Here is a 115,623-nt window from a genome sequence, read left to right on the forward strand (position 1 = left end):
TCTTTTTTTTGAAATTCTTTCAATCTCATTCATTATGGATAAGCTACTATCACTGATTAGGTTAAGTTATTATCACTGATTTTACGTAGTTGAGAAAAGTGAACAGTTGTGAACAGATTTTGGAGGGTTTTGTTGGTTGAAATATTGTGGAAAGTTGCAATTTATATTTGTCAACATTATGTTTAGCAGAATTAATCCCGTGTTTTAAAACCCAGCATTTAGTTAAAGACTCGCGAATCATTTCCAGGAATCAAAGAGCTTTGATTGGTGCGGAACGAATGCATTTTAAGATAAATTGCTGCATAATGAGTTGGTGTAATAATTGTTTAATATTTGGCGCGAAAGCATTTTATAACAGTAATAGGCTCCAACATCTAAAGGTTGAAGTATATCCGACAAATGAGCCGGTAAGTGAATGAGCTTCACGTTGTTTTCAATACAGAGTACACCGAAATGGAATCTATCGTGTGTACTGTGGCCATCAAGTACTAACACTTGGGTATCAGGAAATATTTTGGATGCTGGAATCTGAAACTATCTGCTAATGGTACTCGGCGTTATTCGTGAACGTTAACAGAGAATTATTAAAAAGGTAAAAAATACAATCGAAAACTTTGTTTCCAAATGACATTAAATTTACTGTCAAAATATATTGATGATTTTTTTGTGTTGAATTTTTTTCAATTACCATCATGTATGATTTAGTTATTCTAAAGAAATAATCCCTACGTTTACCGGGTTTCAGCTGACTTCAAATTGTGAGCAGATTCTTATAAAGAATACTTCTCGGAGGTTGATCACCATGGTGATGACTTCCAAGTTTGAAGCAAGATTCTTCTTGCGTGTTTTCTGCCTTTTTTATTGTGTTTTTTATCATTTTATTAAACTTTTCTATTAAACATATAAATATACAGATAAAAAGCTCTGAAAATGAACCATCTACAAAGTGGATAAAACCACAAGATAACTTTAAAACAGTTATTTCAGCTAACAAGAAGTTTTATATTGATTGGCAACTTTCAAGATCTGTAAAACATTCAACAATCAAACGGAGTTCAATGTCAGAGCAAAGAGTGAGCATAATGAAACTTTTTCATTTGAAATGCTTTTAAAAGTTTTACTTAGCCGTTCATTATTCTGAGGCTCGCTTTTCAAAAACATATTACAACCACTAACTATTTAAATGTGAATACCTCAGCTTTATTCACAAAAGAAAAAGCGATAGTGAAAGCTTCATATTGCATAGTTCTTTTAGAATTTAAGTTTCATAGTTAGAAAAACAGGTAAAAGTAGGAGAAAAAATAATTTTGTAGAAGTGAATAAATAAAGAAGAATGAAGCGAGATTTCTTATATTGCAACAATAGTACTATAAATAGTAAAAGTAACATTATTTCTCAAAATGTAATATAAATACTATATTAGCAATTGAGTCAATTGTAACTGCAACAGAGAAATCTGACTCTGGGAGACAATTACTGTTAGAATTAGATTGTTCTTTTGAAAGGAGTACTACACATTTTGATAAGTTGATTTGACTTGAATTGCTGTTGGTCTGTCATTCAAACCTCCTTTACTTTGTATTATTGCAAAAAAATTCTCTACACAGTCCTGGTTAAACTGAGCTGTGCAAACATAAAAGAAACCCTCATGAAGCAATTTTCTTGTAAGACAAATAATATTAGAAATAGTACATCTAAACCCAATCACTGGATTTACATTTTTGACTGTGATTACCAAAAAAATGCCACTCCTTGATCCAAACTCTCAAGCTTTGAGCTGTTGTATAAACTGATTATATAGAGTTAACACAGAGCGTGTAGGTTCATCTGCTTTTGGTTTACGAGAATTCGGTATGTCAAACAAAATATCCATAATTTTAATAAAAAAGGCTGTGGACAAATCATTTTTAGGCAATAGTTTGACAGAAGCATATACATTTAAAGCAGTAGCAACTTGACAACTAAGTATTTTTACTATCCTAGCAAAATTTGTTGAACACATGGAATTGTTGTTACAAAAATAAGCAATCGGTTGTTTCCATTTTGTTGATAACCCGCGGACCATTAATACAAGAACTTAGTTCACTGGTTTGCCATTAGATTGAACTCCAATGACCTTGTTACTATTTTTGTCAAAATTAAGAAGTTGCTTTAAAGACATTTCATCAAAACAAGGCTACAGTTCCGTTCCAATTTTGTCACTTATTGTAAAATCAAGGTTCTAGGCCCCGTAAAGATGTTTCAAAAAACATTAAAATTGTGGTTTAAGCAGGTAATGAAAAAACTCTTCTAAGCATATTGAAAGCTTGTGGACTGTGATGCATAATCCTCAAAGCTTTAAGTTAATCTTTAACGGTCAAAAGAACAAAAAGGATTGCATATTTAATATTATTTTAAATATATCTAAAAAGTTATATATATATATATATATATATATATATATACACTTACTCATCAATGTTTATAAAATGTTCTTTAATTATATTCCTTCCTTAATTCGAACTCATTTGTGTTGTTTTTACACTAAAGTCATTTTTTCTATTTCTAGATATTAAATTAGGATATTATATAATAGGACAGTTACTTACGTAAATTGATTTATTATCACAATTTAATTATAACTCGTTATAATGGGCATTACATACCCTTTGATTAATTCATTTAAATATGACTTTAAAATATACGAACTTAACATAAAATGTATATGCAAACTTTGTTAATAAAAAACCATTTACTATTATACTGTTAGGGGACTGGACTTACCATAAAAAGTCTTTATGCTTTAAAGGTTTTTTGCCTCGCCACCAAAAGCTTTTCTTTAATCATCAAATGTATTCAAAACTGTTTGGACAAATTTCTTTCCAAATACATCACAAATTTTCTAATATTGAAATTTTAGAAAATTTGTGATGTTCTTGCAGTTCTTTAACAAATAGATACAATTAACAATAGAATAACATTATAAGATAAAGTTTAAAAAATTTTAAAAGTTTCATAGTTAGAAAAACCGGTTAGAGTAGAAGAAAAGTTGATTTTGTAGAATAAATAAATAAAGTAGAATGAAGCGAGCCTTCTTTAATGAAAATGAATTTTATAACTTAATTTCAGAACTTAAACATGAGAAATTAAATGCCAGAAACTTATTATCAGAAAACAGTTTAGAGAAAGCTTTTTTAACTGCATGATATACGCAGAAAAATATGTTCAAAAATGAAAGGTTACGTTCTGTTACTCTAACCATTTGATTAGGTAATAGTATTCCTAAAAAATTTCCTTTCCGATTAGAAAATTAGAACAATGACTTGTGCTCATTCTCCTCGCAAGTTTTCTAATAACTGAAAAATGTAAAATATATCAGCGAAGGGTTTAAAAACAGCTTAAATTATCTTACACTACATATTCATAATATTTAGTTAAAACTTTAAAGTAAAGATATAATAAATCATTCCATCAACAAATATAGAAACGCAAGTTTTAAATTTTGCATTGAATCAAAAAACTTTCCACAATAGCGAAACGTTGAACGATGCTATTGAGCGTATGACTATAGCTGATAGGAAGGTGCATTTTAGTCTGACAACAAACTTTTCTACTAAAACGAAATAAGTTTCAAATAAGTTTCAAACTGATAAAACCATTGAACATATCATTTAATTTCCTGATGAGTTTTCAACATTTTCAATGTTCTATTTAAGGCCTTTCATTTTTTGCCCTGATCGTTCATCTTTTGCAGGATTTTGCAATTCAAAAAAAGACTTAAAAAAAAAAACAGATCCAACTTACATATAAAATCCATATAAGATACATATAAAATATTCATCAAAATATAAAAATGACGCAGTATTTAAGATCGAAACAAATGACATTAAAGAGAACAAGAGCTGTTTGCTATAGCATTATATAAAAGATCCGAAAACTCTAAAATGATAATAATTTTGTTAATAATAATTTCAAAACGTCTGTAACTTTTTCATCGCTCGAAAAATTCATTGTTTGATTAGAATTATATCAGTTGTTACGGATACACGACTAGAATAACAATGATATGAGTTTATTTCATAAAGATCTCGAATGTTCTGTAACCATTCTGAGACAACGACAAATCAAAGAAAAAAAACCTGTTTTAAAGAACCATGGCTCAGAAGTTGAAACAAAAGTATTATAGGAACTTGGAGAAAAAGAAAATCTATTGTCTCTACGAGGATTCGAAATAATCTCGGCGTTCAGATAGAAAAGGAACATTTAATAAAATCTTACGGTTTTAATTTCACATTTTTTAATACTTTTGGTCTCAGAGAGTTTCCTTACGAGGAAATTTTAAGAGAAATGAGTAGATCAGTTGTTTAGTGCGAATGGCACAAGAATGACTATGTTAACATGTAAACCCCTGGACGAAGGTCGGAGAAAAATGAAAATAAGTAAAACAGAAGAGAAAAAGCACCAGAGATTATTATCTCTCGGAAAAGTACCTGTAATGGTTGCAGGCACAACAAAAAGGAGCAAAACGAGACATTCTTTTGATTTCAGTTGATGATACACCAGCCAGTTTTTATAGTTCAGGATTATAAGAATTGGTAGCTGTATAACTATCTTAACTTTAAAAGCCACATTTTCTTTGAATTTTGCAGTACGTCTTTGAAGTTCTTCTAATACTTGATTTACAGTTCCTAAATTATAGTTCCTAATAACATTATATACTATGAAATAAAAATTCAAACATTTACTCTTTTCACCAATCTTGACAGTCGTTTTTTTCAGGCTTTTCCCAGATGATGCACTATTAAGAATGAAAAGTTAAACAGAATGCTTTTTATCTGAAGTTTTTTAAGTTAACTCAAATAAAAAGACAGATCAAAGAAGAAATACTGTTATTTGTGAAAGCATTCAATGTTTTTTAAGAAATTTTGAAATCAGAGTTATGTTCAAAGCTGCCAAACATTTTTTCCAATAACGGATCATAGTTCTCACCTGCTCATCAAGTTTATAGACGTATAGAAAAAGGGGAATGTAAAAAGGATACCATTTCTTTTTTACAGAACTTATTCAGAACACAAAATAGGGTAAAATGGCTTCTTCTTGATAATCAAAAGGTAGCTGAACAGATTTAAAAAAATAAACAGGAAAAAAAGCCATTTCCAACGAGAGATCAGAAAATTAAAACTTACTTTTGAGGGAACGTTTAAGTAAAAAGTGCATATTCTTTCGAACCTTGCTTTGTTAGTTCTTTTTTAAAAAAATGACAACATTTTTCAAAAATGGCTGAAGAATTACCAAGGCCATTAGAGAACAAAGTCTAAAAGGAAAAGAAAGCAGATATTAAAAGTTAAGGACTTTCTTTTTGGTAGCGAATGATACGAAGGACTTCTCTGCGTGGGTTTTTGTTGAGAGAAAAATGCAGAATGAAGTTGATGAGTTTGATGAACATGAACCGCTTCTTAAAACTGTGAAGGGGGTTATCATGTTTTTATGTTATGATTTATTGATATAAGTTTGATGACGCGGGAATAAGATAAATCTCTTAGTGAAGACGGGAATGGAGTGTAATGGTAGCGTGACGCAGATATTGAATGTGATAGAATGTGAAGTTGGGCTGTTAATGTGTGGCGCAGATATGGTAGAAGCGTGGTAGAAGCATCAGACTTTTCAATAACAATTATATACGCGTAAGGTAATAACAACAGTAATAATACATTAATCGAAATGCAAACAAAAACAAAAATACTTCTGTTTTTTTCTCTTCTCTAACTTATTTTCCTTAACAATTATTCTTAACTACTTCTCTTCAAAGTCTCCAAAAACTCATTTCTCTTAAAATTTTCTCGTAAGGAGAATCTCTGAAGAAAAAATCTTAAAAAATATGAAATTGAAACCCTAACGCGGAAGCGTTCAGATAGAAAAGGAACGGTAAATAATTTCGAATTCTCGTACTGGCAATAGATTTCTTTTTCTCCAAGTTCGTTTATTACTTTTATTTCAACTTCTGAGCCGTGGTTCTTTAAAACAAGTTTTTTTTTTTAATTTTGTCGTTGTCTCAAAATGATTACAGCTTATTCGAGATCTTTATGAAACAAACTCATGTCATTGTAATTCTAGACGTGTTTCCGAAAAATGCTTTAAACATCAACGTTGGGACTTATTCAGTTTTCAAGTAGTTGAACATGTGTGTCCACCTGGTGTTTTGGTTGACTCGCTCTTTTCTTCGATCGAATAATATCTGTTTAAGTCGGGTAAAAACATAAAGATAATTTTTTATAGTTTTCTCAATATCCCTTTTCACAAAAATTAAGTAAAAATATTTTACAAGACTTTTGATTCTCGGTATCAAAGAATGTTACATGTTTTTTTTTTATAAGTATATGAAGTTTTTGAAACAGGCTCGAGTATGCTTAAGCAAAAAGTTGAAAGAGGCTCAAAAATATGCTTCAGCTTAAGCATATTTCTAATAAAATATGCTTATTTCAATACTTTCTTAAAGTGTGCGCATTACTAAAGGTTTATGGGTATAAGAAAAATAAATAATTGACTTATGCTCTGTATTTGCTTTGGTTTTAATGTAGCTGAATTAATGTTATAGTATAATAATAAAAAATAAAGCATATATACTATATACAAATGTTATCAATGAAATCAAAGATAGAACTTAGAAATAAAATAATTATTTTAAATATGGTGTTAAATAAACTACACATTAAAAATGAGAGAGAAAAAAAAAAGAGAGAAATAAAACACTTCAGAGAGACTCTTAAACTTTATGTTTTTATGTTTAAGTATTGATGTTAAGGTTTTGCAACAAAATGACTTCATTACTTCATTAAGTTGTTGGATTGCAAAACATAAACTTCGATTTTTGTTGTTTTTGTTGGTTTAAATTTAGAAATATATATATTTAAAGTTTTTAATTAAATAAAATTTAAATGTTTAAAATAGTTTATCGAGGCTCAGGAATATGCTTACATATGCTTATTTTTTTTCCAAATCTGAGCCTTTATTAGCTTATAAGCGTTATGCTTATAAAAAAAACAACATGTATATGTTCGTGTTTTTACATGTGATTCTTAAAATTCATGTACTAAAATAGAGCTTTTGTCCCAAACTTCAAAGGCTCATACATTAATAACGCCTCTGCCGACTAGGGTAGGAAGGGAGATAGGAGGGTATCAGTAAGTTAATTCCGATGTTAAGTAGAGTTAGGAGGAGGATCAAAGTTTTATTTAAGACAATGTTTTGTTTGATTAAAGTCATTCAGTTGTATCACAGACATCTTTAATTGCATAAATAATCTTCATTCAAATCTATTTACTGTAATAGAGCATTTTTATGACGTTAAATAGTCTTCAGCTTGGTTCGAACTGCTGAAAACCGCGTGATTAAAACGTCTCTTAACATTTTGAAAAATATTGCGTTTACCGTCCTCAGTATATCATATTGATTTATATCAGAATGTGTTGGTGTGGCATGCTTTGTAAAACGTAATTGTGTGCTAATAGAGGGTTAAAGAGGTATTGGTTCAAGAGTTAAGTTGAAGGAATACGGAGGTTAAGGGTTAGCGTCTGGAAGCTGTAAGCTTAGGGATTTTTATAAGTCTATCCAAACACGCTTAATTCGCATCCACTAAATCGTTCGAAATATAATTTTGTCACAATAAATTTTTCCTTTAAAAATGTGCCTTTATGAAAAACTTTTAACATTTTAAACTGTTTTAAATATAGTGAAGAAAAAAATAAAAAAGAGAACATGTATAATATCCCTTACGTTCTGATTTAAAATACGCCTTTAAATCAAACTTTTAAGTACTTGTTCGTCATCAAAACTGTTCTTTAACTAATTGCTATACTATTCATTTTTTCAAAATATTGCCCCAAGTCCTAAATTAAGCAGATCTCAGTCATGAAGGGGTGCTGCATTATTCAGAATCGCTCACGTTTTTTTTTAAATGTTGCATTTGGAAAAATGGATCATTTGCATCTTTTTTGTTCTTAAGATCCAGAGACCCCGCAAGTAAACCCAGTTTAACAGTCAATTAAATAATTTAATGATAGACAGAGAAAATGCATTCCATCAAAAGGAAGTTTACTGGGATGGCAGTTTAGTTTCAGTGACTTAGGGGATTTCTGAAAAATCAGTTATCAAACGGCAGTTTTGTTTCAGTGACTTTCTCAAATATCATATATATCAAACGGTTTATTTCACTTCTAAAACTCCTCTTATTTATTTTAACCCAGCACCTATTTCTTTGTATTCGTTTATTAACGGTGAAAATAGTTTGCTGACGAATTAAAGAGCGTTTTAGTGAAACTTATCTTAAGCAATAACGGACTTCTTTTTCATAGAACGGCTTTAAATGACGAAGTTGTCATGAAGAACGAGTTAGACGATATAAACGGTATTAAAATATTTTTTAAGTTTCCCATTTGAGAAAAATTTTAGATTTTCAAAGTTGAAAAATTTCCACTAGATGTATTTACAAGGCTTGCTGATTTGCTAACTTATGATTTGCAAAAAGTTGCTCGAAGTCTTTCCGTTGACGACTCAGCAATAGAAAATGTAAAAGAAGAATTTGAAACTACGCGAGAACAAACTTTGCAAATGCTGAACCAATGGCGTAAGAAAAATTCATCAAAAAAATGGCGAGATGCAAAAAGATAATTACATTTTTGCAACAGTGAAAATTTGATCAATGTATGTATGTATGTATGTATGTATGTATGTATGTATGTATGTATGTATGTATGTATGTATGTATGTATGTATGTATGTATGTATGTATGTATGTATGTATGTATGTATGTATGTATGTATGTATGTATGTATGTATGTATGTATGTATGTATGTATGTATGTATGTATGTATGTATGTATGTATGTATGTATGTATGTATGTATGTATGTATGTATGTATGTATGTATGTATGTATGTATGTATGTATGTATGTATGTATGTATGTATGTATGTATGTATGTATGTATGTATGTATGTATGTATGTATGTATGTATGTATGTATGTATGTATGTATGTATGTATGTATGTATGTATGTATGTATGTATGTATGTATGTACACTGTGTGACTAAAGTTATCGTACGCTAAGAAAAAAAATAATGTTCAATATAGACACAATTTTTCTGCTATATTTAATAAAAATTATTTATAATTTTTTTTTTTAATAGTATTTATTTTGTTAATTTATGAATTTTTTGGATTTTATATTGAAATAACATTAAAATTAGGCTCAAAATTTGAAAAAAGTACATTAAAGATGATGACAAAAGTTATCGTACTTTTGGCGTACACTAATATTTATTTAACTCCAAACCATTATGTCCACCATTTTTCATACATTTTTGAAAATAAAGTAAACTATAAACACTTTAAGATTATTTTCAATTGTTTTAAATGAATTTTTTGGTTAAAAAAAAGTAAAATGAGCTCGAAACGGGTTAAGACCACTGTAGAAATACGTAAGCTAATAATTAAGCATTGGAATGAAGGAAAATCGTTAAATTGTATTGCAAAAATTGTTGATTTTAAAAAATCCTCAGTTTCTTCAATTATTAACAAGTTCAAAACAACAGGAAAATTAGCTGATATGCCCCGAAGTGATCGTCCAAAAAAACTGAATAAGCGTGCTGAACGAAGCTTAGCTTCCACAATCAAGAAAAATCGTTTTGTAAGTGCCAAAACTTTAGCTTGCAAAATAGAAAACGATTTGGGGGTTAAAATTAGTCCAAAAACAGTCATTCGAAGTCTTAAAAGACAAGGAATAGTGAGTCGCGTGTCAAGAAAGGTTCCTTGTATTAGTGATAAAAATTGTAAGCTTTGATTAAACTATGCTAAAACGTACATTGATATGCCAGACTCATTCTGGAATAAAGTCTTATGGACAGATGAGTCTAAATTTAATGTAGAAAGATCTGATGGTAGAATTCGTGTATGGCCCTCATCAAAAAATTGCTTAGAAAATGGAACTACAGTCCGAACATTTAAACAGGGAAATGGATCAGTAATGGTTTGGGGATGTATGTCGGCAGCAGGTGTTGGAAAGTTAGTATTTATTGAAGGAAATATGGATAAACATTACTATAAACGTATTATTAAAGAAATTGTTGAACAATCAGCACGTAATCTTGGTATTAGTGATGACTTCGTTTTTCTTCAAGATAACGATCCCAAACATAAGGCCAAAGATGTGATGGAATTTATGGAAAAAAAGGTTGGGACATACACAATCATCCACCTCAAAGCCCTGATTTGAATGTAATAGAACATTTATGGGATGAAATTGATAGACGAATAGATAGAACAGATGTAAACACCATTGAACAATTAAAAGTCCAAATTGTAAAGACGTGGGAATCAATCGATCCGTCTATTACAAAAAAACTCGTTGAATCGATGCCAAGACGTTTTGCTGCTGTTGTAAAAGCTAAAGGACAAAATACACGATACTAAAATATAAGTTTAGTTCCCATAATTTTTATCAAAGTGTACTATTTTGAAAGCGTACGATAACTTTTGTCACCTTCTTTTTGTTACTATTCTTGCTTTTTCATCAAGATATTAAAATAAAATTTTTTTCTTGTTCTGTTTTTTCTATTTTTGTTTAAATAATTATAAATCAAATAGTTTTTATTCAGTTTTTAACTTGTTCCTTGCATTTCTTTTATTCTAAATTAAGAGTTAGTAACTTTTTTAAAGTGTACGATAACTTTTGTCACACAGTGTATGTATGTATGTATGTATGTATGTATGTATGTATGTATGTATGTATGTATGTATGTATGTATGTATGTATGTATGTATGTATGTATGTATGTATGTATGTATGTATGTATGTATGTATGTATGTATGTATGTATGTATGTATGTATGTATGTATGTATGTATGTATGTATGTATGTATGTATGTATGTATGTATGTATGTATGTATGTATGTATGTATGTATGTATGTATGTATGTATGTATGTATGTATGTATGTATGTATGTATGTATGTATGTATGTATGTATGTATGTATGTATGTATGTATGTATGTATGTATGTATGTATGTATGTATGTATGTATGTATGTATGTATGTATGTATGTATGAATGTATGAATGTATGTATGTACAACATACATACATAAATACATACATGCATATATTGTATGCATGTATATTAATATTTGCCCAGTTTACAAAATGAGTCGAATAAAAATGTAATTTTAATTTGATTTTAAAATTGATTAAATTTTTACTCACTAAATCCCATTTTTCATTTACCCATTAAAACACATTCTTCAATTTTATTGAGAAAATCATACAGGTATCTCGTTATATTGAATTTCAATATATAGTATAATCAGAGTACTGTCAATCATGTTTTTTGAAATTGGGCTTAAAATGTTGTCTTGGCTGAAAATAAAACATGCTTTAGTGATATTGTACTTTACATCCTAAAAATCTGGCTGGCAAAGGATATTTTTTAAAAAGGGTTTCGAACACAATTTCCAGGATTTTTGAAATAATCAAGGAAACTTTTTGATTTTGCCATGACTACCTTATTTTAAAGATAACATTCTTGTTGAATGATTATCGTCACTTTGTTTAAAAGTCCTTTGTAATTGTTATAAGTAATTAAGAGCCCTTTAAATCATGAAAACCATGTTTTATTTTTGAACATGAAAACCATGTGTTATTTTGATCATGAAAACCATGTTTTATTTTGATCATGAAAACAATGTATTTTTTTTGAAATTTTAAGTTCATAATGATTATATATCTTAAAAATTTTATCAATTTTTAAATACCAATAAAACATTGAGCTTTTATTAGGTTCTTCACCAAAAAACAAGTTAAAACTGCACCCATAAGTGTAATTTTTTTTTTCAATACCAGAATGTACTGAACTTGATTAACCTGTTATTATAATTTTAAGAGTTTTCATACAAAAAGTAGATTTTTCTATATACTGCTGTCTAGAAACCTTTGTAAATCAGATTTTATATTTCATGTGAAACCATAATCTGAAGACTTTTTCTTAAAATTGACATTTTTTCTGTGTTTTATTATAGCTAAAAACAAAAAATTGAAATGATATTAAAATAAAATCCGAAGTATTGTTGTGTTACCTTATCAAGTTGTTATTTTCAAATAGGAAAATGTTACAGAGTGGAAATGGAGAACAAATACTTAAATAGAAAAAACTTTTTCTCCAATATTTTCCTATAATTCAAATGGAAATGCACACCTATTATAGTATTATTCCAGTAAGCAACTTTGTAGATCATTTTTAAAAGTATAACACATGAAAATGTTTAGAACTTTAACATTATTTAAAAAATTTATTTAGGCGATATTTAAGAAAAGAATATTACCTAATTGCAAAAACACAACATATATTCACAGTTATAATAATAATATAAACTGTATTATGTTGGGAATATTCTCGATCTATTTTTAGTAGTGATCGACCGAAATTCGGTTTGGATCCGGTTCCGGCCCTAATTTTGACCGGAACTGAAATTCTGGTTCTGGTTTTGGGTATTTTAAAGATTTCGGTTCCTGCCGGAATTCCGGTTCAAAATGCTACCGAAAATATATTCTATTAAGCTTTATTTAGCATAATAGCGTTATTATCATTTTGATAAAAATAATTTAAAAACTTTTTTAGTTAGTGGTTAAGCTTGAGAATTAATGTAAATAAAATTTGGCTTTGTTTGAAAACTAATTAATTTTCTTGATTAAATTAATTTTAAATTAATATTCATATCTTGTAATGTTTTTATCGTTATTATTTGAGCTGGACTTAGACCATTTTGATTCTCACCAGCTCATTTGCCGAAACACATTGTCATGACCCAAATGGACAATTTTGAACCTCCTCAAGATGAATTGGCTCCTGCAGCTCAAGATCTCACGACGATGAAAAAAACCCCATCTATTTCGAACATTGGAAAAATTATTGCGCAATCTCGAACAGGGAAAAATCCACATTCATCTTCCAAAATGATTAATGTGCATTTTGACAATCCAAAAAATCATTTAACACTTAAATGATTTTTTGGACTGCCCAATGGTTTCTCTGTGCCTTGGGTTTCGGAAAAAATTTTTAATTATTTTTATTACTTTAATTTTTGTTTAAATTAGAACTAACTTTTTAAAAATATATTACTTATTTACGGTTCCGGTTTCTGTTCCTGTTCCGGTTTGGATTTATTTTTGGTTCCGGTTCCGGTTTAGAATATTTAGAATCTATTACCGATTTGATTCCGGTTCCGGCAAAATCTCTGTTCCGGTTGATCACTAATTTTTAGGATACTGTCTCAGTTTACTCATAGTCACAAGAATATATAGTCTGGAAACAAACAAAAGCGCTTTGTTTATGTTATTGTTCAAGAAATTACTAGTTCTCATTCTTCCGGACGTGCACAGTAACGCATATTAACAAATGAACTGCATATCGAAAGTTCTGAAAATTTCAATTTTCCCCAAATGATGCAGATGAGTTGTGGCATAAGCTAAAGAGTCTTTTTGAAAAGTTTAGGGGGACCCTGAGAATTATTAATCAACAGTTTTAGACTCCTGTCGGATAATCTGCCTAAAACCTGTCTAATTATTTTGAAGCACGCACTATTTCCAATACTCTATTGCAGGACATAGCAAATGATATTTTAAACTACCTTACCGATAAAAACAAATTCAAATGTGAGAAATCAACCATGACTATAAAGGATGTAGAAATAAAATGTTTGCAATATTTAGCTTCTTATGTTATTCACAAACTGTTCAATAAGTTACACTATTCAAAGAACTCTTATTCTTTTTATAGCATTCAATGATGTTCTTTACTTCTAGCATGTAAAGCAGAATTTGACACTTTACAAACACTCATCAATGCTCGTGATAGTGATGGTTTATGGAGAGTGAATTCTAAAATTATTGATATATTTGTACAATCTGAATTACTACTTAGAAAAAAAACTTCAACATTTATCAGTGTTTTCTGCAAATGATTTTGTAAAAGAAATTCTTACAAATATAACAGTTATATCTAATTTTAACAATGTTTGTATATAAATTGATACTTCTGTTACAAAAAAAATCTAAACAAAAGTGCTTGAGCAGATTATCAGTTTGTTTGTAGGAGTTCAAACATTTTCATTACCAAAAAATAAATGTGAAAAACACAAATTTGCAAGTTAAGACTCCAAAAAAAGATCACTGCGAACTGAATTGAAGAAACTTAGCTGCAGCAATAATCTTGTGTAATCTAAATTGTATTAAAACTCTATTAATCTAAAAAAAAAAAGTATTTTTTATTTGTTATAAAAAACTACTTATTGTAAACTTTTAAGAGCATTAAATTTAAAAAAAAAGTAAATTTGATAACATGTCAAAGATAAAGAATACAAAAATTACATCAAACAACAAGTGTTATTTTATAATAGTAAAATATCTTTTATATTATCACTCTATATTTTCTTAGCTTAATTAGGTCAGTGTAAAAATACTTTTCTTATTTACTTTTTTTCTATCTGGATTGAAGTAAGCTTAGATCTACAGGCGTAAATCAGCAGATTATGTATATATAACATGATGTTAAACTGATCATGTAATAGGACAGGAAAGGCTCTTTAGCCTTTGTAAAGACAACTTTCTTAGAAGAACAAAAAATCTGCAATAAAACTCCCAATTTAATTGTGGGTAATGTCAAGAGCTAGTAAGCCTTTGATGGTAAACTCCCTACAGGTAGTATCATGATAAAAAAACTCAGTTTTGATCTGCAAAACAAGTTAATATCAGGAAGGGCACACGATTGTAATAAATTGCTTCAACTTCCATAATGTCATACTTAAACTAGAAAATAACGTTATGGAAAACTGTCCATAGCGCATACCCACATATAGTGCATAAAGTATATATATATATATATATATATATATATATATATATATATATATATATATATATATATATATATATATATATATATATATATATATATATATGTATATGTATGTATATATATATATTAACATATACATATAAAATACACACACATGTATATACACACAAATATATATGCCAAGCAAATAAAAAAAATTATTAAAAAACTTTTCTTTTAAAAATAAGGAAAGGTAAGAAAATATAATTAGTAATATTTGATAACTAATGATAACTACTGATAAACACTTTATAAATACTTGATAAATAAAATACTGTAAGTAAAAGTAAATGATATTTAATAAATTATCAGCATATATATCTTTAAAAAAAATAAAACTTTTATAAATATTGTTGTTTTGCATGGCATACCTTTGTCTTTGATATTGCTTAACATTAAATAACTAGTTATACATACATACATACATACATACATACATACATACATACATACATACATACATACATACATACATACATACATACATACATACATACATACATACATACATACATACATACATACATACATACATACATACATACATACATACATACATACATACATACATACATACATACATACATACATACATACATACATACATACATACATACATACATACATACATACATACATACATACATACATACATACATACATACATACATACATACATACATACATACATACATACATACATACATACATACATACATACATACATACATACATACATACATACATACATACATACATACATACATACATACATACATACATACATACATACATACATACATACATACATACATACATACATACATACATACATACATACATACATACATATGCATGCATGTATATAAGTAGATGAAAAATGCGGGTTCTGGGACATTGATACCGTAATATATTGGGGGGTTTCAATAATTTTCCAAGATGGCGGATGTTGAATGTTATTTTCGAAGATGGTGATTGTAAAGAAGATATAAAAATAATCACGTTATTTGTATATTTGTTGTTGTTTTTTATTCTGTCTAAGCCTTTTGAATCAAAAAATTTCTTACCGTGTCTTGTAGTGTCCGATGGCCAAGGTGGTGTGAGTGTGATCATTTAATAGTATCCTCTTGTCATCGTTAGCGCTGAGTGCGACTTTGTTAATTTCTTCTGTGTATATATCGTGAAGATGGGATCGGATAACGTTCATGGTGGCAAGATGTTCTTTCTTATTCATTAAACATTCTTTATAATGTTGATGTTTGATGTGATTTTTAACGACATTATTTTTGACGCCTTTGCATTTTTTGTGTTCTTCTTTATGTATGGTGTAAGAGTAGAGTTTAGGTCGAAGACCAACAAACTCTGTGATTTGCTTCCCACCGGCTTCGTCTTTGAACTTGCCGATAACCTTTTTATTTTTAAACCCTACTTCAAAGCCAAAGTTTTGAATGGCAGGATGGTCTTTAGGAAATTCGCTCGTGTCAAATTTTTCAAGCACATCATCAGCAATGTCTTTATAGAAATCTTCCGTTTGTATTTCGTAAAAGAGCGAGTCTGTGTCAGTCATGAGTAATTTTAATCGATCACCGTATTTAGGTTTCATGTAGTCATAGTGGTGCTGAAACATTAAAATTTTGCTGATGTCTAGGATGCTCATTCCTAAGTAAACAGGTTTGTTGTAAACTAATTTTTTTCTCGTCATGTGAACCGCGATTAAGTTTTCATCAAAAATGGTGAAGCTTTCAAATTGAGTTTTTTTGGATAATTTTAAGGCTTCTTTTCTTGTGGTGACCAGTCTAACGTCAACATGATTTTCGATGTTTTCCATGGTTTTTCCAAATACAGAGTTGTTCATGAGTTTGAAAAATTCCTTATCAGATTCGAAGGATGTTTCTGTTCTTTTTTTGGTATTGAAATCGATGTATGGTTTCATCCAAGGTTCTTCTCTAAAGGTGAAACCTCAATGAATTTTGGTAACGATCAAGCCCATTCGTTCATAGAGTTTTAGGTTTTCATGATAAACGACGTATTTCTTTTTTAAGTTTAAATTGGGAACGAGTTTGTCTACTTTTCCAATGGTTAATCTTTCAGGAGCCAAAGGATAATCGTTGTGTAAATTGTGAAGGTGATCAGGGTAATCTAAATCAACTTCAAGGTTGCATGGCATGCTGCGCCAATTTTTTAGCTCTTCATCGGTCATCCATCTGAATCCACCAACGGGAAGAGGTTTGCTCATGGCCCATCCGTATAAATTATTAGCATCCTGGTATTGTAGAAATTTCGATGGTTGTGAAGGGTCATATTCTTGCATGTATTTGTTGTTGGCAGTTCCGAGTCGGTTGGAGATCATGCTGATTCCACCGCGTATTCCTTTTTGAGTCATTCGAAGCATATCAGGATCGCTAAAAAGTTCTATCTTGGCTTCAGTCTTTTTATAGCAAGCTTGCATACCGAATCCAGGACAGGTGTAATACCAGGCTGGATCTTGTTCATAACTTTCTATGCACACGTTTCTAAAATTTTCAATAACGTCTGTTTGAATGAGTACGTCTGAGATGTTGTACAGCTCGTGGTAATCTTTAAACGTTTTGCAACCAAATACATTCCAAACGTTTTGCGCATGTGCGTATTCTTCATCAGTGATGTGTTTATCGTTTAGTCTGGAATAAAAGGCTTCTTTTGGTGGTAATTGCGTTTCGGATACATCTGAATTATTTGATCATGCAAAATAATTTGGTTTAAGTTGCAGGACATAAAGGTATATACTTTCTGGAAAAGAAGAGAATAAATGCAATCAAATACAGACAAGTTTTAGAATATCACTTATTGCTATTAATGACATTCATGATATACAGAACTTTATGCAAGGTAATGCAACCTGCCATAGTGCCATGATGGTCATGGCATAGTTGCAGAGCCATAACATTGAAATGTTTATAAGTCCTCCTATGTTCCCAGGTTTAAACCCCATAAAAAATAATGAAATACAGAGTTGCTGCTTAACACTTGACGCACTAATAGATGCAATTTGGTGTGTCTTGGAGCAAACAAATTACTGAAGAATTGTGTAAAAATATGTGTGATTTATTGCTTAGGACGATCTCTGGTGTCTTAAAATTGAAGGGTTACTCATCAAAATAATAACAATCATCACATTATCTTCATAAACATATTTGCTTTGTATTTATTTATGTACATAGCATATATATATATGAAAATGGTCTTTAACATGGATTAATTGACTATTTTTTTTTGACAAAGTTGCTAAACTTATAATAAGTTAGATTTTAAAATGTAAAAATTTGTACTTTATGACACTGATTAATGAATGGTACATTTCTTTATTCCTAGAAAGTGTACTTTTATACATACATTTTTTTATACATACTTTTTATATTGTATTTAATTATGAACATAGCCTGTATATAGTTATGACTTTTAACATGATTGATTGACTCATTATTTACATTAAATTTGATAAAGTTGCTAAACTTATGCTAAGCACTGCAATTAGTTAGTTTTTGAAATGTAAATATTTGTATTTTATGACATTGATTAATGAACTGGACTTAACTTTATTCCTACAAAGTGTACACACACTCTCTCTCTCTCTCTATCACACACACACACACACACACACACACACACACACACACACACACACACACACACACACACACACACACACACACACACACTTTATTGTTCATTAAAAATCTAGCAGAAGAACTTAGATAATGAATATTTTGTTCCTGTAATTTTCTTTTTAAAGATTTAGAATCTATTAATAATGCTGTTTTAAAGCTTTTAAATTTTAATTTTCAGGTGACAGAATCGCCAGACTACCTTGCTTATGCATTTGCCATAAAAGGTGAGTACTACTTGTACTCTTGCAAGAGAGATTATTTATTAAAAGTACTATCATAATTATCATAATTATACTTTATGTGACCGACTATTCTTAAAACATCATTACAAGTAATGATATTTTAAAAATATAAATATTAGAAATGAGCAGTCAATAAAACACTAAATTTTTATATCTAAATGATAATTAAAAAAAAAAAAAGTTCATAGTGATTTTAACCGAAATTTCAGATGAGCATATGGCTGGTTTTTAACTGCAATTTTACATGTATAGATGACTGACTTCACAAGATAAGCCTTTGGTTGTCTACTATATCGGAAACATCTAGGAATTCTGCTTGCGTTGATTGTAAAAAAGAAAACGCATCTAAAAATTTTACGTCGCAAATTTATAATATAACTCAAAAGGACACAGCAGTTGACAATTCGATAGATAATGCTGCAAGCTCTTCGTATATGGAGGTACTTTCAGATAGTTCTTTACAAAATGTTCGCGGAAGTTCTCCTTATTTAAAAATGGCATGCTCTGAAACAGAAAACTCGTCAAATCTTACAAAGAACTTAAACGCAGATAACAGAACAAATCCTCTGAATGATAACTTAGGTGGTCTAGAGTCTCCAACCCAATATACAAATCTAACACCAAATACTTTCCAAAAAACAGTAGTGCATGTAAATGGTGGGAGTCTGCACGGCTCCTCTGCACTCTTTGATGATGAACCGGAGCAACTTGCTTCTAAAATCAAAACAATTCTTGTTTCCCACCTTTCGGAACCAACTATTTCAGAAGAAGCATGATCTAATCGTCGCCTTTACGAAATCTTCGTTTGTGCTTGATTTTATGAAGTCATGGGATGTTGAATTACTTCAAGTTTCAAATAGCGAAATTTTGCTCAATGGAAGCCATATATTTTTTGTTAATAAATGGATATAGAAAATATTAGCTAGCGAGTACCATTCTAATAACAGACGTTGCCATCCATTATAGCGTTAGTGCCAGACATCTATAAGCCCAAATATGTCCTCTATATGTCCATGTCACTCTCAAATACACTCTCATGAAGTATACAAAGTAAATATTCTTTCAAAATCTGCTTTAGTTGATGATTTAACGCTTTTTGAAATTAGCTACTTTCTAGATATTAAAAATAATTTCAACTATTTTCAATACCTACGCCTCTTATATCATATTAAAAAGTTAAATCAAAGTAAATAATTTTTTTTTTGTGCAATTCATACAATTTCTCTGACTTTCCCTCTCTCCCTTTGTTCTTGTCTCCTCGCTTTTCTATGCTTATCCAATCTCAACCTCTTCCTGGTGCCACCTCCCCCTTTTTCTCTTTTGTAAACACTTATTTAGTGAGAATGTATAAAAATGAAAAGTTATATATTTTAAACATGATTATTTAAGTGCTCTCTGCTATTTCAATAAAATATAATGAAAATCCTGAAGATTTCTCTGCAACTTGTCAGTATTGTCTATTTTTTACGTTCTCGGAGAGTTGCGGTGTTTTGCGAAGCGAAAGTTTCTTTAACATAACTTTGCAAATTTGCAGACGACAGATAAAACTTAAAATCTTTGCGCGCTCCAAATGATATGATACGTTCAAGTTTAAAATTTTTTACTGTAGTATTTCCTTGTTATCCAATATTGCGATTAAAAAGCTACAGACTCCTAAAAAGATGTGTAATTACATTTTACTTGAAGAAAGGTAAAAAAGACGTCTTAAAATTTAATCGTTGTAATCTCTTACGGCATAGTTAGTGTTTCCATCGACAAGCGGACTTAAAAATCAAAATTACAAATAATTTTTTAGAGAAACGATGAAACGAATTTGAAAGTTAATTTGAAATCAAATTAGAATGGAGTCTCCTCTGGCGAAAAAAGGAATTTAGGTGAAGTAATAATAATTCCATTTGAAAGAAATTATAATTGAAGATGACATGAAGAAGTAATAAGAATTCCATTTCAAAAAGAATTTCCTTTGCTATTCCATTGTATGTAGTTGAGGCCTTATCCTTACATTACATTCCACTGCGTAGGCGAGTGGCAGCTTACAGCTGTAAATACTGTAAAAAGAACTAAACTTGATTTCTAATATAGTTAAATAATTAAAATAGAAACGTCTGGTAGACAAAATTCAGAAGTAAAAATTGTACTTACCTGTTTTACTCAAGAAACCAATCTAGACTTTAAAAGTTGTACTTACCTGTATTAATCAAAAAGCCTGTCTTAATTTTGTATCAAAACGACCGTTAATATCTAAATAAAATAATTAATTTAAAATTAAAATTAGTTTACAGAAAAAAATGATCCAACTACATCCACTTTTGACTAAAATATCCACTGATTATTTAATATTTCTGTCGCAACAAAGTTAAATAATAAACAATTATTTTTACATACATTAAATGTAGGGGAGAGCGGGGTTGGTTGTCACATACTATGGGGCTGGTTGTCACATTTCTTGGTATGTTTTGATTATATTTAAAACTAGTACCAATAAATTTTGTTTATATAATACCAAGAATAAATCTGAATAATCTGGGAAAAAAAAGGCTATATACTGAAAAAAATAAAATACTATATACCGAAAAATGTTTTTTTTTTAAATATAACTATAAACATTTATATATATATATATATATATATATATATATATATATATATATATATATATATATATATATATATATATATATATATATATATATATATATATATATATATATATATATATATTTAATTTAACTCTATAAATAGTTGCATAGATAGTCTTCATCTTTAGATGAATTTAAGACTGTAGAAGTTTTTTTTTTGGCAAAATTTGACTTTATCAATTCTTTTTTACTTCCATTCATAAATGATTTACGATTCTTGTTAATATGTTTTTAACAAGTTTTCTTCTTTTTATAATTAGCAAGCCTTTCTTTGACAGGTGAGTTAGTAAGAAACATAGATGAATGCTTTTTCCTACCTTTTTTTGACGCTAACCTTGGACCTGCTTTAGGCAGAGGCCTAATACTCTCAGGTAGTATGATTGAATTTTTTAAAACTAATGGAGTGATTGGGTCCTTATTAGAGGTTTTATTTGATACAATTTGAACTTCTATTGCTATTTCTACCTGATTATCTGGTATCTGAATAGATTCTTTAAACCTTTTATTTGCTGGTTCTGGTTACATTGAATAAGGTTTACAGTTTTTTTTATTTAAATCAAGCTGTGAACAAGACGGGTCTGGGCGATCAGTTACATAATTAGGAAAATAATCAATTTCAGTAAAAATATCAGGATTTAATGTGTAAATACCTGTTGCAGCAAAACCACTTAAAATATTGTGGGGAGATAGGGCCTTTGGAAATGCAATATTTACTATTTTTGGAATATCATATATTGTAACGGTTTTTATAGGATTCATAACCAGGATTCATAACCAACCATGAAGTCATAGCAGTATTTATATAGTTTTTGAGGGGACCATAAACTGCCCGTGCATTGCGTGCATTGCGGTGGAAATGTAAGCATTACTATTCCTTTTTTTTTTGCCACATCTAAACCTTCAATACTAAGATGGGTTTCATGATTGTCAAGCAACAATAAACAAGGTTTTTCTTTAGTGCATTTTGTATTCCCTACAAAATGTTGCAGATATTTTACAAAGTTTTCTTCTTTCATCCAAACACTTGCATTGGCACCTCCTGCCCTTCCTGTTAGTGCTCCTATTAGGAAATGATTTTTAAAGTTTTTACGAGGAAAAATAAAAAAAGGTGGAATGCTATTTCCAATAGCATTTATTGTGCATGCTAATGTTACAAGATTTCCTCTTTCAGCTGATGTGATGGCTCCTACTTGTTTTAATCCTTTTTTGGCAACAAATTTTTTAGGTCTTTGTACAGTAGTTACAGCAGTTTCGTCCATGTTCCAAATGTCATTTGGTGAGAACAAGTAGTTTTGCATACAGTGCTGCAAATTGCTAAAAAATAATGCAACATTCTGCTTATTGAAATTTATTGCTCGACTTAAACTAGTAGCTTCAGTTTGCCTAATGGAAATATTTGGGTGGCGCTTTATAAATCTTGTAAACCAATCCTTACCAGCTTGTTCCTTTACAACCCAAGAATTGGGAACTTTTATATTATTTTTAACTGCAAGCTGGAAAGCAAGCTTTTTTACTTCAGTAGGAGTTAAACCAAAATAAACTTCTGCTGCTCGCAACAGGTAAGTGACAAGTTCTTTTTCTACTTTGTCTGGCAATATCTGTTGACTTTTGTATCCTATAATGTTCATGCAGGTGGAGTTTTGATTTTTGTCAATTAGATATGTTATAGAACCATGTGATGGGTTAGTAATAATAATTTTTTTACAATAACGTGTTAATGTTCTGTAATTAATGCCATGGTTTTTTGCTGCTGATCTAATAGAAATGTTTTTAAGCTTTTCATCTTTAATAGCACTCATAATGATATCTCCAGAAGTATAACCTCTATTAGTTTTTCTTTTAAAATTTCGTACCATGTTTTTACTAAGCAAAGAAAAATATTTGCAAATAATGTATGTACAAGACATTATATATATATTTATATATATATATATATATATATATATATATATATATATATATATATATATATATATATATATACGCACACACACACACACACACACACACACACGCACACACACTAAATCTAAACAATGCACAAATAAAACAACAGACAGTTGCACAAACAAAGCAACAAACAGATGTACAAACAAAACAACAAACAGTTGTCCCTTTTTCTATAAGTTAAACAAATAAAACCAATTGACTTAAGATTTTTAAATAATATCTTTATTTACAAATAATCAAGGAATATCTAAAAGCGGCGTTTAGTTTGCAGCACACGGAGTCGAGGCAATTGTGACAAGCATCCCCATATATTTTGTGACAAGCAACCCCTTCTATTTTAGTTGCAAGACACCTGTAAATTTACCTAAAAGCGTGTGAATTTCATGAGAATTTTTTCTGGATTAAGTTACTCAAATGAATAAAAAACTTTAATAACGTACATTTAAAGCACAATAAAGTAATTTTCGTTTGGTAAAAGAAAATTTCTAAGTAAGCAAAATTTAACTTTTTCATATCAAAAACCTATAAAAACAAATAACTTGTTTTCTACACGCTAAAAAAAGCTGAAAATTACAGTGAAAATGTTTTTTTTTTAAGTAACATTTTGATTTAATGATTTTAAAGTTCTAAATCTCATCTATATTTCCTGTAATAAACTTTGTGACAACCAACCCCGCGTGACAACCAACTCCGCTCTCCTCTATGTTTCCATATTAAAGCTCACAGTACTTCGTCGATATTTTATCGCCTTGTCTAAAATACCTGCAAGTACCCAGTAGATATTTTATCGCCTTGTCTAAAATACCTGCAAGTGCGAGATTTATTGGTTTAAGTTTCCTTCTGCTGCAAGTTTTCGTTTTGCAGTTTACTTACCAAAATGAACTGTAAAAAATTCTGCTTTAAAAAACGATGGATCTTTCAACCAGATTGATTTTCAACCAGATTTTCCCGAAAATATTTTAAGACTACATTGGTTTCAGTTATTAATAGCAAAAGCTCATAAAATAATAGCATAGTAAGAATAAATTGAAATACTAAAAACGTTAAGTATTTAACAAAATGAAAGATTTATTTATAAACAACCAAATTTTAGTTTTTTTCTTAATTAAGAGCGAGTTGGTCCACCTTTTTTTTTTTATTACTTCAATAATTCTACTTGACATTGAAGAAATAAGATTTTTTAATTCATCTAAGGTTATTTGTTCGCAGCATTCCTTTATCTTTTCTTATATTTCATTGACATCATTAATTTGCTTTCCATTTGCATAATACAAACGAACCAAACTACTGCATATGTTTTCAATAGGATTTAAGTCCGGGCAATTTGGAGTCCATTGTAAAATAATTACTTTGTTTGTTTGTAACCAAATTTTTGTATAACTTGAGCTATGGATGCAAGCTCTAACCTATTAAAAAATTGGATTTCTGTTGGTTATTTTTTTAAAGGCAGGTAAATAACTTTCTTCAAGTAGTTCTATATAGTCTTCAGAATTTAGAGTACCTTTAACAAGGTTTTTTTAAAATACTTTAGTATCTATCACTTTTAAGTTAAAAAAAAAAAATAAGGTAAAAGTGGGTCCAAGTTTAACAGTTTTCGAATAGGGTAAGGTTGCTAATATTGTACCCCCTAAGACAAAACTAAAAAATGTAGGTAATCTACTGAGTGAAAACATGGATTTTCAATTGAATTTCATAATTTAGGGATTGTTTGTTGTAAAGACATTATAAAAACTCAAAATTTAAAAAGCGTTAAGTCTCGAAGAATCAAATTTAAAAAATAGCGCTAAGAGTATTATTAAGGAAACTAGATCCTTAATTGTACCATTGTAATCCAATATTGTACCACTTTCTTGATTTCAATTACCTTACAGCTTTGAAAATATTTTATGATTTTAGGTTTAAGGGATTTAAAGAACTGATTAAAAGGAATGGTTTTTATAAAATCAGCAATTGGAAATATTCTGATATAACATAACATAACACCTAACTGCCCATAATATAATGAAATGAAGTTTTTTATTTAATAAACTCTATGCAACTTGAATTATTTTTCTTCTGGAAAATGCCAAAAACAGGTATCACTACATATGGCACAATTTTTATTTAAATTGTATGTTTACTAATGAGTTAGCTAAGATTAGAATAGAGGAGGATAGAAGAATAGAATAGAGGTAGGTATTAAAGATAGTTATACTAAATAATGTAAAACAATATATACTATATCTGTTTTAAAAACAACCACACTAAATATTGTAAAATAAAATACATAAAAAACTATTTTTGGCAAAAGTTTCAGATATATTGTGTCTGTTTTTGATTAACACCTGCACAGCCAACATAACACCAGCGTTGACATATTGATAAAACTAAACTAGAGAGTGCATGTTTTTAAGGACTGCTTGTCAATACAAGAGTAATACTAAAATTTTTTTTTGTTTGTTTAAGTGGTGAAGCTCGTATTGAAAGTATGGATGTTTCTCTAATTGAAATCTCAAAAGGAATTTGTTAAACTTTACACGCGTTTTTTAGCGGTAAGAATGGTTGTGTCGGTACAATTTAGGACATGCCTTGAGGTACAATTTACGCAACTAATCTGACATACAGTTAATTAAAAAACTTGATAACTAAAAATAAGATATTTTAAATTCTTGGTATTTATTTTGAATTTAGATAAATTATGCTTTAACATATATACACTAAAAAAATCATATTTTCTGCTTTTTTTAGTGAAATACGCTTAGCCATAAAAACCTAAAATAAGAAATCTCAAACAATAAACCAAGAAGAGCTTACTCTGGCCTTAATGCAGTTGGATGACAAAAAAAAGCAGTTGACTGCATAATTTCAATCAGCAAAGATAAAAAATAAGTCAAAAAATTTCTTGTGGGTTGTAAAAATAACGATTTATCTTAAAAGTACAATATAGGCATCGGTACAATATTAGCAACCTTACCCTAAATGGGATTTCTTCTTTTTTTTTTCAGAAAAAGATTTTCTAACATTTTTTGAACTAGATTTATTAAGAAAACATTTGATTTAACAATTTGCTTTTTATTTATTTTTTTAGTTTTTAAGTTACAAACATTTAAAGTAAAAAAAAAAAAAAAAAAAAAAAAAAATTCAAATTATAAAATGTCCTTTCAAGTTCAACGTGTTACTTTGCCATAAAAATAAAGTTATACAATTGAAATAGAAATAAAGCAATTAAAAAGATTAGTTGATGCAATCAACTGTAAAGATGAGGAAAATTTTACAAAGTAACAATAACGAAAAGAAAATGGTTACAAAGTAGTAATAACGAATCAAAACTCGTTTTATTATTGGAAAGAAGTAAATATTGATGTTAGTTAACATAATAAAAATAACAGGTAGAAGCTCACAAATCGATTTCTTATCGATCCTCGCTAGCGGCAAATGGTCTTGTTCTTTCAGAATATTTCATTCTACACGTTTCACGCTTTTATCATGAAATTTGATCCTATTATTTGATTAAGCCTCATATTTGGCGAAGACTTGAACTCCTCGACGGCCTTTATTTTATAAAAAAAAAAATATGACACCAATTTAAAACCATAACACGAGTTTAATCTCTATACAAGAGAGTTTCTTTACTCGAAACTAATAAAAGCGAATGTTCAACAACTAAAACACGATCACACCGAACTAAGATTGTTTTATCGCAGAATTATCGTTTGGTAATTTTTCATTTTACAAAACTTTTCATTGATTTGAAATGGGCTTTTGATTTTTTTATCTTGATTTTTATAGTTTGCTGTTGCATGGTTCAGTTTTTCCTATTTAGTGTTGAGGTTAAAGCTTCAATTTTAAAATCTTTAACGTGCTTTAAGAAAGTTTAAGAAAAACTATTGAAACAAACACTGGTTTTGTCCATCAAACAGTTGTTCTCCTAAAGATCGCAGAAAAAGAACGCTAGAGGACGAAATGAACCAGTACGTCATCTATTTTTCTTCTACTTGTGTTACTTTTTACCTGTTTCTTTAACATTTTAAGTTTCATAGTTAGAAAAACCGGTATGAGCAAATAAATAAAGCAGAATAAAAGATTATGTTCCGTCGCTCTACTCATCTGATTGGGTTATAACATTCCCAAAATACTCGGCAATTCCTTTCCGATTAGAGAATGAGAACAATGATTTGTGCTCATTCTTCTCCCGAGTTTTCTAGCCACTGAAAAAAATAAAATTTATCAGCAAAGGATTTAAAACCAACATGAATTATCTTAAGTTACATATTCATAAAATTTAGTGTTATCTTTAATGTAAACGCACAATGTCATAAACATTTATTAAACCACGCGATGGCGTCTAGTATTTTTACAGTAATTAATATATGGTATGAAGTTGGTAATTATTATCTTACATTTAGTTACGGATAATTGCCAATTATGTCAGATTTAGTATAAATAATGCTGTTTTCTTAATAAGAATATATATAAACAAGTTACAAAAAAGGTGTTGAGTCGATCTTCCTTAGTCAGTTAAAAAACAAAGAAATATTTACAACACAAAGCGGCGACCCTTCCAGGACAACTGGAATCTTTGGAACATTCTACAAGCTATCAACTGACGTAAGGAATTAAAGATTACAATAGAATTTAAAATGCCTCCGAAGCAACCCGAAGATCTAACTGCTACACTATCAAGGAAATTGGAACTAACATTAACAAAAGTTGAGCGACTTGGTCTGGAAGTACGCATATCATTGAACAATAACGATATACACACACTAGATAGATTAGAACCAACCATCAAACCAAAACTGTCGGAGACTTTAAACTTAATCCAAAACATAGAAGAATTAAAAAGAGACGAAGAAAACGCCGACAATGAAGAAATCGACAACTGGTACAAACAACAGAACAACTTAATTAAACAGCAAAGCGAACTTCTGACCTTATTGGAGGAATACCGTATAGAAAGAGAAATTACGAAAAAGAAGATGCAAGAAGAAATTGCTCGTGTAAAAGAAGAACTAAATGAACGAAAAATTTCAAAATTTGATGGGACTATTCTGGATTGGGTGCGGTTCTGGGAACAATTCAGCACAGAAATTGACAACACAAGCTATCCTCCGGTAACTAAATTATCATACTTACGTGAACTACTATCAAATACGCCAAAAGAGAAAATTACTAAACTCCCTTTTAATGTAAATGGTTATGAAAAAGCGAAAAATCACTTCTGAAATTATACGCCAGCATGGTCGTGATATCATGGATCTTCCCTACATAAAAAAAACCTACGTGGATCAAGTACATCATTTTTACAGGAAATTAAATGTAAGCATAAAATCGTTGAAAACTTTAAACAAATTGGTGACAGCAGAAATACTGGTACGCGAAACTCTCGACAAACTTGGCCCTGTAAAAGCTGATATTATTCGAACAGATCAAAAATGGCAGGAATGGGGCTTTGAACAGCTAATTAAAGCTCTACGTGAATATACCTTACGAAACCCAGAAACATCTATTGGACGACCAACAAATAATATCAGAAAAGAAAATTCAAAACTCCACAATAATTTGGAGCACAGAAATCAAATGGAAAAACACTTCCAACATAGCGAAACTAAAAACATTGGCTGTGTCTACTGCAGTTCGCAAAATCATCGTAGTCACGAATGTACGAAACTTCATTCAACTCAGCAAAGGAAACAATATCTTAAAGAAAACCATCGCTGCTTCAACTGCACGTCAACAAACCACACAGCATCCAACTGTCGTAGCAAACGTTCTTGCTACGACAGTTGGGTACATCGTATGAAGGCATCATTCATCTATATGCACTGGGATTAATAAAGACGAATCAAAAAAGGGTATCCTTATGACTGGATACGAAGGGCAAACTATTCATCCCACAGTTGTTGTGAACGTTGGCAAATATAAAGTGAGAGCACAATTGGATACGGGAGCTGGTAGTTCTTATGCTTCATTTACGCTAATCAAGCACCTAAAGTTAGACCCAAATAATTGGTAATTGAAAAACATTGAAACAATGACTGGATCAGTACCTCAAAATCTTCCGTTGTTCAACACAGCTCTATATTCAATAAACGGACGCAACATCCTTGATATTAAACTCTACAAGTTAGAAAGGAAAGTGCTTACAGTGCTACAAAATCCGAGGATATCCGTCCTAAAAAAGAAACTCAAACACTTAGAGGGATTGCATTTTCATAATGAAGATGACTACGATGATCATAAAATTTATCTTATAATTGGTGCTGGTGATATTGCAAAAATAAAGTTGAAAGGTTTCAGGACTGGAAATGATGGAGAAGCTATTACAGAAAAAACCATATTTGGATGGACGGTTATGGGACTAGTAAAAAGCACCTCGGACTATTTATATTTTACAAAGTCAACCAACGACTGTTCAAAGAGCTATATAACTTGGATGTCCTTGGTCTAGATGATCAAAGCGAAGGGAATCAAAATGAAGTATATGAAGAATTTAAAGAACAGCTACAACAAGACTCGACTGGTTCTTATCACACTGGATTACCATGGAAAGTAGAACATTCAAAACTAGCATCTTGTTCAGATGGAAGTATCTCAAGGTTGCATAGCGTACTTAGAAAACTGGAAAAGAAACCAAATGATCTCATAAAATATAACGCTATTATTCAAGAACAACTCAAGGATGGGATAATCGAGTATGCACCAAACAAACCAACTGGCAAGAGAATATTCTACATGCCTCATCGAGCAGCGATAAAAGAGGACTCCGAAACAACCAAGCTAAGGATTGGTTTTGACGCGTCAGCTAAAGAGTTCGGATCACCCTCACTTAACGATTGTTTACATGTTTGTCCTCCATTACAACCCTTACTACTCAATGTTATTTTACAAAACAGATTGCAACCTGTTTGTCTTGCTGGAGACATTAAAGAAGCCTTTCTACAAATAAGACTTGATACTAAAGATCGTGATGTTTTCCGTTTGTACTGGATATCGGACTTAAAAAGTAAAGAAGTTATAACTCTAAGATTTACTCGAATCCCGTTTTGCTCTGCATCTAGTCCCTTTATTCTTGAGGGAGTAATCAAGCAGCATTTATTGACATATGGAAAATATTATCCACATAAAAAGAATGAAATTCAGATAATCAACAAGGGCATATATGTTGATGATATAATCATTGGGGGAGTTGACCTGGAATGTGTCGAAAAATTGAAACAAACAGCGATTCATTTGTTCGAAATGGGAGGATTCCAGCTTCAAAAATGGCACTCGAGTTTTCCTGCATTAGAAACGAATGATTCAAAAGAGAACTATCAAGAAGTTACCATCAATTAACAAAATAAACGTTATTCAAAAATTCTTGGTTTGTTGTGGGACAAAAATGATGACACTTTGTTAGTGGATAGAACACCAACTTGCCAAACAAACATCACAACCAAAAGAGGAATTTTAGAAAGTTTCGCTAGAGTTTTTGATCCACTTGGTGTGATTTCCCCAATAACACTAACAGCAAAACTTATATATCGACAAATTTGTGATTTTAAATTTGCTTGGGACAAAAAACTTTCACCTGAATTAACAAAGAAAATGGATGCTTTGGAAAAATACTTTACCAGACCTTACACCAATACCAAGAAGTATAACTGTTTTGAATCATGTAATAAAAAAGATTGAAATCCATGGATTTGGTCATGCAAGCAAAGATGGTTGCTGCAGTGCAATATACATAGAAGTACATCAAGGAAGCAAAGTAACTCAAGGATTGTTTACAGCCAAATCAACCATATCAAAACGAGGTTGTTCTATTCCCAGATTTGAACTGATTTCTGGACACATGGTAGCTAATGCTCTTACAAATATTAAATTGGCACTTGAAGGACATCCAGTTACGGAAATATACGGCTGGCTTGATAGTTCAGTAGCACTGCATTGGATCCTTAGTGACAATCGTAAATGGAAGCAGTTTGTATAAAACAGTGTGAAAGAAATCAATAAACAAAGTTGGATTATCTGGTGCCACTGTCCAACCAATCAGAACCCAGCTGATATTGGAAGTAGAGGAATTAAAAATGGAAAAATTCCACAAATATGGTTCAACGGTCCAACATGGCTTGCCAAAAAGAATGAGTGACCACCCAATATAGCTCATACACAAATGGATGAAGTAATGAAAGAAGATAATCCAACAAAAATGCATAACCTTGCCATAGTCGAGAGGTTTAGCTACTTTGATGAACTTATGAGCAAGTATCAACTACCAAAAGTTATAAGAATAATGGCATGGATCTTAAGAATCATTTCAATCTCAAAAGTAAAAGAAAATGTCGAAGTGTGCTATCAGCTACTGAAAGGAACAACGCAATACAGAAGAGCACATGCACAGAATCACCGTGGGATGGTTGGTCTGACAATGTCCAAGTTTCGTGAGCATTATTGGACAGATACCTTACGTAGCCAAGTCAAAACAATTATATACGATTGCAATTGGTGTAAAAGAATAAGGTGCAAACCATTACTAGCTCCATTAACGGCTGATTTGCCATAATATCGAACTAAAAGCAAATACCCCTTTGAAACTATTAGTTTGGATTTCGCTGGCCCAATCGAATATAAAGTAAGCAAAGAGTGTTACAAAAAATCATACATTGTACTTTATACTTGTGCAATTTCAAGAGCAATCCATTTGGATCTACTAAAAACAATGGAAAAAGAAGATTTTCATCGAAGTATAAAACAAATGATTGCAAGAAGGGCCACACCTGCACTCATAATAAGCGACAATGCTAAAACATTTGTAAGTACTGCAAGGTGAATCCGACGATTGCAGAAATACCCGCTGATAAACGATTATTTAGGTGAAATGAACATAAAATGGAAGTTTAATTTAGCAAGAAGCCCATGGTGGGGAGGTTTCTTTGAAAGAATGGTGGGTTTGGTAAAAAGATCATTACACAAAGCAACTGGAAGGATTCGTCTGACTTTCGAACGACTTAAAGAAGTTTTAATTGATATTGAAAATACGTTGAATAACCGACCATTAGGATATATCGAGAACGATATTCAACTTCCGATATTAACACCAAACATGATTTTACATGGGAGAGGTATTACGATCCCTTCCGAAAATACAGAAGATGACGATGATGAATATTTTAACAAATCGACTACACGAGCAATGCGGTATATCACGAAATGCAAGAACTTAGCGTGGAAAAGGTGGACAAACGAGTACTTAAGATCATTACGAGAAAATTATCAGTGCAAAGGGTATAATCAAAAGGACATAGCAATGGGATAGATTTTCTTACTTAAAGGAGAAGAAAAAATAGAGGTGAGTGGAAAATTGGTATGGTAACGAAACTTGTACGCGTTGAAGATAATATAATCCGCGGTGCTAAACTAAGAACGGGAAATAATCAAGTAGTGGAAAGACCGATTCAGATGCTTTATCCGTTGGAAATTTGCCAAGATCCTACTGAGATCGAGGAATTCATAAATGATTCTAAAACTAGCGAAAACATATCAGCAGAATAAACAAAAACTCTGAAGCAAACACCTTCACGAATGGCGAAATCAAAGGCTGAGGAACTTATTAAAATAACAGCCATTGATGAAAATTTTGATGAGAATTTGTAGATATTCTCTACAAATTGGGAGTGTGTCATAAACATTTATTAAACCACGCGATGACGTCTAGTATTTTTACAGTAATTAGTATATGATTATGAAGTTGGTAATTATTATCTTATATTTAGTTACGGATAATTGCTAACTATGTCAGATTTAGTATAAATAACGCTGTTTTCTTAACAAGAGTATATGTAAACAAGTTACTAAAAAGGTGTTGAGTCGATCTTCCTTATTCAGTTAAAAACGAAGAAGTATTCACAACACACAAACCATTAAGTTCCATCAACATAGAAGTTTTAAGAATTTCCATAGAAGCAAAAAACCTTCCACAACAGCAAAACGTTGAACGATGTTATTTAGCGTATGACTATAGCTGAAAGGAGGCTGCATTAAAGTTTAGCAACGAAGTTTTTTTAAGGCTTTTTTAATGCTCTTTTTTTTCAGGCTTTCCTCATAGGCTTTATAGTGAAGAACAAAAAATTAAACAGAAATCTTTTCATTTGGAGTTTGTTTAATTGACTCAAAAGACAGGCCAAAGAAGGAATACATTTATTTGTGAAAACATGTGAAAACATTCAATAAACTACAGTATTGCTAAAAAGAGATGTACAACACTTCTCTTTCGTAAAAAAAAAACTCTTTCTATTATGTGTTTTGGAAAAAAGTACTGTTTAACATGAAACAATGCTTCTTCGAAAAACGGATGTCTCGGACCGGAAAAATGTGGACAAACTTTAAGCGATAATAAAATTATTCCAATTGTAAACTTTATTAGCCAACAGTTGTGTCACATATCGGAGTGGTTAAAAAGTGTTGGATTGTATCTTCCGTCTGAACAAAATGTTGTAAAATAAGACAATAGAGATATTTCGTCACTTTCTTAACTTAAAAAAAAAAGTTTGAACTTTTCAATGTTGGATTTAGAAATCTAAATACAGAAAACACAAAACAAAGTTGATTTGAAATATGTTTGATATGAAACCAAAGATAAAAGTCTTTACTAAATATTGTCTGCACCAAATAAAATCAAAATAGTTCTACTCTCCTAAAAAAGAGTACAACGAAAATGTCATTAAAGTTGGCTTTCACATGAAAAAAGACCAACCGATTCCTAACTTTAGCGTTGGTGAAGTGCTTAATTCTTGACAACTTCAGCACTACAGTTAACACTGAACAAATAAGTGTTATGTTCAAAGCTGTAACATATTTCTTTTTCTTTTTTTTTAAATGAGGTTTTTACAATTTATGTACGAAAATAACATTAAAACAATTCAAATGAACTTTTGTCCCAAACGTCAAATGCTCACACATAAGTAACGCGTCTGCCAAAGAGGTTAGGAGATGAGGTAGGCGAGTATCAGTAAGATAATTCTGACGTTAAGTAAGAGTTAAGAGCAGGATCAACTTTTGATTTAAGACAACGTTTTGTTTGATTCTATTCATTTAATTAAATCATAGACATCTTTAGTTGCATAAATCTTTATCCAAATTAAACTAATGTAGTTGAGCATATTTATGATGTTAAAGAATCTGTAGCTTGGTTTTAACCGCTGGAAATCATGGATAAAACGTCTCATAACATTTTAAAGAATATTTGCGTCATCCCAGTCTGCATTAAACGCAGTTTGACACCAAACAACATCGATTGTAGCTTTTACTTTTAAACTGCGCAGGTAAGAATGAAAGACGTATCAATTTTAAAATGTTACAAAGAAATGCAATCTCTGAAAAATTATTTGCTTATCATTTACCGAAGACGAGGTTGTCAAATTATTAAAAGGGTTCTAGAAATTTATTTTATCAGATCTATAAGTATCTACAAATACACTTAGTTCGCATCCTTAAAAACATTTGAAAAATAATTTTATCACAAAAAAGTTTTTCTTCAAAGATGTGCCCTTATAAAAAAACCTCTCACATGTTAAACTGTTATAAATATTAAAAAAAAAAAAAAAAATGAAACATGTATATTATTCCTTTTATCCTGTTTGAAAATACGCCTTTAATTTAAGCTTCTAAGCGTTGCATTTCAAAACTATTCTTTAAAATAAATGTTTTGTTAACTATTTTTTCAAAATAATGCCACAATTTCTAATTTTAAGCAGAACTCAATCATGCAGGCACTCCTGCATTATTCAGAATTGCTCACGTTTCTTTTAAAATAGTTGCTGTAGAAAAGATGGATCATTGGCATCTTTATTGTCCAAAAGATCGAAAGACTCTGTAAGTCAAGCAATTTTAAAAGTCAACTAAGGAATTTATTGATAGACATGGAAAATGAAATTCAATCAAAAGGAAGTTTACTGGGGTGGCAGTTTTGTTTCAGTGACTTACTGAAATATCAGATATTAAACGGTTTATTTCACTTCTATATCTCCTCTTATGTATTTTGATACAGTACCTATATCTTTGTACTTGTTTGTTAACTGTGAAAATAGTTTGCTGACGAACTAAAGAACGTTATCGTTAAACTTGTCATAAACAATAACGGACTTCTTTTTTGTGTCGCCTTTGTATGCCGAAATTTTTCCGGCTGCCCCTAAATATTAATTAGAGATAAAAATTATACAAAAAACATAATTTAAACACTAAAGATAATTTAATTATTTTTTTAACTAAAACGAACATTTTTGAAAAGGAAAAACTTTCTTTAATTTATTTAATTAATTTATTTCACAAACCCTTCGGTGCTAAAAATTGCACTAATTTATTTACAGAATTGATTAACAGCAAAAATATTTAGTAATTTTGCGGATTAAATTCACACTTAAATTCAAAAGAAGGTCTATTTATTGCAGTATTATAATTAGTAATAATTTATTATATTATAATATAATATTTATATAAATATTTTATTACTAATTATATATAATTAGTAATAAAATATTTAGTAATTTTGCGGATTAAATTCACACTTAAATTCAAAAGAAGGTCTATTTATTGCAGTATTATAATTAGTTACTTAGTTTACAATGTCAATTTTTTAAACATGAATTAAAAACTAAATGTAACAAGGACTCCAAAACATCTTTGTATTAACTTTTTTTGAAGCCCTCATGGATTGCACGTTTTTAACCCTCCATCGAAGCGTTCTGCATAAACTTCTTACGTAGCAAAAACATTTTAGACATTAGAAGTTAATGCAGTGACACCCTTTGGGGATTTTTAAGTACTTTTTCAAGAAAATTTTTTTTGATTTCGAAAGAATAATTGTTTTATTGCGAGGTTCTCCAATTAAACTTCAAAATATTCCTCTGGGAGTATTTTACGAGTATTTTTCCTCTGGGAGTATTTTTAGAGTTTTAAATAGCGTTTACAACTGGATTTGCTTGAAAATAAAACTAACTTAAAGACAAAAAATTTCATCATAATGATAGCAAGCGTATTAAATATTATATTCAGTAGTTAGTGATAATTTTTTAAATGTTATTCGTCGATTTAACTATACATATATTAATCGTCAATAGAGTTTATGCTTTTCCTACCAAAAACTAAAAATATAACAGCAAATGCCGTTCAAAAAATTAATTCTAGACATTTATCAAAAATGTAAACGTGTTGTTAAAAATAAAAAAATATTTTACATTTTAGAGTTAATATCCCGACACTCCGTTTTTGGTATCCTACCGCCGACAAAAGCCTTCTTTTCACGTGACAATGAACTTAATCAAATTCATAAATACGTGTGCCGAACAAACGATTCGGGACAACTAATCACAGTTTTAACTGGAATGTCTGGAGTAGGAAAAACTCAGCTCGTAAGAAAATATGCAGCACTTTATAACAGTTATTTTGAAAGCATTGTGTGGGTGGATGCATCATTTGACAAAATACAAGTTTCTATGACTAATCTCTGTCACCAACTGGGGTTAAGCGTAAAAGATTCTCAAGGCGATCCGTTCGATATTGAAGTAGTTTCTAGAAAAACCCATCACTATTTTGAAAGAGAAAAAACGCTATACATCTTCGACAACGTGGATGGTGAAAGTGTGAAGAATTTTGAAAAATATGTATCAAATAAAAAAAACTCATTTACTTTGGTAACATCGCAATGGAAATCATGGTCTACCAATGTTAATCAAGTGCAAATTAACTCATTCTCGCCTCAAGATGCGTTTCTTTTCGCAAAACGAAATATTAAACAAATATTTACAAACGATGACGAAAAACTAAAAGAAATAACCAAAGTGCTTCAATATCATCCACTCGCCATTAATCAGGCCATTCTCTATATAAACAACAACAGCGTTTCTTTACAGGAGTATTTATGTCTTTATCAATCATATCCCATTGAAATGCTCGAGGAAGGTACACTCACTGAAGTGGAAACAAAGTCTACAATAGCATCAATTAGCATAGTATTAAGCAAAATAGAAACATCAAATGAAAAAACAGTAGAACTTTTAAACCATTTATCGTATTGCGATGGTCGACACATTTCAAAAAAGTTTATTCACAATGTTTCAAAACACCTCAAAATAAACGATGAGGTTATGATAAATCGAGCTATAAGTTTACTCGTAAGTTATTCGTTGCTTGATCGTTTCGAAGATGACAACGACAGGTACACGATGCACGAAATGACACAGTTAGCATGTAAATGTTATCAAAAGCGCAAAGAAATAACAGAAGTATGCAACGAAAGCATCATCGAGTTTCTAAAATTACAACTGGAAGAGGATAAAGAACACGTTGACGATGGGAAGCACTTCTATTACCATTTCATCCATATGTTTCGAACTAGCAAACCAAAAATGTGTGAAGTGTTCCATCAAAAGAGTTGGAGAATCCGCTGTTTCTTATCAAACAAAGGCTTTATTCAAGAAGCAAAAAACATTCTCGATGCCATTCAAAATTATAACACAAAATCTTATGGACCTGAAAATCAAACAACTCTAGATACAAAACATTGTATAGCAATCTGTTTGTGTAAAATGGGAAAATATAATGATGCTTTAAAAATTTATTATCAAGTTGATAAACTACGAACGGCTATTTTAGGCATCAGTCATCTATTAACATTGAATACAAAAAGTAATATAGCACTCTGTTTGATGAATATGGGAAAATATTATGAAGCGTATGAAACTTATTATCAAGTTGATAAAGTACGAACGGATATTTTAGGTATCAATCATCCGTCAACATTGGCTACAAAAAATCACATAGCAATCTGTTTGAAAAAAATTAGAGAAATGGAAAATCGTTTTATTATTTTTATACTATTTATTATCTTTACTAATATTTTTTCTATCGCAAGTTCTTTATCCCATGCAAGATAAAAAAGTTTGATAATGATAGCAGTTGTAACAAAGTAAAATTTATGGAGGAATCCATACGTAAATAATGAATTTGTATTTTGTTAATGAATGATGTTAGAAAATGAATGAAATTTTTGTTTAAACTTATTAGTTATAGATTTTTTACAGCCAGAAAATTAGAAGCGTGAAGATTCAGATAAAGTTATTCAGATAAAGATTCTTGATAAAGACCCTTGGGATAAGTTTTAAATAAATATCAAATGATGTTTTATCTTTTTATGAAAAAATAACTGGCAAATTTAATTGCTCTTTAAGTGAGAAGTGAATGTATTAACGTGTCAATATCAGAATTAACAGAAAAAAATGCGTGTTAAAAATGCACACTCCGCTTAAAAGTTAAATCAGATTACTTTCATTTTACAAAACGTTCAAGCATATCTACATGCGTACACACAAAATCATTCGAAACCCAAACCCCTATATGAAAGCCTTATAATTAGAAAATGAGAAAAATATATATATTCGAAAAAAATGATAGCCACACAAATGTATCATTCGGGTCGCTGGTTTTGCTTTAATAGAGGTTCACAAGACTTTCTCAAAAAATACTCCACAAAAACACAAGCGATGATCTTTAATTCTAACTTGAAGGAGAAAATTACAAAAAGAAATTAAAAGCAAATTAAAAAGCGGTGCATTAAAGCGGTGACTGGCTAAGTTAAATACAAAGTTTTAATGAAGAAATTTGGAAAAGAATTTTAAAGACGAAATATAAAGAAGATATGAAAGGAAATTTTTTTAAAAATTTATTTATAAAAGAATTTATAGAAAAATTTTAAAGAACGCACTTTAAGCAAAAATAACTTTTTAAAAGAAACGTTTATGAGAAAAAATAATCAGAAAATAAAAGTAAAAAAACTTTTACAAGAAATAAAATTAGCAGTATAAAATTAGTAGCTTAGAATTTCAAATTAAGAGTATAAATTAGCTGTTTAAATTTGAATTTGTAAAACTTTTATTGACCATTTATTTTTTAAAATTTAAATGAAAAATTTAGGAAGTAGATTTTTTTTTAATGAAGCAAACGGAAAATAGTGAAATTTAAAGAAGCACTTTATAGAAAAAGTCAAAAGAAATAATTTATAGCAGATATTTAAAGAAGAAATGTAATTCAGAGATTTAAATTAGAAACTTAATTTAGAAACTTAATTTAGATACTTAATTTAGAAACTTAATTTAGATACTTAATTTAGAAACTTAATTTAGAAATATAAACCAGAAAATCAAAGAAGAAACATAAATTTGAAAACAGGAATAAGAGGTTTAAGGTAAACATTTAAGTTTTAGATGTTTAAGCAATTTATATTAAAAACTTGTATTAGAAACTGATTTCGAAATTCAAGCAAGAAATTCAAACTAGAAATATTAATCAGAAACTTATATTAGATAACTAAATTAGAAATAATCATTTCAGTTTTTAATTAGAAAGTCAAATAAATAATGTATGTTAGAAATTTGAATAGTAAATTAAATTTTGAAAACTAAGTTAGAACTTTAAAATAAAGCTCTAAACTTAATAACGATGCTTATCTTCAGTAGAAGAAGCTGCTCTGAGTGTTTGAATTTTATCTGAAGTTCTCTCGCTTCGTCTTTGTTTTCCAACGTTTGATGAATTTTTAGTACCAAGCTTTGCCTGGTTTTTCGTTCGTAAATAAATTAGTTTTTTTCGTATGTTGTAAAGTTCAAGTACATGTCATCAAGTTCAAGTACATATTTGTGGGTTCCACCGAAACCCAAATCAGCAAGTTTAACTTTCTTATTGGAAAGTAAAAGTATAGGTTCATGCAAGCATGTAACACTATTTTTATTGATTACGAGATAACATGTTGAACTAAAAATTGAATTTTTATTTTCGGATTTTACAATCGAAGTAGTGCAGCTGTTTGAAAACGTTTTCCTCGGATTTTGAATTGCCAGACATTACCCAGCAAACCACGACACTCGGGTTTTGTGCCGTATTAATCTAAGCTAGTGTGGGTTGCCCAGCCTGGGTTCAGTGAGGTTTTTGTGTTGGTTTCAATGGGCATCCCTTGTTGATATCCCAAACGATAGTGTGTTATAACGCAAATAAACAACAAATTCATTTCATTTTTCTTAAACAATCATCTGCGACTGATAGCAATTTAAAATGTAGCAAATTTAATTTCTGTACTTATATATAGATTTATTTATAGGAAATTTTTTATAGTACTTTATATTTTTGTAAAATTTATGAACTCACAATAATGATCAATGTATACGAATTAAATTATTTTTAATTATTTAGAATCTGTCAGATAATCTGTCAAAACATGTTTACAATTTGTAATCGAACATTCGTGTTTCATCAAATATATCTGATTATAATCTGTATGTTTCATCAGATAACCATAATCATCCAATGAAACATGCAACAGATTATCTGATGCAACACAAATGAATAATGTTCGATCAAATCAGGTATGAAACTCAAATGTGTGATGATAATCATGTTTCCATTTACATTTGTATCTGTCAGAATTTGATTATAATATCATTTCATATATATATATATATATATATATATATATATATATATATATATATATATATATATATATATATATATATATATATACACACACACACACAAACCAATGTTTATAAAATGTGCTTTAATTATATTCTTTTATTAATATGAACTCATATCTGTTGTTTTCAAAAACCGTTGAAAAACAAACTTTTCAAATCTATATATTTTAAAAATCTTTATGCTTCTTTACTTTTATACTATTCCATGTTAAAACTCTATGTTAATAATTAATAACACAGGTCTACAAAAAAAAACTTTTTTCTGTTGCATGAAATATTTAAACTGATTTTTATGTATTTTTAAACGCTGAATCCAAATATAAGGTCCGTTTTTGTTGGTAAGCTCTAGTTTTTTTGCAATAAACAATTTATTTATTTTTTAAAAACTATGTTTTTCATAGGTATTTTTATTCAATAGGTATAAAAAAAAAAAACCATATCATTGTTTTTATTAGATCAAATATATAATATGATGGCTTCTTCAAATCGACATAAGTGCAAGCATAATCCTAACTCATTCTGTTATATCTGTGGTTGCTATACACTTGTTCGACAAAGACGAAACATTACTAATTTTGTAAAACTAGCATATAAATTATATTTTGATATTAAACTTGGCGACCAAGAAAAAAAGTGGGCTCCACATACTGTGTGCCATATTTGTGAAGAAAGTCTTCAAGATTGGACAAAAGGAAAAAGAAAGAAATTACTTTTTTTCAGAAGACGAGAAAAGTATGTCTGCTACAGAAACAGAAGAATTTTTACCAGATTTGGAAGACTTCTGATCTAATACTAAACAATTCAGTTTGCCTCAGTGTTTTAGTCAGATAGAACTGAATGACTTAGTTCGTGATTTAGGACTTTCTAAGCAAGCAGCAGAAGTATTAGCATCACGTTTAAAGGAAAAAAACCTACTTGATAGTTTTGCAAAAGTTTCTTACTTTAGAACAAGAGATGAAAACTTTGTTAACTTTTTATTTAACTTGTTAATTTATTTGTTTACTGTCATGATATATCAGGTCTCCTATTACAGTTAGGTACTTCTGTATATAATCCAATAGAATGGAGACTTTTTATCGATAGCTCAAAGCGAAGCCTCAAATGCGTCCTATTGCACTATGGAAATATTTTTGGTTCTGTACCAATTGGTCATTCTGTTCATTTGCGAGAAACTTATGATGACATTAAAATGGTGCTTAACTTGATTAAATATCGCGAACATAACTGGATTATTTGTGTAGATCTAAAGATGGTTAACTTTCTACTTGGTCAGCAGAAGGGTTTTACAAAGTTTCCATGTTATCTCTGTATGTGGGATAGTCGAGCAAGAAATCAACACTGGATACAAAAAGAATGGCCCATTCGCAAGACTCTCGCAGTGGACATGCAAAATATTGTGAATGAACCCATTGTTAGTCGAAATAAAATAGTTTTTCCACCACTCCATCTTAAACTTGGAAACATGAAACAATTTGTTAAAGCACTGAAAACTGATAATGATTGCTTTCAGTATATAGTTACACCCATACATTGGAACGCAAAAAAAACTGCGTTTTGCGTTTGCGTTCCAAAATAAAAACTCACACGCAAACTCAAACGCATTTGACGCAACTTATTGCGTTTACTTACGTAAACGTAAACGCAATTTACGCAAATAACTGCGTTTACGCACGCATTTAATACGCAACTTACGCTTATAAATTGCGTTTACGAACGTAACTCAAATGCAATTTAGCGTATAAATGCGTTTACAAACGTAACTGAAACGGAACGTACGCATATACATACATATATATATATATATATATATATATATATATATATATATATATATATATATATATATATATATATATATATATATATATATATATATATATATATATATATATATATATATATATATATATATATATATATATATATATATGTATATGCGTATGTCCATTTCCTATTCCGTATCATAAATTTTACAGTAAGAAAGATCGATATGTACTAAAGTTACTTACTTTGACTCAGTCTTCTCCCCCTTCGTTCGTTGCACCTTACAGTTTATTTTTTTTCATTTCAATTTTTTTTTAACAATTGTTTTTATTCTCTTCTTTTGCTTTCTTATTTTTTCAAGTTTAGGATAGGGTGGGGCAAGATGTCCATAAAGTCAAAATTATTAATTTACCTAGGTCTCACAAATGCACAAGGGACTTGACTTTAGGAACATCTTGCTCCACTAAAAGTTACAGAAAGTTAGTTGTATTATTTTTGTGATTGTAATAAAGAAATATTTGTTTTGTGGGTAATTTATTCCACAATATTCCAAGTATAAAAATTTTAAAACTCAATCAATAAAGCTAGTTTATTTGCAATTAGCTGGTTTTGGATGAAGAAAAATGCCCTTTTTATGTGGAGGGCAAAACGTCCTGTGATTATTTATTGTTAAAAACTTTTAGGTAAGTTTATTTCTTTTGAAACAAAACATAAATATTAAAACTAAATATATACAGGGCGTTTTACCTGACACATAAAAGGCCATTTTCCTCTTTTTACTAAATACTATCTTATTCTATTTGTAAAATTTTTTTTAGATTATAATTTTTTTTTGTTTTGTAGATCTTTTCCAAGCATTGGGCAATTAATTCCTTTGAATAATTGTCCCATTGTATGTTTTTTCATTTTATATATAAAAAAGATCGCTTAAAACGGGCAATTAACCACAAAAACACTATGTTATTGGTCAGCGCACGCGCACTTTTTAAAAATTGCTTAAAACAAAGGAATACTCATTTTCCGCTCACAAATTGAACACAATAATACTCAGTTGTATACGGTACTATTATTTTAACCAAAACTATTTTTAGAAAAAAGTATAGCTTAATACCTTTAAATAGCAAGCTCATTTCAATTATTATAAAAAATCTGGCTATATTCACTCAATTTAAAAAACATAATACACTCATTTGAAAAGGAGCCATTATAATGAGAAATTAAATATCATTTTTAACAAATTTAGTTAATAATTATTTTTTAAATTCGTTATAAAATGACCTAAAAACATGTTAAACACGTAATAATTTGTTTTAAGGGATATGTCTAATGGCATTTCCTTATAGCATAAAGAAATTCCTATAGGCATTTCCTTATGGTATGCAGCTTATACATAAAAGTATAAAAAAAATTAGTTTAGGAAACAAAACCAAGTTTTACTTAATCGTTTCATAAGTATCTAATTTAATATGACACATCAATCTCGCAAGAGTAAAATCTATCATGAGGATATCATAAAGTCTAGTTCAAAAAAGCGACATGAAGAAGATATATTGCAATCACAACAGTTGCAATTGCAACCTTATTTATCTCAAAGTTCGTCTGCATCTAAATCTGGAGAAGCAATTTCAAAAAGAACAAGATCTGTAAATCCTACAAAAACGACGAAATCTACTATACAGACAACAAGTGCTGCGTTGACATCATTATTGGGAGAGTCTTCGAATAATACTTCAGTTTCCAATATTTCTATTCCTCCTATTCAGCAAGACCCGAGATTAAGGTTTCAGGGTTATAGTCTTTTGGCAAAATTATCTGAAGACTTGTGTAATTTGATAAAGAAAATGCAAGATTTTGGTCAAAGAAACATTTTTCCGAAGAAGAAATTTATGTAAATTTAACTGAACGGGTAATTAAATTACTTTTTCTTAGATTTAAAATGTTATTAAGAACAATGTAGCGTATGATTTTTATATATTTTAGGAGTATACTTCATATCTTCATTTCACTACATCTGATACTCAAATAAATAAATCAGAAAATGATGTTGAGTTTTTCTGCATATTGTGTAATCAAAAGTTTACAACTCGTGTTGGTCGAACATCCAACATTAAGAAGCATTTACAAAGAAAACATCATGATATTTTGGGTAAGTGGTTTGACTCATACGATTCACTAAACAAATCAAATAAAAAGCGAAACGTGCTAGATGCCGATACTTTGAACGCTATGAAGTTCTTTATTACATCAAACTGCTCGATTGATGCATTTAATAATCCCTTTTTGAGGAAAATAGTCAAAGTTCCACTTCCTTGTGCAAAAAGTTTTAGAGAAAACTTGATACCAAAAACGATGGCAAAATTATCAAACATAATTAACGAAAAGTTAGAGGATGCCCTGGTTGTCACTTTATTTAGTGATATATGGACATCTCCTGAAATGTTGGACTTTATTGCAGTTGGTGCAACATTAACGAACAGTGATTTAAAAAAAGAAATAATCATTATTGGTATGGAACAGATGACGGGACGTCACAATGCAGAAAATATTAAATTAGGGATTGAAAAGATTATAAATACCTTTACCTTCAATAAATCAAAAATAAATGGTAATTTTATTTTAATTTTATAGCTTTAATTACTGTAAATACAATGAATTTATTGATTACTTAAGTTATATTTATTTAATAGCTATTACATGTGATGAAGGGAGCTCATTTGTCAGACTGTTTAAGCAATTATTTGAAAAGTCTCAAGAAGAAAGAGTTGAAGAGACGAAAGGAGGCGGTAGTGCATTTGAAAATGATCCATTGCTGAACCAAGAGGTTGCCCTTTACATTGAAGAAGCAGATAATGAGCAGCTAAAAATATGTGAAGATGAAGTCTTAAATATTGAAATTCAAACCTCTGATGAACTTCTTGAAGTGCTATTAACTGAATCAAGGAAGCTTACTTTTACAAATGTTATTCAGTTAGCCAAAACAGCTGAGGAAGTAAACATCACTTATGACTTTAACGAAGATAACGAATACGATCTTCATAGTGCTGAACTAATTAAAGATCTTGAAATTGAATTGGGAACATCGAAGCTACCGCGGTTTTCTTGCGCAGCTCATAAAACAAACATCGCTGTACGAATTGCTATTAAGAAACAAAAATATATGTGTCGTTTACTTGCGACGCTTTCAAAGTACGCAAGAAGCATCAATCAATCTATAAATAGCGTTCAATACCACATAAAAAATGAAGCTAAATTACAAACAAGCTGTGATGGAATTCGTTGGTCAGCAGCTTTCCTAATGTTACAGAGTTTTTAAAGTGCTTATAAAAGAAATGCATTTGATCCGGAAAATCAATGCCCAATCGAATTAGATAAGATTGAACTATACCTACAAATCCTTCTTCCCGCATACCAGTTCAACTTAATTGTACAAAAAAATCTTTCATCGATTGCTGATGTTTTGCCTGCATTGGCTATTATGATTTCAAAATGGAGTAGAATGGAATTACAAGGAAATGGAAAAGAATTTGCTAACTTGTTAATTTCTTCTTTTAAATTAAAGTTTGAGTACGAACTTAACTCAGGAATTTATCAAGTAGCATCACTGTTGAATATCTCAAAGCTTAAATTGTGGTTCTTTAGACCTGATTGTCAATTTATTGTTAAAGGTATTTAGTTATTAGGTTTTATTATTTAATTAAGACAAAGAAAAAGTTTTAAAATTTAGTTTAAAAACTAGTTCTTAAAAACCTAATTTAAAAATTTAACTACTTTTATATATTAATTTATTATATTAAAGTTTGTATTGCAACCTAAAATTATTTAGGAGCAGTAGAAAAGCTACACGAAGTTCTGAAATTCTTTACGCCACGTAATATTTATCAAAGTGCTTTAGAATCGCAACCAGGATGTGAGCTTACACAAGCGAAAGAACGATTGAGTTCAAATGATCAGCAAACTGATTCGCTCAGCGGATTTATGCTAGATGATAACTATTGCCCAGAAGCTCGGGAGCCTAATTTACAACTCTATTTACTTGAAATTGAAAAAGAAAAACTTTACTTTTTTAAGCAAGTTGAAGAGAAAGGACTTGCTGTATCTGTGTATCCTTCTTATGATTTTTGGTTCAAAAATTCTAAAATGCCAATGTTACGAAAGCTATTTGTCATCTTACTAAATATTCCATCATCAGCAGCTTTTATAGAGAGATATTTTAGTACTTCTGGTTTTGTATGTGAAAAGAGACGAGGCAACATGACAGCTGACCTGATTATCAGTCGCTCATTGTTAAAAGTAAACATAAAACTTCTTGAAAGTTTAAATGATTTTTCGGACGACGATGACTCAGATAGTGAAACGTAAACTTATCATATAAAGATAATATATTTTTTGAACTTTTAAAGCACAAAAATAAAATGAATATATAATGCAATAGTTTCAATAATAACGCAACGGTTTAAATAAAAAGTTATATTATATCTTTGAATTAAAAAGTAAAAAGTAATTACTTAACCGATTCGCGTTTTCTTAAAAAGACACATTTTTTAAAATAGATTAGGTAAGTCGCGTTTGTGTCAAGTTTGCAAACCCATTTATTCGCGTAAGTTGCGTTTGAGTTACGTTTTTAAACGCATTTTATATGCGTAAGTTGCGTATTAAATGCGTGCGTAAACGCAGTTATTTGCGTAAATTGCGTTTACGTTTACGTAAGTAAACGCAATAAGTTGCGTCAAATGCGTTTGAGTTTGCGTGTGAGTTTTTATTTTGGAACGCAAACGCAAAACGCAGTTTTTTTTGCGTTCCAATGTATGGTTACACCATTACCAGGTTTGTCAATAGAGAAAAAAAAAGCAGGAGTTTTTAATGGGCCACAAATTCGCTATCTTATAAAAGATAAAGAATTCATTAAAACAATGAATATCAAAAAGAAAACAGCTTGGTTGTCGTTTGTGGTTGTTGTAGAAAAATTTCTTGGTCAAAAAGCAGAAAACTATGCAGATTTAGTTGATGAAATGTTAAAAGCCTTTTGTGATCTTGGATGCAAAATGAGTATAAAACTTTATTATGTAAATAGTCATCTTGACCAGTTTCCTGAAAATCTTGGAGATGTGAGTGAAGAGCAAGGAGAGCGATTCCATCAAGATCTTAAGACAATTGAAGATCGTTACCAAGGACGATGGGACATACATATGATGGCAGACTACTGTTGGGGCATCAAGCGAGAAGACTCAGGAAAAGTTTATAAAAGAAAGAGCAACAAGCAAAAGTTTCTTCCTGAGTAAATAGTTTTAATTAAACAATGTAATCTGCAATCTTTTTTAAAACTAAAGTAAAACATGATTTTGTTATTAATCAATAAAAAGTTGATAACTTTGCTAGGACTTTATTTATAGGACGATATTTATAAAATGTTTATTTTAAACAGTTTGCTTTTTTTTCATCTGCTTCCTGCTTTTGTTTTAGTTTGGTAAACAACTTTTATTGTAAAAAATATATCATAGCACTTCCAAATGAGTTTCAAATCTGTATTTTAGAATTATTTCTAATGTTTTGCAAATTAAAAAAATGTTTATTGCAAAAAATCTGATGCCAGATTTGAATTCAGCGTATCAAAATTATGTAAGAACAAGTGTCAAGTTTAATGCAATAAATTTTTTATAGACCTGTGTAATCCGTGTTATTTATTATTTTATTATCTTTTTTAGGTGACCGAATCATAGATGTTGTCAAAGGTTTCGATGAAGGTCTTAAAGTTTTAATAGCAAAGTAAAGTTCGTTTTTGATTTTATTAGCGAAAAGAAGCAAACTTTTGATGTTAATTAACACTGTAACCAGTAAACTTAATATACAAAAACGTTTCAATATGAAGGTTACAAATAGACTACTTTTCGATCCTCCGTAGCGGCAAATGGCCTAGCTTTATCAGAATATTTTGTTCTACACTTTTAACGCTTTTATCATGAAATTTGATCCTATTACTTGATTATGTCTGCATAATTGGCAAAGGCTTGAACTCATCGACGGCCATTGTTCTGTTAAATAAAAATATTTGACACCAATTTAAAAGCAAGTAACAACAGGATTTACTTTAACTTTATAAAAGTGAAAACTCAACAACTAAAACATGGTCACACCGATCTCTGTTTGGATCGTCATAGATCTTGTTTGGTAAATTTTCTTTCTACAAAGCTAGTTCAATCTTTTTTTTGATTTGATATGAGTTTCTGCAATTTTACTTATATTTTATGTTTTGCTACTGAATGATTCAGTTTTTTACTATTTTATAACTACGATTAGGTTAAAGATGAGGGTCAAAAATTTAAGCTCATCTTCGTTGAGGTTAAAGCTTCAATTTTAAAATGCTTAACGTGCTGGTTTGAGCAAGTTCAAGAAAAAACTGTTGAAACAAACATTAGTTTTGTCATCAACCTGATGTTCTTATAAAGATCGCAAAAAAGAATATTTTTAGTAAGGAAAATGGAGATAATGGAGCATAAAATGAGCCGGTACATCATCTATTTTTGTTCTACTTGTGTCTTTTGTTGTATAGTTCTTTAACAATTAGATACAATTAACAATAGAATAAAAGTTATAAGATAAAGTTTAAAAAGTTTAAAAAGTTTCGTAATTAGAAAAACCGGTAAAAGTAGAAGAAAAATTGATTTTGTAGAAGTGAATAAATAGAGTAGAATGAAGCGAGACTTTGTAAATGAAAGCGAATTTTCTAACTAAATTTCAGAACTTAAACATGAGAAATTAAATTCCAGAAACTAATTATCAGAAAACAGTTCAGAGAAAGAATTATTAACTGCATGACATATGCAGAAAAATCTGTTCGGTAAAGGAAGATTACGTTCTGTTACTCTAACCATTTGATTAGGTAATAGCATTCGCAAAAATTTTCCTTTCCAATAAGAAAAACCAGAACAGTGACTTGTGCTCATTCTCCTCGCAAGTTCTCTAATAACTGAAAAATGTAAAATATATCAGCAAAGGGTTCAAAAACAACTTAATCTATCATACACTACATATTCATAATATATAGTTAAAACTTTAAAGTGATAAATCATTACATATGATAAATCATTCCATCAACAAATATAGAAACGCAAGTTTTAAATTTTTCATTGCAGCAAAACACTTTCCGCAATAGTAAAACGTTGAAGGATGCTATTGAGCGTATGACAACGAACTTTTCTACTAAAACGAAATAAGTTTCAAATAAGTTTTAAACTGATACAACCATTGAACAGATCGCATTAATTACCTGATGAGTTTATAACTTCCAAAACGTTCTATTTAAAGTCGTTCATTTTTTGCTATGCGGGAATTTGCAAGTCAAAAAAAACCTAAAAAAAAAGCAGATCCAATTTGCACCAACGCATCGCTAAACATATAAAATATTCTTCTAAATGTCGAAATGACGCAATATTTAGGATCGAAACAAATGACATTAAAGACAAGAAGAACTGTTTGCTATAGCATTATTTAAAAGACCCGAAAAGTGCTTTCATCGTTTCTCAGTTTGACCCCGGTATAATTGAATACAAATCACTTCGTTGAGGGTCTTGAACAAGTACATTGTGACTTGAAGAGTGGTTTATCAAAAGGGGCATAAATCCATTTTTGCCGATATACAGATTTTATTACTTTTGGATTTATAGTGCAAAGGGATAAGTATAACTATATTAACATGTAAACCCCTTGACAAGGTCGGAAAAGATTGAAAATAAGTATCACAGAAGAGAAAGAGCGCCAGAGATATTCATCTGTCGGAAAAGTACCTGTTATGGCTTACAGGCACAACAACAAGGTGAAAAGCGAGATATTCTTTGGGTCTTGAGTACTGTAAGTGAGCTCAGTTGATGATACACCAGCCAGTTTTTATAGTTCAGGATTATAAGAATTGGTAGCTGTATAATTATTTTAACTTTGAAAGTTACATTTTCTTTGAATTTTCCAGTAAGCCTTTGAAGTTCTTCTAATACTCAACTTACAGTTCCTAAATTATAGTTCCTATTAATATTTAGTTCCTAATAACATTATATACAATGAAATATAAATAAAAACAGTTACTCTTTATACCAATCTTGACAGTCGTTTTTTCAGGCTTTTACCAGATGATGCACTGTTAAGAATGAAAAGTTAAACAGAATGCTTATTATCTGAAGTTTTTTAAATTAGCTCAAATAAAAAGACAGATCAAAAAAGAAATACTGTTTTTTGTGAAAGCACTCTATAAACTACAGTATTGCTCAGAGTAGTTGTAAAACAGTTCTGTTTTCAAAAGAAAAAAAATCTCTTTCCATTACATGTTCTAGAAAAAATGGACTGTTTAACATCGTGCAATACTTCTTCAAAAATGGTTGTCTAAGATCTGGATAATGCAGAGGCTTCAGAATAACTTTAAGCGATAGAGAAATTATTCAATAGTAAACATTATTAGTCAGTATGTGTTTCACTCATCATAAAAGGAAATAATGTTAGAGTGTATCTTCTGTCTGAACTAAATGCTCAAAAGTAAAAGATAAACTGGAAACTTCATAGAAACTAAGAAATACAAGATCTCATCACTCTCTAACTTTAAAAACTTAAGCAATGTTCAATGTTGGATTGGGAAACCTGGGCTGTGAAATCACAAAAAATTGTTACTGACAAGAATAGGAAACAAGAAACAAGAGCCAACAAAGTCAACCTAATCCTGACTTTAGCATTAGTGAATGTTTAATGCTTGACAAATTCAGCACTACAACTTAACATTTGTTCGATATGATCAAGCAGTGTAAAACAAAGATAGCATGTTTGTTTACGTTTTGTTAGAAATTCAGATTTAAAAAAAAAACAGAAAAAAAAGCCATTTCCAACGAGGGGTCAGAAAATCAAAACCTACTTTCGAGAGAACATATAAGTAAAAAGTGCATATTCTTTCGAACCTTGCTTTGTTAGTCTAAAAAGAAAAGAAAGCAGATATGAAAAGTTAAGGACTTTCTTTTCAGAAGGGATTGATACGAAGGACTTTTATAATTGGATTCTTGTTGAAAGATTAATGCAGAATGAAGTTAATGAGTTTAAGGAAAATGAACCGTTTGTTAATACTGTGAAAGGGGTTCTTATGTTTTTATGTTATGATTTATTGATATAAGTTTGATGACGCAGGAATAAGATGCATCTCTAAGTGAAGACGGGAATGGAGTGTAATGGTAGCTTGACGCAGATATAGAATGTGATAGTGGGCTGTTAATGTGTGACGCAGATATGGTAGAAGCGTGGTAGAAGCATCAGACTTTTCAATAACAATTATTAACGCGTAAAGTAATAATAACAATAATACATTAATCGAAATGCAAACAAAAATAAAAATACTTAGTTCTGTTTTTTTTCATCTCTAACTTACTTTCCTTAACAAATATACTTGACTTTTTTTCTTAAAAATCTCTAAAAACTCATTTCTCTTAAAATTTTCTCGTAAGGAAAATCTCTGAGACTAAAGTCTTAAAAAATATGAGATTGAAACCCTAAGATTTTTTTAACCGTTCCTTTTCTATCTGAACGCAGAGATTATTTCGAATTCTCGTACAGACAATACATTTTTTTTCTCCAAGTTCGTTTAACACTTTTGTTTCAACTTCTGAGCCATGGTTCTTTAAAACAGGTTTTTTTTCTTTTGGTTTGTCGTTATCTCAGAATGGTTACAGAACATTCGAGATCTTTATGAAATAAACTCATATCATTGTAATTCTAGTCGTGTTTCCGAAAAACGTATTAAACATTAACGTTGGGACTTATTCAGTTTTCATGTAGTTGAACATGTGTATCCACCTGGTATTTTGGTTGACTCGCTCTTTTTATCGAGTCGGGTAAAAACTTAAAGATAATCTTTATAGTTTTCTCAATATTCACAAAACTGAAAAGAAATATTCTACAAGACTTTTAACTCTCGGTATCAAAGAATGTTCTATGTTCGTGTTTTTACATGGGATTGTTAAAATTCATATACTAAAATAGAGCTTTTGTCCCAAACATCAAAGGCTCATACATTAATAAAGCCTCTGCCGAAGAGGTTAGAAAGAAAGTTAGGAGGGTATCAGTAAGTTATTTCCGATGTTAAGTAGAGTTAGGAGGAGGTTCAAAGTTTTATTTAGGAAAAGGTTTTGTTTGATTAAATTCATTTAATTGTATCATAGACATCTTTAATTGCATAAATAATCTTTATTCAAATCTAATTAATGTAATTGAGCATTTTTATGAGGTTAAAGAGTCTGCAGCTTGGTTCGTAACGCTGAAAACCGCGCGATTAAAACGTCTCTTAACATTTTGAAGAATATTGTGTTTACCGTCCTCAGTATATTTTCTTGATTTAAATCAGAATGTGTAGATATGGCATGTTTTGTAAAAGGTAATTGTGTGCTAATAGAGGGTTAAAGAGATATTGGTTATAAAGTTAAGTTGAAGGAACACGGAGATTGAGGTTTAGCGTCTGGGAGCTGCAAGCTTAGGGATTTTTGTAAGTCTGGCCAAACGAAATTTAATTTTGTCACAATAAAGTTTTTCTTTAAAAATGTTCCCTATGGAAAACCTCTCACATTTTAAACTGTTTTAAATATAGTGAAGAAAAAAATAAAAAAGAGAACATGTATAATATCCCATATGTCCTGTTTGAAAACACGCCTTTAAATCAAACTTCTAATTGCTTGTTCGACATCAAATCTGTTCTTTAATTAATTGCTTTACTAATCATTTTTTTCAAAATAATGCCCCAAGTCTTAATATGTATGTATGTATGTATGTATGTATGTATGTATGTATGTATGTATGTATGTATGTATGTATGTATGTATGTATGTATGTATGTATGTATGTATGTATGTATGTATGTATGTATGTATGTATGTATGTATGTATGTATGTATGTATGTATGTATGTATGTATGCATGCATGTATGTATGTATGTATGTATGTATGTATGTGTGTGTATGCATGTATGTATGTATGTATGTATGTATGTATGTATGTATGTATGTATGTATGTATGTATGTATGTATGTATGTATGTATGTATGTATGTATGTATGTATGTATGTATGTATGTATGTATGTATGTATGTATGTATGTATGTATGTATGTGAATGAATGTATATTAATATTTGCCCTGTTTATAAAATAAGTGGAATAAAAATTTTATTTTAATTTGATTTTAAAATTGATTAAATTTTTACTCACTAAATCTCATTCTTCATTTTCATTGAAAAAATCTTACTGGTATCTCGTTATTGGTATCACTTTATATTGAATTTCAATATTTAGTGTAAACAGAGTACTGCCAATAATGTTTTTTTAAATTGGACTTAACATGTTGTCTTGACTAAAAATAAAACTTGGTTTAGTGATATCGTTCTGAGCATCCAAAAAACGATGCTATTTAAAAAGGGTTTCGAACACAATATCCAGGATTTAAGAAATAATCAATGAAACTGTTTGATTTTTCCATGGCTACCTTATTTCAAAGAAAACATACTTGTTGAATGATTATCATCACTTCATTTAAAAGCCTTTTAAAATTATTGTAAGAAATTAAAAAGTCTTTAAATCATGAAAACCATGTGTTATTTTTGAACATGCAAACCATGTGTTATTTTTGATAATGAAAACCTTGTACTTTTTTTGAAATTTCAAGTTCATAATGATTCTCAACCTGAAGAACTTTATCAGTTTTTAAAGACCAATAAAACATTGAGCTTTTATTAGGTACTTTACAAAAAACAGGTTAAAACTGCACCAAGATGTGTAATTTTTTTTTTCAATACTAGAATGTACTGAACTGTTATAATAATATTAAAACTGTTATAATAAACTTGTTATAATAATTTCAAAAGTTTGCATACAAAAAGTAGATTTTTTTATAAACTGATGTCTAGAAACTTTTGTAAATCAGAATTTATATTTCATGTGGATCTTCAAACTGAAGATCCACATGAAATATAAATTCTGATTTACAAAAGTTTTATATAAATTATATAAACACAGAAAAAATGTCAACTATTATTATTAAAATTGACATTTTTTCTGTGTTTTATAAAATCTTAAAACAAAAAAATGAAAATATGTCAAAATGAAATCCGAACTATTGTAGTGTTTCCTTATCAAGTTGTTATTTTCAAAGAGGAAAATGTTACAGAGTGGAAATGGAGAATTGATACTTAAATAGGAAAAAACTTATTCTCCGATATTTTCCTGTATCTCAAAGGAAAAAGCACACCTATTCTTGTTATATTCTTGTTAGGTAGACATTTTTTAAAAGAGTATTTATAACACATGAAAAAATTTAGAATGGAAAAATTATTTAAGAATTTGTTTAGTTTATGTTTAAGAAAAGAATATTACCTAATCGCAATAACACAACACATATTCACAATTATAATAAGATATAAAAATTATATTATGTTGGGAATATTCTCGATCTATTGTTAGGATACTGTCTCAGTTTACTATTGCCTTTTTTTGTCTGTTTGGTGGATATACTGAAAGTTGATGCTGGCGAATGTGAAATTTGCTTTGATGATATGAATGCAGGTTACATTTTTTTTACTTTTTACTCTAAGTTACAAAGTCAAGAAACTTTATTTAAAAAAAAAAAAGATTGAAAGAGACTCTGGTTCTGTTAACAACATAAATATTGGACACCACAATAGTTCTAAGCAACAAGGGTACATTTGAACTATTTGAACATCCCAAATAATTTGCTTTGTGTTGAAGGACAAAGTGGCATGTACCTTCTGGAAAAGGAGAGAGAATGAATGCAATCAGTTACAGACAAGTTTTAGAAGATCGCTTATTGCCATTTATTGACATTCATGATACAGAGAACTTTATACAAGTAATGCAACCTGCCATAATGCCAAGATGGTCATGACATAGTTTCAGGGCCATAACTTTGAAATTTTTATAAGGCCTAATAAATTCCCAGATTTAAACCCCATAGATCTTAGTGAAATACAGAGTTGCTGCTTAACACTTGACGCACTAATAGATGCAGTTTGGTGTGTCTCGGAGCAAAGAGATTACTCAAGAATTGTGTAAAAGTATGTGTGATTTGTTGCTAAGGACGATCTCTGGTGTCTCCACATCATCTTTATTGACATTTTTAAATTGTTTTTAATTATGCGCGTAGCCAGTATATAAATATGACTTTCAGCATGATTGATTGACTCATTATTTACATTAGATTTGTTAAAGTTGCTAAATTTATGCTAAGCACTGTAATTAGTTAGTTTTTAAATGTAAAAATTTGTATTATATGACTCTGAGTAATTAACTGGACTTTACTTTACTCCTAAAAAGTGTACGCACACACACACACACAAGCATACACACTATATTATTCATTAAAAATCTTTCTGAAGAATTTAAATATTGGATATTTTAATCCTGAAATTTTCTTTCCAAAGATTTCGAATCCATAATCATGTTTTTAAACTTTTACATTTTAACTTTCAGGTGACAGAATCGCCAGACTAACTCGCTTATGTATATACCATAAAAAGTGAGTGTTTCCTGTGCTCTTATAAATGAGATTTATGAAGTTTATTATAATAATAATTATTTTTATACTTTATTTAACCGATCATTATTAATATATCATTACAGGTAATGATATTTTTAAAAGATTAATATTACAAACAAGCAATCAATAAAACACTACATTTTAATATCTGAATAGTAATGATGAAAAACGTACATAGTGTGTTTAGCTGCATATTTAGATATACAGATGGCTGGTTTTTAACTACAATTTTAGATGTATTGATGACTGGTTTAAACGAAATCGCTGTTGCCCGTAGCATCCCGAAGAAATTTCACAAGATACTCCTTCGTTATCTACTATACCGGAAATCTCTAGCAATTCTGCTTGCGTTGATTCCGAAAGAGAAAACGCATCTCAAAATTTGACGCCGAAAAACTATAATATAACTCAAAGTGACTCAGTAGTTGACAATTCGATAGATATTGCTGCAAGCTCTTCACATATGGAGGTACTTTCAGATAGTTGTTTACAAAATGTTCGCGGAAGTTCACCTAATTTAAAAATGATATGCTCTGAGACAGAAAACTCGTCAAAATTTAAAAAGAACTTAAACACAGATAACACAACAAATCCTCTGAATGATAACTTAGGTGGTCTAGAGTCTCCAACCCAATTTACAAATCTAACACCAAGTACTTTCCAAAAAACAGTAGTGCATGTAGATGACGGGAGTCTGCACGACTCCTTTGCACTCTTTGATGAGGAACTAAAATCAAAACAATTCTTGTTTCGCACCATTCGGAACCAACTACTTCAGAAGAAACGTGATCTTATCGTCGCCTTTACGAAATTTTCGTTTGTACTTAATTTCATTACGTCATGGGGTGTTGAATTACTTCAAGTTTAAAATAGCAAAATTTCGCTCGATAGAAGCCATAAATTTTTTGTTATTAAATGGATATAGATTATTATTAGTATTAGCTAGCGAGTAATATTCTAATAAAAGACGATGCCATCCATTATAACGCTGGTGCCAGACTTCTATTAACCCAAATAAGTCGTTTATATGCCTATGTCAGTTTCAAATACACTCTCATGAAGTATATAAAGTAAATATTCTTTCAAAATCTGCCATAGTTTTTGATTTAACGCTTTTTGAAATTAGCTACTTTCTAGATATTACGAATAAATTTCAACTATTTCCAATACCTACGCCTCTTACATCATCTTAAAAAGTTAAATCAAAGTAAATATTTTTTTTGCGCGCGATTCATATAATTTCTCTCACTTTCCCTCTCTCCCTTTGCTCTTGTTTCCTCGCTTTTCTATGCTTTCTCTATCCAATCTCAACCTCCTCCTGGTGCCACTTCCCCCTTTTTTTCTCTTTTATAAACACTTATTAAGTGCAAATATATAAAAATGAAAAGTTGTATATTTTAAACATGTTATTTAAGTCTTCTCTACTATTTCAATAAAATATAATGAAAATCCTGAAGATTTTTCTGCAACTTGTCTGTATTGTCTGTTTTTTACGTTCTCGGAGAGTTGCGGTGTTTTGCGAAGCGAAAGTTTCTCTAATATAACGGGTGACAACTAAAAAACGAGACTGAATTTAAAGACACATATCTCATTGAAGTAAGATAAAGCAAAAAGGAAAAGTGTTCTAGAAAGTATTTTTATTCTAGTTTTTAAATATATAGTCAGTTGTTCTTAATTAAACCATTTCCTCTGACTTTATCAACTAGGCCTGGTATAGACTGAGCTAGGCTCCGTATGAGCTCAATATCAATTATGTTAAGGCAATACTTGATTCTAGAAAGTAATTTTTTAAGATTTTCTGCATGCCAATTATACTTGTAGACAAGGCCTTTCAAAATACTCCAAAAATTTTCGATAGGACGACATTCTGGCAATTTTCCAGGGTTATCCGCTTTCTCGACATAATGCACGTTTTCCTTGTTTAGATACATAATTATTGTTTTTGCATAGTGAGATGATGCTAAATCTGGCCAGAATACATAGGCACCATCTCAATGATACTTATTGATGAATGGAATAAGTCTCTTTTTAATCCATTTGTTTAAATAGATTTTTTGATTTACAGCCAGTCCACTTGGTACAAAATAAGGTTGAGGAATTCCATTTTCAGATAAAAAAATCCGTAAAAGTAATTTCTTTTGAAACTTTTGTTTTGTTTGGTATTTAACTGTAGATGGAGTAAATGGATAAAACTTAAAATCTTTGCGCGCTCCAAATAATATGGTATGTTCAAGTTTTAAAATTTTTACTGTATGTTTCCTTGTTATCCAATATCGCGATTAAAAAGCTACCGACTCCTAAAAAGATGTGCAATTACATTTTACGAGAAGAAAGGTAAAAAAGGCATCTTGAAATTTAATCGTTGTAATCGCTTACGGTATGATTGGTGTTTCCATCGACGAGCTGACTTAAAAATCAAAATTACAAATAATTTTTCAGAGAAACGATGAAACGAATTTGAAAGTTAGTTTTAAATCAAATTAGAATGGAGTCTTCTCTGGCGAAAAAAGGAATTTAGGTGAAGTAATAATAATTCCATTTGAAAGAAATAATATTAATTGAAGATGACATGAAGAAATAATAAGAAGTCCATTTCAGAAAGAATTTCCTTTGCTATTCCATTGTATGTAGTTGAGGCCTTATCTTTAAATTACATTCCACTGCGTAGGCGAGTGGTAGCTTATAGCAGTCTGTAAATACTGTAAAAAGAACTAAGTTTGATTTCTAATAGTAAGATTCCTGATTGGATAAGTCAATAGTTTTCATGAACTATGTCATTTATTCAAAAAAACATATATACTTCGCTAATAAAAGTATAAGGAAATAATAAAATATAAAATAAAAAATATATATATAGTAAAATAATTAAAATATCGCTTTTAGTTATAAAAATATCGTTCAGCAGTATGAAGCAAAAACATCTGGTACACAAAAATCAGAAGTAAAAATTGTACTTACCTGTTTTACTCAAGAAACCAATCTAGATTTTAAAAGTTGTACTTACCTGTATTAATCAAAAAGCCTGCCTTAATTTTGTATCAAAACGACCCAGTTTACAGAAAAAAATGATCCAACTACATCCACGTTTGACTAAAATATCCACTGGTTATTTACTATTTCTGTCGCAACAAATTTGAATAACAAACAACTATTTTTACATACAGTTAATGTAGGTTTCCATATTAAAGCTCACAGTACTTCGTCGATTTTTTATCACTTCGTCTAGAATACCTGCAAGTACCCAGAAGATAATTTATCGCCTTGTCTAAAATACCTAAAGTCCTGCAAGTAAAAACCTGCAAGTGCGAAATTTGTTGGTTTAAGTTTCCTTTTGCTGCAAGTTTTCGTTTTGCAGTTTACTTACCAAAACGAACTGTAAAAAATTCTGCTTTAAAACCATGAATTCTGCTTATAAAATCATGGATCTTTCAACCAGACTGATTTTCAACCAGATTTCCCCAAAAATATTTTAAGACCACATTGGTTTCAGTTATTAATAGCAAGAGCTCATAAAATAATAGCATAGTAAGAATAAATTGAAATACTAAAAACGTTAAGTATTTAACAAAATGAAAGATTTATTTATAAACGACCAAGTTTTAGTTTTTTTCTTAATTAAGAGCGAGTTGGTCCACCTTTTTTTTTATTACTTCAATAATTCTACTTGGCATTGAAGAAATAAGATTTTTTAATTCATCTAAGGTTATTTGTTCGCAGCATTCCTTTATGTTTTCTTATATTTCATTGACATTATTAACTTGCATTCCATTTGCATAATACAAACGAACCAAACTACTGCATATGTTTTCAATAGGATTTAAGTCCGGGCAATTTGGAGTCCATTGTAAAATAATTATTTTGTTTGTTTGTAGCCAAATTTTTGTATAACTTGAGCTATGGATGCAAGCTCTGACCTATTGAAAAATTGGATTTCTGCTGGTTATTTTTTTAAAGCAAGGTAAATAACTTTCTTTTAGAAGTTCTATATAGTTTTCAGAATCTAGAGTACCTTTAACAAATGCTATGATTTTCCTCTACTTCCAAAAACTACCCAAACCATTAAACTGCCGCCTCCAAATCTACGTCAAAATAAAACTTTTTCTTCCTTTCTTAAATCATGCCATTAATACGGATAACTAAAGTCCTGCATTATCTCTAACGTAACTAAGCGAACGTAACGGTACGTAATCATTGAAATAACGTTCATTGTACGAACGTATCAAAACGTAATTAAATTTTAGTTTTGTTAATTTTGTCCACGAACGTAACTTAACGTAATTGAGGTAACTAACAAAACAACAGAGGAGAGGTTGAGTGATTTTTCTATAAACAAATATTCACAGATATAAAAAGAAATTTTTCAATAAACAAATATTCACAGATATAAATGTTAAACTTTGTTTACTTCAGAGATAAAAATGTGCTGTGATTTAAATTTTTAATTTGCGAATTTATCACTCCTTCAAAATGAACAAAGGACCGAAAAACAAAAGAAATGTAGTCCTCTGGGACCACTTTGAAATATACAGTGCTGACAGTGACGGTATTCCAAGAGTGAAAAGTAAGCACTGTCCAAATGCAATTTGCAGAAGAAAAAATGGTTCTACAGCTGCCATGAGGACTCATCTACGAACTCAGCATCAAAGCAAGTTTACAGAAATGATAAAACAACAGACTCAACGAAAAATGGAAGAACTAAATGACGAAGCTAATTTATGTGAAGCCACTAAAGAAGCTGAAGATTTAGAAGCAGAAGTTTCAACGTCAAAAAATTCTACAACCTCTTTACTAAGTGAAGGGCTTCTTCCACCTGATCTAAAAAAGCCAAAACTTTAATAAGAAAAGCTTTAATAAGTTTCATCCTGTCCCATGCCACTCAAGCATGAATTTTTTTCGTCCTAAGTATTCCTTGTTTGACCAGAGACAACTAGAGTTTGACTTGGACCTAATGAAGCTGTTGGTAGAATGTGATCTTCCATTCACATTTGTTCAATCTAAGGGTTTCCAATCCTTTTGTTCAAAGTATCTTCCACGTCATCAACTGAAATCAGCAACAACCTTTTCAAGACAGATACTCCCACTACTCTATGAAGAAGTGAAGAAACATCTTTCATCTCAACTTGCTAACATTTTACCAACAACTTCTGGAGTTTCCTTTACAACAGACTTGTGGACATCTAGAAATAATGAAGCCTACATCAGCATTTCACTTCATTTCATTGATGAGAATTTTGAGCTCCAGAGGATCATTTTAGCTTGTAAGCCATTTCCATTTCCTCACACTGGACAAGCTATTGGTAAAAAGCTCGATGATTCAATCACTGAACTTGCACTTTCACAAGACTGCTTGCGTGTAGTGGTACATGACTGTGCTGCCAACATGAAATCAGGATCATCAAAAGCATATCAAATCAACGAATCATTACTTTGCATTGACCACATGTTAAATCTTGTATTATCTAAAGGAGTTGATTCACTCAGAACTACCAAAGAACTCATCAAATGTGCAACCAATCTGTCATCTTTTGTTCATCAGTCTACAAAAACAGATGAGGCAATCTCCAAAGCATGTAAGCAGCTTGATGTTACTTACCGAAAAATAATTCCACCAGTTGTCACTAGATGGAACTCTAATTGTCTCATGTTGGATTCAATCCTGCAGTTGAAATCACCACTTCTCCATCTCAAGAATTCTGAGGCTGATTTTTCAGAAAAAATTCCGAATGAAAAGGAATTTGAGCTAATGGCTGATGTTCAATTTTTGTTGAACATGTTCCTTGAAGCATCTAAAAAGTTTGAGTCAGACAAAGTTCCTACCATTCACGAAGTTCCTGTACAAATTTTCATTATTCGAGAGAGGCTCATCAAAATAAAGACAGAAAAAGAATTAAAAGGTCGAAAATTTTTGTCAGAAGCCTGCAAACTTGCTACTGCTTTACTTGAACAGCTAGAAAAGAAAATTCCTTCTGGTGGAACAGATAACAAACTATATTGCTTAGCTCATCTTCTGGATCCCTACTACAAAGGAGCAATTTTAAAAAAGTTGAAGACTTTTGATCAAATAGTGAAAAATGCAACTGAGTTATTCTCCGAGGAAACAAATATCAGTACAGATAAACCAAAAGAACTTCCACCAAATTTTGATGAAATGAATGAAGCCCAGCAGCTTGTTTTTGAGATCTCTTCTGATATCCACAACTCAACCAAAAAATGCAGTGATGTATCTCAGGAGATTGAAAAATTCTTGGCTATGCCATTGACAGATGCTTGTGAGAAAGAACCTTTGAAATGGTGGGAAAAAAATGAAATACATTTTCCTCATCTTAGCAAACTTGTGCGTAAAATCTACCACATCCCTGCTACATCTGCAACTTCAGAACGTGTTTTTTCAGCCTCTGGAAGAATTATCAGTGACAGAAGATCTAACCTTGATTCAGAAAATGTTCACATGATTGTGTTCATTAGAGAAAATTTGGACAAATTGAAACAGATCAAAGTTCTTGAGACTGAAGAAGAGCAAAGCTTAAGAATGGCTGCAGAAAAGTGACCTTAAAAAATGTCAATTTTAAGCATTTTTTTCACATTGTATATTTTTTCTAAACTTTTGGTATTTTTCTAGTATTTTCAGAATCTTTCAAAAAATAGTTATCAGGAATACTGACAATGAGTCACTTACGCTAGTAAAGACTGTATTTTGGGTCAATTTTAACATCTCATTTTTTTGGAATTTCACACAGACAAATTACCTTTTTATTTGTTGATGAAATGATGTGTTACGTTATATGATATGTTATATTTATGCCAACTAAAAAATAGTTTTATATCTTTATGTTGACAAAGTAATAGTTTTATTTTTATGTCAACGAAAGTATAGTTTTATTTTTATGTTGACTTAATCATAGTTCTGTTTATTGTTGACAAAATGAATGTTTATAAAATGAAAGGAAGCCTTCAGTTTCATTACAACGTGTCAGAATCACAAGTAGGATATTTCATGTTTTACTAATTTTTGGTAATCAAAGTATTCCTTCAGTACTTTTGTGTAATAAAAAATTAATAGTTAAATTTCCAATGTGTGCCTTCTTTTGTAATAAATAATGCAAAATATTTCTTTTAAGCAAGGTTCATTTTGTTTAGTTTTAATAGATTATATTTGGGAACTTATTATGTTACATTTTTGGATAAAATATGTTTGGGCATAAAATTTTTATCTGCTTGCATTACTAAAATAATAATGCCAAAATAATTATATTGATGATGAATTGCAAGGTTTATTTACTTGGTATTGTAATACTGCAAGACGAACTGAGTTTTGTTATTTATATTAGTTATGTTTAATTACATTCTATAATGAAATTAACAAAATAAATACTTAATTTCATTACAGTCAAAAGAAGAGATTAATGTAATTTCATTACCATTATTTTTATAGCACTGGGGATGATACAGATCCTTATCCAAATATTATTCAATTATTACTTAATTAACAGAATTGAGCAACCATAATGCAGTATTTTATGTAATAAACTTAAATTTTAATAAATTCTTTACAATCCCGTTAATTTCGTTTAACTACGTACGAAACGTAATTTGGAAAACTCCGTTTAATTTTTTAACGAAATAAACGTAAGGCTGAGTTCGTTTTGTTCGTCAATTATGTTAATTACGTTTAACGTAATTAACGTAATCAGACGTAATTAACGAACGTAATGCAGGACTTTACGGATAACCATCAGGGCCATCTAAATCGAATTTTTTTTCATCAGATCATAATAGCATCACTCTAATATAACCTTGTTTTAACTCAATTTCTAGTAACCTCATGCCCGGCGTTTTTTTGTCTAAGAGTAATTTCTGTTTTTCTTTTTAACTTCTTACGATTCATGAATGGATTTCAGGCGCGGATCTAACGGGTGGCCATTGTGGCAATGGCCACATCGTTTAAATTAAACGGCAGCCGCAAAAAATTCTAATTTGTCTGCCGTAATTTACGGATTTTGGCTATAGAGATTCCGCCATGGCCACTACGGTTCTTATTATACGTTACCGACGTTTTATTCAATCAATAAATGCTATGAAAAAACATTAAAATATTGATCTTTTATCGAAATTTCAACCGTGAAAATAAAATTTAGCCACAAAGTTACAAATTCCTGTATCCGCGCCTGGATTTGATTACTCGCTAAATAGTTCGAACACTATTAGCTGATGATAAATCACTTTTTACCTTCTCAGCAGTTGTGTTGAAATGCTCACTAACGTAAAAAATACTCGTTAAGCCCATTTATTATCTTTTACGTCTTTTTTAAACACAATTCTCAATTCAACGTCTTCTTAAACACAATTCCATTTCTTAAGATAATTAATAACAAGAGCCTTTTATTTGATTATATTTCTTGCTATTTCCCTTTCACATAGGTTTTTTGAACAAAAAGCATCAATTTTACTACGCTCGTAATCAGTGATATCTTTTGCTTTGCCCATTTTGTAAATTAAACTAGATAATCTAAAACAAGTATAATTTTAAAAACTCATAATAAATTCAATTTATATAAAGAAAATTTAGAGAAAATTTCAAGCTAAAATGTTTTAAAAAAAAAAATGGTTTAAAAATTTTGTCGTTTTGTAAATATTCAAAGTTTAAGTTTTTTTTTTAATTTTTTTATTTTTTCGAAATTCTAAATTTTTTAGACATTCATGTATATATATAAGCTATTACTTATTAGAATAAAATAGTTAAAATAAAAATGTAAATAATTGTTTCATAAAAAAATTGTAAGTTTTATGAAGTGGTCTTAAAATTTTGACACGAAGCGGACTAAGTTCCATAACTTAATGTATCATGCTTTAAAATTTTTATTATTTTTATAATTATTGTGTTTATCATAATTAATATTATTATTATTATTACTATATTTTAATATAATTACTATTTCAATGAGAAATATTATTTGTTTCAACTTTCCGTTACAAATCATTTTTTATCGCATTTCGAGTCCTAATTAAAATTTAAATTAGTTTCCATCACTACTTTTTATTTCTCTGAAATAAAATAGTTTTATTACTAATTTCGTTGTTGTTAATGGAATTATCACCTTTATGCATAATTGATCTCAATAAAAAAATCGCTCTCACTAATTCAAGTAAAGTTCTATAATAAAATAAAAGTAGTAAATATGCAGTACACATTAACCCAAGTCGCAGCGCTCTTATGGGCCAGTGCCGGCTACGCCAGTTTGGCGGGTCCATTTTACGGGACATTAAAGCTCCATGAATGTCTTGCCGGAGCCAATATGAACCATTGCTGTACCGTGAAAGATTCACTAGAGCTGGTTTGCCAGATAGCAACTGTCATATAGTCCTTTTGCGGCATCCCAGTCCTGGATATCCAATTACCGGCCCGATATACATACACAGATGGCACGCCAGAACTGGTATCTACAACTGGACCACTGCTCTAGAACATAACTGAATAGCGTTTACGGCAAATTTTTCGAAGCCTGTTTTGGACTCTCAAGATAGGGACAGAATAAACGAATGCTTATATGAAAATTATAAAACTGATTGTAATGAAGTTTTATATCTTGAGTTCAAATACTCTAATATTGATAAATATATAAATGTTTCAAATAAAAAACTGTTTTTTTGTTTCACATGACATTTTTTTGGCAAAAATATTTACATAAATTTTAAATATAAATATTTATTTTTTGGTCAACAAAACACATTCTTACAATAATTTGTTGAATGTTACCTTTTCTGTTTTTCGTTTTTTAGAATAAATATGATAAAATAAGGTACAAGTTCTCAGTAAGACTAAGTATAATTTTTACTTTTAGTTTGTTTAAATTTACTTTTTTAAATAGTAGTGAAGAAAAATTATCTAAGTTTTAAATTTAGACCAAAGAAACCTAGTTATTATATAGGTCTAAAATGATAGTTGCTAACTGACTTACATCAGTTGGGAGCTGCCAACATAGTACTTTAATTAATTGCTTGTGCAGAAATCACAAATAATAGTAAGAAAAACAGTAAGTATAGCAGTTTATAATATTAATAAAAAAGTACTGTAGATGATTTGAATATTTCTTTATTCAAAAATTTGTTATATAATACATTATGAAAAAATGTAAGGTCTTCTTACATGCATTTATATCTTAAACTAGAAGGGATTATTCCTAAACTTTAAGGGATAATTATCAATATTGAAAGATATAAAGTTATACGTATCATACATTTTTTGATAACATACATTATGTATATTTTATTCTTAGTATTATATTTAGTAACAATTAATGTGTTGTATTCAACTACAAAGAATGATGTATATTCACAAGAGCATTAAGAAAAAATGCTCCAACCAAAGATGCATCCGAAAGTGACATCCAAAAAGCCATTGTTCACTATTTGGCAGAAGCTACTGATCGTAACGGTAGCAGAAAATAAAGAGCCATTAGAAAGTCTGCTGAGATAAATAGCTTTGAACATTGTTAAATACCAATCGTTGGTAGTATGGTTGCTATAATTGCAGTCTGGCATAAATTATTTACACAGATTCATTTTACATTTTATTTCTAAATGTTTCTTAAAGGGATTTTGATGATGACACATAATTTATCAATAATAATAAAAAAAATTTTAAAATAGGTAGCTCCTTATAAAGCATTTCTGAAGAAGTTTGAATGTATATAAATCACATCTTTTTGATATTTTTTCTAATAATTTATATTATATATTGTAATTGTAATAATTTATGTCATATATATTATATTAATAATTTACTTTATATACAATATAATAGTTAAGTCAAAATTAGTTTATTTTTATCAACGAATTTTTCTTTATAAGATTTATAAATAGCATTTGTTCATTGAATTTGGTTTTATTTTAATGAATCAATTTATATTCATTTTGTTTTAAATTTACAAATCGAAGAGGGATTTAACTTAATGGTATTTTCTCTATTCAATTAATAAGGAACATTTAAATGACAGGCTTTAGTAATTTATTTAAAATAAATCTAAAATTTTGTTTTCGTATTTGAGTGATATGTAATGCAATATATAAAATGATGAAGAGGAACGTTATACTAATAGCAGTTTACTGTTTTTGGCTCGTCACCGATTCGGCTCTGGTGAATCTATGGGCTTGCATAGGACCTTTAAGCATTTGCCAGTGGCAGCCCGTTGATTAAGCCAATGTGCATGGTCGTCCATAATTAAGCCAATGTGCATGGCGGTCCTGCGCCAGCTCTGGCAAGCCAGGCCCGGTCATGTTCCACAGTCAGAGCCGGACCGTTGTCGGGCCATATAAACGTTGCTACTTGGAAAATGCCTTAATAAATACTAGAAAAGCTTTAACATTGAAGATTAAGTAAATATCATTAAATATCAGAACTAGTTAGAATTATAATAAGCATTGTATTGGGCGATTTCATCTTTAAAGACAATCGAAAATGAGAACATAATGTTTAGTCCGTACGAAAAACAACAGATTCCAAATAAAGTTATTTGATCCCAAATTGTAAACAACATGTGAAGAAAGCTGAGCCTTAAATTTCCGAGAGCTTGTGAGATTTCAGTCTTCTAAATGAATTAAAATTACCTGCAATACAAACTGTTATTCTTTTATAATTCAAATCCAATTAAGTTTGAGGGACCCGCTCTTTACTATTCAGTTACTTGACATCTCTGTATCATCAGTGTAATTTGTTCCGGGTGTCAATACCATCTCGTTTCACATACCAGAATGACAAATCAGACAATTACGAAAAAAGCTAAAACGCGTCAATTATTGCAATAGTTTGTTCTATATTATGACCAACTGGCATCACTTTATGGCAAACATTGGTTCAAATGTAATTTTTAGAAAAAAAAAATTCACAAATAGTTTTATAATTTTCCTATATGAATACGACACATAGATGTATGTACCTCGTTTTCACATATAAAAATTAAAATATCGCAGTTTTGACAATAATTTTCTTAACTTTCACATAAAATATCGAATTCTTTTTTATATTAAGCGAAGTTTGCAAACTCGGAAAAAAAAAGTGCAAACGGTTATTTGTGCCCCAAACAAATTTACCAGTTCTATTCAGCGTGAACAAAACCTTTGCACTTTACGTAGATGATAATAGTGCTTGCAACTCTAAAATAACGGGTTTTTTTTTCAAAATCCCGAAAGTCGTGGAAAAGTCAGTATAAATCCCAGAAATCTCGGATTTTCATATTTTTGTATCTTGGATTTACTTTTCTTTTTTTTATGATTCTCCGAAAGTTTTTAAATTTTTTAAAAATGTTTTAGTATTTATCACTTTTCCATTAAAAAAAATTGGGTAAAAGCGGGTCCAAGTTTAACAGTTTTCGAATGAATGGAATATCTTCTTTTTTTTTTCTTTTTTTTTTTTCAGAAAAAGATTTTTAGACATTTTTTTAACTAGATTTATTAAGAAAACTTTGGCTTTACAAAAAGATAAAAAATTTATTTTAAATTTTATTTAGTTTATAAGTTACAAACATTTAAAGTCAAAAAAAAAGACAATGCTAAATTGTAAAATGTCCTTTAAAGTTCAACGTATTAATTTGCCATAAAAATAAAGTTATACAATTAAAAGCAATTAAAAAGATGATAATAAAGCAATTAAAAAGATGAGTTGATGCAATCAACTGTAAAGATGAGGAAAATTTTACAAAGTAATAAAAACGAAAAGAAAAAGGTTACAAAGCAGTAATAACGAATCAAAACTCGTTTTTATTTTTTATTACTGGAAAGAAGCAAATATTGAAGCTAGTTAACATAATAAAAATAACAAGCAAAAGTTTACACATCGGTTTTTTAACGATCCTCCGTAGCGGCAAATGGTCTTTTTCTTTCAGAATCTCGTTCCACATGTTTTAAGCTTTTATCATGAAACTCGATCCTATTATTTGATTAAGCCTCATATTAGGCGAAGACTTGAACTCATCGACGGCCTTTGTTCTATAAAATAAAAAATTTGACACCAACTTCATACCATTAAACGAGTTTAATCTCTTTACAAGAGAGTTTATTTGCTCCAAACTTTTGAATGTAAACGATCACACCGAACTAAAACACGATCACACCGAACTAAAACACGATCACACCGAACTAAGATTGTTTTTATCACAGTTCTCGTTTGGTAATTTTTCATTATATAAATCCTTTTATTTATTTAATATGGACTTTTAATTTTTTTATCTTGATTTTTATGTTTTGCTGTTGCATGGTTCAGTTTTTTTCTATTTAGCGTTGAGGTTAAAGCTTCATTTTTAAAATCTTTTACGTGCTTTAAGAAAGTTTAAGAAAAGCTGTTGAAACAAACACTGGTTTTGTCCATCGAACAGCTGTTCTCCTAAAAATTGCAGAAAAAGAATATTTTCAGTAAGGAAAATGGAGGCGCTAGAGGACGAAATGAACCGGTACGTCGTCTGTTTTTCTTCTACTTGTGTTACTTGTTTCATAGTTCTTTAGCAATTTAAGTTTCATAGTTAGAAAACCCGTCAGTGTAGAAAAAAATATGATTTTGTAGAAGTAAATAAATAAAACAGAATAAAAGAATATGTTCCGTTACTCTACTCATCTGATTGAGTAATGGCATTCCCAAAAAAGTCCGCAATTTCTTTCCGAATAGAGAATCAGAACAATGACTTGTGCTCATTCTCCTCGCGAGTTTTCTAACTACTGAAAAAAGTGAAATATATCAGCGAAGGATTTAAAACCAACATAAATTATCATAAGTTACATATTCATAATATTTAGTGTTATCTTTAATGTAAACACACGATAAACCATTAAGTTCCATCATTAGAAAAGCACGTTTAAAAAATTTCCATAGAAGCAAAAAATTTTCTGCAATAGCTAAACGTTGAATGTTATTTAGCGTAGAAAAAAAGAAAATAGTTTTAAAGTAGTAGAAAAAAGGAAACAAGTTTCAAATAAATTTTAAACTGATAAAACCATTGCACAGATCACATTAATTATAGTTATAAAAATTTTATGGTAAAGTTGGAGAGTTTATTTACTTAAGTTGGAGAATATTTGTGTTTCACTTTACTTAGGTTGTTTTTATGTCAGTCACTGTAGATTGCACTCTGCTTGCTAGCTATTTTTCAATGCTAATCAATGGTAAAACAAGAGCCTGCACCTATTCTTAGGATTGAAGGGAAAATGTTTGAAGTGTCCGAGTTTTTTATTTTGATGATTTAAAAACACTTGCTCATCTACGATACTATTTAAAAAAACTTAACTTGATTTAAAATAATATTAACTTAGAAATATGAACAAAGTTCAACAAATTTTTGATTTAACTTCAGCCACCACCTCGAAGTTTGTATGAACCAGACATAAATGTAAAAATGTTATTAATTTACATGGTGAGCATACAACTTCACATGGTGAGCATACAACTACACATGGTGAGCATACAACTTCCACAATATTTTATTCTATTTAAGACCGTTCATTCTTTGCCTTGCAACAGGATATAAGTTTTGTCCTCCTTAGAAAAGCGAAAATCTAAGATTTTGTTATTTTAAAAAGGACACTTAAAAAAAGCAGATCCAATACACACCTACGAATTGCTAAACAAAGAAATTATTCTTCAAAAGGTCAAAGGTCTGAAATAGTTATGATTGAAACTAATGACATTAAAGACTATAAGCATAGCTTGCTTTAGAATTATACAAAAGATCTTAAAATTTGTTTCAACGTTTCTCAGTTTTCATAAACAACGCAACGATAGAATGAACCCAGCATTGCTGAGGGTAAATGACTTGGTTGAGGATCTTGATTGAAGGTCTTTCAATAACTGCATTTCTACTCAAAATATTTCAACGAAGCCATTTGAAGAACGGTTAATCAACTTTGCCAAGATTCAATTTTTATTACTTTTGGATTTTAGAGCACAAGTAAAAAAAAAATATGTAAACATGTAAACCCCCTGTAAAGCTCCAGCAATATTCATCTATGAAAAAAAAAACCGTGTAAAGCAAGGCAATCTTCGCACCCTGGGTGAGTGAACTCAATTAGTATTACACTAGTCCTTTTTTTTATAGTTAAGGATCATAGCTATTGTCAGCTATGACTTTCAACCAAACAATAAATTTAACTTTATCAGTTGGATTTTCTTTAAATTTTGAAGAAAGTCTTTAATTTTCTTCATTTTGAAGAAAGTCTTTCATTTTCTTCATTTTGAAGAAAGTCTTTCATTTTCTTCATTTTGAAGAAGGTCTTTCATTTTCTTCATTTTGAAGAAAGTCTTTCATTTTCTTTAAATTTTGAAGAAAGTCTTTCATTTTCTTCATTGATAAAATATTATTTACATATAATAAATATATAACTATAATTTTTTTACATAATAATTTCATTTCCTCCATAAAGTTGTCCAATATAAGAAAAAAGATAACTGAAGCTAAAGCTAACATAAAGTAAACTAAAATTGACTATAAACTAAACCAAAACTATAAACTAAAATAAACTCTAAATCTTAATATCTGCCTTTCAGAAGACAAAAATCAATTCATAATTCCTAATAACATTTAGTTCATAATAACATCATGCACTATGAATCTAAAATACAAACAATTATTTTTTATACCAATCTTGACAGTCTTTTTTTTCAGGCTTTTCCCATAAGCTGTGTAGTGAAGAATTAAAAGTTAAACAGAATGCTTTCCATCTGATGTTTGTTAGATTGACTCAAATAAAAAGACCGGCCAAGCAAGGAATACTTTTATTTGTAAAAATATTCAATAAACTACAGTGTTGCTAACAGGAGATGTACAGCATCTTATTGCTGCGTAAAAAAAAACTCTTTCCATTATAAATTTTGGAAAAAAGGACTGTTTAACATATAACAATACTTCTTTATAAATGGATGTCTGAGACCTGAAAAATGTGGAGGCTTCAGACAAATTTTAAGCGATAATGAAATCACTTCAATAGTAAACTTTATTAGCCTACAAGTGTTTCCCATATCGGAGAGGTTAAAAAGTGTCAGACTGTATCTTCTGTCTAAACAAAATATTGTAAAATAAGACAATAGAGATATTTCATCACCTTCTTAATCTAAAAAAAAAAAAGAATTAATCAACATTCAATGTTGGATTTGGAAACCTAATAACAGAAAACACAAAAAAAAGTTGATTAGAAATATGTTTGATATGAAACCAAAAATAAAAGACTTTACTAAATATTATCTGCACAAAATAAAATCAAAATAGTTCTACTCTCCTATGAGTACAATGAAAATGTCATTAAAGTTTGCTTTCACATGCAACAAGGCCAACCGATTCTTAAACTTGCTGGTTGGTGAAGTGCTTAATGCTTGACAACATCAGCACTACAATTTAACATTGAACAAATCAGTGTTATGTTCAAAGCTGTTACATATTCTTTCCTTTTTTAAATGAGGTTTTTTTAATTTATGTATGAAAATAACATTAATATTAAAACAATTCAAATGAACTTTTGTCCTAAACGTCAAATGCTCATATAACGCATCTGCGAAAGAGGTTTGGAGGGGAGGTAGGGGAGTATCAGTGAGTTAAGTAAGAGTTTAGAGGAGGATCAAATTTACGACATGGATTTAAGATAACGTTTTGCTGGATTCTATATATTTAGTTAAATCATAGACATCTTTAATTGCATTCCAAATCTTTATCCAAATTTAACTAATGTAATTGAGCATTTTTATGATGCTAAAGAATCATGCAACTTGGTTTTAACCGCTGATAACCATGATTGAAACGTCTCATAACATTTTTAAGGATATTTGTGTCATCCCAGTCTGCATTAAACACATTTTGACACCAACAACATCGATTGTAGCTTTTAATTTTAAACTGCGCAAGTAAGAATAAATGACGTATTAATTTTAAAATATTACAAATAACTGCAATCTCGGAAAAATTATTTGCTTATCATTTACCGTAGACGAGGTTGTCAAAATATTAGGAGAATTCTAGAAATGTCTTTTATCAATTCTATAAATATATACAAATACACTTAGTTCGCATCCGTAAAACAATTGAAAAATAGTTTTGTCACATAATTTTGTTTTATAAGGGCACATTTTTAAAGAAAAATGTGCCCTTGTAAAAAACCTCTCACATTTTAAACTGTTATAAATATTATTAAAATAAAAAAAAAAAAAAAAACATCTATAATATCCCTCTTGTCCTGTTTGAAAAAGCGCCTTTAAATTAAGCTTTAAAGCGCGTGTTGGACTTCAAAACTGTTCTTTAAACTAAATGTTTTGTTAATCATTTTTTTAAATAATGCCACAATTCCTAATTTTAGCAGACCTCAATCATACAGGCACTGCTGAATTATTCAAAGTTGTTCAAGTTTCTTTTAAAATAGATGCTGTAGGAAAGATGGATCTTTGGCATCTTTTTGTCCATAAGATCCAAAAACCCTTTAAGTCAAGCAACTTTAATAGTCAACTAAATAATTTATTGATGGACATGGAAAATGAAATTCAATCAAAAAGAAGTTTACTGGGGTGGCAGTTTTGTTTCAGTGACTTTCTGAAGTATCATATATCAAACGGTTTATTTCACTTCTAAATCTCCTCTCATGTATTTTGATGCAGCACCTATATCTTTGTACTTGTTTGTTAACCGTGAAAATAGTTTGCTGACGAATTAAAGAGCATTTTACTAATTAAATTAATGAGCGTTTTAGTGAAAGTTATCATAAACAATAACGGACTTCTTTTTCGTAGAACGGCTTTAAAAGACGAAGATGTCATGGAGAGCGAGTTCGACGATATAAAGGGTAATAAAATATTTTTAATGTTTCCCTATTTTAAACTGATTTTCGATTTTCAAAAAATAACCTTCTCTCTTAGTTGAAAAGTTTCCACAAGATGTATTTACAACACTTGCTGATTTGCTAACTTATGATTGGCAAAAACTTACTCGATGTCTTTCGGTTGACGACTCTGCAATAGAAAATGTAAAAGAAGAGTTTAAAACTACGCGAGAACAAACTTTGCAAATACTGAACCAATGGCGTAAGAACAACCCATCAAAAAAATGGCGAGATGTAAAAAGAGGATTACTTTTTTGCAACCGTAAAGATTTAATCAGTACATGCGAACGAAGTAGGTATTTTGAGTTTCATAGGTTTTGTTTCGCCTTTGCATGCCGACGTTTTTCCGGCTGCCCCTGAATATTTATTAGAGATTAAAAAAAAACAAAAAATATACAAAAAAGATTAAAACACTACAGACAATTAAAATATTTTTTTTACTTATAACGAACATTTTTGAAAAGGACAAACTTTCTTTAATTTAATTATTTGATTTATGTCACATTTATCAGCAAAAACATTTAGTTGTTTTGCGGATTAAATTCACACTTAAATTCAAAAAAAGGTCTATTTATTGCAGTATTATAATTAGTTACTTAGTTTGCTATGTTAATTTTTTAAACATGAATTAAAAACTAAATGTAACAAGGACTCCAAAACATCTCTGTATTAACATTTTTTGAAGGCCTCATGCATTGCACGTTTTTAACCCTCCATCGAAGCGTTCTGCATAAACTTCTTACGTATCAAAAACATTTTAGACATTAGAAGTTAATGCAGTGACACCCTTTCGGGGTGCTAGTTTTTAAAAAGTTTTTTAGTTTTTACTTTAATTACTTTTTTAAGAAAATTGGTTTCGATTTCGAAAGAATAATTGTTTTAGTGCGAGGTTTTCCAATTAAACTTCAAAATATTCCTCTGGGAGTATTTATATGTAAAATGCTTTTTCCATAAAAAAGTGTAATTGTTTTAAAAAGCGTTTACAACTATAATTGCTTTAAAATATAACTAACTTAGAAACAAACTATTTCATCATAATAACAGCAAGCGTTTTTTTTATAAAAATTAATTACATTCAGTGCACATTGGGCCAGACATATAGGATATGGTGGACAAAACCTAATTATTACCCAATTGCTCCCCAAATCCATTTAGATATATAAATAATCATTATATATGAAATAATATTTATTTTTATCAAAAATATTTTAATTTTTAGTAACAAAATTACAATTAATAGGCTTAGTAAAAAAAAATTTTTTAAATCAAACTTCTTTTCAAAAATCAAACAACAAATTGTGTTTAGCTACAAAGAATAAGAAGAAGGTGGAGCTGATTCCCTCAGCAAAGCCAGAACTTCACTGGGGATTTTTTTAAAACTCTTACTATTTTTGTTATGATCTTTTCTTAATGATGTTATGACAGGATCACTAGATACAAGTAGTCTATTAACCAGGTCGCGATTTGTATCTATTCTAGAAGTCTTTCTACTGAAATCTTCCCTAAACTTTTTAAAATCCTTGTTGCGGGCCTCTTGTGCCTCCTCAGTCCAATTGGCAAGTACTGTCTAGCAATAATGGCATGGCCATGAACTAAAATTTTGTGTACTGATTGTGACATGTAATACCAGGAATACTTAGATATGTAAAGTTTAAGAGCAGTAATACAAAACTCTTTAAACATGACAGTACCAATCTCAAATCCAGATGATAAAGTGACTAGAATGATGTAAAAATAAAATAAAAGAGTTTCATCTGCTTTCAAAATTTTGGCAGTTGATTGATAGTCTGCAAAGGCTCGTCGGGCGGTGTTTCCGTCATTACTGGTACCTACAAATTGCATATATGTGATAGTTAACCTGATGATTCATATACAAGTATTTATGTAATTTCACTTACCAGATCCTCCACTTTTTGGGAAATCCACAACCAGTCCCATTTGGTTCATAAATTCTGTCTGGATACGTTTCTTCACTTGCTTAACATTTTCCTTATCTTCAATAGCTCTAGACTGCCACTTTTGAGTTTCCAGCTTGTATCCAATATGTAATACCATTTCAAAAAACCTAATCCAGGAATGCAGGCTTTATATTTCCTTATATTTCCAACTTTATATTTCCCCGGTTTGCATCCTCCCATTTCTTTTGATATACTTTTAAAAACGCAGCACATCCAGTAGAACCCAAATTCATAAAGACTAGAATAGCTTCTACAGACAAAGAAAATGATTTATTACTAGGTTTTAGTTGGTCATGCCGTATACGTTTATGGACATCACTTATCTTCATATCAACTACAAAAAAATGATTTTAACATAATTAGTGCAACCACTATAAACTAATATAACATGAATATGGTCATTATTTTCATTTCAGCTACATTCAATTAGGCCAGTATAATAAGCACAGCACCTATTATTACCTAAAACCAAAAAAATAGGTTTATCGCGAATAGCATTTTACGAAAATATCTTTTTTTAAATGTTTACCAAACTTAAAGGGGCAGCGAAGAGCAGAATTAAACACCACCAATAGGCTGTACATATATTGTATTAACTTATTTTGACATTAATAAGCTGTTCCAGCAGGTTCTAAACTATATGCGCCACTTTTAATATAATATTTTAATATTATAAATAAGAATCTTGCCTTTATATTTCAAAATGAAACTGTGAGTTTACTACAAGACCTTGGAATTTGTGGTGGTATTTTTCGTAAAGCTATAAAATTAAATTTTAATAATGTGTCAATTAATTTCGCATATGTTAAATAGTTTAAAGGTTATTCATTGTCATAGTTGTAGGTGATATATCTATTATAAAAATTAATAAATGAATTTCTAAATATATTCAATTGTAAATGATATTTGTACATTTATGATGTACTATCAAACTACAAATAATGTTTTAAACCATACATTATGCTCTTATATACATAATATACTAAGTAGTTGGAAGTATTTCGAATATTTTTTTTTGAGGTTTTGTCTACCACCTGGCCCACTGTGCAGCGGTTTAAAAATTAATTACATCCGTCGATTTCATTATACATACATAAATCGTCAATAGAGTTTATTATGTTTTTGCTACCAAAAACAAAAAATATAACAGCAAACGCCGTTCAAAAAATAACTTATAAACATTCATCAAAAATGTCACCGTGTAGTTGAAAATAAAATTTTTGTGTGTTTTAGAGTTAATATCCCGACACTCCATTTTTGGTTCCCTACCGCCGACAAAAGCGTTCTTTTCACGTGAAGATGAACTTAACCAAATTCATAAATACGTCTGTCAAACAAACGATTCGGGTAAATTGATCACAGTTTTAACTGGAATGTCTGGAATAGGAAAAACTCAGCTCGCTAGAAAATATGCAGCCATTTATAATGACTATTTTGAAAGCGTTGTGTGGTTGGATGCATCATTTGACAAAATACAAGTTTCTATGACTAATCTCTGTCAACAAATAGGCATAAGCGTAAGAGATTCTGAAGGCAATCCGTTCGATATTGAAGTAGTTTCTAGAAAAATACATCACTATTTTGAAAGAGAAAAAACGCTATACATCTTCGACAACGTGGATGGTGAAAGTGTAAAGAATTTTGAAAAATACGTATCAAATAAAAAAAAATCATTTACTTTGGTAACATCGCAATGGAAAACATGGTCAACCGATGTTAATCAAGTGCAAATTCATTCTTTCTCGCCTCAAGATGCGTTTCTTTTTGCTAAAGGAAATATTAAACAAATATTAACAAACGATGACGAAAAACTAAAAGAAATAACCAAAGTGCTTAAATATCATCCACTCGCCATTAATCAAGCCATTCTCTATATAAACAACAACAGCGTTTCTCTGCAGGAATATATAGATCTTTTTCGATCATATCCCATTGAAATGCTCGAGGAAGTTACCATCAATGAAATGGAAACAAAGTCTATAATTACATCAATTAGCATAGTATTAAACAAAATAGAAACATCGAATGAAAAGTCAGTAGAACTTTTAAACCATTTATCGTATTGCGACGGTCAAAACATTGCAAAAAAGTTTATTCACAGTGTTTCAAAGCACCTGAAAATAAACGATGAGGTTTTGATAAATCGAGCAATAAGTTTACTAGTAAGTTATTCGTTACTTGATCTTTTCGACGATGACAATGACAGGTATGCGATGCACGAAATGACACAGTTAGCGTGTAAATGTTATCAAAAACGCAAAGAAATAGCAGAAGTATGCCATGAAAACATCATTGATTTTCTAAAATTACAGTTGGAAGAGGCAAAGGAACACGTTGACGATGGGAAGTACTTCTATAACCATTTCATCCACATGTTTCATACTAGCATACAAAAAATGTGTGAAGTGTTCCATCAACAGAGTTGGATTATTCAAAGTTTCTTATCAAACAAAGGCCTTTTACAAGAAGCAATTTACATACTCGATACCATTCAAAAATATAACACTAAATCTTATGGAGCTGAAAATCAAACAACTTTAGTTACAAAATATGATAAAGCGGTCTGTTTGAAAAATATGGGAAAATATAATGAAGCTTTAGAAATTTTATACCAAGTTGATAAAATACAAACGGATGTTTTAGGTATGAATCATTCATCGACATTGAATACAAAAAACTATATAGCACTCTGTTTATATGGAATGAGAAAATATAATGAAGCTTTAGAAATTAATTATCAAGTTGATCAAATACAAACGGATGTTTTAGGCATCAATCATTCATCGACATTGAATACAAAAAACTATATAGCACTCTGTTTATATGGAATGAGAAAATATAATGAAGCTTTAGAAATTAATTATCAAGTTGATCAAATACAAACGGATATCTTAGGTATCAATCATCCATCAACATTGCGCACAAAAAATAATATAGCAAATTGTTTGAAGAATATAGGAAAATATAATGATGCTTTAGAAATTAATTATCAAGTTGATAAAATACAAATGGATAGTTTAGGTATCAATCATCCATCAACATTGAATACAAAAAATAATATAGCAAACTGTTTGAAGAATATGGGAAAATATAATGAAGCTTTAGAAATTAATTATCAAGTTGATAAAATACAAATGGATAGTTTAGGTATCAATCATCCATCAACATTGCGCACAAAAAACAATATAGCAAGCTGTTTGTATGAAATGGGAAACTATAATGAAGCTTTAGAAATTAATTATCAAGTTGATAAAATACAAACAGATAATTTAAATATCAATCATCAATCAACATTGCGCACAAAAAATTATATAGCAAACTGTTTGAAGAATTTGGGAAAATATAATGAAGCTTTAGAAATATTTTATCAAGTTGATAAAATACAAAAGGATATTTTGGGTATCAATCATCCATCAACATTGCGAACAAAATGTAATATAGCAAGCTGTTCGTATAAAATGGGAAATTATAATGAAGCTTTAGAAATTAATTATCAAGTTGATAAAATACAAAAGGATACTTTGGGTATCAATCATCCATCAACATTGCGCACAAAAAATAATATAGCAAACTGTTTGAAGAATATGGGAAAATATAATGAAGTTTTAGAAACTAATTATCAAGTTGATAAAATACAAACGGATTTTTTATGTATAAACCATCCATCGACATTGACTACAAAAAATGATATAGCAAGCTGTTTGTATGGAATGGGAAAATATAATGAAGCTTTAGAAATTCATTATCAAGTTGATAAAATACAAACGGATATTTTAGGTATTAATCATCCATCAACATTGTCCACAAAAAATAATATAGCAATCTGTTTGTATGAAATGGGAAAATATAATGAAGCTTTAGAAACTCATAATCAAGTTTATAAACTACGAAAGGATGTTTTAGGTATCAATCATCTATCAACATTGGATACAAAAAATAATATAGCAGTCTGTTTGAGGAATATGGGAAAATATAATGAAGCTTTAGAAACTTATTATCAAGTTTATAAACTACGAACGGATATTTTAGGTATTAATCATCCATCAACATTGGATACAAAAAATAATATAGCAGTCTGTTTGAGGAATATGGGAAAATATAATGAAGCTTTAGAAATTCATTATCAAGTTGATAAAATACAAATGGATATTTTAGGTATTAATCATCCATCAACACTCCGCACAAAAGATAATATAGCAGTCTGTTTGAAGAATATGGGAAAATATAATGAAGCTTTAGAAACTAATTATCAAGTTGATAAAATACAAAAGGATACTTTGGGTATCAATCATCCATCAATATTGCGTAAAAAAACAAATATAGCAAGCTGTTTGAAGAATATGGGAAAATATAATGAAGCTTTAGAAACTAATTATCAAGTTGATAAAATACAAATGGAATTTTTAGGTATCAACCATCCATCAACATTGACTACAAAAAATGATATAGCAAACTGTTTGTATGGAATGGGAAAATATAATGAAGCTTTAGAAATTCATTATCAAGTTGATAAAATACAAACGGATATTTTAGGTATTAATCATCCATCAACATTGTCCACAAAAAATAATATAGCAAGCTGTTTGTATGGAATGGGAAAATATAATGAAGCTTTAGAAATTCATTATCAAGTTGATAAAATACAAACGGATATTTTAGGTATTAATCATCCATCAACATTGTCCACAAAAAATAATATAGCAATCTGTTTGTATGAAATGGGAAAATATAATGAAGCTTTAGAAACTCATAATCAAGTTTATAAACTACGAAAGGATGTTTTAGGTATCAATCATCTATCAACATTGGATACAAAAAATAATATAGCAGTCTGTTTGAGGAATATGGGAAAATATAATGAAGCTTTAGAAACTTATTATCAAGTTTATAAACTACGAACGGATATTTTAGGTATTAATCATCCATCAACATTGGATACAAAAAATAATATAGCAGTCTGTTTGAGGAATATGGGAAAATATAATGAAGCTTTAGAAATTCATTATCAAGTTGATAAAATACAAATGGATATTTTAGGTATTAATCATCCATCAACACTCCGCACAAAAGATAATATAGCAGTCTGTTTGAAGAATATGGGAAAATATAATGAAGCTTTAGAAACTAATTATCAAGTTGATAAAATACAAAAGGATACTTTGGGTATCAATCATCCATCAATATTGCGTAAAAAAACAAATATAGCAAGCTGTTTGAAGAATATGGGAAAATATAATGAAGCTTTAGAAACTAATTATCAAGTTGATAAAATACAAATGGAATTTTTAGGTATCAACCATCCATCAACATTGACTACAAAAAATGATATAGCAAACTGTTTGAAGAATATGGGAAAATATAATGAAGCTTTAGAAATTCATTATCAAGTTGATAAAATACAAACGGATATTTTAGGTATTAATCATCCATCAACATTGTCCACAAAAAATAATATAGCAATCTGTTTGTATGAAATGGGAAAATATAATGAAGCTTTAGAAACTTATTATCAAGTTCATAAACTACGAACGGATGTTTTAGGTATCAATCATCCATCAACATTGGATACAAAAAATAATATAGCAGTCTGCTTGAGGAATATGGGAAAATATAATGAAGCTTTAGAAATTTATTATCAAGTTTATAAACTACGAACGGATATTTTAGGTATCAATCATCCATCAACATTGGATACAAATAATAATGTAGCAGTCTGCTTGAGGAATATGGGAAAATATAATGAAGCTTTAGAAATTCATTATCAAGTTAATGAAAAACAAATGGGTATTTTAGGTATTTATCACCCATCAACATTGCGCACAAAAAATAATATAGCAGTCTGTTTGAAGAATATGAGAAAATATAATGAAGCTTTAGAAATTTTTTATCAAGTTGATAAAATACAAACTGATATTTTAGGTATCAATCATTCATCAACATTGGGTACAAAAAATGATTTAGCAAACTGTTTGAAGAATATGGGAAAATATAATGAAGCTTTAGAAATTTTTTATCAAGTTGATAAAGTACAAACGGATATTTTAGGTATCAATCATCCATCAACATTGCGCACGAAAAATAATATAGCATGCTGTTTGTATGGAATGGGATAGTGTAATGAAGCTTTAGAAATTTGTTATCAAGTTGATAAAATACAACGGAAATTTTAGGTATCAACTATCCATCGACATTGGCTACAAAAAATATTATAGCATGCACACCCAAAATTCTTAATGAAAGCCTTACAATTAGAAAATGAGAAAAATATATTCGAAAAAAAAATGATAGCCACGCAAATGTATCATTCGGTTCGCTAATTTAGCTTTAATTGATAGAATTTCACATAAATGAAAGAAGTTATATATTTTATATTTTGGGAGACCGGGGCTAGTTGCAACAAAATTTAAAAAACTGCATTTATCTCCTTAAACTTTAATTATTTTGAAGTTTTTTTTTCAGTGTTATAAAAAAGATGTTAGTGACATATTAATCCAACAGTGATAAACATAATATAAAACTTAGTTATTCCGCAATAGTGAAACAAAAATGAAAAAAAAGATGTTGCAACTTACCCCGAATCGGGGCAAGTTGCAACATCTTTTGTTGCAACTACACCATCTTCTTATTAAGCATTTATTAAGCAAATTACTTTTGTTGCAACTACACCATCTTCTTATTAAGCAGATTTACTTAGGATGTGTCTACAAATGCCTAATCTGAATCAGAATTGCGAAAATAAAAACTTTTATAGTCATATAAAGCTCAATCAATGTCCCTGGGTGAATTTTTAAGAATTTTTAAAAAAAGTTTAAAGGAAATAATTTTTATCCAAAAATAACTTTTAAGAAGAAACGTTCATAAGATAAATTAATCAGAAAATAAAAATAGAAAATTTTTACAAGAAATTTAAATTAGTAGTCTTGAGGGAGAAAATTATAAAATTTTAAAATGAAAATAGAAATTTTTTACGAGAAATTTAAATTAGTAGTCTCGCTTAGAATTTTAAGTTAAAAGAATAACGTGTGACAACTAAAAAACGAGACTGGATTTAAAGACACATATCTTTTTAAAGAAATAAGAATTTAAAAATAGGAAAACTGTTTTAGAAGGTATTCTTATTCTAGTTTTTAAATATTTTATGTATTTTTATTTTTTATAGAAAAATGAATAAAAAAATAAATTCAAAACAAAAAGAGATTAGAAAACGTGTGTATGAATTTTATTTAAATCACAAAAATGCTGGTAAAAAGTTCACTTATGACCACTTTAAAGTTGAGAATATAACTAAAAGTACTATCTACAAGATAATTAAACGTGCTGAAAGTGAATCTGGGTACCAAAGAGTTAAAGGAAGTGGAAAAAGCTAAAAAAAATGACCAGGACAAAGATTGAAAGGCTCAAACTCATGTTTGACCATAAAGACGGAGTTTCTCAACGACAGACAGGTAAAAAGTTCAACTGTACTCAGCAACACATCAGTAAAACATTAAAAAAAAGAACAAATATTAAGTCAAGAAAAAAAATGACGATTTCAAAACGCTCTGACCAGCAAAAAGCAGCAGCTAGAACTAAGTGCAGTCGATTGTGTCAGAAATTCAAAAATCGTAAACCAATCATTGACGATGAGTCTTATTTCACGTTAAATCACTCCAGTATCAATGGAAATGATATATTTTATACTAGTGGTGTAAAATCTACTCCATCTACAGTTAAATACCAAAGAAAAGTTTCAAAAGAAATTACTTCTATGAATTGCTTTTTCTGAAAATGGAACTTCTCAACCTTATTTTGTACCAAGTGGACTGGCTGTAAATCAAAAAATCTATTTCAACCAATGTATTAAGAAGAGACTTATTCCATTCATCAATAAGTATCATTCAGATGGTGCATATGTATTCTGGCCAGATTTAGCATCATCTCACTATGCAAAAACAATAATTATGTATTTAAACCAGGAAAACTTGCATTATGTCAAGAAAGCGGATAACCCTGCAAACTTGCCAGAACGTCGTCCTATCGAAAATTTTTGAAGTATTTTGAAAGGCTTTGTCTACAAGAATAATTGGCATGCAGAAAATCTTAAAAAATTACGTTCTTGAATCAAGTATTGCCTTAATAAAATTGATATTGAGCTCATACGGAGCCTAGCTCAGTCTATACCAGGCCTTATAAAGTCAGATTTTTTTGATAAAGTCAGAAGAAATGGTTTAGTTGAGAACAACTGACTATATTTTTAGAAACTAGAATAAAAGTACTTTCTAGAACATTTTTCGTTTTTGTTTTATCTTACTTCTTTAGAGAGATATGTGTCTTTAAATTCAGTCTCGTTTTTTAGTTGTCACCCGTTAAATAAGTAGTTTAAATTTATTAAACTTTTATTGACTATTTCTTTTTTTAAAATTTAAATCAAAACTTTAACTAAGAATTTTTTTTTTTTAAGAAAAAAATGGAAAATAAACTAAAAGTGAAATTTAAAGAAGGACTTGATAGATAAATTTAAAAGAAATTTATAAATAAAAAAAGAAATAATTTATAAATATTTATAGCAGATATTTAAAAACGAAATGTAATTTAGTGATTTAAATTAGAAATTTAAATCGGGAAGTTAAATTAGAAACTTGATAGAAAAAGTCAAGATGTTTAAGTTAGCAATTTAAATATGAAACTTGTATTAGAAATTAGTTTAGAAATTCAAACAAGAAATTCAAGCTAGAAATATTTATTAGAAACTTACATTAGATAACTAAATTAGAAATGATAATTTCAGTTTTTAACTAGAAAGTTAAATTAATAATGAAAGTTAGAAATTTGAATTGTAAATTAAATTTTGAAAACTAAGTTAAAACTTTAAAACAAAGTTTTAAGCTTAACAACGATGCTTATCTTCAGTACAAGAAGCTGCTCTGAGTCTTTGAGTTATACTTGCAGTTCTCTTGCTTCATCTATGTATTCCAACGTTTAATGAAAGCATAGTACCAAGCAATGCCTGGTTTACCGTTCGTAAATAAATTATTTTGTTTCGTATGTTGGAAATAATTAGCAACAAGTAAAAAAAAAAATGTTTGCGGGTTTGCGGGTTTGCGGGTTTGCGGGTTTGCGGGTTTGCGGCACCAAAACCCCAATCAGCAAGTTTAACTTTCTTATTGCAAAGTAAAAGCATAAGCTCATGGAAGCGTGTAACACTTTTTTGATTGATTAAAAGATTACACGCTAATTTAAAAATTATCATGTACGGATTTTAAAATCAAAGTAGTTCAGCTGTTTGAAAACATTTTCCACTGATTTTCAATCGCCAGACAGTAATGTGTATATTGCTGGAGTGTAAAAAAAACTTTAAAATCGGTGGTTTTTGTCTGTGAGCGGCTTTTTTTTTTCGCTTCAGCACAAAAAATCGAAACTGTTTAAACAATGAAACTTTGGACGCCTTGTACTTCCTGAAATCATATTTCAAAACATAACTAATATAGTTTGTATAGTCTAACGTGAATTTCTTATACTAACCAGCAGTTGTCGTTCTATTATACATATTTTATTTTAGACTTTCAGACTTCAATAGTCATTAAGAATAGAAAGACAAAGCTTTCGATGTCGCCTCTTAAAGAGGCTTTTAGTGCAATGCATCATATTAGATCCCTAAATACTAACTAAAGGTGATAAAGATCTTTTTTTAAAACACCATTCACCAAAAGTGGAAAGAAAGAAAAAATCTGAGTTCTAAGAGCGATTAGTGGCGCAAAATGATATACAGTAGGGTGGGTCATTATGATGTGAAACATTATTAAAATGTTGCATTACAGTCTACTTATGAAAAAAACTCCTTTTGAAATAAAATTAAAGCGTGTCTTGGATCCGCAACTTTGGGAATTAAATTTACTCTATAATCGTATAATGTAAATTCATGTGGTTTAATGCTATATTCCATTACTTGACATCTTGTTACATTAAATTTAAAAATGCAAGCAGTTGTTAAAGGAGAAATAGTCAGAGTGTAGTAGGCAACACATAACAGCAATTTGTTTCAGTTATTTTTTATTTGTTATGGCTCAAGAAGTCAGATTTAGAGCCAGTTTTCGGTAATTCTGCTCGAGATTTGCGACACTGCAAAATCATTCCATGTCGTGATTTGTGCCCAAAAACTTTGATAGTTGTAGCTGAGATGTCTTTAATAGTAAGCTCAACTGCCTGAGAATGGCATGGAATACCACTCAAGACATCAAAGTGGAACTGGAAATGTTCAAGATCATCATTAGGAACAGTTAATAAAAGCGGTGGTGGGGTTGCGATAGCAACAGACCAGTCGATCATTTTTATGAATGACGAAGCTTCCGGATTAAGCTTGATGCTTGATTTATCAAAGACACGTATCTTGCTACTTTGTGATGTAGCTAGTGCGTCAATTATTTTGTGGCACGAAAACTGACGAATTGATACATTTTCATCTGTAACTCCTCCAAGAAGAATGTTCTCAGGATGAGCAAAATAGCAGTTATTTTGCAACACTGGTTCAAGAATTTTCCACTCTTCTTTCCCTAGTTCATAGCACTGCTTCATAAGATAAAAGAAGTTTCTTGCTCCGTCAAGGCAGGAAGAATGACGCTTTATGTTGAACCACGATGGCGCATAAACATTTACGATGAATCTTGTAATTCTTTGCAATGGTTTTGAAGGATTTTCTTCAGACATATACAAACGTAAAATACGATTGGCCTTTGTTAGCCACCTTGCATGGTTCAAATTTCCTGGCATAGCAGTCTGGAGGAACAATATTTGATCACAAGCAGTGTATCCTTGCTGAACAGCTAAGCAAGCTTTTAGAAGGTATATCTGATCAGAGCTTAAATCTTTCTTGACATCAACACTTACATCCTCAACTTTACCAGGTATATGTTTAAAGTTCACAATATCTAAATCTTTTTGATCAAAATCTAGTGCAATGTCTATTTTACATGTTGAAGTAGCTGGACCAGTTGAATGTCTACCATCCACAACGGAGATATATTTTCTAAAAGGTAGTTCATTTGTATGTAACGAGCAGACCAACCATTGCAATGTTCTCCCAAGACCTTCTTCTAATTTTCTGATTATTCCATTGTGTTGACCTGTGTTATTCACTAAACCATCGCAAACAACTGCTGCTAAAGTGTCTGATGATTTATGTTGTTGATGCTCAATACTATCTCTTGTGCAATATCAATAGCTTTACTACTTTGTGGCATGACATGATTGACATATTTGTTTTGCGGAAATGACACTATCACATAATGTTCTTCTTTGAAATTTCGTCGGACACCACTTGCTTTAACGGAAGTGATATCCTGCTTCCCATCAAATCCAATGCAAAGTACATTTTGGACTTCAGCAGCATGCTTTTCAACTTCTTTTTTCCTCCACATATTTCTCTGACGACGAAGTTTTGCTGGATCAATAGCATTCTCTGGTGTTATAAGATCTAAATCTTTTAGTACTGCATTTGCTATTAGGCAAGCATCCCTGTTACTGATTTTACACCTATCCATGGCCTTAGACAACTAAGGATATTGTTTAGTGTTGTAAACTTTGATCTCTTCATCACTTGACATCTTATTATCACTTGATATCACTTCATAACTTGACATCACTTTATCATCTGACATCTCAATTGGCAAAAATTCTTCATCTGACTTTGACTGTTCATTATCACTGCAATATGTTTCATTTGGATCAATTTCTTTATCAAACTTCATTTTCTTATCTGTAATTGGTAAATTGCATGTTTTACTTCCTCTTTTTTCTCTCTTCTGCAGCTTAATTGTTTCTTCTTTGTCTACTTTTCCTATTACCATCTTCCGTACCGTTTTTTGATCTATCCAAAACTCCCATTCAAGTGTTGGAATTTTTTTTGGCAGTGGGCATAAACAAGCTGACCTTTCTCGAACACCATTATTAAATTGATTTAAATGTTGCAGAGGACTTCTTGCGATCAGAGTATTTACCAAGCTCATGTACTTTGTTAATTAGTCTCTTTATGCGAATAACTAAGCTGCTGACTGCAATGGTAGGAATACTTGCTTTGTTGTACAGTGCTTTAATTTCATTAGCTATGACTGTTGCTCTTTCAGTAACACTTGTGCAATTGTTATTTTTTAGTAAATAGTCATATGCTTTAAAAACATCAGCAGAAGTTGGCAGTTGATTTGTTTGAAATGGTCTAGGTTGTCCAAGTATACCATGTTCAGTTTCACTTCGTGTTTTAACAGTAGCCATTTTTATTTTCAATTCTAACTAATTAAACTAAAACAAAAAAACAAACAACGTAAGTATATATCTTATAATGAAGTGAAGGATCATGTTAATCGGAAGTCAACGAACAACACTAACAGCTTTTTGTTTTATATTTCGTAGGGTGTTCTAAACTTTTGCAAAGTTCTGTATACTATTAATGTAATATTATCAACATGAATCGTCAAAAAATCTTAATCTTAATGCTTTTATCCTGCAATTATACGACTGTTGTAAAACAGCATCATTTTGACCTAATATAGTAAAATTCAAGTTAAAGTTGGCAAAACTAAATCAAATTTTTATTACATTTCTTTTACATATCATTAGTAGAGGCAACAAAATGCAACTTTATTTGCATGTTTCATAAAAAAAAAAAAAATTTGACCCACCCTAATATACAGCTTTAATCTTTTTCGATGGTACTTAAAATTGATTTTTCATTATGATGGACATATCAAAGAAAATCTTAAGGAAGTGAATCAGACTTCTGGGAAGTAAAATGGTTTGATAGCAAAGCCGTTACAGTCGGATCAACACATGCTGGTGTTGCAGTGTCAGCGAAAGTCAAAAGGTTTGACAGCAAAAAGAGAGTACATGTTGATATAACAACTCCTGATATTGTTCTTGCATACAATGCGTCAAAGGGAGGCGTAGATCTGGCAGACATGCTGATATCATTATACCCTACGAGAATGACACCAAGAAACGGTGGTACTTAAAATTGATTTTTCACTGCATTGTCATATCAAAGATAAACGCTCGGTTGTTATGCCGAAGGCACTGTACTCAATTTCAAGTGTCTAAAAGAAAAACAGCAGTCTTTAAGTGGGCACTTCACTTGATTTTATTTTCTTTATTATTTTTAGCTATAATTATTACCAAAATATGTGAAAGATCTTGACGATTTCAAAATGAGTTCATTTTTTAAATTTTGATAATTGGTTCCCGAGTTATGACAATTTATGTGCTGACCAATAATATGTTGTTTTTGGGTCAAAATTTGTGGTATTTTTCTTACGGATTTATGGCACCGAAATTAAAAGTTTTATTTACTTTTCAGTTGACATCGACGAGAAGACAGTTGAGCAAAATTAATAAAGTATATTCATTGAGCACAAATAATAAAGTATATTCATTCGATTTTTTTTTAAACAAATGAATCAATGCATTAGATTATACAAATTGTTTTTGTGATATAGTTGGAGCAGGGGTTGTTTTCCCTTTTAGGGCATATGGGTCAAGAGCTATAAAATCACGAAAAAGTAATAAAAATTAAATTTTTTTAAGGAAAAAGAGCTTTATAAATTGTTAGAGTGAACTAATTCATATAAACTCATGAAAATCTAGAAATGATATTGGAACCCCAGGGCTCGTTTTCCCCATTTGGGGGAATTGGGCCAAGAGCAACTAAATCTCTGTAAAAAGCATAAATGTTAACTTTAATAAAAAAGCAGCAGCCTTTTCAAACTATAAGAGTGAACAAATTCATAAATTTAAGAAAATCGTTAAAATATCTAAGAATCCAAGGGTTTGTTTTCCCCATTTGGGACAATTTGTCAAAAGTAACAACTTCTCTGTAAAAAGTATGAAAATTAACTTTTGTTTAAAAATAATAGCTTTTTCATACTATAGGAGTGAACAAAATCATAAAAATGTATGAAAATTCTAAAAATATGTAAGAATCTTAAGGCTCGTTTCCCTATTAGGGGCAATTGGGTCAAACAAAATACAATTTCTGTGAAAGCCGTAAAAACAAGAGTTTTTTCAAACTATCTGAGTGAACTTATATAAACTTATGAAAATCAAGAAAGTATGTAAAGATCCTAGGACTCAATTTTCCCATTCAGGGCAATTGGGTCAAAAGCAATAAAATCTCTGTGGAAACCATAAAAAACAACTTTAGTTGCAAAATAAGAGCTTTTTCAATCTTTACAGTATTTCATAGTGTTCATATGTTTTTGAAAGCAAAATGCCAATAATCAATACAATTATCATTTAAAAAAATATAATTTATCTTTGTTTACATTTATATAGTAGAATCTGAAATAACAATCAGTATATTATCTTAGAGCGTGATAGCTTTGCATGAGAGCTAAGCATGATAGCATGATAGCTTAGCCTACTAGTTTTTCTTTACAATTTTCTTTGTACTTTTGTTAAAACAAATGTTGGTGCTTACGGATTTCCCCTTCTTAATATATATGCTAACCAGAGAATCCCCATTTAGCTTTCAGAATATTATTAGGATTTGGCCATTGACACAAAACTTCTTTAGAATGATAATACAGTGCAGCTTATTATAAAACAAAATGTTAAATCTATTGCCTATAAAATTTATAAAATTTTTAAAAATTAAATATATTGCCTAAAAAGGAGCAAACATATACTTAACTTCACCTTTTCCAATGAGAAAAGAATTGAAATATCCTGCCACACCAGTTTCATCACTTTCTCTTTTGTGGAATGCTTTACATGCAGTGCGTATCAGTCTTGCAGCCCCAGATTCAAAAGTTTCAAATGCAAAAGTATTTTTGTGAGCATCACTCAGAGCAAATGAATTCAGTACTTTATCTGTCTCAGTTGCAAAGTTTGTTTAAAGATGTAGCTTCCAAAAAAAAGTTTGACATATCCTTAAATTCATTTTTCAGTTCAATTGTTAAACTATCCCAATCTTCTATAACTTTTGGTAACAATAGCTCCCTCATTTCTTTGAACTAACTATTAAATAGTGGATTGACAGAACCTTAATCTGACAGTTGTCTTAAACGAAAAAATTAACTTTTCAAAGCTTTTTCCTTGCCTTTGAGTCAAGAATATTACAAATATCATCCAATATTTCTGTTAAAGAACTCAAAATTGATACAGCATTCCTGGAGGCCGTTTCTGATAATCCTAATGATAACACTCTACTGCTTTTGTTAATCAACTAAAAGTTTTGTAAACAGTTTCCTGTATCTTTTTCAATATTATCTAACATTTCCTCTGATACTTGAAGCTGAGCAGGTATTAAAGATTCATAAATTTAAATCTTGTTCCTACTGAGGGGAGTTTTGTAATTCCTTTTTTTGCAAGTTTCTTTAAAACAATTTTAATAACGTCATTGACCTTGTTCATACTGACCTTTAATGATAACTTCTCGAATACCATTTGAATAACGTCCTCTTTCAAAGGTTACAATTTCCTCATCTTCCAACAATTCCAAAAGAACCTTTAAGTAAATGTTTTCTTTGTCTCATGCTTCAACTTTTGCACTAAGTTCTTTAAATTCTGGCTTTTTAAAGGTGAGATTTTCAATTGAAGAAGAGGATATTGTTTCCTTTGTTTTGTTTAAATTATTTTTCACGCGGCTTAATTTCTCTTTGAGATTTCTTTTTTCTTGACATAGCTTTTCAACTTTTGCTTTACTATTTTCTACCATTTTGATTAAGGTTATTGAACTCCATATTTAAAGTTCGAGATTGTTTTTACAAATCGCTTTTATTGCATCAATTTCTTTTTCTGGTTTTTTCAACTTTATATCAGGGCTGTGGAGTCGGAGTCGGAGTCGGAGCTCATTTTGGCTGGAGTCGGAAACGGAGTCGGAAATATTGTACCGACTCCGACTCCAGTTTTAAAAAAATCTTTCAAAGTTTCATAATTTTCATAAGGATTTATAGATGTTATTCATTAATATATTTTATGTTCTGTCAGTCTAAAGCACAAGTATCAAACTCTAGCCCTTTAGTTGTTACAAGACTACAAGTCCCAGGATGCTCTGAAAGCTGTAGGATATCCAGACGCAATTGGAATTGTAGTTTGCAACAACTGGAGGACAAGGAGTTTGACATGTTATTTAAAGGCCTTTAAAACAGAGATAAGCAATAGGGTATTTTGCTGCTTATCACTGAGAATCAAAAATCACCTCCCTTGCGCTCTCCTCTTTTTGAATAACTATTTTGTTTTCGAAGAGCAAAACAAAGTCATTTTTAGCAAATTGGAAATTGGGAAAAAATTGCTGTCCAAAAACTGTGCGCACATTACCTAAGCTTTTGTCTTCTAAACTTTGATACCAGAAATTCAGATCTCTATTCTGCATTACAAACAGCTAGATATAAAAAAAAAATAATTATGTATCAAAGTTACATTAATAGGCGTTTTCTATATAAGCATGTAAATAACAAGTTATGAAGGTTGAACGAGGTACCATAGTAGCGCCATTGAAAGAATCGAAAAAATGACGGAAAGTGTATTTTTTAAATTGCTAAGTCAAGGTATAAAAAGCAAATGGTTATAAAAACAAATATCAAATACTATAACTTAATAAGCTTAATATTCTCTTTTTTGAGGTGATAGAATCCCAAATAAGAAATGTAAAATAGCATATTTACTAATCAAAATGTGTAAATTAACGTAACTATGAAAAACCGACTTGAAAATTTTCTGGCTTCTTTTTTAAGGAACTTTAAAGAATAACCTTCGCAGAACAACATTTTTTTTTTTAATTAATGGTATACAACGGGCAATTTGGTTTGGAATTAGGTAGCTTATAGATATTTCCCGAAAAAATTGCCGAAAAATTCCCTTAATGTATATGATGAGCTTGTGAAAAAGTCACGTGACTGAAATGCCTACTTTAAATAGATTTATTTTATAGGTAGCAACAGCGTTGAAGTTCAAAGACAAAGATCCAGAAAAAAATTTTGGTCGTCCCAAAAGAGGTTTTTCACCTTTAAAGACGCTCCGAAGAAAGCCATCAAACCCAAAGCCAATTAGTGATATAAGCTATGATGGATTCCGTCACTAGCCCGAAACCAAGAACAAATGGGGACGGTGTGTAATATTTAACATGATCTGCTCTTTTACTTGTTCAAAATGTAAATTACAGCTTTATTTGAACAAGGACAGAAACTGCTTAAAAGAGTTCCACGTACGATTAACTCAGAAAATATAACTGGTAAGAAGTTATTTTAAAACTACTAAGGTCTATTAAACATATTCAACTCTTTAGTAGATATTAGTAACTACAAGTACCATAATTTACCAATATAATTTTTTTAAAGTATTTTTTTCTACGCCAATGTTCGGCAGTTGTATATATGCAACAAATCATAAAATGATTATCAAAAATATTTTTGTATTATTTTCTAGCACATACCATATTCTTAGAAAATAACTCATTGACCATTTCTGGTAGTTTGATCATGTGACGGATAGTGGGTTAGTTTTTCCATCTGGTGACAAGAGACCATGTAAATTAATGTCCTGTGGGTCATTTTTGTTGGTCCTCTAAGTTAAAGTTGAGACCAATTTTGATTTAGGTGTGCGATGAACACATATTTCGATTTAAGTGATTCATAAAATGAGTTATCAACGTTCAATATAGAAATTAAAAAAAACAAAAACTTAAACGTATACTTAGACATCTTTAACTTCGCCATTTTTTTTAGAAACTGATTTTTTTTTAGAAATTGATATTCCTTTAAGGAATAATCGTTGTAACTGTTATAGTAAATTCAAGCTATATCGTAGATTTAATAAATATAAGTTATTTCAATCCTAACTGGTAAGAAAGGCATCAGCACCCAACTTTTAGTGAGTACATCAGGTGCACTTTAAGTGGCTACTTCACTTAAGTTTCTAACCTCAAAAAAAAACAACAAGAGGCAAAACAAGAAAATAAGGATGATTTATTTATTTTTTAGCGGCCTTCATAGCAGCATCAGCTTCAGCTTCTTTAACACGCTTAGCACGTATGCCAATGAGGCGAGCATTGGCACGAGCAACACGCATTGATCTGAAAACACTGATTTTACGTTCTTCATCTGTAATGAGACGAGCCTTGGTGTCTGTCTTTATTTGTGTCACAGGTAGAACTGGACCCTTCAATTGTGCTGCAACTGTTAACTCAGAGGCCTAAAAGACAAAAACAAGTTTATCAAAAAAAAGTAAAGACCTCCAATATATTAAACAGAATTTTAACACTATAATTAAAAAAAATGTTAGTGCAATTGGAGACAAATAGCTGGCTTGGAACAGCTAGATGCACTATGTGGCACAATAATTTACTATTTGATCTGAATCCATCATGAGCTTTATAAGATGCAGTAAAACACTGCAACTTAAAAAGCTAACTGAGAATAATATAATCTCAACATTTATTGAAGACAGACCAGCTTTTCAACTCTTTTTTAATAACACATTTGTATAAACCTTTTAACAGCATATAAATATATGCAATAGATATTTAAAGATTAACACTTGTTATGCCTCAAGTTGTTCAGCCCAGCATAGTATAAGTTACAATCAGGGAGTGGGCAAGAGGTTACAAAGAATTGCATTGTTCTATTACTTCAAACCAAATTCAAATTTATGATATTTTAGTTGGACAAATGAGACATAAGTTATTATCTCTTATCTTCAATAATGCTTACTCAGAAGTTGTTTATATAATCAAAAGTGCTCATACGAACGAGACATAAGTTCATCATAGTTGCATTTTGACAATAGAAGATGGAGAGATTTTCAAAATAAGATCAGTAGTAAATATTTAACAAGAAAATTTCAAATTATTTGAATTGCTTTGTAGATGTTAACCCCCCTGAAATGAGTATACTTATGGGTGTAATTTACACACTTCTTGTCCAAATCTTTTCTAGACTTTTGTATACTAACACAAGATAAGGATGAAGTTCACAGATTTTCCTTTAATATTCAGTTTAATAGCAAACCAGAACAACAACAAAAAAACTTTTAAAAATAAAAACAAACATGCTAACTCAGAAGTTGTTAATGTAATCATAGTTTTTCATACGAACGAGACATAAGTTCATCATAGCTGCATATTTGCTTATTTCATAATTAATTTCTTAAGCTTTGCTATTTTCATTAGAATATTTCTTTTTTTTAAATGATGGTAAAATTATTTTCTTACAAACAAAAAAAACAAAAAAAAAAAAAACTTGCACATATTGAAAATTGGAATATAAATAAAATTCATAAACAGAGAAATTTACAACTTCTACTTAAAACTAATGATTAATAGAATTCATTAATATATTTCAATATAGACAGTTATTAGTTAATTCTTAATTTTGCTTCAATTGTGCAATTTGTACAGATTTAAACAAGCTTATATCTGTTTTTAAAAATATTTTTATGCAATTTACACTTTCAAAGAGTACGTATTTTTTTATATTTGTTAAATGCAGACTTAACTGAGTTCAACTTAGTACATGGCTTAGGCTAAGATTAGTCATTAGCCTAACTGTAACACTAATTTAAATTAAAATGGCTTCAACTAACTTAACTTTAACTCCTGAATTAAGACAAATTAAATTAATGTGATACTAAGCTTAATATTTACTTTTATCTAAGCTTTATAGTTACATTATAAAGGTAACAGGCTAAAAAGAGTAAAACATCACAATAGTTATGACTAAGTTAATAGTTAATAAGCTTTACAAGTTAACCAAAACTAATAAAAAAGTTAGGTAATTGTTATTTTAATAGACTAAACCTAATTTTTTTAATTTTATTTCATCAAAATATAAACGAACGTTGTTTCTTTGGCTGTCTGATAACTTATTTGAAGGTCATTCCTTAAGAGTTTAAGAATACAACATTTATCAAGAAAATAATTAAGACTTTTATTCTTCTAAAAACTTACCTCGCTGTCACCTGCCTTTGGTTTGCTCTGCTTCCTTGGGAAAATAATTAACTTGCTTTTGTATTCTTTAAGACGTTGCACATTCGCCTGAAGAGACTCAGTTGATTTGTTTTTGCGTCTGTGATCAACAGCAATACCAATTGTCCTAGCAATATTAGCTGCAATTCCTGCAGTTTTTAGTTCTTCTAAAGTGAATCCTCGTCCACTTCGAACCTTGGTATGGTATTTAAATGTTGGGCATCTTACAACTGGACGCAAATCACCAGCCACAGGTCTTGGTGCAATAGCTAATGCTCTTTTTTGACGAGCTGTCCTTCTTCTCTTCTTTCGCCCAGGTTGATTGAACCAAGTTTTAACATAATTTTGCCAGTGTTTATGGAAATGTCCATTAGGCAAAACGTTATTATGCTTCATCCTAGTGAGATTAATAACACACTTAAAATGCTAAAAGCAAAGTTATATTTAAAAATAAACAAAAAATAACAATTTTTTAAAGTAATAGAGATTCCTCAGAAACTAGAAATCAAATAGCAAGTATCTAAAGAGCATTTTTAAGACCGATAGATTAGGATATTTTTTTGTTGTTTTCTTACTCGTTTTGTACGATCAGCAGTAGCCTAGAAAAGAATGTTGCTCCATGTTGTTCCGCAATTTACCTAACAATTTTCTAAACGAAAAACAAAATTGTTTTAGAAATTTGTTTTTGATTTTTTTAAATTATAAATTGCTAATAAGATTATAATGTATTGTTAGACTTCTCAAAAAATTGTTTAAAAAATTTTTGTTATTTTTTTTAGATATGATAAAAAATTTATACTTAACTAATTTAGCATTTTACAGATTTAAAAATACATACATTTTAAGAAATATCTTCTTTGGTCTGTCGACTTTCGAAAAAAAAAATACGAACCGTTGTGGCGTACTATGCAATGTAAAATGACTGTCCACGAGGAGAACAATTCTCCCAGGACAACAATATTTGTCCGAAATTTACCATTTGAAACATCTGCTCAAAAATTAGAGGAAGAATTTTCAAAGTTTGGGCCAATTAAAAAAGCATTTGTAGTTAAAGATAAAGGTAAAACTCGTTTTCCCATAGTAATACTTATATCTTTTATTTGTTTACCATTTGCATCTATAGTTTTGTAATGTCCGTTTGCCAATTATTGATCCGCTTTGCTTTCAGACAATGCAAGTCGATGTCGAGGATTTGGTTATGTTCAGTTTGTTTTACAAACTGATGCCGATAAAGTCTTTAAGTCAAAACTGAGTATTGGAAACCGGGATCTAAAGTGCTCTTATGCTAATAAAAAACCAAAGCATGAAAAGCGCAAAATACTAGAAGATGGTAATAATGAAAAGTTTTTTTTTTAAATACTTTTTACTGTATTATATTTCAATATTTTTTTTTTTTTCTTTCTTACAGTAAAATAAATATACAGTTATTAACCACCAGAATCTTTATGTACTTAACACATTTTAATGCAGCAGGGTATAAGTTGATAGACTAAAAAATAAAAATTGTTGGTTGTTTTCTAAAACATGATTTTTTTTAAAATATTTTGAGTTTTGTTTGTGTTTAAAATTCTTATTATGAGGGCATTTCCTTGCCATGTGATGGCAGTTGGAAAAATAAATAAAAATATATCGCAATATAAATAAATTAATAGCATATTTTTTATTGTAGCAGTAAGTTAAACTTGTTAAAGTGAAGTTTACACAAAAAATATTTTGGTTTTTCCAAAATAATATTTTAACATTATGTAACTTGATTTTAGAAAGTAACAAAGATTTGCAAGATGCAGATGATGTGGAGCAAAGCAAAAAATCAAAAACTGAAAATGTTGAACAAAATAACAATGATAAAAACAAAAAAAAATTAAGTCATAAACATTTAAATGATCAAACAGATAGTATGGCAAGCATTCCAACTCCCAAAAATATAAAAGAGCAACCAAAATCTGATCTTCAACGAACATTGGTTATTTCAGGATTAACAGCAAAGGTAAAAAGAAAGAAGATTCGTCTACTATGTGAACAATTTGGGGAGATTGAAAATATAGTTTATCCAGTTTCAGACCGAGCTGAAGTAACAGCATTTATTCGTTTTAAAGATTTTAAATCTACTATACGTGCAGTTCAAAAGATAACAGGTCAAAAAGTGAAAAAGTCAAATACATTAGCTGCTGTACTGCTTACAAAAGAGGGAAAATTCCCTTCTAAAAAGGTTCAACAGAAATCTCGTCTAATTGTCAGAAATTTGAGTTTCAAGTGTGAAGAACAAGATATACGGGATTGTTTCTCACCATTTGGTAAAATAATTGACATCAAAATCCCTACCAAAACTGTTAACAACAAATCTCTAAAAATAGGATGTGCTTTTGTGCAGTTTGACAATGAAATTCATGCAAAAACAGCACTGGAAAAGATGAATCTAAAAGAGATAAAAGGAAGACCAGTAGTTGTTGATTGGGCAGTGGAAAAAGAAGAATATCAATCAAAGAAAGAGGAGAAAGGTAAATGATGTTAGTTTTGGAAGTATTTTTTAGCCTATGTATTGAACATGTGGTAAATAAATGATTTTAATTAAAATAAAATTTGTCCATATTTTTGATTAGGTTTATTTTGTGTATCTTTTGTGATATCATTTGAATTTGTTGCTTACTTATTGGTAGTTTTTAAAGCATTTATTAAAACATGATATCACTATATCTTGTTATACTAATTTAAAGGTTCCAAATAACAGTATTTAAGTTGTAAATGTTATTCAGAATTGATAGCTTTTGAAAATAACATTTTAGTAGCAGCAAGTTTTTTGTGATTTATATAAAATTTATTTATTTTATAAAAAAATTACTTTCTGTTAAGAAAATGTGTGCATAAGTAATTTCTTAACATTATTTTATAAGAAATTACTTATGCACACATTTTCTTAACAGAAAGTAATTTTCTTCCTTAAAGTTTCTGATTTATTAATGATTGCTTTTGTTACCTTAGTAAGTAATTCTAATAACTTACAGTAGTGATAGCAACTAGAAATTACTTTCATTCTGCAATTAAAATCATGGTATCTGTGATCTTTTCAGCAGGTATCACTGCTGTTATGATTTTAATTGCAGAATATATTATAGTAGTTTGTGTATGTGATTGATCTCAGTTATAAAGCAAAAAAACAATGTGCACCAAAAATAATCACAAAGCATTCTAATATTTTGAAAAAAAACTGTTGAAGTTTTATCTTCTCTTAACCTTGTTTTGCTTTGTTTTTTTAAAGAAATTATGAAAGTAGTTTAATTAGAGTCCTGTATTCTTCAGAATCTTTTAGAACTGACACCAGCCACTAAAGAAAATATTTCTCTCAAACCAAAAGTTAAAAAGAAAGATAAAGAAGATGTGAAAATTAAAAAATATTCAGTGGAAGAAAAAATTGATGATGCTCCTGAAAAGAAGGAGAAGCAGGAGGATGGTGTGTTATTGATTGAACCTATTTGTTTCTACACCTTTTAGATAAACTTATAGTTAACTGGCACTTTAAGTATGTTTGTAATAGGGTCACTTATTTCAAAAGAATTTTTTTTTTTAAAAAAACAAAAAAACATTTTGGTTTTCACTTTAGTTGAAAGTTTTCATGATGCTTCAGATGAAGATGATGATGAAGAAGAAAATGATAATGATGAAGAAGAAAATGCTGATGATAATGATGAAGATGACAATGATGAAGAGGATGATGAAGAAGAAGATGACAATGATGAAGGTAATTTTTTATGTAATGTATGCTTTACTTAAATATTTTTGTTACTGTTATTTCATTTACATAAAGAATAAACCTGTAATAATAATGATCATATTTATTCTGGTAGAGAACAATGATGAAAAAGAAAAGCAGCCAAAAAAACAACTGAGAGATGCTAAAGAAGGTTACTTTATTTCTATTTTTGTTGTTTTGATTTTAAAGATATATATTATAGCAAATCACTGAAATATATTCCTTCAAACTTTTAGGCAAGACTGTATTCATACGCAATTTATCCTACAACACAAATGAAGATGAAATCGAGGAAGAATTTGAAAAGTACGGTGAAATAGATTATTGCAAACTTGTTGTTGATCAACAAACTGGTAGATCTAAAGGATCAGCTTTTGTGAAATTTAAAGAGGTTGAATCAGCAGAAACATGTGTGAGACAGACAAGTGGTGACCAAAGTATCTCTATTGATGGTCGTGTGCTTGTTGTTTCATTAGCTGTTACGAAAGGTAAGGTTGATGAAATAATACGAGAGAAAATGGATGCAAAGAAAGAAGTAGACAAGAGGAACTTGTACTTAGCTTACGAAGGTATGATAACAAGAAACTCACCAGCAGCTGAAGGTCTTTCAGATGCTGATTTAAAGAAAAGAGAGAAAGCTTTGATGGAGAAGAAGACGAAATTAAAAAACCCTAATTTTTTTGTATCACGAACAAGGTTAGAAATATTTACTATATTTATTGACAGTTTATATATCTTTAAATTCAGTTATCTGGACTTATTATTTTATTATTGTCAAAAGCAAAAGTTCTTTATATTTTCAGGCTGAGTGTCCGAAACTTACCTCTCCACATAAAGTCAACTGAACTTCGAGATATATTTCTTAAAGCTGTAAAAAATGATGACATCAAGATAAGCAATATTAAAATTATGACCAGCAAAGATCGAAAAGATAGTAAAGGTATGCCTCGATCACTCGGATACGGATTTTTAGAAGTTGGTGTTCATGAGCATGCTCTTGCACTTCTTCGAGCTACAAATAATAATCCAGACTTATTTGGCGAACATCGTCGTCCCATCGTTGAGTTTGCTGTTGAAAATGCAAAAGCTTTAAAGATTCAAGAGTTTAAGCAGAAGAAAATAGAGGAAATGCAAGCTCGAGCACAAGATGATGGCGCCCCAAAGAAAAAGTCTGACCGTCAGAAGCAACGTGATAAACGGAAAAAACGCATCGAAAGATATCATCGTAAAAGAGATGCGAAGAAATTGGCTAAAATGGCTCAGACTTCAGTGGAAGAAAATAAGGAAGTAAAAACAATAGATAATAATGAAAAATCGTCAGCGACAAAGGGAAAAACTAGAAAAATAGCTGATAGTGTTTCTAAGGTACCTAATATAAATACCAATAATATGACGAAAACACCTAACAATAAAATATTAACCGACATTGATAAAAAATTGAATAAGAAAAGAAAGATGCCGTTACTTAAAGATAGCGCTGAAAAACCTCTTGGATCGCATAAAAAGCCTCGTGACAATGAAGAAGAAAAATTTAATTCTCTTGTAAATAAATACAAGAGTAAATTGCTTGATACTAATGAAAGGGATCGAACCTCTAGTAGCAGATGGTTTGAATGAGCAATTTTGAATATAAAGTTGTCAGAAAAAAGATGAAGCTGTTGATTGGTTGATTCCAAAAAAGTATTTTGATTTCAGGAAACCAAAAAAAAGTTTTCAGTATAGATTCTATTAAACCTGTAATACACTGAAAGAAATCAAAGCAATTTTGTTGTTTTTTTTAGTTTAAACAGAGAGATTTGTAAATATCGATCTTAAATTGTTAAAAAGAAGACTAAGTTTTTAATTTGTTTACGTGTCATGTCATGGCAATGTGGATGATAAAAAATTTTTTCCGATTTTCTTAGGTATTTTACTTTTAGTGGTCTATATTTGCTTCAGAATTTCATATATAAGTAAGGTTCTCAGATATCCTCCTGTTGGTGATTATCAACCATAATGCTATTCACTTCGAACTCACTAAAATACCATACATTGCTGCTATGTTGTCTACAGTGCGCGATCCAACAAAATCCCGGCAAGCAATGATCAGTATTTGCAGGAATGATTCAATTATGCACACACAATCCCAAATATCCATGTATCCTGCAAGTGCCCTAACTATCTGGTTGGCGTGCTACAAATGTAGTCCACGAGATCTCATGTCTCACAGCATCATACTTTATTATCTACGCACTTAGTTCTTCGGCAAGGAAGAGAAGTTTCATAAATTCTTCTTTTTCCATTTCCGACATTGTTTGCATTGAAGCTATCAAATACTTGACTTGTATTCATAATGATTTCTCTCCCTTGCTGCTGAAGATGCAGATAAATTGTGAGGTTTTTCCGCTGTTGAAATGTTCTGCACTTTTTTAGCGCTGCTTTCTCTTCTTCAAATGTAGCAAATCTAAAATAAAAACAGTAATCTCAGTTAAGTATAGATTATGTAACTTTATTTTAATTTATAGAATTCTAAATTTATTGTTAACTGTCAGATGATGGAAAAATCTCTACGACTGATGATATACCAAGCATATCAGGTGCTTATTCAGGATATTTAGGCGCTCGAGGTAACTTTCAGATGTTGGGAAAAATTCAAATTTTTTTATATTATAAAGTTGCCAAAGGATTGTGTTTTGCAAAAGAGCACATCGATCAGAGTTTGAGAACAAAATATCCTTTAAAATTCTTTTGAAAATTCATCGATAGATTTCAAATTTCATCAAAAAATCTCTTCGTGTCTAAAAGTTATAAATATGTTAAGTTCAATCCCCTCTCCCTCTCTCCCCCCCCCCCCCCCCTTCATTCCCGCCTAATGGCTTTTAGAGGTAATTAAAATTGGCCGGGTGAATTAAAATGAGCAATTGCTTTTACTCAGTAATTGGTCAGCTTTACGTGAACAAAAACTTCAGCAGTTTTTCTCATATTTTTATTCACGTAAACGTAAGCAATTTACTCATTAATTGCTCAATTTTACGCGAATAAAAACTTAAGAAAAGTTGTTGAAGTTTTTATTCACGTAAAGCTGACCAATTACTGAGTAAAAGCAATTGCTCATTTTTATTCACCTGGCCTAATATTAAGACTTATTACTATTAATACTCAGAAAAATCACTGGAGATGGATGCAATACAGCAGATACTGTTGCTAGAATGCAGTGATGTTTCAAATATTAAATATAGTGAAAGCTGCGCTCTGTTTTCACTTCATCCTAAAACACTTTAAACGATTTTTGATTCTTAGTTCCACTAGATGATTATCCCACCCAAGACAAAATTGATTTTCAGATGACGTGCTAGAGAATTTGCTTTTGGGAAGACGCGACAAAGATGTTTTACAGAAAACAAATATTAAAGTTCGCCGGGTTTTAAAAACATTTTTTTATATTTCAACAGAAACAATTTTAGTGAACTAATAAAATGCTCCTAAAAATATTTGCATATGTAGGCTATATTCTAATTCAAGTTAATAATACTTATTCTAGTTAATTATAATTAACTCTAATTAATTGTAACTAATTCTATATAATTGGAATTAGTTAGAATTAATTAGCTCCAACAATTGTAATTAATTAGAAATATTTAATTCTAATTACAAGTAACAAGAATTTTCCTAAAGCCAATTGTATTTGTGATTATTTAACTAAAAAGAAATAATTATTTTAACACTCATTGATCTATCCTAAATATTCTTTTAAAAAATATTTGTTCACATTTTCTACAAATTAAAAAATGTTTACAAATTTTATTCTTATGTATAAATAAGTTTAACAATTAAGTTTAAATCCCTGAAGGATCTCGGAGATTTCAAAGTTAACTAAGAAAATGAATGTTCTAATTACAACCCTACAAACAGTTAACGCTAAATGTTTATCAATGAAATTCAACTAATTATAGAGACAAAATTTTATCACTATTGATAAAAAAAAAAAGTGGCTACATATAACCCAGGTCTTGAATTGCCCATAAATGCAGTTGCAAAAATAAAGCTTTCATGCTTAGATTTGACTAAAGGAAACGAATTGTGACAGTGCAGACGCGGATTAACCACTTGTGGGGCCTGAGGCTGAGTGATTTTTTGGGCCCCAAAAGCTTATTACCAAAATATAAGTAAAACGTAATGAAACACAAATAAACTTTGGAAAAACTATAAATTCAGTTTAATTCATAAAAATAACAATAAACATAATAAAATTTAAATTTTTTGTTTGCGGCATTTTTTATTTGCAAATTCTCTTATTACTTCATCATAAGATACTGATTTTGTTAAGTCATTTTCAATTGACAAAATTGAAAGATAATTAAGTCTGACTTCCAGCATTGTGGTGCGATATTTATTTTTAATAAATGTTAATTTTGAAAATGCTCTTTCGGCCTCACAACTGGTTATTGGTAAAGTTAGAAATATCTTTAATGCGGTATATAAATTTGGAAAAACATCAATCAAATTTCTCTCGTATATTAATTTAAGCATACTGGAACATTTTGTTTGTTTTTCTTTATTTGTAATTTGAAGATATTCCCTATATTGTGTACATTCATTTATTAGTCCAGCATCTATGTCATTATTGTAGAATAAAATGACATAATTAATGCTTTCCATGTCTATATGAGAATGATCTTTTTTTCCTATATTCAAAAGAAATTTATATTTCTTATTTATTTCTTTGTATACTCTTCCTCTTTTCGATAATTCGTTTGTTAAAGAACCAAAAAAGACATTGTACACCTCTTTTTTTTTTTCTTATTTTCAATTTCTTTAATTTTTTTAAATTTTTTAGAATTATATTTGATATAAAATTGAAAGTGTTTGGGGCCCTCTTTTTGCCGGGGCCCTGAAGCTTCAGCTTCATTAGCGTACAGGTGGATCCGCGCCTGTGATAGTGTCTTTAAGGTTAGACAGAATAATAAAAGTTTAATCAAACATAAGACACGGTCGTTTACTTAGAGCGAAACAGCGCTGTTATTATGCTCATGCTCCAGAAATAGAAATCGAAAGTAATGTAGACATGAAAAAAATTTATGATTTATCAATAGTTGCAATCCTGACACTTTCTCAAATTATTTTACAAATTGAAATCTTCGTTAAAAAATGTAAATTGGGATACCTCCTATAATAAGCAAAGTATAGATGTCTTAAAAAAATCTTGAAGTTTAATTGCGCGCGAATGTGAACTGAAAAAACAAATAAAATAAAATCTGATCGTAGAATTTCCAGTTTTTTTTTTTTTTTAATACAGAAATTTAGTCTATATACAACATAACAAAGCATGTTTTACTGAGCATTCAATTTTTTTTTTACTTTACGTTGATGGCTAACAGGTGATGTTAATACTCCACTGCTTTTGGCTGGTTCTAAACTATATACAAGTGCTAAAACTCAAGGAGCTATCGTAGTTTATAAATTCGTATTCTCTAAATAGTTGCTGAAACCCGGTCTGGAGATGAAAATGTGATTGAAAATACTGCTTTAACCTTTTACAAAGAAGAGAATGGAAAGTTTGAAATAGTTCTAGCACCTTGGGGTTAAGTAAAAGATCTACCAACTCATATTCTCAGACATCTTGATCCACTAGAAAGGTCTAAAGTTACCTAAGCAAAAATTAAAATCAAAGTTGCTTTAATGTAAGAGTATAGCATATGTCAATTTGCAAATGATATATGCTATATTCTTACATTAAAGCAATTTTTAACACTCTGTAGCTTACAGCATTAGATCAAGATTTATATAATATGTGCATACATATATATATATATATATATATATATATATATATATATATATATATATATATATATATATATATATATATATTAGATTATAGCTCATACACTCATACACATTTATATCTAGGTTTCTTTACCAACTCTGCACATTGTTATTTTGATTTATCTTAAATATTTCAACATGTTTGTAGAAGAAGCCCATAAATTGGATAATTTAATGGTGTTAGAAGAAGTATTAAAAAATAGTAGCAGCGTCTGTTCTGAAAAATATCGTGAATTTATTTCAAAGCAAAATTAAATGTCAGACCTTCAAAGTTCTATTTTTAATCTTGATGAACAAATACAGCTGGTGAATGATGCTATGGAAATGGCTACATTAAATAATCCTGAAAATGTGGAAAATATCAAGTCAATTTACTTCCCTCAACTCTATTTTCTAAAGAGAAGGAAAAGGAAATGGTAAGGATTTCTTTAAAATGTGGCATTGACAACATGATGTTTAGTTCTGTTTTTCTATAGAATTATTGTTCTGCTTTAAAGTGGTACTGGCCTATAAAAACTAAAACTGTCAATCCTTTGATTTTCTGTGTAATATTTTTTTAAACATATGTACAATGAAAAAACTTTCAGCGTAAATAAATAAAAAACTAAACAATAGTTTCTTTTTAACTAGTCATAGTTTGAGTCTAAACTTTTACAAAAAAGTTAATATGTTGATAAAGGGATTTGATTGGAATCACCGTCATAGCATTTATAAATGCAAAACGGTGGTATTTTCAACAATGGTTTTTAATTTTATTGTAAAATAAAGGCTGTCAATATCAGTATCTCAAGAACAGCAAACTGTAAAAACGTTATTTTGGTCAAAGCCCTTCACAGAAACCTGATAACCAGTGTGCGAGTATTTTAGGTATAATCTTCAAGTAGTTAAAAAGATATCTTTGCTCAAAGTTGAGAAACTCAGAAAACAAGAAAACAAAATAAAATCTCTCTAAAACATTCAAGACACATATGAGGTATCATCACAAAAACATTTTCTTATGACTGACAATTTAACTCATTTTTTTACTAAGAAACATATAAACATACATTTTTGAAATTTACAATATATTATACCATTCAAATCTATAAAGTAAAAAAATTTTGATATTTTATAGGCTTGTACCATCTTGAAGCACTTTATATGTTATATCTGGATTATTCCTGACTAATGTTTCATTGTGGAAACTACTATTTAACTAATCTTAATTTAAAAGCAATTATAACACTTTTACAGACAAAACAATGTAATACTCTGGAGCTTGAATCTATGCTGAAGAAAAGTGAGGGACCATGCACACAACAGATTGAAGCTATATTGCAAAAACTGAAAGTTGAGCGACAAGCATACCATGGAAAAAGTTTTATTGGAAATCTTGTGCATAAAATGCTTCAGGTTCCATTTCTTTTATAAACAAATTTATTCCAAATCTGAAACATTATTGTTAATAACAATAATAACAAGTAATATAAAATCATGCAATATATCTTTTAAAGAGGCTTTTTTTTTTTTTAGAAAAACTCTAAGGTAAAGTTATGTAATTCTATTCCAAAGCTTGTTTATGATGAAGGATTCTCTAAGACAAATCTGCACAAGAAAGCAATCGAAATCATTACAAAATATAAACTACACGTTCATAAATTTTCTGAATGTTATAGCATATTCTACTCAAAAAATACAATGAAAACAGAAATATTAAATAAGCTTAGTATGTTTTATTTGATTTTTTTCTTTTTCTTTCTGCTTTTAATGAGTTTCTCAAAGCACTTTTTGTTATGTTTATAGTTATCGAGGTTAAAGAGTATACTGAAACTACAACAATGCCTAGCAAGATAATTTTGATGATTTATGATGATTTAACTTATAAAGCTGGGATTATAAGTACAACATAATTCGTGTTGCCATTATTTCTTCTTTAGAAAAAAATATTGTTGAATTGATGTATTTTTATCGTAAACTTGGCCTGAGGCTTTAGTGCCTCCGAAGTTACACATGTTGGAAGATCACGCTATTCCATTTTTGAAAAAATTCAGTGCTGGCTTTGGATTGTATGTCAAAAAAAGCGAAGAATCAATTTATATTGAGTTCAACAATTTAAAGCGTATTTATCAATCTATTTCTTGCCCAACAAAGCGTTTAAAAAGAATCCTAAAATTTCACCATCAGAAAACTAATCCTAAAAGTAGGGTGTTCAATCCAGAATCACGAAAAAGAAAGAGAATAAACAAAAATTGTCATAGTTAAAAACACTTTTAGGAACAACATTTTACATTTCTAAATAATATATAGTTCCTTTTTTCTTTTATTTGTCTCTCCTAAAGGCAAATAAAATGTAGTTATAATGGTCAATAAGGTGATGCAGAAAAGCGCTTTTTTTGTCCAATAAAAAAAATTGAATGCTAAGAACAGCCATAAGAAATAAACAGAAGTTCTCCTTAAATTTTTTCAAGAAGTATGGTTACATTTCCATGATTAAAACCCTAGAACGTAGGGTCCGAAAAATGTAAACAAATCGCGTGTAGTTAATCAGCCATCTTTCTCAACAACAAATGTTAACGAACGTTTAGATGTTTGTTCTCTTGTTCCAAGTGTTTTAGTACACAACGGGGTTATCGTTAAACTAATTTAAATTAAAACAGCAGCAAAAAAATTTATTCATATTGGAGAATATGCAATTATTTGGTTTCCAGAGAAATATTACGTTCGTTGCTAAGGGCCGTAACCATTTTGAAAACGCTGATTTTTTCCTTAAAATTTGCGCATGCGTACAATAGCATAGCGCTACGAAACGACCGTGGAGAGTGGTTCCAAATCAAACTTGGTATCGTTGAATTTGTTGTTTACCATACTGTAGCTACATTAAACCTTTAAATGTTAAAAGTTTTCAAACTTTATTTTATTTCTTGATTACGTTTTTTTACTTTTTTTACTTGCAATCAGTCATGCAACTTTACCTGATTTTGTGTGACAACCATAACAACAAGTACTAACTCAAGTGTACTAAGGCGGGAAACCAGTTTTTTTCTAAAAAAAAAGCCGAAAGCTTTAGTTAAATTCGATCGGTTGTTTCGTTAATAACTTATGCATACCGCGGTAAGCTTCGCTACCGAGAACTTTATAATTTATGCAAACCGTATTTGGCGTCAATAACTTCTTTTGTATATATAAGCAATTTTTAAAAAACAGTTCTGTTGCGAATGACGCGTAAGATAATTTATATAATAAATTTACCGAAAACTACAGCCGAGAATATTGAGGAAATATAACCGAGTAAAATACAACCGAGACTCATTTTTATTACATTTATCTTTGGCGCAACCGAACCATAATTTATTTATAAATTTTTATTACTTTTTAGTGAACACGACTGAAAACTGTGCACAAAAAGTACGTGACAAACGTTATCACTTTTGTTTTTGTTCTATAAAAAACAAAGTTTTATTATCGTAAAACAAAAAGAAGATGGTTTTTATTTAATTTTCGAGCTCTATGTTAATTTAAAAGACTTTGTCACGATGTAATTGTATGGCTCAAAGCTCAACGGATATTCTGAAGCAAAATTTAGCCGAAAACGAGCGCTAATCTCTGTGCGCGGACAGGTTTTGTAGTAAATATTGGCTACTTTCTAGCGCCTATCCTATCTCGTAGGTTACTTATAAAATATATATTTTAATTGCATCAAGAAATTGATCAAAAAATCTTTCCAACGGTACCAAATATGTGGCATTTTGTTTAACTTTTAAACAAAATAACAACTATAGCATAAGTACAGTTTTTGTTGAAAAAATCCTGGTTTCCCGCCTTAGTTCACTTGAGAATTTCAATACACTTTTTTTATTTGCGTTGCTAGAATTGATTTTTTTATCATTACTCGTAGACTTTTTTTTTTAAGAAATGGGAGAGTTTCCTCCTCAAGAGTGGTTTCAATGTATGGAAAGTAGAGAAAAGACGAAAGTAGTTTTTCCGAGCGTAACAATTAATGATTAAATTTAGGACCCCAAGATTCGAATTTTCAATTTCGATCCCAGATTGTTATGGTTGGATTCAAACCTAAGCTTTTTCGAAAACAGGGTTCGAACCCTATTTATTCGTTAGGTTAGTTTAAAATAAATAGACTAATATATGAACTTTAGCATTTATTTATTTCATTTTCATAAAAAAAAAGTTTTCAAAAAAAAAAATAAGCAATCCAAAAATGTGAAGAAAAAAAATTTAACAAGACATTAACAATTTAAAAGTTGATTGAAATTTTGAAAAAAAAAAATTTTTACTCGTAGCCTGGCCATTGGATATCTTGAAGGCCATCAATTACTCATCTTCTGAGGCAGAGGAGATGTAGTCATCTAGATCTAGGCTGAGTTGCTTTTGAATAGATAAATTCCCACCTTTTTTAGTGCAAATGGGACCACATTGCTTTTTTCTCAAAGCCTCCATAAGGTGCACTTTTTTTGGTACAGCCACAGACTCCTCACCACAAGAAGAGGAAGAGGTTGACATTTTTGGCTCCAACTCCTTGCCTATGCATTCTTTAACTGCCCTAACTACCAAATTCAAAGTTGTTTTGTAGACATTTTTTTATTCCCGCAGCACAAAGCCCTTATCATGAGGATCAAGGAAATGAGCAATCGCATAATGGAATAAATTCCTTCCATCATGTTTGGTTAAGGAGCCAATCAATAAGTGTATCTGTGGGGCGCATACTTAATTGCTTTGTCAATTGAAGCGTCCTTTGCCACCTTTTGGACATTTGCACTTCCATTAATTAAGGTCCAGGTTTTGACATTCGGCCTTATATTCAATTAACTGATGTAGGTTTGAAGTCTCTTAGACATATCTTCGCCGGTGTGTCTTTCTAAAAAGTAGTCTATGGACAGATGAAATCTTTTTAAACTGAATTTAGCATTGTTATAGGATGGTAAAACTGATATATGATTGATTTGTATGATCTGCTGTCCAAACGTCTGATGTGAAAGTCACACGTTCAACTTTTTCGAGGTCTTTTGTTATAATTCGCATTATCTTCTTTTTTAACTGGTTTTTACAAATCAGGAATTATTTTCTGGGTCATTTTGATGAAAGTGACCGACATTACCCTTGGATTATTATTTTTATCTTTCTCTTTTAGGCCTTAGTGTCAATAATTAAAAATGGTCGAATGTCTTCAACAACTCATTGGGCAATATCAGTTTCAAAGGCCACTTGAAAAGTGTAATGTTTAGCCCATTTTGGCTTACTACTCAGTCGGAGTTTCTTCGCAGCCAGAAGACCTTTCGGACCAGGCAGAGGTTTTGAATCCGATATGTTTTGGTGCCAGCTTCGTTTCTGAATCTGATGAAGAAGAAGGGGTGATATTATTATTTTATTATTAATTTATGATAATACTAATCTATGAACATTTTTAAATTGATGGGAACGAATTCACCTGTGGAACGAAAAACTTTTACAAATCTACTTAAGATTGTACGAACAGTAACAAATCTTTTTGAGAAGATTTGTTGTTTTAACCATTAGCCATTAAGATTGTACGAAAAGTAACATACCTTTTAGATAAGATTTGTTCCTTTTCGTACAATCAATTAATGGTTAATGGTTAATCTTTGTACGTACAAATATTGAACAAATCTTTTAGATATAAGTTCAGTATTTGTATGTACAAAGATTGAACCATAATTTTTATGACTTAACCGTCGCTCCCTAATTAAAATTACGTGCCTTCGTAAAAATTTAAACTAACTTATCAATTGATGTTCTCAATTTAATTGTAAAATTAAAATTCCGACAAGTAATTGACTTAATTCGTAGCTTTAATAAATTTGCTCGAAATTTCCTTAAAAAAATTACGAGAGCCTTTAATTAATTTATTACAATGCTTTCCCATTAAATTGATGTAAAACTGACAATTCTTACGATAACGGCCATAGAAAGTTTTTATGGAAACCCATTCGTTACTAACGCACTAGTAAAGAATATTTATTATACATATGTATGGGAGTAATTTGGTTTTTATTGAGTTTGTGATAAAAATGAAATGTGTTTTAAAAACCAACTGATAATCTTAAGCGTTTAAATGTTAAATTGGACTCGTTGTTGTAAATTGAGTATAATCTGGTATACTGATCTGCCAACTCGGTGTTCTTGTTTGTTTAAGATTTCAAAACATTTTGGAATTAGCGTAATCTCCTCAAGTGTAGAACGTAACTTGTTAAAATAATTGATCCTGGTGACACTAGATATGAAATATGACCCTTATTCATTCAATCTCGTTACTATGCGTCGTTTTTTAAGAATTGACCTTAAGTATTTAATTTTTTTACTTGGTATACTAATTGGGTTATTACTTACCACATTGCTAAACAATTGGATGCTACTTCGAAACAGTAGTTCCATAAACCCGATTACAGAAGATTGCTTTAAAACTCCCACTGCACCAGTTATACATAATGACTTAAAAGTAAGTTGATTTTTGACTTGATGTTGTTGTGTTTTTTTTTTTTAAAAAAAAAAAAAACAAAAAAAAACACTCAAAATGTTTAGGGGAAAATATTGTCCCATGAAGAAATCTCAGTTCTTTTGGCTATGAACTTAAAATTTGCTCTGAAAACTCCTCATTTCTCGACCTATGATGTTTAAAATTTTCAGAATGAACAACAAAACATGTTTTTGTCTATGGTGATCTAATTGCAAAAACATTTATTAAAAAGAGTTTACATGAACTTAGGTTGATGCAAGAGCACTCTCTGCAATATTCTTTCATCTTTCCATGTTAATGGGATACTTGTTTGAAAACACACAGATTGAACATTATAAGTTCTTTAAATTTCAGTTTTCAGTATTTGTAGATACTGCAAACTTGATGAATTCATATACTTGATGAATTTATAAGAATTGGTTAATGGTAACATAAGAAAAGACACTTAACCATTAAGGATTTATGGTAACTGTATCATGATGCCTGTAATATGATGTTTGATCAAATTTTACTCTTTGTAAACAAATCATGTTTAGCCCAAACAAGTTCCTTTGTTTCTTTAATATTACATACAGACCAGGCAACAATACTAGGTGCTTGAGATGTTAGCACTTCCCCTATTTCCTCTACTTTATCTGAATACTACTTTGCATGAGAATAATAAGGAATCTTCCTTTGATAAACACAATCTCTCCTTTTCATCCTCAGTTTTCTATTTGTGCATGCACTGTGCAAAACCATGTATTGAGGTTTAGGAAGTTTGCCGTGATTTAAAAGAGTTTGCAGTGTGGATCCAGCAGTCTCAACCTACCTATTTTATGTTGCTTTATCCTGTGAGTAAATTGTTATGTCAAATAATATGTTTTACAGAGCTATTTAAAAAATCCCAAGTTAAAAGGTAATTTAAGTACTCTAATAGTGGCTAAGTTAGTTTGGTTTGGAAAGATTTTTCACAATTTGTAATTCATACCGTCTAATATTTTCATTAAGTTATTCTGTAAATATATCTTGTTGAAATGTGAATGTTTTAAGGTAGGTAGTTTTTGAAACACTGTGTTATATACTTGTTATATATATATATATATATATATATATATATATATATATATATATATATATATATATATATATATATATATATATATATATATAAATTTAATGAAAATGTAACTTTAAAAGTAGTTCAAAATTCCTTTATGCTTTTGTAACTATTTTTTTAGGTTTTATACTCAAAAAAAGAGGAAAAAGTTGCACTTGAGCTTGCACAAAAAGTTAGAATTTTATGTTGGGTGATGACACATCCTGACACACTTTATAAAAAAGCAAAAGCAGTTCGAGATACATGGGCAAAGAGATGTAATATAGTTTTGTTTATGAGTTCTGTTCATGATGAATGCTTTCCAGCTGTTGGGCTTAAAGTACCAGAAGGTAAATCCATTTTTAAACCTTTAATAAAAAAGTTTTATATAATCTTTCATTTTTGATATTTTGGCTTTTTTTTTTAGGTCGTGAAAATTTGTGGCTTAAGACACGAGCAGCATGGAAATATGTGTTTGATAATCATTTTAATGATGCTGATTGGTTCATAAAAGTTGATGATGATGCATATGTAATCCTTGAAAATCTGCGTCTATTTTTAAAACCATACCAGACAACTGACCCACATTACTTTGGTCGCCATTTTCAAAGTTATAATGGTTATAATAGTGGTGGTGCTGGTTATGTTTTTAGTAAAGAAACATTGCGTAGATTTGTACGTGTCATGAAAGACCCATCTCGTTGTAAAGAAGTATCTCAGTTTGAAGACAAAGAGGTTGGAGTTTGCCTTAGTGCTGTTGAAATCCATCCTGGAGATTCTCGAGATAGCAAAGGGAGAGAAACATTTCATCCTTTCCATCCACTAGTGCATGTAATGCCTGGTATTATTAAAAGTTATAATTGGCTATATCAGTACAATAAATGGGAAGTACAAGTTGGTCCTGATTGTTGTTCAGATAATAGTATTGCATTCCATTACATGAACCCAGATGATATGTATTTTTTAAACTTTTTTCTTTATCAGGTTCATCCTTTTGGCATTAATTACTCTAATGTTTTAAATCTTCACAGTAGTGTTAAGTAATAGATAGTATATATTTAAACTTATATACAATCATATTTTTATGGTGTTATTAGGATCATCTAGATTAACACCATAACTATGTCTATTTTTATATTATTTATGTTAACTTTTATTTATACCGGTTAACATATAGGTTTGATTGAATAAACCTCATAAACTTTGTCAATATAAACCCCAGGGATTTTACACATAGGCATCCTAAGAATTCGTTTTCCCGCAACTCACTTGAGGACAAAAAAAACGAGAGGCTAAAATTCTTCGATATTGAGTTTTTTGTGCAGTAAAAGACATTTTCAATTAATTTTTCTTCAAACTCAATCTAAGTATGTTCCCCGTATACCTCGCATTTCTTCCAATTCGTATTTAATTGGCACTATTTAAAAGGCCCGGAATTTTCTAATCAAATTTGACTTGACTGACTTTGTTTTCCCACTTTATTTTTTAAGCGTTAAGAACAAAAAGAAATTCATCTTAAGAAAAGATAAAATGTAAATATAAAATTTAAATCTTAATTTATTTTTTGCAATCTTTTGCAAGGTGTTTCACTAAAGATGAAAAAAAGTTAATTTTAAAACAGTTTCAAACAATCAAATTCTCTTGAAGTTTAACTCAAGCTTTTAAGTTCAGTGTTAGAAAAAAATCCCAAACGGATGCTTATCCTATAAATGGATTGGTTAATGCTTGCTGCAAAATGGTTTGGATTGGTTAATGCTTGTTGCAAACAAATAGTAGAGTTCAGGCTTTCTAACATATTTTATTATTTTGTTAACGTATAAACCAATGGAAAGTTTTTTAAATTTACGAATGAATAAAAAAGTCATCAAGTTCTTCAATGGTGTATTGATGAATTTTTCAATTAAAAAAATTTCATTGTTTTTTGAAAGTAGACTTCTTTCAAACCCAACTTTACGTCCAATTTTACGTTGGCGCAAGAATGAAAGTCTCAAACAACTAAAATGTACTATAATCTTTTTTTAATCTATTTTCCTTTGAAATTTTATATATATATTTGTAACTTAATTTAGGCTTTCAACAAAGCAATTTACTTATCAAATAATTTTGAAGAACATTCACTAAAGCAAGTTTAGCAAGATCAGAGTTATGTAAGAGACTAGTAGTATTAGGGATACCTTAAAAAATAAGGGTACCCCAGGGTTGAAATACTATCAATTTTCTGTTGTTCTATGTTCTTAAAGGAGTTTTCACACCATTATTTTTAGATTCTTTTTACGATTGCTTCAAACACCCTCTGCCTGCCCACAGTGAATAACAGACCAACATTACACAAACTTACTCTCTTTAACAAAGCTTATTAAGATTATCAACCAAACAAAAAGAAGAATTTAGACTTCTATGTTGGTAATAACATAGAAGTCTAAATTCTTTCATAGACAAGCGCATCTAACTGCTCACACTTATTTGTGATATTCATATTCTACTTGTTTGTGACTATTTGGCATGAATCGTGGCAACATGAGTGTCAGAATCGGTACCAAAATACCCCCATTTTTGTGGCTATAAATTCAGAGTTTACTGATTGCTTGCTTGA

At 29.8% G+C, this 115,623-nt stretch overlaps 10 protein-coding genes and 3 pseudogenes across 11 annotated transcripts; 11 read left to right on the forward strand and 2 right to left on the reverse strand.

Moving 5' to 3' along the window:
* The first annotated feature begins 9,422 nt into the window (after positions 1-9,422).
* LOC149882505 (uncharacterized) lies at positions 9,423-9,821 on the forward strand. The gene has a single exon (XM_090100015.1). The coding sequence runs from the start codon at positions 9,423-9,425 to the stop codon at positions 9,819-9,821; it is 399 nt and encodes a 132-aa protein (XP_089956141.1).
* Positions 9,822-27,038: 17,217 nt separating this feature from the next.
* On the forward strand, positions 27,039-42,465 carry LOC145193725 (uncharacterized). Its single transcript, XM_090100020.1, has 3 exons — positions 27,039-27,356; positions 36,610-38,145; positions 41,909-42,465. Exons 2-3 carry the CDS (start codon positions 36,750-36,752, stop codon positions 42,463-42,465), a joined length of 1,953 nt encoding a protein of 650 aa, XP_089956146.1. The 5' UTR covers positions 27,039-27,356; positions 36,610-36,749.
* On the forward strand, positions 29,420-30,723 carry LOC149882506 (uncharacterized). The gene is made up of 2 exons (XM_090100017.1): positions 29,420-29,756; positions 29,807-30,723. The coding sequence occupies exons 1-2, from the start codon at positions 29,420-29,422 to the stop codon at positions 30,721-30,723; spliced, it is 1,254 nt and encodes a 417-aa protein (XP_089956143.1).
* LOC149882507 (uncharacterized) lies at positions 30,980-31,360 on the forward strand. The gene has a single exon (XM_090100018.1). It carries the CDS (start codon positions 30,980-30,982, stop codon positions 31,358-31,360), a length of 381 nt encoding a protein of 126 aa, XP_089956144.1.
* LOC149882508 (uncharacterized) lies at positions 32,249-32,686 on the forward strand. Its single transcript, XM_090100019.1, has one exon. It carries the CDS (start codon positions 32,249-32,251, stop codon positions 32,684-32,686), a length of 438 nt encoding a protein of 145 aa, XP_089956145.1.
* Positions 42,466-45,987: 3,522 nt separating the features above from the next.
* Positions 45,988-47,145, forward strand: LOC149882509 (uncharacterized). The gene is made up of 2 exons (XM_090065677.1): positions 45,988-46,318; positions 46,477-47,145. Exons 1-2 carry the CDS (start codon positions 46,129-46,131, stop codon positions 47,010-47,012), a joined length of 726 nt encoding a protein of 241 aa, XP_089921803.1. The 5' UTR covers positions 45,988-46,128; the 3' UTR covers positions 47,013-47,145.
* Positions 47,146-53,027: 5,882 nt separating this feature from the next.
* Positions 53,028-57,081, forward strand: LOC149882510 (uncharacterized; annotated as a pseudogene).
* A 12,119-nt stretch (positions 57,082-69,200) lies between these two features.
* LOC145194509 (uncharacterized) lies at positions 69,201-82,357 on the forward strand. Its single transcript, XM_090065672.1, has 5 exons — positions 69,201-69,375; positions 69,484-69,655; positions 73,963-74,015; positions 74,089-74,343; positions 77,243-82,357. The coding sequence occupies exons 2-5, from the start codon at positions 69,627-69,629 to the stop codon at positions 82,120-82,122; spliced, it is 5,217 nt and encodes a 1,738-aa protein (XP_089921798.1). The 5' UTR covers positions 69,201-69,375; positions 69,484-69,626; the 3' UTR covers positions 82,123-82,357.
* An 8,397-nt stretch (positions 82,358-90,754) lies between these two features.
* On the reverse strand, positions 90,755-91,713 carry LOC149882511 (uncharacterized; annotated as a pseudogene).
* Positions 91,714-93,926: 2,213 nt separating this feature from the next.
* LOC145193005 (large ribosomal subunit protein eL13-like) lies at positions 93,927-96,588 on the reverse strand. Its single transcript, XM_080070384.2, has 3 exons — positions 96,509-96,588; positions 95,916-96,330; positions 93,927-94,162 (listed from the first exon to the last, which is right to left on the reverse strand). Exons 2-3 carry the CDS (start codon positions 96,327-96,329, stop codon positions 93,941-93,943), a joined length of 636 nt encoding a protein of 211 aa, XP_079926510.2. The 5' UTR covers position 96,330; positions 96,509-96,588; the 3' UTR covers positions 93,927-93,940.
* A 217-nt stretch (positions 96,589-96,805) lies between these two features.
* Positions 96,806-101,580, forward strand: LOC145192984 (RNA-binding protein 28-like). The gene is made up of 8 exons (XM_080070352.2): positions 96,806-96,993; positions 97,102-97,263; positions 97,694-98,431; positions 99,241-99,381; positions 99,532-99,669; positions 99,776-99,832; positions 99,918-100,377; positions 100,485-101,580. The coding sequence occupies exons 1-8, from the start codon at positions 96,840-96,842 to the stop codon at positions 101,296-101,298; spliced, it is 2,664 nt and encodes an 887-aa protein (XP_079926478.2). The 5' UTR covers positions 96,806-96,839; the 3' UTR covers positions 101,299-101,580.
* A 3,024-nt stretch (positions 101,581-104,604) lies between these two features.
* Positions 104,605-108,109, forward strand: LOC149882512 (uncharacterized; annotated as a pseudogene). Its single transcript, XR_016456455.1, has 5 exons — positions 104,605-105,296; positions 105,571-105,902; positions 106,720-106,878; positions 106,999-107,191; positions 107,403-108,109. The product of XR_016456455.1 is annotated as an uncharacterized LOC149882512 (transcript).
* A 3,539-nt stretch (positions 108,110-111,648) lies between these two features.
* On the forward strand, positions 111,649-114,979 carry LOC145192997 (glycoprotein-N-acetylgalactosamine 3-beta-galactosyltransferase 1-like). Its single transcript, XM_090065623.1, has 3 exons — positions 111,649-111,934; positions 113,173-113,380; positions 113,458-114,979. Exons 1-3 carry the CDS (start codon positions 111,716-111,718, stop codon positions 114,072-114,074), a joined length of 1,044 nt encoding a protein of 347 aa, XP_089921749.1. The 5' UTR covers positions 111,649-111,715; the 3' UTR covers positions 114,075-114,979.
* Positions 114,980-115,623: the final 644 nt, after the last annotated feature.

Source organism: Hydra viridissima, unplaced genomic scaffold, assembly GCF_058129835.1.
Source record: "Hydra viridissima isolate aposymbiotic clone 2 unplaced genomic scaffold, HvirCarnegie_v1 scaffold_10, whole genome shotgun sequence".
NCBI classification, from domain to species: Eukaryota; Metazoa; Cnidaria; class Hydrozoa; order Anthoathecata; family Hydridae; genus Hydra; species Hydra viridissima.

Excerpts from the sequence above, each read along its gene's own strand:
- LOC145194509 (XM_090065672.1), top strand. The coding sequence starts at position 69,627 with ATGGAGGCGCTAGAGGACGAAATGAACCG. Across the intron at positions 69,656-73,962 it reads CTAGAGGACGAAATGAACCG|AACGGCTTTAAAAGACGAAG; the intron begins GTACGTCGTCTG and ends TCTTTTTCGTAG. Across the intron at positions 74,016-74,088 it reads CGAGTTCGACGATATAAAGG|TTGAAAAGTTTCCACAAGAT; the intron begins GTAATAAAATAT and ends CTTCTCTCTTAG.
- LOC149882506 (XM_090100017.1), top strand. The coding sequence starts at position 29,420 with ATGACTGGATCAGTACCTCAAAATCTTCCGTTGTTCAACACAGCTCTA. Across the intron at positions 29,757-29,806 it reads GGTTATGGGACTAGTAAAAA|AGCTATATAACTTGGATGTC; the intron begins GCACCTCGGACT and ends GACTGTTCAAAG.
- LOC145193725 (XM_090100020.1), top strand. The coding sequence starts at position 36,750 with ATGTCTGGAGTAGGAAAAACTCAGCTCGTAAGAAAATATGCAGCACTT. Across the intron at positions 38,146-41,908 it reads AGTACGAACGGATATTTTAG|GTCTCCTATTACAGTTAGGT; the intron begins GTATCAATCATC and ends ATGATATATCAG.
- LOC145192984 (XM_080070352.2), top strand. The coding sequence starts at position 96,840 with ATGCAATGTAAAATGACTGTCCACGAGGAGAACAATTCTCCCAGGACA. Across the intron at positions 96,994-97,101 it reads ATTTGTAGTTAAAGATAAAG|ACAATGCAAGTCGATGTCGA; the intron begins GTAAAACTCGTT and ends CTTTGCTTTCAG. Across the intron at positions 99,833-99,917 it reads ACTGAGAGATGCTAAAGAAG|GCAAGACTGTATTCATACGC; the intron begins GTTACTTTATTT and ends TCAAACTTTTAG.
- LOC145193005 (XM_080070384.2), bottom strand. The coding sequence starts at position 96,329 with ATGAAGCATAATAACGTTTTGCCTAATGGACATTTCCATAAACACTGG. Across the intron at positions 94,163-95,915 it reads CAAAGGCAGGTGACAGCGAG|GCCTCTGAGTTAACAGTTGC; the intron begins GTAAGTTTTTAG and ends TTTGTCTTTTAG.
- LOC149882508 (XM_090100019.1), top strand. The coding sequence starts at position 32,249 with ATGAACATAAAATGGAAGTTTAATTTAGCAAGAAGCCCATGGTGGGGA.
- LOC149882505 (XM_090100015.1), top strand. The coding sequence starts at position 9,423 with ATGAGCTCGAAACGGGTTAAGACCACTGTAGAAATACGTAAGCTAATA.
- LOC145192997 (XM_090065623.1), top strand. The coding sequence starts at position 111,716 with ATGAAATATGACCCTTATTCATTCAATCTCGTTACTATGCGTCGTTTT. Across the intron at positions 111,935-113,172 it reads TTATACATAATGACTTAAAA|GTTTTATACTCAAAAAAAGA; the intron begins GTAAGTTGATTT and ends CTATTTTTTTAG. Across the intron at positions 113,381-113,457 it reads TGGGCTTAAAGTACCAGAAG|GTCGTGAAAATTTGTGGCTT; the intron begins GTAAATCCATTT and ends TTTTTTTTTTAG.
- LOC149882507 (XM_090100018.1), top strand. The coding sequence starts at position 30,980 with ATGCTTTGGAAAAATACTTTACCAGACCTTACACCAATACCAAGAAGT.
- LOC149882509 (XM_090065677.1), top strand. The coding sequence starts at position 46,129 with ATGATTTCAAAATGGAGTAGAATGGAATTACAAGGAAATGGAAAAGAA. Across the intron at positions 46,319-46,476 it reads TTGTCAATTTATTGTTAAAG|GAGCAGTAGAAAAGCTACAC; the intron begins GTATTTAGTTAT and ends AAAATTATTTAG.